This window comes from Candoia aspera, chromosome 6 (assembly GCF_035149785.1).
Source record: "Candoia aspera isolate rCanAsp1 chromosome 6, rCanAsp1.hap2, whole genome shotgun sequence".
Classification (NCBI taxonomy): Eukaryota; Metazoa; Chordata; class Lepidosauria; order Squamata; family Boidae; genus Candoia; species Candoia aspera.
In genome coordinates this window covers 85,821,592-85,939,931 of record NC_086158.1, presented here as the reverse complement: position 1 = coordinate 85,939,931, position 118,340 = coordinate 85,821,592, and the positions used below count along the sequence as shown (strand labels likewise).

The window sequence follows — 118,340 nt, the reverse complement described above, 5'->3', positions numbered from 1 at the left end:
AATCAGCACATAGGAAACAAAATGAAGATTTTGGAAACCCTTGTAACAAACTTCTACAGTTAAGCCCAGAGGAGGAGGCTTATTAGTGTACTTCTCTAAAGACACATAACTTGCTATAGCCTCTTGGTTCAAAGTACAGGTAGTCCTTGACTTATGACCATTCATTCTGCAGCTGTTGGAAGTTACAAAGACGCTGAAAAAAGTGACTTATGACAGGTGCCCAAAGTTACGGCCGTTGTGGTGCCCCTGTGGTCACATGATCAAAATTTGGGCACTTGACAGCCTGCCCACCCTTAAGACCACAGGGGTCCCTAAACCCCACCCACCCATTTTCCCCTCATCTCTGCCCTTTGGCCACCCTGCACCCTGCCTTGCAGGACAGCAAGAAGCCCCAGAACCTCGCAGCTCCCAGGCTGCTTGCCATGCCCTGGGAAGCCTCAGCTGCCCTACCCAGTCCCAGTCACCCATCCTGCACTCCAAGGCCTCTGCTGCCCCAGCTGACCTTGCTGTCTTCTTGCTCCTGCTTGTGCAAAGCTGATTCCTGGAGAAGCCACATGCAAAGGATCCTGCTTTTGCTGGCTGCACACAAAGGGGCTTCTTGGCCAGGCTGGGCACTCCTCGTCAGCAGCAGGAGCAAGAAGGCTAGGTCAGCTGGGGTGCAGAGCACAAGGGGCAGGGGTCTCAGAGTGCAGGGTGGCTGGGGAAGGTTCTATCACAGATCGTAAAGAGACTGATGAGTAAGTACCTTGGAAATAAAATGGTAATTAGCAGAAATCAGTATGGATTTGTCAAGAGCAAATCTTGTCAGACTAATATCTCATTTTTAATCAAGCAATTTCCTTAATAGACTGAAAACACTGTAGACATGAAATATATTTTCAACAAAGTGTTTGACAAAGTACCTCAGACATGCAAATGAGTAAGCTAGTTAATTGTGGGCTGAATGCATGATAATTAAATGAACAAGCTGTCTCAAAAATCTTACTTAGAGAATGCTTATCAGTGGTCCCTCATCAAGGCTCAGCCCTGCCTCTATGCTCTTCAATGTTTTCACAATTAAATTGAGTGAAGAATTGGAGAGAGTGTTTGTTAAATTTGCAGATGATATAAAATCTGGTGGGATAGCTAATATCCTAAAAAGAAAGAAAGTTCAAAATGAGCTTGATAACTTGAGAAATGGGTTGAATGTAACAAAGAAGTTTAACAGGGACAAATGTAAAATTTCTCATTTCGTTTCACCAATTCAATTTAGACACTGCCTGACTCCAACCAAATCTGGGCGGGAACAGCAAAACCAACAACGTAAAAACTGAATACAATAATTATAAAAGAATAAAAGAGTAAACAACAAAACTGATGGTGGATCCAGCTAACCACACCTACACACAATCCAGCAGGGGCCCCTAGCCAAAGGCCTGGGAGAACTTCAAGGTTTTCAGGAATGCCAGCTTTTGGAAGCAAACACTCTTGAGAAAATTAAAAATCCCTTTCTTACAAGAAACCACAGTAGGCTAGCAAATGGTCTACAGTAAGCCCAAGATGAGCAGCTTTCTGTGAGGAAAGCTTTCCCTACTCACTCCCTCTAATGGAACCCCTGCACAGATTACAGGGTCACCAACTGCTTTTCAAATCCACATTTCAAACCTGTTAAGTATAAAATTATTTTGCGCATCAACATTCCAAGTTCTGGAAAATAACTCCAGGCTAAAATATAATAGATTTAGAATGAAGTTCCAGCAATGTTGTATCACTGGAATTATCCAAGAAAAGGGCAGAAAGCTAGAGAATTCCTTAAAAATATTTTTTCTGCAATTTTAAACACCTAAATTGTGAAATTAAATAAGGTGGGGTGCTCAAAGAGAATCTGTGCTAGAGTATTCCAGCTCAGGCTACATCAGTGTTTTGCATCTTTAAGAGGCATATGCTGGCTAGGGAATTCTGGGAGTTGAAGTCCACACATCTTAAAGTTGCCAAGGTCGAGAAACACCGGGCTACATACTACTGTGCTTTGAATTTATTCCCTTAGTTTCAGTTTAACATATTGTGTGATCCCAACTGATGTGGCTATTCAAGGTTTCATGCCTTAAGCTATCAAAATAAAGAGAAAATCCCTTTGTCTTTTCTAATATGATGAGAAAACCATTACCCTATTTGGAGAAATCAAGCTTTTCTTGCCTGCTAGCACCCTCACTACAAGTATTTGTTTTCACTTTGCCCTCTCTCCTAATGAATAAATGAATCTTCTATTACCTAGAACAAAAGACTAGTACAGGTTTTATATGCATACATACATATCCATTTTGTATGTGACAATGTAATTTTCCTGAGAATTATTTATCCTTGCTTAGTAAGTGTGGATGCAAAACTATTCCTGCACTTCCTAGTATGTCAATGCTTAGCCTTATTGAGCAGCAGCAGGGACATGACCAAAGAAGGAAAATTTGTTAGCTTTTTGTATCCACAACTCCCAATGCCTTTAAAGGGAAACTATCAGTGCTGTTACACTCAGTGGTGCTTGCTTGTTCATCAAGTTGTCTGGATTTCTGTGCAAAGGATCATAAACCCAGTTCCCAAATTTCATACCAGCAGAAACTTTGGCAATATGTTGTGTAAATTGACAGAGGTGATCAAATTCCCCAAAAATTTTGTTTTCAAAGAAGATAATTTGATAGCATCAATCAAAAGCAGGTTCCTGTTCCCCTTCTGCAGAATGTAGTTAGAAACCAAAATGGTGTGGCACCAAACAACAAAAAGTTATTAAACCTTAAAGAGCTACCCCAGCACAAAAGCACTAAACTGTAATTCAGTCTAAGAATATTCTAGGAATGTTTAGTTTGTTCCAGGAAGTAATTGTTTTTCTTCAGATATGCATATAAAGAAGTTATTTGTCACTGGGAATTTATTTCCAGAAACTTCTTAACGGTGTCCATTGGCCACTATGATTGGCTTGGGCCTGGTGCAGAGTTCAGTGTGTAAACGGGAATGGTTAGCATCCATCCTATTGTGCAGAAATACGGGTAAATATTACCTATGTGCACACAACATGCTCAACTACATCCATGTCAGCCTTCCTCCCTAAAATGGATTGGTCTCGAGTTAAGCATTCAACAGTACATGGCCAATACGAAAACATAATATACAGTAAGACAAAAATTTGATAAACACATGTTAATTTCCTTCTCCCACTTTTTCTATTACTTAACAGAAACACTTTTTTGTGCTTCTCATGGCAGTTGGTTATTGATATACAGAATATTCCTGCCCTGGGAAACTCTAGCTCCAAGTAGCTCAAGAAATGTTAAGATGTGAAAATGTTGGTACTGTAGTATGATTCCTGAGGACCCTATTTTGAACATTTCGCCAGTGTGAAACAAAGTAAGACCTATTTTAACCAGTTACCAATCCACAAAAGGAGCTGCCTTTTTACCCAATAGCTCCTTAGTGTGTTCAAGAACCTTCAATGAGGGACTTTGGCAAAGACTATTGAAATTTCAAGTATACAAAGTCAGTCAGATCATCCTGTCTACAGGCATGTTAATATCTACCTGTAAAAAAAGTCCAGAAAGTTAATACGACAGGACTTACTTTTACAAAAGTCATGATAATTACTTTTCAGCAAGGTTGGTTCTTCAAGAATATAAGAATAGCCTTGCTAGATCAGGTCAAGGTCCATCTTAGACTAAAATTTTGTTTTTTACAGTGATCAACCAGATCTCTAGAAACTTGCAAGAGAAGAAGACATACCCCTCTCTATCCATTGTTTCCCTTTAACTGCTATTTAAAGGCATGCTACCCCCAGCCTAGAGGTACCAGTGAATTATCCTTGATAGATTTGTCCTTCATGAATTGATCCAATCTCCTTCTAAAGCCATTCAAAGTCAGTGGCCATCACCTGGTTTTGATGTAATGAATTTGACATGTTAATTATGGACTGTGTATTTTCTTTTGTCTGTTTTAAAGCTCCTTCCAATCAGTTTCATTGGATGATACTTGGTCCTACATTTTGAGAGAAAAGAAAAACTTCTCCATGTCCATTTTCTCTACACCATGCATAATTTCATGTATCTCAATCATGTTCCCTCTTAGTTACCTTTTTTTCCAAGCTAAAAGTCACAAATATTCTAGCCTTTTCTTAAAGGGAGATTTCCATTCTCCTCAGCATTCTGGTTGCCATCTTCTGCACTTCCTCCAGCACTATTAAATTTCTTCAATTTGTCTGGGATCTCCACAGCTCCCTTTCAAATCTCCCCTGTTCCAGTTTGCCCTTTTGTTTGCTCACAATTTCTCAACTGCCTCTCTCTCCAAAGACTGCTGGCTACAACTAAGCTGTTGGCTAAGGAATGTAATTCTGTCCACTTGCTAATCACTTGATCAGTAATCAGCTGCAGTTGTACAGCTCTGCCCCTCAGATCATATGCTTAGGAAGTAAGCAAGCATACATGATGCTCAGTGAGAAAAACAATGCAATCCATCATCCAATTAGCCATTATAATCTGTTCTCCAGCCTGAGATTCAGGAGATGGTTGAGAAAACAACAGCCACATACAAATTCTTCAATTATCTATGAAGAAACGTCTCTGCCCTAAAAAACTGGAAGATAAATTGAGCTGTAAAGTGAATTTTGCTGAATCCCATTCCCTTTCAAAAAAACTGATTACAGAAGACTCTATGAGAACTTTGCTATTGGCTGACTTAACTGCCCAGAGCTTGACATTGGCTAAACAACCCTCCTTCTGTGTTTGATTGTATGCTTGATCAGGGCTGCAACTGGGGGGGGGGGGGCAAGCGGGGAATGTGCCCCAGGTGCCATGCTGGGGGGGGCGCCAAAATGAGCGCTGAGGGGGAATCCCTGTTTGCTCCAGGTGACACAGACCCTAGTTGCAGCCCTGTGCTTGATTATTCTATCTTTGATTGCTTGTATTTAATAAGAGTTCCTACCATTTTACCCAGAATGGAAGTAAGATTAACTAGTCAAGAGTCTCCTTATCTCCCCTCAAGTCATGTTAAGAATCAGAATGACCTCATTATCTATTTCCCAGGCCTGGAAAGCAGGTAGTTTCAAAGAAAAGTTGCATATTCTTTCTGGCCCAAAGGCCGTCATAAAGGTTTGATTTGATTTGCATATTTTTGTTGGATAACAATTCCACATACACACTTTTGAAGGCTGATACTGTTGGTCCCCACATTTATTTTTTCTTAATTTGTCATTTAGGCTTATAATTTCCTCTCCAGTTATTCCTACTTATTTTCCCTCGGTTCACCTGATTTCCCCCCAACTCAGCCAGCTCAAGTACCAGCCTTGGGGTTTAACAGAAGCAGAGAACGTAGCCATCCCTGCTGGAAAAGGCAGGGCCAACCACAGTCTTGCAAGCCCTCCAACGGGATAGCAAACCCTTAAAAGGTGCAGGCTCAGTCTGTTTTCCATTTTATTGCATCACTGTGTGGGGGAAGGTCCTCCACCAAAGTTGTTTTTGGCTAAGATGTGTGATTGGCTCATTAGCAGAACAGCAAGAACAAGGGGAGATGCTTGCCTTAGGAACACACAGCTCTGAATGGAAGCTTGAGATAGGCGAAGTATTTTAGATCTGCCTTTGATTCTATCCTGCCAAGATTCCTTGTTAAAAGAATGTCTTAATTCACTGGGGAAATATTCATGGCTTCCTCCCAAAGATACTGATGGGAAATTTTGGGTGGGCAAAGTATGTGAACAATAAACAAAATCCTAAGATAGTCAATGCAGTGAAAATAGTAGCTGCTGCTCAGTTATGCCCCAGCAAGGCAGCACTCTGGTTCCAAACACACGCTGTTAAACAACAGAAGAAGCAAGAGAGATGGGAGAAGCTCAGTTATGCAATACAAAAGCAGAGTGTTGAGCTGGGCAGGTGATGCAGGATTTGGATAACGAAGCAGGAGAACGGAAAGCAAGGATTAGCATCTTGGAAGCAGACTTAAGGAGCGGGCGGTGAGGACAATGCCCCTGCCACTGGAAACGCTGGAGGAATAGTCCTGGCAGCCAGGAGGCCTTCTAATTGCAAAGGCGAAGTTGCTCAGCCGCAGGCCTCACTGCAGGAGAAAAGCCAGATACGCTTCCCATCCAAGAGTGCCTCCAACAGGCTGGGCTGCAGCACCAGACCGGCACCATCACAGAATTGCTCCCATGAAGGCTTTGGCTATCCAGTCCAGGTAACTTCCACTAAGGACCTTCATTCACTGATTTACACTCAACGGCCCAAGAGGGGGACTTCTTGTGGCTCACTCTTTTCTGGACTGGGGATATAAAATGTCTTTTGGCAACACATTTTTAATTGGATTCATTGTAAACTTTTCCTGGAAAAAAAAGAGACGATAACAAATTAGAAACATAGCTTGGACTGATTGGCTGTCTGATGACATAATTTGTTGGCCAAATAGCACTTTTTTATTTTTAAGGAAGATTCTTATTTCACCCTCCTGCCTATTGTGTCACACAATGATTTAATTAATCAGGTTTATGGATATGGGGTAAATAGAAGTAATACTGGTTTGAAGATTTTATATGTGCTGTCCTTATAGATTTGTTGGTCTGTTTAGGCTAGTGTTTCTCAACCTCAGCAACTTTAAGAAGTATGGAGTTCAACTACCAGAATTCCCCAGCCAGTTGAACTCCACGCTTCTTAAAGTTGCTGAGGTTGAGAAACACTGGTTTAGGCATTCACCATTTGTCCTATACTGCTTCCATTTCATTCTTACTTAGTTCTGTTAATCAGCATATAGATGGCTGTGGACACACGTAAAATTACAGCTTTATTATTAGTTGCAACTGAGATAAAAAAGGAAATGATGAATACCTAGAACAAGAATTAAAGTTCAGAAGGAAGCTAAAATCAGATTTTAATGAACAGGAAAGGAAAGACAAATTTAGAGGCTGCAGTGTTATAAGAGTGCAATTTCAAGAAGCAAAGCCATTCAAAATTAAAAGAACCACACCCATTTTTTAACTTTGCTACAAGATCTGAAAGTAAGATCCTGTATCAGGACCCTGTATTCACAGTAGGCAGTGAAACCATTTTTTGTTTTCGTATTTTTAGTTGATAGCTATTCATTTAAATAAATAGATATACAAGAATCATAGAATTGTGGAGTTGGAAGTGACCTCAAGGATCATCCAGCCAAGTGCAGGAAAATTAAACTCTCCTTGAAAGCTGGCTGCCAACCACCTCTTAATATCCTTCAAAAAAGGAGAAGCTGCAAGTTCCATAAGCAGACTGCTCCATTGTTGTATAGGATTTTTTTTTCTTACATTGAAATGAACACTGGGTTGCTACAGCTTATACCAATTCTTCCTGATCCTAGTTTCTATGGCAATGAAATTTGGTTCCTGACCATCTTCCCTGTGGCATCTTATGTACATGAACATTGATATCGTGTCTCCCCTCAGTCTTCTCCAGACTGAACTTCCTAAGTTCCTTCTGATTGTCAAGAAATCCCAACTAGCAACAACAGCTTTGTATTTAAGGTTTTCTTCCCATGGCACTTTCCTTACTATTTTATTTGGTTTATTATAATCAACCTTTCTAAACCCCATGGTTTGTGTTTGGCTCATCCAAGTTAGCAGATCCCCTAATACCCACCTTAGATTTTTGAAAGAGCAAATTATTCCCAACCCAAGTCATGAATTTATTGGATATCTTGTGTTTGTGTTTGGCAGAATTAGTCTTACCAAAGACATCTAGGCAGCTGAAATCTCCCATAACAACCACTTCATGTCTTTTTGAATTTTCAGTTATTTTCTTTAATAAGTCTTCATCTACCAGACGAAGTAAAATCCAAGTAATAAAAGAAGACAAATCCTTAGATTCTGATTTGCGGGAGTGGCAACCATGTTAAAAAGACTGTTGTGGAATCTTGATAATCACTGAATTTTAAAAAAATGTCAATAAAAATATCAAAAGAAGCCTGAGAAACGCAAAGGACAAGGTTGAAGGAACAGAGCAAGATACAGATAGATTTGAGCAAGAAGATTAGAAGGGAGGGAAGAGAGTGTTGTAGAAGGATTGAAGAAAGTAGGTAAAAAGAAAGTGACGCTAAATTATTCCATGTTTAGCCAAGGAGCCTACGTGGCATGGGTCCAGGTTACCTGAGGGACCATGTCATCCCCATTACATCGACCCATCCCACCCGGCCCAGCAGAGAGGGCATGTTACAGACCCTGTCCAAGAGAGATTGTCGGTTGGTGGGGCCCAGGAAGAGAGCATTCTCTGCCATGGCCCCTGCCCTATGGAATACTCTGCCCCCAGCGGTGAGGCAGGCCCCCACTCTCCCAGCCTTCTGGAAAGGGGTGACTACTTGGGGCGGGAAAGTGAGGAGCCAATCCTGGGGGTGACTAGCACCCTAAAGAGGCTCCATGATTGTATGAATTTACAAATCTAAATTAAGAACTGTTAATACTGCCATCTTGGATTTTATATTTTATACTAATGTTTATATTTAAGAAAGTTTTTTAGTGTATTTTAATTTGTATTTATTTTTACTTTTATCGTAAACCGCCCAAAGTCACTTCGTGCAAGATGGGTGGTGACAAAATTTGAAATATAAATAAATAAGGAAGGGAGAACAGCTAGGAGTAGGTGGGGGGCGTTGCAGCACTAGTAACTTATAGATGGAAAGGATTGACTTGGTCCCTTTCAAGCTGTGTTTACATCCCAATCTGGCATGGAAAGGGCCTTAGTCACCCTGATCTATAATGGGAAAGAGTTGATAGAATTATCTACAGCTTTCAGTCTGTTCAGCCCAAGCTGAACAGTTTGAGCCCTGGAGAGAACTGGGTGATAGGGGCACTGCATTGCAGTGGTTCCATCTTATCTATCTGGACGCTGCCAGAAAGTGACATTGAGATATTTCTGCTCACCTCTTAGAAACTGTCCTGGAGGGGTCTGTACCCCATATTATTTCATATGAAGCCACTGGGAAGGTGTTTTTTTTTAATGTTTGGGTTTGGGCTACATATCATCAGAGCCTCTATATATTTCCAGAGTGTAAAAGACTGAATGTGGGAGAATAAGCTGAAGTTAAAGCTGAACTCAGACAAGATGGGAGCTTTTAGTTGTGGGGCTAGGATTCAGGATTCAGGAGTTATGTCCCTTCTGGTTTGACTTCCCTTTACAGTTTTGTAGATTGGGAGATTTCTTGATTCAGTGCTAAGACTGGACATCAGTGGAAGGGAGGTACTTTTATCCAGTTTAACAATAAAACAGAAGAGTCCCTAACTGGAGGAAAGAGACCAGGCTTCATACACTTGTAGGCTCCAGAGTGAATAAATGCAAGCTGCTCTTTGTGAAACAGCCTTAAGGACAGTCCAGAAATTGCAGCTGACCTGGGAAATGGCTGCATGAGAGGTGAGTGGGATCGTCTTGAGATCCCATATTGATTCACTGGCTGCCAGGCATCTTCCTAGCTGAATTCAAGAAGCTTGTGATGGTTACAAGTAGGGCGAGGATTTCTATGACCTAAAAATATTAGAAATATGCAAGCATTTATGACCTTAAAACTGTTTAAATATGACTAATTAAACCAAAAATATGACTTTACAATTTTTCTGAAATTAGCACCCAATTTTTAAAAATCTGTGGTTACACGAACACACGCACACACTAAAAGGTTTATTCTTCTTCATTTCCAGTGCAGAAGTGCTAGTATTGAAGAAATCAAATGAACATTTTGAGAGTAAAATGTTCATCCCTGGATTAGTTAACAGCAGAATTGCATTGGATGACCACGTGCATCTTGAGGTTATCAAACTCAGAACTCCATCTGTTGTCCACCAGTATGTTCTTGTATCTGGAGAAACTCCATTCGACATCACAAGAGGTTATAGGAAGAAATTTGAAAAAAACAAACTCATCTGGAGAACATTCTGGCTCGAAGTCTTCAAATTTTGCTTTGAGTCCCTTTAGAACGTTACTTATTCTGCAAAGTGATGCAAACCCAGATTAGATTGCAGCACTCTTTGCAGTTTATCACTAATTTTTTCAGCCACTTTCCTTTGCTTGCTTTAAATCACTCTGTTTGTTTTACAATGATCAGTGCATCACTAAGTTCCATTCCTACAGTTTCAAGGCGGGTGATTGCTCTTGATAATCCACTGAAGTTAGATCCTGAAGTTAGATCCACACACACACACCTCCCTGAGTTGGCATGTGAATAAGAAAAAGAAAAAAACCAGGCAAATTCTCACTGCCTTTGCTGGCTTGAACTTGCTGGCTTATCAGGAGGGTTGCCAATGACCAAAATATGACGTTTGTTACAAAATTAAGCAGAAATATGACATAACACCCGTAAAAAGTCAAAATAATGACTTTTCAGGCAAAATAAAAAGCATCTAATTCTCAACAGATTACTCTAAAACATGTTTGAACTTACTTATAAATTCAAGTAAAGGTTCCAGAAAAATATGACATGTCATAGAAATCCTTGCCCTAGTTACAAGGCTTTTCACAGCTTAGGCTCAACTCCTTCAAGGACTGCTAATTTCTACACACACTGCTCCTTAGCAGGGAACCTTTTGCAAGTCCTGCTGTCTATATCCATCAGCAACAGATTCAACTCTTTCCACAGCCCAGCCTGTATTATGGAATAAATGGCTACTGCAGTTGAAATAAGGCTTCTTAGGAAGGGGGTTGAAATATATTTATTTTTCCAGGACATTAATGTCAGGTTTTTTAGCTTTTGTGGTTTAGGGCATGTATTGATTCATAAATAATTAAAAGTTGATGATGCTTTTACTGTACTTTGTAAATCACTCAGAGCCATTCAGGGAGTGGCAGACGTATACTTTTTAAAATTAATTAATTAATAGCAGGGGAGTTCAAAGAGTGTGAAGTGCAAAGAGTGAAAAGCACAAGAAATGTACAGAATCAAAGTGGGTGGGGAGATCACAAAAATGCTAGTTGCCCACCCCCTAACTTCTCTAGCATTTTTGTGATCTCCCCACCCATTTTGATTCGGTGTGCCTAATTGGAAAGAGCACCAAAAACAGTTCATTCCTTCTTTATTTTAAGGGTCATAAACAATTGAATAAGTATGTTTGATCTGCAATTGAGTAAGAAAGACAGACCTATAAACACTTGAGATGATGTTACAGTATAGAACATTGTGTGTTTTAAGAGAAGTTTTCTCACTCAGCTTTCTAAAATCAGAGCAGCTTTCTGGTTATGGAATGTGTTTTTAGAGTATGTGTGCATACTGTTAACCAGGTTTTTGCAAAAAATTTGTTTTAAGATCTGCCAGAAAAGACATGGTCTTTCTTTCGTTCTTGCATTTTCTTACATCTATATCAGTGTTTCTCAACCTTGGCAACTTTTAGATGTCTGGACTTCAACTCCCAGAATTCCCCAGCCAGCATGCTGGCTGGGGAATTCTGGGAGCTGAAGTCCACACATCTTAAAGTTGCCAAGGTTGAGAAACACTGATATAGATTACAGCAATACTTTCAGGAACTAACAGTAACAAGCAACTGATGTTTCATATGGCCATGACACACTATGTTTTACATTACAGTAATGGTTTGTACATTATGTGAATGGCCATATATTATTTTAAATGAAAGAAGCATTTTTTTTAGAAAAAAATGTTTCATATGAGCTCATTTTTTTCAATTTGCCAATGAAAATACTTGTTGTTCAGGAGTTTTCATTCAAAATAATCTATTTAACTAGTTAGGAAAGGCCTCTTTAATTGCTTCAATTAAACCGACCGGTTAAATAGATTCTTCTGATTCTTCTATAGACAGAACATATTATTGGTACTACAAGTACCAGTCCCTTGGTTGCATATCATCTTTCCCTTTAGGGAGACACTAGTAATGACCAAGGATTACCTGGGAAGGGGAAGGGAAGGATCCTCCTACATTAACTTGAAAGCCAAAGGCACCTCCATAAAGGAGGGAACAGGAGAGGGTGCAAAAGGCAACAGACATTGCTGGCTTGGAAGCCTTTGAAGACTCACAAGGTGACCTGGGAAGCTGACCACCCCCCCTTCCTTGTCCTTTTCTCCCTCCCCACGCCTTCCATTTTTTTCTCTCCACCTTCCTTCAGGGGGTCAAAAAAGTCAGGATGGTAGCCACAATCATGCAATCAAAGCCCTGCCCTTTTTAAGGCATTTGCAGGGGGCTGATCAGATGACTGTGGCACCATTTTGACTGTTTTTGACCCCACATGGATGCTCTGCTTCCCAATTATTTCGTTTACTGAATCTCCATCCTGTTCTTTTCATCTTTTTCTGCTGAAAGCAAGCGGTATCATCAGCCTGCTTTACGTTGTCTGATCCTTCTCGATGTGTAATCCTGATCCTTCTCAATGTGTAATTCTTTGAGGCAGGGTCTAACTGTTGCAAAATAAAGTGGAACCATGCTTTGGGTCTGTGTTTCTAACAATACCACCTAAAAGTGCATTTATTACCCCTTTTTGTCTTTGTTTTTTGCAGCTGCATTCTCTCTTGACTCATATTCAGTTTGTAATCAACTACCATTTCAAGAGATTCTTCACAAGTGGTGTTACCAAAAAAGGTGTATCTCATTTGTATTTGATTCCTATCACCTACTTCATATTTGCTTTTGTTGAATTTAAAGTGGCTATTTTCAGCCTAGTTCTTTGCGCCGAATTTTATTTCTCTCTTCTGTACTAGCTTCCTGTACAAGTTTGTGTCATCTGCAAATTTGAGAAGGTACCTCTCTACCTTTTCATCTAAATAAGTAATAAACATGTGGAGTCCCAGGACCAAGTCTTTTAGTGCCTAACCCCGCATTCTCTGAATATGGTTTTTTAATTTTGTCTTCTAACCCCAATGTAACTATCATGTCGTAGTTTCTCAAATATTTGCTAAAACTGTCCATGACTACAGCATTCCCACAATCTACCAAAACAGTTACCCAGTCAAAATATGAATTGATTAACCTGACAAAGCTGGTTGATCTCTAATAATTCCTAGTTATTAAATTGCTAATTTAATAATCAAAGTACTGTACTTACAGATGGATTTGACTGGTCTGTATCGCCTGGTTCCTCCTCTGATAACGTTTTGAGGACAGAGACGTTTGCCTTCCTCAAATATCCAGGCACTTTACAAGTTCTCCAGGATTTTTCAAAGGTAATAAGAATATAACCAAAGAAGCCCTTGTAGCTATTATTAGCATCCTTTGCTTATTCTGAGTGTTTGAGCCATTTCCTACCCTCCGGTCTTCAGGAATTTGGCTCTGAGATGCTCTGCCAATTAATACCCATTTGCTTGTTATTACAGCATGGCTTTTGGTGTCTTTTTATCAGCTCTGAACATTCACGACTATAGGCTATTTTCTAGAATTGAAGTATACTATAGATTTCTCTTAGTCCACTCCTATTATATATCAATCCCATTTGAATCCAAACTTTTTTTTCTGAATCCCTAGTTTTCATTATACATATAAATAAATGAGGATAGCCTCGTGTGGAGCAGAGTGGTAGGTGGCAGTATTGCATCCGAAAACTCTCCCCACGACCCGAGTTCGATCCCAGAGGAAGCTGGATTCTCTCTCGGGTGGCTGGCTCAGGCCGACTCAGCCTTCCATCCTTCCGAGGTCGGTAAAATGAGCACCCAGCTTGCTGGAGAAGGTGATGACTGGGGAAGGCAATGGCAAACCACCCCACTATAGTCTGCCAAGAAAAGTCGCAAAAGCGGCATCCCCCCAAAGGGTCAGACATGACTTGGTGTCTCACAGGGGACCTTTCACTTTCATAAATAAACTACATAACAATAAACTACGTACAAAAAATAAACTACATACAAACAAACTATAAATTACACTATATTTCAATATAGCTTCATTTCATTTTTTCCATTAAGTGTAATATCCCTCAACTTTTCCCTCTATTTGGGAGATGAAAGAGTTTTGTCCTTTTAAAACCAAGGCAGAAGTTACTGAGCTAAGGCTGAGAAAAAAGGAAACTAACATTGATCCTCAGAGCTTCAGATTAAAGTTTAGGATTTCCAGGAAAAAGGGAAGGCCAGGAAATTTAAGCAAACAGTTCAGAAGCGTCAGGTGCTAAGTCTGAAGAAATAGGTAACCAGTGCAGGATGGAATTTACATTAGAATTTTTGATGTTTAGAGTATTTCTTTGTGCTTTGAAAGACTCCAGTCTTCCATTTCTCTGTATGAGCCAACAACTGTGGTTATTTCAGCCTTTTATTTGTATCTCAGGTGGCAGCTGCATGATTGTGTTGTGGCGCACGTAAAAATGAGGCTTTGACAATGCAGTTTCAGCCACCTTGACTTGAGCAGAAAGCCATAGGATTCCAGAAAGCTGTGCGCACCAGCCAGCCCCTTTCCCAGTGGTGAGGGTCATAGGAGGCAACCGATCGAAGAGCCGACAGGAGAGCATAAAAGAGGGTAGGAACTGGTGGAAAGTGGGATTGTTGATAGGACTGCTCCATGTCCAGCCAATAATCTGGAGTTTCATTGCTTTTGACTCATCAGTGGGTGGTGGGTGTTACAGGAAATGCCCAGGAAAAGTACAAGGCTGCTGCGATCTATACTGGGCGCTATGATTCCCTCAAGGATCCAAAGTCTGCTACTTCTACCCCCATGCTGAGATTTGCTATTCTGAAAGGAATAGCCACCTTATTGAAATACTTTTTCATTTTTTTCTGGAGAGTTGTGTTCCACTCCTGCCCCCTCTCCCCCCTCCCACCTTTTCAACTAGGGCTGTGTATGTGACTTGGCCAAAGCCTGATACCTACACCAGTGTTTCTTATTCTTCAATTCCTCAGAATGCTGGCAGGGGAATTCTGGGAGTTGAAGTCCACACATCTTAAAGTTGCCGAGGTTGAGAAACACTGGCCTAGTCAAACTGGGAAATTCTCTTAGTTCTGAAATAGAGCTCCATATAGCTCACTCCTCCTCTGTCCCCAGCCTTGTCCCGCTGCCCCTATTTTGCTTGTTATCCCCCATGCAGTTGGAGGTCAGCCCGTGGTGGGAGGGGCCCACAGGATCCGCGGCGGGTGTTGCTCCCGCCTCCCACCTTGGAGAGGCTGACAATGTGGAAGTGTAGATTAAAACACCGGCAGTTTCCTCTAATGCAGAAAAGCCGTGTTGGAGGTGAAGAGAGGAAGAGAGATTTGCTCCCTGGAGTGGGCAAAAAATCCCAAACGAACAGGGAAGAGATAGTTAAGACCAGTAAAGACATTTCAGCCTCGACACTACAATTAAGGGAGTGGAAAGACGTGTGGCACCAACCTAGAACCATTTTAAGGACCGTTGCAGGAAATCTCATTGGCTGAGGGCTTTGCTGGTAATTTTCTTCCACGTTCTTTCTTCAATTCAAATCCCCAAATACAAGGATTGTAGTTGTTAGTTATAAGCATCTCACAAATTCTGAGGCATTTCAGAGACCTGCGCTGAAAATCAAAGGCCACACTGTACTCTCAAATGTGCAAACTAGGAGTGTGCGTGCGCCTGGATTACACCCCCAACAGTGAACGGCCGGGTCCCGCGACCCCCACCAGCCCAACCGCTTCCTGGCCCAGAGCTTCGTGCAAGCTCAGCCTGTGCGCCTAGTTCTGGGTCCGGCGCGTTGGGGGAACCCGCAGAACTCCGTTAAGCAGAGCTGAGTCCGGCGTGCCGTGTGGACGCGGCCGATCTCGGATCAAGCCGCAGCGCTCCGAGGAGGGAGGCTGCAAGCCGCCACACCGTTACTCGGGAGGCGCCGTCTTAACCGGCCCCTCTCGGGACAGGGGTCGGGGTCGCTCAGGCCCCCGACCCCGGCAATGCCCGGCTTCCTGCCGCGGCGCGAGAGACAAAGGCAAGCGAGCCGCCTTTCCAGCGCTCCCGCCGCGGTAGGAGCTCCGCCAGCTGCTCTTCCTCCGAGCGCGGGCGAGGTCGCCCATTGGCGCTCGCGCGGCGGCGAGGAGATTCCGGCTCCGCGGGGCGCCGGGGCGAAAGCGCGCGGCCACCGTTTCGGCGCCGCCGGGCTGTGCTTTCGGCCTGCGAGGCGCCGCCGGCAGGAGGAGGAGGAGGAGGTGCCGCCGCCGAGCACGGTAAGGGCGGCTTGCGGCGGAGCTGGGATCCAGGCCCAGCGGGGCGAGTTGGCTTGCGGTCCCCAAGGGGGGCGGGGATGGGCTGGGTTGTTGCTGCTGCACCCGCTCGTACCCGGAGCGGAGCGTCGGTCAAAGGGCGGCGCGCCAGCAGCGGGCTGGGCGGCTCGCTTCTCCGCGGTCTTGCCGGAGGCGTCTGCGTCGCCCGGGCTCGCCACATCCCGGCCCCGCCAAACCCTTCTCTGGCCGCCCGAGCGGACGCGGATGGAGTCCATTTTAAGGTCGGCTCGGGCGCCCTTGCCGAGGCCGGGGCGGGGGGAGGGGGCGAGCCGCTGCCGGTTGCGCAGATGGGTAAGCAGAGGCGTCCGCCTCCTCCCGCAGCCGGTCCCCGGGCTTCCCTGCCAGCGCAGCCGGCAGTTGCTGCGGCCCGTCTTTCCTGCGCAGGAGCCCCCGGGCCGCCCGAAAGGAGCGGCGCGTTGCTTCGCCTTTTGTGGAGCCTTTTCTGGGGAAAGCGAGCTGGTAATCGGGAGGGGAAAGCAGGCTGAGAGGTATCGGCAGATTAAAGGTCATTGGAACGTGCGCCGAGAAATTGGGTAGTTTTGGCCTGATTTTCTTGCAGAAACATAATCATCAGATGTATTCCTGGGACAAAGAGAAGGACTTAAGTAAGGCTTGATTCCTCCATCACAAGAAGCCGTGATGTGGTTGGTTTGGTCTGGCTTAGCGTGGTGTGTGAAAAGAACCGGTGTGACTGGTAGACCGGACTGCGTGGCCTAAGATGTTTAAGCTAACCGCTGCTTAGCATGAGGCGTGAGTTTAAGTCCGTTGACTGAATAGAGAAAAACTATGCATTTATGTTCCGGTGCTGTGGATCTCCCCCCACTTGCTATCTGGAAAATGGGTTTTAACTTTGCTGTCCCTGTAGTTCGAGGATAACAAGAAAAATCACCTCTGGCCTAGTGTCCCTACCACTGTGGCTGTAGCATGTTTGATGAGAGAAGGAGAAATGTGTTCCGTTGTTGGCAATATTGCAATGTGCATGACAGTGCATTTCTGCCACTGGCACATTGCTTTTCTTCTTCTGTGCTACATACAATACAGACTGGATAGCTTGTGACAGCACTCGGTGGCGTCTCTTTCCTTCCTACCCTCTTTTGGAATTGGTCCTTAAGAGCGGAAAATAAAATTGTTATCCATGTACTCCACAGTATAAAGTAAAATAATCAAGTCTTTGTTACCTAACTGCCCGCCTTGATTAGAAATATCTTCAGTAGACATTGAAATATGATCTTATTTGATAATAAAAGTCATTTTTGATAGCATAGCTAATCATGTTAAAAATTATCATCGAACAACACTTTTGTCACAACACCTTGGAATTCCTCAAGTATTAAGAACTTTTCCACCACGCTTTTCAACTCTCATCAATTTTCTGATTATACCTTCTGGCTGACAAAAGAGAGGGCAAAATATGATGCTTCTAGCCAGCTACAAACCCGATATTGGATATAGGTGTCAAACTCTCAGAATGTATAGTTGGCACTATCAAGGCCAAGTTTCCTGATCATTTGTAGGGTTACAGTTTTAAAGGGCCCAGAGGGAGGGCACAGGTAGGAAAGGCTGCCCTGAGATATGGCCAGGTATTAAAATAGTCTGAAAACAGATGGACATTTGCATCTGTTTCTCACAAAGAAGGAATCTGAATCTCTCTCTCTATTCTTATACAGGTAGTCCTCGCTTAGTGACTGCCTCGTACACTGACTGTTCACAGTTACAACAGTGATGAAAAAGTAACTTTATGACCAATCCTTGCATTTACAATTTTTGCAGGTCTGTAAAGCAAAGGAAAGCTGAAGCAAGATCATAAGTGCAGTTTCACTTAGTGACTGCTTTGCTTAACAATTGAGTTGCCAGTCCTGGTTATGGTTGCTAAACAAGGACTACTTGTATTGATATTAACTGCAGTGCAGCACTTGGTACATGGCTAAACTAAACATCCGGTGGGGAGAGCTTAGAAAAATGGATGGCTGTTGGAGCTGCAGACGAAGGGGATCTTCTCTGCTGGAGTCGTTTGCAAAGGGAAGCAGGTTTCCGTCCCAGTGGGGCTCTGGACGGTCGCTTCCCTGAGCTAGCCTGTAGCTGGACAGTGATAGACTGGCAGGAGATAACTTGTTCTCTTACAAAGTAAACATTGGTTAGCGTCCTGAGAAGTGTTTATAAAAGACCTTTAGGAAACCGATTCTGAAAGGAGAGCCAAGCCAATGAGAATTGGACATTTATCTTTTGTTTAGCAGAACATATTTTGTAGGAGAATTATGTATTTTTGTACCGTTCTTTATTGCAAAAGAACAATTAAAACAATCAACAGTTCAACCACTGATACTGAATAAGACAGAATTCCTATCTAAAAAGTAGGAGATAGTTTGGTTGTGGACTAGTTGTAGGGTGAGCAGGCTCGTCAGATGGTTATAAGAAGCCACCCTGGAAGCCAGCAGGAGTCCTCTTGGGGAAGAGCTCCATATTGGGGTGCTGCCACTGAGAAGGCCCTGCCCAGCCCAGCCCAGCCCAGCCCTGCCCAGTGCAAGGCGCTAAAGCAGCATCCTCAGTAGACCTTGGAAGGCAGGTTTGGCTGTTTCCAAATCTGCTTGAGTGTTTAACGGACAGAGGTCAGCATCTTTCCTTGGGCCCAGTCGTCCACCAGCAATCAGTGCAACACTTTCTGTTGTGCTGTTGGGTGGTCCCATTTTGCCTTAACTTCCTTAATCTGAAGTTGCATTCTGCACGGGTTGCAGATTCTGAGCCACCATGAAGGGTTTCTTTGGGGGGAAGACAGAAGTAATGCTGGTAAGTCTGTATACCTTAACCGGTTTTCGTTCTGTGCAAGGGAATGAAGCAGTATCTTCACTGATTTATGGAGGGGATTCCCCTTCCTTTGCAGCAGAGAAAGGATGCAAATCCATTGTTAAATATATTTTAAAGGCGAGAGGAGATGGAATTTCTAGGGGTGGGGGATCCGTTTTTAAACTAATTGTAAAGGTAGGGGAAGGCAGATTAAGGGAATTGATTTTTGAACCTGTTTCAAAGGCAGAGAGGTGTATTGTTGTTGGAAATGCAACTGGGAACAACTGTGGGACTTGCTCTGCCTTCAAAGCAGCTGTTTTGAGATGGTGTCCTGCTATCTCCTCTGAGTTCCCTTTGCCTCTTGTAGTCCTCTCCTCCATCTTGGGTATCCAGGTGTGAATGGGAACTTCTTTGCAGACATATAACTCCATTGTGCCATGTGGAGATGTAGAGGACCACCCCAGTGAAGAAAATGCAGTGGAGACTACTACTGCCTTCTGCGGAGAATTGTTTTCTGGCTGAAACAGCAGAGGGAGGGACAGCCTTGGACTAGAATGGAAGTCATGGCCAGGAGAGGATGGCTGTCTCTGGGGCACAAGCAGAAGTGATACCTTCCAAGCACAAAGAGACAGGGTTGACATAGGCTGGCCAAGCTATTTTCCCCCAGGGAGGGAGAGAAGCAGTTCTTCTAGCCTCTCAGCTGGAGGTGGCTACTTTGGAGGCTTGGCTGGAGGACATCCCACAAGCTGGTCAGCTGCTGCTGTTCTTGGTCACTTTAAGAGCTGGTGTCTGAATTGGGTCTTCATCCTCCTTGCTATGGAGGGAAGTGGGATGGTCTTCTCCTTCTCAGCAGTGAAGACAGAGCTCCTCACCGCTGTAAGGGGAAAATGGAAGGTGGACTCTTGGTCACCAATGCCTCTTCTACCTTGTAGCATCAGGGACCCTTGAGCAAACTCCCTTCGTTTGACACAGCCCCTCCCTGACCATGGCTGATTTGGTAAAAACTAAACAGGGCCAGATATGGTTGATACTGAGATGGGAGACCACCAGGGTATTACATGGTTGTCGAATAGACAGGGAAGTGGGAAAAAATTCCTGGAAGAAGACAAGTGGAGATCCATTTCCACATCATGCCAAGAAAATGTCCTGGGCCTATCCATGGAGTCCCCAGGAGTCGAGCTCACCTGGAGCAAGACTTTTTCTGCAGTACAGAGAAGCTCCATGTTGAGGCCACTTTGCCTCACACTGACTTGGAATCCCTCTGATTAACAGGGCTTTAAACCAAGAAAGCTTGGCTAGCAGTAGTAGAAAATAACTTTAACATTTTCATTTTGCTTTCATTCAGAATAGTTGAGCAAAGTGGGCAGTTTGGGGCTGGGAACAGCCTCTGCCCACATAAAGACTCCTCCCTCCCTGTCTCTGTCTCTCTCTCTCTCCCCCACCCCCCAACAAACACACACCTGTTTCTTTCCTTTTCAGGGTATGTCCATCCACCCCCTGCTCTCAGGGTTTGTATTCTCATTTGTGTAGTTGAGTCCTTTTCCCTCCACTGTGTGTGTGGTGGATTTTGTCTTTGCAGTGTGTCATCTCTGTGTATGTGTGTGTTCATGTGTGTGTGAAAGTGCATCCCCTTTTTACTTTTTTGTCCTATCTACCGTATTACCTTTAAAAAATTAGCAGTTCTTGATAAGCAGCAGCAAAAATGTACTTTGCTTAACTCTGGCTTTTCTATGTAGGTGTCCCATTTTTTTTCTTAGTTCTACTCCCTTTTCATAGTCCTGCAGTTTTAATCATTTTATAACGTTTGTGTGTGTGAATATGGTTTTGTGTTGTGCATGAACACTATAGCAGCCCAGCCTGATCTCCTGCATCTGGGTTTAGAAAGCAAAACCATGAATGTTAATGATACATGTTAAAATCAGTAGATGCATTTAAAGTTGTTCCTGGAGCTGCAATAATAAATATATTAAAACAATATATGTGAGATTGTGTGTCTATTTATCTAACTTTTTTTTTGTTTGTATACAAAATATCCATCCATCATCAAGCCTGCAAAAACCAATTCTTCTCCAGAATTAATTTATGCTTCTCAACCAGATTGCCAAATCTCGTTCTCTCCTAGTGTGGAGATAAGTGCTAGAGCGGTGTTGCCAAATACAGTTTGTTTCTTGTGTGATAAAGTGTCCTCCCCTTTCTCTGATTTTTTTTTTTTTTGCGGATAGTTTGGGCATCTCCTAAATCTATCCACATAATCCAGCTTGAATCTGTTCAGATCTCATGCACATACTTGCCTGTAGCTACTCTGAACCATAACTCATGATCCCTCCTTGCCATTCAGGGGGAAAACACACAAGTCCCTGCTCCTTGGTTGGGTGTTTACTGAAAAACAGTGACCACAGTTTGGCTAAGTGAATGCAGAAGTGGGGCAGGAATGCAGAGCAAGTCCTTCTGATTGGGCAGCTCCAGACAGGGAAATTTTATTTGGAACAGCCGGTTCTGAAGATAACCCGGGACCAAGCCGTGAGCTGCATTATGTAGCTTACTCAGAAGTGAGTCTCCCTCTCAGGAAAAGTTAAAATTTACTTGGTGGGAGTTTTTCTTCTTCCCTTCCCTGTGCAGGAGGAAATGAGAATTTCCCCACTTAATTCTACAAACAGACAGAGTTTGGAAAGTAGGAAAACTTGATTGCATTTTATCCACTTGGTTTGCCAATTGTTTGCTTATTCCCAAGTCACCGTGGAGAAGATTGCTGCCTAAACCAACAAGCAAAAACAGTGGAGCGATCCTGTCTCGAAAAAACACAATCAGTTTGGCTCTAAAGCTGTCCTTGCCCTTAAATTGGGTTACTACTTATTTAACCGGCCCTGGTTTTTGCCTTTACTGCAGCTGCATATAGAAATTGCAGGAGTATTTCTCTCTGTAGTTTTTGTCTAAAACAGTGTTTTTCAACCTTAACTAATTTTAAGACGTGTGGTTTCAACTCCCAGAAATCCCCAGCCAGCCATTCTGGCTGGGGATTTCTGGGAGTTGAAGTCCACACATCTTTAAGTTGCTGAGGTTGAGAAACCCTGGTCTAAAATATCAGAAAGACTTTCTCATCTGCTGGAAAACTTACCTAGTGTCATAGAAGTAGAAGGGGCCATGTTGGCCACTGAGTCCACTCTAGCCCCCTGCTCAACTGAGGACCCAGATTAAAGGATCTCCAGCAAATGGCTATGTGGCCACCACTTGACCACATCTGTGGAAGTGAGGCTGCTCCCCTCTGGATGAGTGATTCCCTGTCAATCTAACATTCAACTGGAAACTGCCATTCTTCTACCCCTTCCCTCTGATATGCAGAGAGCAGACTAGGAGACCTCCTTTCAGGGATTTGAGGAGGGCTGTTCCCCCTGTCCTCTTCCCTTGTCTAGTCTAAACCTTCCCAGTTCCTTCAGTATCTCTCTATAAGGCAGTGTTTCTCAACCGTGGCAACTTGAAGATGGTGTACTTCAACTCCCAACTCCCAGAATTCCTCAGCCAGCATAGCTATAGGGCTTGCTTTCTAGCTCCCTGACCATTACTGTTGCCCTTTTTTGAGCCTTTGTTGGTTTCTCTGAAATCTTCTTGAACTGTGGTGCCCAGAACTGGACATGGTACTGAGGGTAGGGGCTGATCATGCAGAATAAGGTGGAATGATCACTTCCCATGTTTTTGTAGGGAGAGACTTGTTTCCATGATTTAGAAACTTACTACTTTTGATGCATTTGAAAATTGTGGTTGCCTTTTTTTTTTTGCAGCCATATCATAGGCTGGTTCCTATTCAGTTTGTAATTGGTTATTATTCCAAGATCTTTGCAAGTCCAGGTTAGGTGGGTAATTTTGGTTTTGTAGGATATATTCAGTTCTGACCTTGTCATTCTTTATCTTCGGGTGGGTTTGTTGAGAGAAACAGTAGTAATAGGTCATAGAATATCGTGGAAAAATGTCTTCCTATGATCATGACTCAGTTCTCCTGTTAAAACATCACCACATAGCATTTGCCTGTTTAGCAGCTGCATCACACTGTTGGCTCATACTAAACTGATAATCAACTGAAATACCAGTCTTCTGCATGCTGTACTTGTGCAAAACTTTACATTTCTCCCTGTTACATTTCATCCTGTCCATTCAACCTTAGCTGGATCTTCCTGAATATTTTACATTTCTTCGAAGGGGTAAGGTACTCCTCCTAATTTTATATCACATGCAGATTAGGTAATCATTCCCTCAAACTCTTTTACCCAGGTCATTAATAAAAATGTTGAACGGCACATGGCTCAGAACAGGCTTCTGTGGCACTCCATTCAGTATTGGTTACTCTCCATATTCAGCAGCATTTCGCTAAAAAGCTGAGTTGATTCTCTTGGGTTTTAGGGCCCTTTTATGCTGGTTCCATTTCTGGCTGAAGGTTCATGTTTCCGGTGATTCCCATGTTTCTTTTTGTTAACTTCTCCTCTTCTTGGAAAGCCAGGATCCAGAGTGACTTTGTCAGTGCAGCTCCTTGGGTAATGGCCCCATCGCCCTGGGGCTTCCAACCGGGAGAGTCGTAATCCAGCAGCAGGTGTTTGCCAGAGCTCTTTGGGCAGAGCTGGGCACGTTAGGCCCCCAAAAACGGCAGTCTGTGAACAGGAGATCTTCCCACCAGCAAACTCTTTATTCAGCATCGGCTCCCATCATGCACAGAGCTTTCTCTGTAGCCCCCTCTGCATTATCGGAGGGAAAACGTAGTAACATTCCTTGTGCAGAAGGAACTCGGCCCTGTGCTGTGGAGGACCCTGGGATCCTCACCCTTGTGCTCCTTCAGTGCCCCTTGTACATCCACCTACTTATGCCTGTCATAGAAGTCCCTTTTGTCCTGAGGACAATTTCATTTGTTCCTTGCAGAACCCCAACACCACTAGGAGGGTCACTGCATTCCCCCGCAGCTGCCATTGCCCTACTCAGGAAACTTACTTCCCTCCCTTCCTCCCTTCCTCCCTTTCTTTCTGTTATCCATGCACAGGTTTATTTTGTTAGAAGTGTAAGTCCCTTACACTGCTTCTAGGTTTGTCTTGCCTGTTATATTCTATTTATCACTGCCCAACATATGATTTTACTCATTTATATTTACATACACACAAACTCATGTCTCTGTGCACTTCATAGTCTAATATTCAATAGGTAGAATTTTAGTATTTTACTCTTTAAATATTTTTATTAATCTACTTGCATCTAGGTTTTATCACTTAGGGTTTTATCTTTTTAATATCCTGCTATCTGTATTTACTGTATTGTAATAAATGTCATATGCACTCCTGTGGATGTGTTAGAAATATTTTCACTTCTTTTACTGTCCTTTCTAGAAAATGTTTACATTTTCTTTCCTATGCCTTGGCTTTCTGAAGTTGATTGTTTAATTCGCTGGTCAGTGCTGTAATAAAGATTATCTATCTACTTTTTTCCCAAGCTGTTGTGGAGTGATTTATGAGTAACCTCAGAAGGTGGTCATTCAGCTAGTTATGAATCCATCTAACTATTCCTAATTAAGTCTTACTGGAAGAGCCTGCACAAACTGAATATGTTTAGTTGTGAAAAAAGACAACTTTTCAAGAACAGGTTCACATAGAAGGCCAAAATTTGTTTTTTCTTGATCCAAATGTAGGAAGGACACAGTGTAATGGTCATAAGGCAGATTGCCCGTCTCATATATAGTTTTAAAAAAATCCTAATGGGAAGAGCAATCCACTTCTGTGAAGATGGTGGCTTCCTTTTGCTGGATGTATTTAGGGAGAGGTTGGAGAGTCATTGGATTTAATGTGGAATTGGAGGCTGGAGGCAATAGCCTAAATGTCCTCTTTCAATTGAAGAACCCTATAAAAAGGAGTGAAGAATAATAGGATTTTGATTTTATTACATCTTTGGTTAGGTAAAGGTAAAGGTTTCCCTTGACATTAAGTACAGTCGTGTCTGACTCTAGGGGGCGGTGCTTATCTCCATTTCAAAGCCGAAGAGCCGGCGTTTGTCCATAGACACTTCCCTGGTCATGTGGCCGGCATGACTAAATGGAACGCCGTTACCTGCCCGCCGAAGCGGTACCTATTAATCTACTCACATTTGCATGTTTTCGAACTGCTAGGTTGGCAGGAGCTGGGACTAGCAACGGGAGCTCACCCCATCACACAAATTCGAACCGCTGACCTTCGGATCGGCAAACTCAGCAGCTCAGCGGTTTAACCCGCAGCGCCACCACATCCCTTTTTTACATCTTTGGTTAAACAGATCTTTGGTTAAACAAATGGAACTCCAGGGTGGGTGGGGCACTGATTTTGAGAGTTTTTCCTCTCAAAACTAAAAAATATTGATGTTATTGGAATGTAGTTAATTCAGCATTTTTGGTTTAAAAAAAAAAAGCTTAAAAGAATCAGCTGACCTAAAGTTACATTTTGCTTAAGTGGTTCAGTAGAATTTGCAAATGTATAAAGGAGACATGGCAAAAATGTGGATCTCCCTTGTGTCCATCATCCATAGTTATCATTGTCAGGGTCTTGAGCTACAGTAGAAGAGAACAGAGAAATTACTCTCTCCAATTTGAAATAGAACAGTGATAAAATACTAATCTTTCCAGACCAAAAATACTGCAGTGTCAAACTTCTCTGAAATTATGGACTGATAAACTGAGAAGGTGGTGAATGGAGGATACCTTTTTAAGATAGTGGTCTCTAATGAAATAGTTCTCCTTGGTTTGATGAGGCAACTTTGGGTGGAACTCTACCCTAGCAGCTTTACCATGATGATGAAAAGATTTAATTTAACAATTTAATTGAACTTAGAAATAGTTGCTGTCATGTATTTCATGCTTCTGCCAGCCTCCTTCAGTAGGCAGTCTCATAGTTGTATCTTTGAATGGGTTAAATCCCAAATGTTATCTTAGATCATGAACTGGAGTTGTTATTTTCATAGGAGTTGTATGGAAAAGGTGGTAAACAGGTTTTAACACAGTACAGTCTTTAAATTCAGAGGGGCTGGATTTTATGGAAAGATAGGTGCTTTTATAAAATGAGTTGTCTTTAGAAATTATCTTGAATGGCTTATATTGCTTAATAGTGCCAGAAAAAAACAGGCGTTCTTTTATGCTCTTAACCCAGTGCATATTTTCACTCAATTTCTTTATTAACTCATATGTCCTTCAGCACAGGGAGTTTTGGATTGGTGGAAATGTAAATGCAAATTTAGATAGGACTCTAAATGAAATCTTCATGTGCTCTCTTGAAAAGAGTCTAAGAAACTAAATAGTACTGTAGTGTGTTACAACTTACTGTGTGCTTTGTAAACTCTAAACATGGGTGCAGCTAGCAAAAATTGGAAATCATCCAGTTCAGTGTTCAAGGATTAGACAAACAGAGTGTAGTCTGTTGTGTTAGCAGCGAAATAGGTTACAAGTGGGAAAAGAAAATAAGAGATCCTGTTGAAGACATACGGTTTCTTTTTCTTTTATTTGCTTATAAAGAAAATTCTTCAGACCAACCTATTTCTTGACTTAAATGTTGTATTCTAATGCAAGAGGCTTTGGGTAGCCCATGAGCTTCCACTCCAAATATTTTAAAAAATTGATTGAAAACTTGGTTCTTTCTGTGGGTGTCTGAAGAGGGGCAAATGTTGAAACATGTTGCGAAAGCATGATGCAAACCCCGTGACTTGTGTCCTTGCTTCTGACGTTAGAAGGCAGGTATACAAGGACGGGCTTGCATGATAACATCATGGTGTCTGTTTTTGCATCATCCGAGTTAGTAGTAGTTACTATGGCCTTGTGTCCTAAAATGATGTCACAGCATCAGGGTTATGCCACCTTCCTGTGCCCCTCAGCTGGCTGAGGAAAAGGGAGAAGAAAGTATGGTCCCATCAGAAAACAAGCTGCCTTCCCTTGCTTTAAAGTCTCTGGATTCTCTATTATTAAGCAGTCTTTCAATGGGCAACAGCACAGTTATATTATTTTTCAGAGGCAATTGTTGAGCGCCCAGCAGCTGCTTGCAACTAAGAAAGCTAGATTCTCACAGATTGATCAGAAGGCAAAATGGGGGGTTAGATTACAGAAATTTGGCTCCTGGAGAGGTTTTCTTTAGCACTCGATTTATCTCTACTGTAAATTCATTAGGGCAGGGGGGTCCTTGATCCTTTTGCTAATCGTCAGGGAGCTGGTGGCCCATTTTCCTGATAGAATGTGCCAATGGACCACCAAACGTGTCATACTTTGCAAGCTGCCATCCTCTCTCCCAGGCTCTGAGAAGCCCTTTGTGGAAGTTGAAGGACTGATTGGGATCCTGCTGGTGACCCTGCAAAGGGCTCATGAGGGAGGTTTTCTAACAAGCAGAAGTTGTAAGGCAGGAGCGTCCATCTGGTTCTGGACCAAATAAAGGCGAGGGTAGGCTTTGATTTTGTGTTTAAAATTTTAAATTTAAAATTCTCCAGGCAAGTATTTAATCATTTTTCCCTTTTGTCATTTTAAAATTGCATGTCTTTTGGAGCTTTCTGGGAGCCACATCCAATGTTTTGCTGAGGGGCATGTGGATTTCAGGTTTTGGATCTCTGCTGCATTGCCTCTTTTCCCCAGGACCCAAGTTTATTGGGAAGCTAGAGCTGGACTGTCTTTTTTACTGATCAGTCAAGAGTAATGCCCAAGAAGTGTCAGGCTATTATTTGTTGAGAAAGATTTAGTCCATTCCTTGCACCCAAGGAGAGAAGACAAGAGTTCAGAATAGATCAATCTTGCCAGCTATAGCAGCAATTCCACAGTAGCTCTGTGGGCAGCATGCTGGTGCCCCATGACAGTCAATTGTAAGTAGTCAATCCATAGATATAATGGAACTGTCACCTTACACTACAGTAGTTTCAACATGCCAGCAAATCCCGCAGTCTCTTGCTTCTTCCCTCTGCAACATATGGAGAGTCTAAGCTAGCTAGTACTTCTGCTGCCACGTTTCAGGAAAATCAGTGGAAGACACACATAAGAAGCTGGTGCTTCCTAGAATGTTGTCAGTTGCAAAATTAATTAGTTGGGGTACTGTGCCTGCTTGTGTTCAGATGCCCTTCTGGACATCCTGTCATACTCTGGATAGGTCAGAGTATGAATGACAAGAGACCAATGTTCTAAGCTCTACAATTAGCCTGTACACAGAGGAAGGAAAAGAGGTGACCTACGTGCATTCCTTACTTGGTACATGCAGGTAAACCTGCCAAGATTATTACAGGGGCTTTGAATCCTGACACCATGGAATGAATCCCTAGATTACTGGGACATCTTGGCTTCTTCCGTTTAAACACAAATGGGAACCAGTTATAGTCAGTCAAGTATTTTATTAATTGTTTGAGCAGGCTGGAGAGCAAAGCCTTCTCTTACAAATTAGCTTGGAAGAGCCCATGCTTGTTCAGGGGAAAAACTTAGTATAGCTGGGGGTCTGCAAAAAACAAAGCCCTCTAGAAGTCCTTCATTGCTTGCAGGTGTTGAGGTGTCCAAGCATAAGTAGAAATGAGCTGCAGCAAATAGGGACAACATCCAACCCCTTCTTTTCATCCCAGAAATTCCTCTTATCTCTTGGTCTCCTGTTCCTTTAAAAGTCTGGGGACTCTTTGGCAGTCATCCTGATCTCCCTGTGGAAGGCTGAGGACTGTAAGATTTGTTTTGCCTTTCCCAATGGAGGAAAGAGCAGTTCCCTCCACCCAGCAGCCCTCTGCTTCCTCCTAGCCTGCCTTCCTCTGTTCTCATCTAGTGACCTCCAACCCAGTTTTAATCTTCCCACTAGCGTGATCAGTCACTTGTTCAGTTCCAGGGAGGACATGACTGGATGAACACATGATGATCATGCCCCCATCAGCTCAGTTCCAGGCAGAGGAGGATGCTGGGGCAGTGACTTTCAGCTTCCTTGGACAATTGCCCAGTGCAAGTGCAATAGGCAAAAAAAGTGGCAAGTGGGTGCCTGCCTTTTGTGCAGATGAGCAAGAAGCAGATGGTCCAGAATGACCACAGGCTGGGCTCAGATTCGAAACGTGGTAGCTTTTGTGGCCCCAGATGATACAACTACCTATTATACAAATGTTCAAATTAAACAGTGTTGCAGTGCTCACTGAGTTGTAATATCTCAGCCATCTCTGCACTCTCTAGGCCTTCACAGTTTAATGTTTCTGGATTGTTTTGCAAACAAAAAGTCTGTCTAGCTCTGTCTAGGACCTCCAGAACAGATTTCATCTGAACCTGAGAAGAAATCTTTTCCTAGTTAAGGGAAAGGAGGGAATGAAAACAAGCAACAAGGAAAACATAGGTGTACAGGTAGTCCTCACTTAACAACCAATTGTTTAGTTCAGGCTTACGATGGTGCTGGAAAACTGAGTTATGACTGGTCCTCACACTTATGATTGTCGCAGCATTCCCCCGTGGTCATGTGATCACAGTTTGGGTGCTTGGCAACCGATTCGCATTTATGACGTTGCAGCATCACGTGGTCATGTAATCACCATTTTCAACCTTCCTGGCCAGCTTCTGGCATGCAAAATCAATGGGGAAACACGTGATTCACTTAACAAACACGTGGTTTGCTTAACGGCCATGGTGATTCACTTAATGACCACTGCAAAAAGGTCATAAAATCAGGTCAGATTTGCTTAATGACTGCTTCGCTTAGCAACTGAAATTCCAGTCCCAGTTGTGATCGTTAAATGAGGACTACCTGTACATTCATTGCAGCAGCACCATTGGGCATACAAGGTTGGGATATTGAAAACCCATCACCTGGAGAATTATAGGGATAATGGGCAGCCTCCCTTTTGTGCATCTCAGCCAGAAGTGTTCATTTTTAGAAGCAAGAAGGACCAGAAGCTGCAGTAACCTAGAGGCGTTCCCTGCTCCTTTCAGCAACAGCAACAGGAAATATGAAGAACACATTAGCTTATTTCTAAAGTGCAAGTCTCACAGACATAAGTTTTCTTTCCAAGTTTTGGATACACTAATCACAGCTAAAAGAGCAACATGAAAGCCTGTCAATGGTGATACTGTGTGGGCCAGCAGCCACATTTAATTGTCTGCCCTGTCATATTCAGGTTGCTTCTGGAGTGTCATAGAAGCCCCCTGCAGCTTTCCATGTGTTCCTCCTCCTCTTAAATTTATTAGCCACCCAACTCCAATGGGTTCCTTGATTGTCCAGACTGCTGTTTATTGGCCCAGCAAATCTCTTTATTCAAATCATCTTCTCAAAGACTAGTTGATTGCTTGGTTGTACCATGACAATGGTGACTGAGTTACCCATGAAGTTTTATTTTATCGTATTCCTGTTTTTCCTTTTCACTGAAAACCCCAAAGCTGTTTCAGTGGAATCAAAACAAAAGGCAGTGATCCGATGCAGCAGGAATGCAGGAGTTGTAGTCCTCCAGATGTGGGTCCACTACCGTCCCAGCAGTTCCAGACAGTGTAGCTATTGGTGAAAGATAATGGGACTGTAGCAGTACCTGGAACAGCACAGGTTCTTCTCCCATGAAGTACAATAAAATAAAGTGCCACTGATGCAGGTGTTAAGAAAAACTGGCCCGGGACATATTCTTTGTTGTGCTGAGTAACTTTGGCCACCATTTTTACTACTCTGCCATTTGTGTTTCAGCTCCAGGAAAATAGTAAGTGCTACCATATCTTTATTAGGTTATAATTGCAGTAATGTTGTAGAAATAGGATTCTATGGCACATGATTATTGCTCTTGAACTTTACAAAATATACGTTGCCAAGTTGAATCTGCACCTGTATCAATTCACTATTAAACCATAGGGATGTAATGGTTTCCCAACTACCAGCGAAGGCTGTTTTACTGCTGTTCTGAAATAAAAAAAGATGTACAGTATTGCTGAAGGAAAAGGATGGCATAACAAAAGGCTTCCTCTACTTTGTTGGGGTCATCAGAATAATACCAGGATCATATTGGACACAAATGTAAGGAAACCTGTTTTGCAGCATACGAGGATGTGATTTCTAAATCCTCATGCAGTCGTCTTCTATCCATAAGATCCAAGTGAAGAATATTAACCTTGGGGTAACACAGAATATTTAAAGTCTCTTAGAGGTGAGCTTTTGCAGCCCCAACTTAATGACTTGGTAAAGTATGTGGATTCTTCAGAATAATCTTTTATTCTGGAGAAGAAAGTAAATGAAAACATTCATGCATGTTAGAACTAAGATTTAAAGTCTGACCCTGTTACATTCTCATCCATTGCCATGGCGCTTACATTGAAAAAAGCCTCATATTTTTCATATTGGTCTGGAGCCTTACCTAGCAACAAAATCCTTAGTTAAAAGTTCATTGGAACAGACTGGCCTCAAGTGCTCTGACATTTCAAAGGATGGTGTATGTGCTTTGGGGAAATAAGAAAAGCATCACCAAAATGCAGGATGACCATTCTGATGCATGAGATGGGGCCTGCATGTGACCCTAGCCCCATTTTTGTGGCCTTGGAGCCCACCAGAATGGTTTGTTTGGGTTTTTACATGGCCTTCCAAAAGGGTGAACAATTTGATCCTGTAATGGTATGTGGGAAAGACCTTGGGAAACAGAATGAACAGATGCTGCCTAGGGAATGGTCAAATAAGAGACAGCGTAGCCTGCTGCTGCATAGTGGATGGAGCAAGAGGCTCAGGAGGGACCCTTCATAAGTTTTGGGGCTGAAAAGGTGATGGTGGGAGAATTGTACTTCCAGATTTTCAAGATTATGTTAAGGTGGTTTTACAATAAAGTAGAATTAGCTTATCTGGTCGTGTTTCCTGTCTGGTCTACCTGGTAAGGCTGATAGGTCCCACCTGTTTGGGTGACATTACAGCACCAATGCCCCACCCCTGTGGCCCTCAAATGCCTTTTCTTAAAAAAAAAAAAAAAGGCTTCCTTGGGTGCAATAACATTACTTTCTCTTCTAATGGATGGTAAGAGTTGTTGGGAGTCAGGTAGCATATATTAATAAATTATAAGTAGTCCTTGTTTAACAACCACTCATTCAGTAACCATTCAAGGTTACGACAGCACTGAACGAGTGGTACTTATGACTGGTCCTTGAAGTTCTGGCCATCCCAGCACCCCCATGGTCACGTGATCGTGAGCTTAGCAACCAGGTCGCACTTACAGCGGTTGCAGAATCCCACAGTCACCTGATTGCCATTGTGACCTTCCCTGCTGGCTTCCCACAAGCAAAGTCAATGGAGAAACCATCAGGGAAGGTCGCAAGTTGCTCTGGTAAGTCCCTTGCACTCTCCCCCACCCAGCAGCAGCCACCCCTGGCCCTGCCATGCTTGTGCTGTGCCACGTGGGCTACCCACACATCCTCCCCCACCTGAGACTCGCTTAACGACCCGCAAACCTCGCTTAAAGATGGCAATGGGGAGTGCTGCGATTGCCGTCGCTAAGCAATGCAGTCACGTTGATGTCATGCTTTATGATTGCATCACTTAGCAACAGAAATTCTGGTCCCAATTACTGTTGTTAACTGAGGACTACCTGTATTATTATTATTAATCAATATACTGTTTGGAAGGCTCTATTAAAAACTCTTCTAAGAATATAAATTCATTATTAGTATACACAAATAGTGTTTAAACTCTTTTATATCTCAGAGACAGACACAATCCAGATTTAATCAATTGAAGACTGCTTGGGAAGCAACAAAAGGTATTTGGATCTTTGGGGGATTTAGGTTTATTAAGCAGTTTACTGTGAACATAACTCTGTTGTACCTACTTTTCATGTGGCAGTTGGAATTCATTGAGGATATATCCCATTATGATAATGCTCCAACTTGTTCATGAGTTTTACTGTATAAGAAGACACTTGTTTGCAGCATTATTAAAATTAAGGGTCTTGAGTCATTTAGGATTGGAACTTCCTTTCTTGGTCACAGATGATGGTCCTTCATTTCCATTGTAAAGAAAGGGAGGGCAAAGGAATTCATTTTAAAATATTGTGGTACCTGAATATTCTTCTGTTCCAAAGCTTGATGGGGGAGCTCTTTCCCGTCTTTTTTTTTTTTTAGCCTCCTTAGGTCTGAGACCTCAATAATGATCTCAGTTTCACCCAAAGCCTCTTCTGGGTGCCAGAAAGTACCTGGGATTAGCACCTCTTACTTAAAGGGATGTCAGAGTTCAGGTCCAACATCTATCTGGGAATAAGGAAGCTGTGTGGCTGGGGAGGTCTATGTTCAGCACCAGCTCCAGTAAAAGGCACTTGGATTGCAGGGCTGAGCAAAGCTTTGATGAGGGCTGCAGCCACGGCTGCTCCAAATAACCAGGGACCAAGAATTCCACCCATTTTGGTGTCTTCTGAGGGCCACAGGGGATGTGGCTGGTGACTTCATGAGGTTGCCATAGGTGGAGCCAGAATGGTAACCTGCTTTTAGGGTTTCGTTGGAGCAGTTTAAGAGGCCAAATGGGAATCTTAATGGGCCTATTTTTCCCCTTAAATCTCCAAAAGGCAAAAATTACCTTGTTTGGAAGAGCTGTGGGAACAGCAAGCCCTTAGCTTGTTGAATGAGTCATCTGGCTCAGTATAGGGCAGTGAAATAATAATAATAATTTGACCTTAAAGTGCAATAACCTCCTCATCTGTTTTGCTAAAGGGAGTAAATAAATACCATAAAGTATAAATAAAATACTTCCCTGTCTCAACTGTGCAGACACCCTCCATCCCCTTTTAACTGACCTTTCCATTCTTTTCCTTTTCTAACCATGTCTGCAGACAGCATCTGCTTGGGAACCTTCTGGGATAAAGATCCGGGATCCAAGATCAAATGAAGATTTATATTTGTAGGAATGGTAGAACTGCACTTTTTTTTTAAGCATAGATAAGTCTGTAGGAAGTCTTCAGGTTGTTGTTTTTTTTGAACTCTGTTGTAATTTGGCACTGAATAAACCTCCCATGTGCTTTATTAGTTGCATTTTACTGCTCTGTTTTGCTTCAAGTTATCATGCCTTAAATATCGTTCCTTGGCTTAAGGCTGCAGCAAACAACATTTTATTCCATGTATGGACTTAGCCTTCAGTGCTGTTTTCCTTAGAGGCAGTTCATGCATTGGGACTTTAGTATGTCCAGCCAAAGAGGTAGTTGGACCATCTTCTACCGTGGGTTTGATAAATGTAAAATCCAGGCTTCTTTACCCCCAAGTCAGAAAGTTAAATTTCTTTAGGGGAATTTAACTGGGAAATTAGAAACATCAACAGAACTGATTCTTAGACAGCTTTCCTTCTTCCTTCCTAATAGGTGATTTAGGTCCTGAAATAGCATCTCAGTGTCTGCAGAGTTAGTTTAGCACTCTGGAATGATCCATTACTGCCTGATAAGTAGCTGCTTTAGCTTGGATGACTGAACAAGTGCAGGCCTACCATCTAGTATGCAAAAGGGAATTGCCATTGTCCATAGTGGGATGAAAACTCTAATGATACATTAAATTAGTTTAGCAAAACCAGGAGCTGAAAATGGATAGCTTGTTTTCTCTTTGGCTCTGTTTTGGCGTATTTTGTTCCTGGGGAGTTATTTGGTCTTTCTCTTTGTTTGGTTTGGTTTTGCTTCACTGGCTGAAGTGAAATGTTGGATTTAAATTCTTTAGTTATCACTCTGTTTGCTGAGACTGAACAGTTACTGTTGTGTTGGAGAGTTAGGCAAACAATAGGTTTCTGATGTGTTCTGGGTGAAGGTTGGAAGCATGTAAATATGTGTAGAGGTCAGTTGATTTCTAGTATAAGTGAGTGCATATTTCTCTATTATGTAGTTTGACAATAGAAAGTGAGCCAGTTAAATGGATTCATCTATGCAGAGGTTTGCAGAATGATTCCTACTGAAGTCTCAATAAGGACATTGACAAGAGAACCTGTCAATGAAGGACATTGACAGGAGAATTTGTCCAGGCATCCTGATAAGATTTCACCCACATCTTTCAGGTAGAAAGGAAACTTTGGGGGATCAGATTTGAAGTTCTTAGTGGTGTGTGAAGCCATATGGGTACCCGTGTTCTGACTTAGAAATAAATGTTTCCCCTAAAACTGAAGTAATTGTGGGAAAGAATAAAATGACAGTGATTGATGGTTTGGTACATTGCAGCAGCATCACAGAATGTTATGCTCCCTTAGCACGCTTATCCTATAGCCTTTCCAAGACTGTCTCTGCTGTCTGTACTCTTCCTTGGTGATTTGACTTTCTTGTATGTGTCCATTTTCACTGTTAGATCATCACAGTGATGCTGTGTAACCAGATTGGCTTCTTTTGCTGTATCCCATTCTTTTTCCTCACTGGAATAGTTTGCCTTTTTAGTACTCCCTTTGTTAGAAATTAATAACTATCTTGTGCTTCTCCCCAAACTGCTCCTGGCACTGAATCTACTTAGCATTACTTTGAATTTATTAAAATCTGCTTACTTGAAGTGTAAGATATATTTTAGTCAACACTCAGCTTTAATTTCCTTAAGACTTGAGAAATTCAGCATTATATGGCCATTTTCCCCTTGTTCTTAAAATTTCCATGTTGTCTTTTGAAATTGGTTAGCATTAAGTCAAGAATAATTGGCTCTCTTGCATCTACATCTATCCTGATAAGGAGAAATTTCTCCAGACGTTTAGTTGGGAAATTGCTTGAGAGGTTGTATTTGTTGGATGTTAGGGTAATTAAACTCCAATTTCACCATTAAAAAGAAGGACCTAGGGCTATAAACTGGCATATACTGTAGATCCCAATGTCTAAAGGATTTTCCATTTGGGATTCCTGGCAACAAAATGCAAGTATGCATAGAGAAATAGAGGTGAGCTTTTCACACCATTGGCTAATGAGAATGAGTGGTGTTTCCAATCTTATAATATCATTGTTTTTAAGACAATAAAGCTACCCAGTATCTATTGCCCTGTTATAGTGACAGTGACTGTAATAAAGAACTGAACATCTATTAAGATATGAAATAAATTCTGCCCCAGAAGGAGCTGCTATAGCACATATATAGCACAGCGTAGCTTAGCTTGAGGGACTGCCTGTCTCCCATAGTATCTGGCCAACCAGTTCAATCTGGCAGGGTTAGCACACTGTGGCTTCCATCGATTTAAACAATGCCACCTATTGGGACCCTGGAAGTGCACCTTCTCTGTAGCAGCGCCTACCCTTTGGAATGAGGTTCCTTCTGAGATGCAAACAGCCCCCTCCCTATTGGCATTTCAAAGGGCCCTGAAAATGTGACTCTTTGCCCAGGCCTTTGAAAAGGACATTTGCCCTTCCTCCCCCATTCCCAGTAGTTCCCATCCGGGTTGTTTTCTCAGCCATCTCTGCTCTTTTGTTTTGTTTTTGTGCTTTGTATTGTTCCTCATTTTTAAATATTTTTAACAATTTCTAAACCTCCCAGAGATGCTGCGAGTCAGGTGGCATATAAATTTAATTAATTACTGTTATAAGATCAGAAAGGGACGCAGTGCCGCTGCAGGTTAAACCGCTGAGCTGCTGAGCTTGCCAATCGGAAGGTTGGTGGTTCGAATCCGCGTGACGGGGTGAGCTCCCGTTGCTAGTCCCAGCTCCTGCCAACCTAGCAGTTCGAAAACATGCAAATGTGAGTAGATTAACAGGTACCGCTTCGGCGGGCAGGTAACGGCGTCCATTTAGTCATGCTGGCCACACGACCATGGAAGTGTCTATGGACAAACACCGGCTCTTCGGCTTTGAAACGGAGATGAGCACCGCCCCCTAGAGTCGGACACGACTGGACTTAACGTCAAGGGAAACCTTTACCTATAAGATCACAACACAAGAGCCAGTGTTTTTGAACACCAAATTTCCCAGTATCAGCTGAACCCACTATTTTTTCCTTAAAAAGCTTATAGGTATCCAGTAGATATAAAACAATTTTAATTGAATAGCTTGTAATTTTAAATCTATGGAAATGTGATCTGTCTATGCCAAAACAGCCTTACATTAATATTTGTGAACCGGAGCTTCCACTTCTTTATTCCATGCCTCTCCACACTCTGGAATATTTGACAGTTACCTATTCTAGCAACTTTTGTAAATAGCTATTATGGGCGTATTATTTTGCAAAGAAGATTTTCAATCTCCTAATGCTAATGGATTATGTGAATTTAGGAGGATCAAAAGAATCAAACAGGATCTGGCTTGCAAAAAATTCCCTAGAAGCGAATTTAGCAAGAATGAGAATGCAATTGGTACATAATTGAACTTTACAGCGACTGCTCAATTTATTTGTTAATTACATTTATATTCTGCCTTTTTATTCATACAACACTCAAGGCATCTTACAGCAATTAAAAATACAAACTACAAAACATTAAAAGCAAGGCAAAATTAAAATCAGTATCATTACAATCAGTTCAATTAATAATTAAAAACTAGGTGAAAAGGATAGGATTTCATGGTTTCCTAAATAATGGGACTCGGAACTGCATTCCATAATGGGGGTGGGGAGGGGGGCACACAGAAAAATGTCTTCTGCCCTTTACCAGGTAGCTGATCTTCTGGCTATAAGGGAGTTTCCCAAAGAATATCTTCTGCTGATTGAAAAAAACAGGCAGGTTCATAGTAGAGGAAGCAACCCCAGATAATCTCCTAGATTTAGGGGTTTAAAGGTCAAGATGAGCACCTTAAATTGTGCCCTGTAGAAAGCCAGTTTGGTGTAGTGGTGAAGGTGCCAGGCTAGACACAGGGAGACAGTGAGTTCTAGTCCTGCCTTAGGCATGAAGCCAGCTGGGGGACCTTGGCCCAGTCACTCTTGCTCAGCCCTGGGAAGGAGGCAATGGCAAACCACTTCTGAAATCTTGCCAAGAAAACTGCAGGGCCTTGTCCAGGCAGTCTCTTGGAGTCAGCAGTGACTCAAAGGTACAACAACAACAACAACAAAAGGTAACAGGTAGCCAGTACAGATTTTCCATATAGGTGTAATATGATCCCAGTACAGACTAGCTTTTGCATTTTATACCAGTTGCCATTTTTGACGCTTTTCAAGGAAGACTCACTTAAGGCATATTGCAGTTGTGAAGATGGGATGTAACCAAGGCATGAGTAATAGTCACTAAATCCATTGGATTAGTAAAGCCACAGTTGGCACACTAGTGTGGTTGTACAAACACACTTCTTGCCCATAGCTGCTGCTGCAAATTCAGAAATAGCTGGACCTGGGTGGGTCGAACACTCACAGAATGTGAAATTTGTCTTTTTGTGGAAGTGCATTTCCATCCAAAACAGGCCTCATCCTGACCTCCAACTCCAGCTTTCCTCTTACCAACTGTATCTTGTCTTGCCTGGGTTTACTTTCAGTTTACTGTCCCTCATTGAGTACATTATCAAGTTTAAGCAACATTCAAGGGTACTGATTGCTTCTTTGCAATTCCATGGTAAGGAGCAATAGAGCTGTGTCATCAGCATAGAGTACTGATTTCATATAGATGTTGGGCAGTGTAAGGGGCAAGATAGAGCCCCATGGGACACCATAGCTCAGTGACCTAGGTGTCGAATAGTAGTCTCCAAGCATCACCATGAAGGATTGGAACCACTGCAGAACTGGCTGCAAGAACCAATTCCACCAGATGGCCCCAAAGGACTATAGTTAATGGTAAGGAAAGCTGCAGAGAGGTCCAGAAGAACTAACAAGGTTGCATTCCCCGCCCCCCAACTACTTTCTGGCCAGGGCAATTTGAGGGCCATATCCTGGATGAAACTCAGATTGAAATGGGTCCAGTTAGTCAGTTTTAAAGAGATGCATCTGGAGCTTGAAGACACTATCTTCTCAGTCACCTCACCAAAGAATGGAAAATTAGTGGTATTTAATTACAAAGATGATCTTGGTCCAGGAGGGCTTTTTCAGTGAAGGTCATGTAACTGCCTCCTTTAAGGAAATGGGAACATATCCCTCACTCAGGGGGCCCCATTGTTAGCAGGGTAGTTCTCCCTTATAAATAACACAAGTTGCATCCCAGTCAGATGGGAAGTCGCCATTATAGTCCCCATATGTAAAAAAGGAGACAAGGGTGACCCAAACAATTACAGACCTATAAGCCTTATTGGAATTGTGGCTATCGTGTGAAATATAGCAGGCAGCTGGATGGGGAGCCTATTGAACAAGTGAATTATTTCACCTATTTAGGAGTGGCCTTCACCAACACAAGGTCGTGGGCAAATCATTTTAAAAAAAGCATGGTGGGGGCTGAGGCAAGTACCCAAAAATTAGATAAATTTATTTAATTACAGTTACCCAGGTACTTTGACCACCATATTGAAAGTATTTAGGGCAAAAATAGTCCCAGTGCTGACCTATGGCACAGAACTGTGGGGCCTTACAAAAGCTACCTTGCTTGAACAAGTTGAGACCCATTTTTTAAGAAGCATATTGTGATGGTTGCCTTATTCCCAAAGAGACACAGACTCACTTAGTCAGGGCTAAGGATTTCCGGTTTATTAGGAATAGAATGCATACACAGAAAAAGATGGGAATGAGCACATGGCGTGCGAGGTAGCCGGTAAATACCCGCGGTGTGGACCTGGTCCTTCTCCACCCCCCATTGTCTCAAAGTCCTGATCCGGAGTCTTGATGGGGGATCAGGGTGCGATTCTGGAGTCTCGATGGGCGATCAGGGGGATTAGCGCTGATTACCTCTGTCCTCTTCCTGTGTCCGGCGCAGGTGTGTCCCCCAGGGTAATGCAGAGATGTCAGGGAGATAGGATGATGGCTTCTCGGGTCAGGGCAAAGGTATGGCTCCTTTGTCCTTTATTGGTATTTGTCTTTTAGTGCTTAAAGGATTATCACTAATTCCTTCCTCTTTCCTTCCCTTCTCTGGAAAGGCATGTTCCCCGTTGTGATGCATGTATGCATTGCAACTGGGGACATGACACATATTGGGAACTGACAAGAATATGTCAGCCCCCACAGCCAGAGCAGAAACAGATATCCACTCCATACGTAGCCACTCAGCAAAGTTTTTACCTATTGGCAGAGGATCCATTCAGTACCCTGATTTTTTTTTTTAGTCCGTTCAATTGTGTCTGATTCTTGGCAACTGCTTAGACAAGTCCCTGCAGTTTTCTTGGCAAGGTTTTAGGAAGTGGTTGCCATTGCCTCCTTTCGAGAGAGAAAGTTGCCTCCTTCCTAGAGAGAAAGCTAAGAGAAAGTGACTGGCCCAAGGTCACCCAGCTGGCTTTGTGCCTAAGGCGGGACTAGAACTCACGGTCTCCCAGTTCCTAGCCTGATGCCTTCACCACTACACCAAACTGGATTTCTTAGGACCCTGATAGGCTACCCAAAATATGTTTCACTGAACAAATAAGCCTGGCTCAGCCCACCTCCTGGGTAAATTGGCTTACCAAAGTTATTTTACAGCATGGGTTTTCCACCCAGTATTTACTCTCAACTGCCTCCCATGCAAATAAATTTTTTAAACAGAAAGTCCTAGATATCAGTGCCCAAACAGACATGGCATTACAGGCAGAAAATAGATCTTTAAATTGGTTGGCTAAGAACAAAACCACTTTCCAAACCAAAGAATACCTGTCAGTGAGTTTGACACAGTTTCTAAGAAGGGCCTATTCTAGAGCAGAATTTGAGTTGTTGGATTCCATGGCCAAATATGGATGCTTCCATCACTTGCCACATTGTGAAAGGACGTATATATGCGGTGCTTCAGCCGTGAAGATATTGCTCATGTTTTGTTTGATTGTCAACTGAATGCCCCTTTTAGGCTTAGATATGTAAAATCCCTACTTGAAAGAACAGCCCACTGGGACCTGAATCGCAGATTGTCCTATTTCCTCCTGGGCTCTGATGTATACATTGTGAGCAGAACTGCCAAGTTTATAGACAAGGCAGTTCAGCTAAGAATCCATTATATTGAACAGACTGGGTATCATGCAAAGGTGATGTATTTATCTGAACGTTGATTCTTTGTATTTAGCACATTTGTATTTTATTATTGTATTTTCTTTTACCTATTTTATCCTGGAAATAGGCCTTGGATTTTACTTTTATTTTCTTTGATATGGTTTTAAGGTTAATCAGTCAATAATCTCACTCACTCAGGGAGGCATTAATCATCTCCCACAACCATGGAGTCAGTCCCAACCTGGTCAATTTTTAATTGGGTAAGAAAGGCTTGAGCAAGCAAATAGTGCATCTTACCTGTCTACAGAGCTTCTCCATATGCTCACAACAACACCCTGAAAACAGTCCACATAAGCACAAATACATTAGCTCCAGAAGACCCATGAAAGTAGATTTCTGGTTGGTAACATTTGTTATTCATCAACCTGAAAAAATAGATCTGCCTTATAATATAAACTCCGATCTGGGAAATTAAAAATCCCATCTCTGAATGAAAAATAGGCAGGAGTGGGATGGGAGAGAGAGTTCCTTCAAAGGAGCTTCCAAAATAACTCAATAAATCTCCCAGAATACATTTAGGAATGTATAGAAGAACATGAATGCTATAAATAAGCTGTGCTGAAAATACTCCTTTCCTTTTAATATTAAAATTAAATTTAATATTTCCCTAACTGCTCAGTTTAAGTGAGGCCCCTCCATTCTATCATAATATATTGCTCTTTTCAATACAGGCATATTTAAATTCTGTTCAGTCGTCTGATACATCTCTGTATCAGAGGTTTTGAATACAGCAAAACCTCAGTTTAAAGGGCTTTGAATACAATGGATAATTTCCCCCCAGAACCTCCCCCTCATTATGTTTGTTTTAATTGAAGGTTTGTTCACTAATTAATGTTTTACTGCAAATGATATAAATTGAAGCAAATGATGCAAATGTGTATTTAATGGGTGTGCCTTCCCCTGCAAATGGTCCATTAAATTGAGACTTACTGTACTTTCAAAATGTTTTAAAAGAAACTGATGTTGACTATATAGCAGCTCCCAACGGCATCATTTCAGATTTAGACAAATTATATGCAATATTATTTGTTAAATTTATAGCCTGCTTTTCTTTCAGGAACTCAAGGCAGTCTCCAGGGTTTTTTGGTAGCAGTTCATATAGCAGGTTGGTCTGAGAGAATCCTCAAAGTAACCCAGAGATGCCTGGGCTGACAGTATGGTACCTGGGTCTCCTCAGTCCTAATCTGACACTTAACGCTGGCTACCAGTAGTAACATCTCACACATACCTGCACAGCTCATTGGGAGAGCATTTCCCATCCTCTGAGCATTTGTGTTTGGACCATGAACTTTCTGGGCCAAAATTCTTTCTGCTTTTCCGTGGAGGACCCTCGGGGCTCCAATCTAGCTATCCTCTTACTTCCTTCTCAGTGCCCAAGTCCTCATCTGAAGACCTTCACTTTTGGCACTTTTGAGTAGAAACTGTCCGTTGTGAGCAGTCCCATTGCTTAGCATAGCGCAACAGTTCATAGTAAAGCAAACATTTCAGGGCAAATGCAGGAAAGAGCATATGCAACAGTACGCTTGTTGCATAATCAGTTAATAATAAAATTAAGCAGTCCCATCCATCAGAAAATGCTGCTCCCTTCTCTTGTGCTCCCCCTAAAAAGTTATCTTACGGACCTTGAGATAGAGTGCCCATCCCTCTGCTTGTGATCTGGGTAACTGGGAGTGTTTCTGACCAGATGGCTTGTTCCTTTCCCTTGCTCACCCCCCTCCCTCAAATGTGCATACTGACATGCATACTCACATGGAAAGACATGTTTTATATGTTACTTATCAAAGTATAGTGAGCATAAAACCTGCCTGTTATCCATGTGCTCAACTTCTCTACCTTCCCAATTTAAGAATGGAGTATCCTGGGGCTGATGGGCACTTAAATGGGTATGTCTTCTCTTAGTGCTTACCGGAGCCTCCATTCCGTGACTCCTGTAAACTGCGTGTGTGCTTGCTTGCTCCTGTAGAGGGCGAGGGAGAGACACTGTGAACATCTGTTGGGGGTGGGAGGCTGGCTGAATTCCTGATCTTTTCAGGAGGTGGCTGGCCATTTATAGCCATCACAGTTTGAAGCTTTGCTGTGTCTTCCTTATTTTCTGAAATGAGCTGCTTGGTTTATTTAAGAGCTTGTGGCCCTGTTAGGTGTTTCTCTTGCATCCTGAGGCAGAATGTCTGTAGGAAACGCATATTAATGGAGAGAGAGATTGAGAGGGAGAGAGAGAAACAGATGTGCTGTATGACATAATCTCTTACCAAAGAGGATGTGTGTTTGCTTATTAAGTCTTATAAGAACTGTCCTTGTTGTGTTGTTGGTTTACAGAATTGGTTGGAATCTTGTGCTTCCTCATGACTGTGAGAGTGTCTGTGTAGAAAGGATGTCCTGTGATTGATTGATTGATTAATTGATTGATTATATGCCAGATAATGTTATAATGTTATAACGATATAATACAATATACTAATATAATAAGAGGTGTCCTGTAGCTCCCAGTATTTCAGCTTCTCTCATTATCTCTTACACATGTAACATTACATAATTGCTGGAGGTGGGATGGAGATTTCAGCATGGCATTCTTCCTACATCTTCTTTCCTACCATATCCAGTGTTACCCATTAGGAGCCTGTAAATAACTTTTTTGCTGTCACAGTACACGACAGCCTGGATCCCAACACAAATGCACTTTGGAGAGATCCTTCCATTACCTAGTAGACCTAACTTCAGGATTCCACATTCACCAATAAGCTGTTTACATGACTGTAATGATGTAATTATAAACTTAGTGTAGCTTAGAGAATATTTATAACTTAGCAGTGTGGTTCATGTTTTTTTAAAAAGTATGGTATAATGTAAGTTATTTGTGTGATGCATGTTTGGTGCATGTTTTTAAAAAGTACAATATAAGTTAATGGCATTCTCCTTTAAAAAAAAAAATTCACAGAGAGGATCCAGATTTGCCCATGTCTAAACCAGGACCTTTTGGTGCCATGACTTCAGGTAAGTTTGACTTCCTTTTTGTTCTAAAACCTAGGAAAAACAGCTGTAAGAATGTGTTGATCAGTACATTCATCTGCAAAATTAGTAGAAGACCTATCTCCTTCTTCACCTTAGACTTTGAGTTGTATATTACATGATTCTTGACAAATATATAAAGTTTTTCTTGTTTTCAGCAGTAAGAAAACACAGCAGGGGGAAGGTACTTTCAGTGCACAGCTGTTTTGGCCAGAGGCCCCTGTTCCTACAATGGCACCTCAAGGGGAAAACCACGGTCTGTATTTCATTGATATACGGCCAGATGAAACAAAGGGAAACAGCAGTCAGAAGGGGATAGTTTTCAATAGGAAACTGGTATAGGCCACAGACCAGTTCAGAAGCATATTGCAGATTTGAGTCTTCTGGCTGATCCTCCAATCCCCAGCTCCAGGCTTGAAACCTCAGAGCAGGGAATTCAGTGAAAGAAATCAGGAGCCCCGCTGGCCTCCCAAATCAACTGTTTCCAATGTCACAGAAGGTCTAATTCTAAAAAAGAGTACAAGGAAATGTGCTGGGGAAAGAGAGACTCAGCATCTCTTCTCCCTCTTTTCCACTCTTCCAGGAGGACCCAGCAGGCATTAAGGCATTAGGCGGGTTTGTCCAGGACAATGGGAGAACAGCTTTGCCCAGCAAGCATTTTAGAAATGTGAACAACGTAGAAAGTCATTCAGCCCCTTTATTGCTTTGAGTTATTGTGAGTTAATGTTGCTATGGAACTGAAAATAAAGGTGGTGTTAAAAAACATTCAACAAATGTGGGTAGGTGCTCCATTAGCAGGTTTAATCAAAGGGCATGTTAGGGAGAGAAACAGAGCTGTCAGCAGGTAAGAGAGCATTAGAAATTGCTAGTTCCCAACCAAACAGCACTAAAGATGAAAGGTCTATTCATTATTCTGCTCAACGTGGCTAATATTTATCTCATTAGTGGACCAGGAGCTGGTATGCTGACTTCACTAGCCATTTGCCATGTTACTAAGAAGGCTCAAAGTTTTCCTTACTTAGGTACTCTTTTCTGGATAAGTGATTTGTTTGCTGAAAAGCATTGTTATTTAATTTTTAATGCATTTTTAATACAAATGAACTGAGAAACATGGTTCAGCAGTGTAGTCTTGAGAATATAATAAATGATAAACCATTGTTCTATTATAAGGAACACTGGAAGAATGAGGACTGAAGATTCTTTAAAAACTGGCTAGATGAACATTTTTGTACAGTTGATTCATCTGAGTTGTGTACAATGGCTAAAACTGACTATTTGCACAGTTAGATAATAAAATTTATGAAGCAGAGGAAGTCAAAAGATAGCATTTTCCTAAAAAGAAAGGTTGAAAGTCTTGACCCATTGGTAGAATACAGGTAGTCCTCACTTAACTATGGTAATTGGGACTGGCAATTCTGTCGTTAGAGTTGTAGTCATAAAGTGTGGTGTCACATGACCATGCCAACTTATGACGGCAGTTCCAGTTGCTGCTGTTAGGTGAATCCCATGTGGTCGCAGTGTCCTGCAGTCACGTGATCGCCATTTGTGACCTCCTGCCAGCTTCCCCATATAGTTTGCTGGAAGCTGGCAGTGAAGGTCGCAAATGGCGATCACGTGACCACGGGTTGCTGCGACCATCATAATTGTGAGCTGGTTGCCAAGTCCCCAAATCACAGTCACGAGACTCTGGGGAACACTGTGATGGCCACAACTGTGAGGACCAGTCATAAGTCTCCTCATTCAGTGCCATTTTAACTTTGAATGGTCACTGAATGAGTTGCTGAATGAGGGCTACCTGTATTCGCAAAGTGGGTGCTAATCTCCCTTCCCAAGATAGAGACTTCCAGAGCGTAAGTGTGGCCACTGAGAAGGCCTTTTCTCTTGTCCCGTGCCCTGGATGAAGCATTTTACATCTTGCATTTGGAGCTGTCCTGGAGCTGTATAACAGAATTCAAATGCACGAGCACAGGATTGGAAGACTTGTGAGGGATCCTAGTGGAATGCCACCAGAACATGAGCAAGTAATACGATGCAGTAGCTAAAAAAGCCAATGCAGTTCTGGACTGCATTAACAGAACCATTGAAGCATTGTGTCATGACCACAAGAAGTAATTGATCCATTGTAGTTTGCACTGTTTAGCCCATACTTGGGAGTTCTGTATTCAGATCATGTGGTATCATGACATGCACACAAAAAAGGTGGGGCTTTCACCATTCTGCTCCTCCCAGCCCCCTGTGACTTTTCATGAACTTGATAGCTCGCTATAAGCAGCCTGATGATCTTCTGTTTGACCTCACAAAGTGAGTGAGAATATCTTCAGATCTTGTTTCATGCTAACCCAGGGGTATTTTGGTTCAGGCCTTACTGACCTTTCCACACAGCATGCATAGGGTCAAATAGTAACTAAGATATGCCCATAGTTGCATGGCGGATACAAACTGCTGAGCTTCTCGTCATTGGGCACACCTAGCTAGGCCTGGGTCAGACCACAGTCACCTCTTGAGATCACTCTGGGTAGCTTAAGAAGGGCTGTTGCTAGAGAGCAAAAGGGATTGTTAGCAATAGAGTTTGTTTTATCCTGGTCTCCCAGTCATAACAATAAGTGCTGAAGACTGGCGTTCCACTTCGGCAGAAGTTTGGATGGAGCATTGAGGCCATCTCCCCACTTCCCTGTTGAACCATAGAGAAACCTGGCAGGCAGAGGTGAGAGAAATTAACTCCCTCCTCTTCCCCCATTCAGGCCTCCATGATACATTCCAGGTTAAACATTTCCATCCAAGATTAACACTTGGATGAGAAGCTATTTTACCAGCAACCCAAGCTGACATTCATTGTAGAATAGAGAATACATCTTTCCTGTCACCATAATTTCTTTTGTCAGACTGGAAGTTGAAAAAAGATGAGGCTTCTGTCCACTCCATTACACCTATTCCTACTAGTAATCTCAAGAATTATTCCCAGAGTGTTTCCTGTTCCTTTCTCTCTGAGATAAGTTCCTCAAAATCAGGTGCACTAGAAACAGATGCACACACTTTCAGAACCAACTCCCTTACTGCTGTCATATGCAGATATATATACCTCTCTCTGCACTCATGCACACATCACTTTGATGTGTGCATGGAGTGTAAAGTAAGACACCCTTGCTTCCTGGGCTCCCTAGAAGGTGGCTGATCTCCGGGGCTGCCAGAAGTCTTGAGTCAGCTATCATGGGATAAGTAGGAAAAGAAAATCTGATTCAGGCGGGCAAGCCCAGGTGTTGGCACTGGGCAACCTAGGACCCCAAAAGCTAGTCTATCCCAGAGAAAAGAGGGACCCAGGTGGACAAAAGGCAATCTTCCCACTCATCCAGTCTCCCCCCCAGGGGACAGCAACCTTTCCTCTTCCTCAGAGATTGCTGTTCCACACTCTTGAGCAGCTAGCTCAAGGCATCATTAAAGTGCTACATTTGCGAACAGATTTGTCACCAAATCCTCCTGCAGATGGCCTTTTGTATCACAGAATGTGCCAGACTTAATTATTTTGAGAAATGACGTTATCATATGAAAGTTATCTGTGTGTCCACTTGATAAATGGACTTGGCATTTGATGGACTTGGTCACAGTTTGTTTTTTCTTTGACAGTTTTTTGCTGCCAATTTTTTGGCCAAGTTTTGTCATGAGTACTGATGGTGAGCAGGAGGGGGCCCCTATCCAGGGTGGGAAACGCATGCGTAGTATTGAGGAGTTAAGCAGCCATTCAAAGAGACACAGATCAGACCCGCCTTGACTTTTGGGGTTTATCTGTCTGGGTTTTTCCCACACTTCTTCAGTTTGTTAGGATTTTCTGTCTTATGTAGCAATAATAAAACACTAGAGACCTATTCCTTGTCTCAACGTGGTTCCTGACTGTTAGGACAAGTTTTAACCTTTTGCTGTATCTTTTTCATGAATAATAACATAATAAAAAAATGTTTAACCCCAGCTATAAATTATTTCATTATATGGTATGTATAAATATCAAGCAGGAACATGGAGTTTAGTTTCGAATCATCATCTCTAACTAGAACAACAACTACATAAAATTATCTTGTTCTAGTTCTCCTTCTTTGTCATTTTTGCTGTCTTTTTTCCTGCAGTGGGTACAGTTGCTTAGCCATTTTACTAACCTGATGTAACCCTGTTGTTAGAACATTGTGCTGATCATTTCTGCCAATCTTTCAGAACACGAAGAAGTTGATGTTGTGAATGGACTAGCGCTGAATACCAAACAGCATGAGAAAGGTGTGTTGAATCAAAGTAAAGATATTTCTAGTACTTAATGCCATGAGGCAGTTGCTGCTTTTTTGGTAACATTATATGCCCAGCATTTATATATGCACAGTTAAACTTCAAGGAAGAGTTGAGTACTTTCCTCAAAGTTAATTTACAGAATGTGTACAGGCAAAGCGTCCTTCAACACGAGCATGGTTTCTGACACATCCACGTAGTTTTCTTGGCAACAGTACAGAAGTGATTGACCTATGCCTTCTTCCACTCTTCTTACCAGCTCTGAGTTCCAATCTTGTCCTAAGTCCAACCTTGCTTAACTTTTCAAGATCAGCCAAAGTCAACTAGTTGTTACATTAAAGTAAAAATAGCATCAGTTTGCCATTGGCCGATGGAGCAGTTTTCCTGCTTGAACAGAATAAAACCGCCCAGAGTCACTGCTGTGAGATGGGCAGCTCTATAAATAAAATAAAATAAAAAGATTCATGTAAAACTGAACAGAATATTCATCAGTTAAAAGGGTATCTAGAGGGAGAACTGCAGAATGGTTGCAGTGGAACTGTGAGAAGAGGAAAAATCAACTCGTGGAAAAAAATAGTTATTGGGATTGACAATTATTTATTTTATTTCTAACCCATTCTCTAACAACGTAAAGCCTGTTGTGTGTAAAACCTACTGATTCTTTTTTCCATCTGGACCATGCTGATCCATGATCCACCTCTTCTGGGGCTGGTCTGGCAGCTTTCCAGAAGTTGTTCCTCTGTACTGGAAACTCTGATGTCTGGGATGAAACAGGCTTGCTTTTGTTAGTAAAGACCTTTAAACTTAATCTGTTTATCTATCCCACCCAGCTGTTTCTCCTGATACTTACTCTATGCAAAGTTTAAAACAGTGACTGCCTAGAAGGGTGGGGAATCAAAGGGGATATGGGATGTTTAATTTGATAGTGGTTTAAGATGTATCCCATGTTAAAATAATGAAAATCCATGAACATTCATGCCTCAGTTCCACAGTTCTGCAAGTATGGTGGTGCAAAATTCAATTCTGTTGGAATCATGAGTAAATAGTTCAGTGCATATCAGATGGATGAGATTTATGGTTTCAGGTAGATCCCAAGTGATGAAACTGAAGATCCATAAGGAATTTCATGGATTCAATTTTTATCTAGACTCTACTTTAACTCTGGGTTGGCTTGGACTGTATAGATTTACACCAAGCAATTTTGTTCCATAGTTAGTTATTCCTTTAGATTAAGGAATGTTGGAGAGGTCAGGAGTAGTTAAGGATGCATTGGACACATGGCAATAAGTAAGCATAACCAAAAGATTTGACAGACTACAGTAGAAACAGATTTCTATTATCAAAAGCCCAGAAGGTTTCCTTAAAAAAACAAAAAGCTAAATATGCCTGATATTGATTATACATGAGAAATATGCAATAGGTTTTGAATTTGGAATTTTTCAAGCTGAAAATGCCTTGTTTTAAGCTTGTAATGGTTGATTTGAATTTGAAATGGATTGTTCAGTACTTCTGGAAGTGTTCCAGTCCTGTTTTGACAATTCTGGAAGTGTTCCAAACTTGATAGAACACTTTTGATGAGATCAGAACAGCATTTTTGAATTCACGATGGGGCATTTTGAACTCAAAAAGTTTCGTCCAACACTAAATCTTATACAAAAGGTATCTGATCAATTCATTTCTGTGCTGAAGTGCTATAATAAAGATGCAGGTTAACTGCTTTGATGGGGGAAGCACTATTCATCCGCTTCAGGTGTTCAGTTGTTAAACATTACAGAGAGGTTGAAGAATAGGAAGAAGTACAATCATAACTGGTTTATATTAGATGTTCTAAAATGCAATGAAAGTATTTAATTTCTGTGCATCCTTGATCCACTCCCACTTTCTTAGTTTCGTTGTTTTGATTTGGAAATGTGATTCTTGAAATGTTGGAATAAAATTGAGGAGTCCCATATTCAGATCCTCATGCAGTTAAGGAGTGTGCTTGTTGATGTTGGGCGATCAGTATACTCAGTGTAGCATGTCTCATAGGATTGTTACAAGGATAAGAATGAGTGGGGTGGAGTGATACTAGGAGGAGAGCCATCTTGAAAGAAAGGCAGAATACAAATCTGCAGAGATACTACAGTAATCTATTTATGTGGCACACAAATTTAAGCTTGGAATCAATAACTAGGATCATGACTAAATCAGTTTGCTTTAAGTTAATGAAATGTGCGAGGGTACATATCATGAATTTAAGTTTCTTTCAAGATATTCCAACAATTTTTCCCCCTGTAGATCAGGAGTCTGCCAAAATCTGTGCTGGAAAAGGAGCTGTGACTCTTTGGGCATCTCCGGCTTCTGAGAAGAGTCTAAGGATTAGCCATCTAAAGTATACGCCGGACATCCAGCACACAGAAAGTAAGATCCAGACTGGGAGATCATATCATAGAAAAGCAAGAAGACTCATTGATCCTCTGATTCTTGATTGGGTTAACAGATAATTCCCTGGTTTAAAAAGTATAACCCCAAAGCAAAACATTTACATTTTTAACTTAAATTTGCATGCTAGGATTCAATTGCTTGACTTCTAGCTGAGTTTCAAGGATTGCTTAGAGAATATGATTGCAAATGAGCAAACATTTCAATGACACAATACAAATTTCAGTGAAATAAAGAATGAATAAGCACTTGAGTATGAGAATAAAGCCTCAGAAATTCAAAGTGTTCATTTCAAGTTTAAGTTAGGTAAATACTTGAATTCATTCATTCAAGAGTAGTAAAACAACCCATTTTTAAGGTAATGTTTTAAAATTCAGCTTATATAGAAACTTGAGATTCTGTTTTTATTCTGCTGTTCTTTTGGGGGGGAAATATCTTCTGTTTGAAAGTGGTTATGCTATCTCACTACAATGGCATTTTGTTGTGTTCAGTTAGATATATATATATATAATTATAGTAAACAAACTCTGAGCAAGAATATTTAAATGGGTACTGAGCAGGACGTGCCATTCTCTAGGATATTTTTGTTCTCATGATGACATAGATACAAGCTCATCACACTGTTCCTTTCAGGGTAAGCACCATTATACGAAGTGCAGAAAAAAGGAAGACGCAGTAAGCAAAAGAAATTGGAGGCAGGAGATAGGAGAAGGGAAAAGAAAATCTAACTCAATGTAGCTTACACTAGCTCCATTCACACAACACCTCTCCTTATTTTTGTAATCTTGCAAGCCATCCTTTCTTCTACAACATCCATACACATACTCATACCTTTTAAAAAAATTATTAGAATTTTTAGTGCATAGTAAATAGAAAATAAGAAAAAGAAAAAAAAATGAAATGAAAAAAGAAAACAAAGAATTATGACTTCTGCCCTTCTTTCTGTAGAGTAATTGCCATCTTATTCTTTCCTCTTCCTCTTTGATCCGTTTTACTCCCCAAATCCATAAATCATCAACTCAGTCTTTTCTTCATTCAACAAAAAGTCCGTATAAGGCTTCCAGCACATTTTCATACTTTTTGTTTCCTTCTTTCTCTGTCTCTCTTATTTTAGACCATCCAACTACCATTCAACTTGGTTTCTTGGTCTTCTCCTTCTGTTCATGCCATTCACTATTCATATATTTCTTTTGTTTTACAATTTGATTGTCATTTGTTGTCTCTGTATGACCAAACCACCTCAGTGTATTTCTTTCATATTAGTTACTAACTTGCATTTTATCCACATTTGTTCAGCAGCCATTCATTCTTGACCTGTTGCTTCTTGTTTTGCCACTCACTTTTCTTAAGCAAGCTGTACCGACCACATTCATCTTTCTTCTGACATACCCAACTTTCATCTCCATATAACAAGGTGTGAATGTTTGATAATATGCATTTCTTGGAATGGACCTCATAGTACTCATGCTACCTTTTCTAACAGAATTTGAAAAACAGAAAATTAACATTTCTCAGTTTTTCCATCTGCAGTAAACATTGTACCATGGTAATAATTTACTTGCTTTAATTTTTCACCATTTATGTATAACTTGCAGTTGTTCACTCTGGTGTTCCTGTCAAGTGAAACTTCTTTGGGCTTCAGTACATTAATTGCAAGTTCATATTCCTTGTTGTACCCTCTATCCTACCCTCTATTTGCTGCAAATCATTCAGGGTCTTGGTCAAGAATGCAGCATCATCTGCACACACAAGTACACACATTCATGTCTCAACCAGTATGCTGTTAACATTACCACAACCATTCTGTGTGCATTTTTCCATGAATAATATCCAAGGGGAAGCACACCTCCTTGTTTTACTCCCTGCTCAGTGCTGAACCATTTGCTAAGCATTCCGTTTATTCTCATGCACACTTTACTTCCACTGTATACTATTCTTGCTGCACTTACCTTCTATCTTACTGTCTCAAGGCCTTTTTTCATAGCCCTTTGATATTCCTCTGTTATTTCTATAGACTTACTTCTGCTATACCCAGAAAAGCATTCATATTAGCAGGGTTCATTGCCTTACCTTCAGTGCTGATGGAGGGGAGATATATATATAACATTTCTGCATCTGTTATGAGTCCACAGCTGAATCAATAGGCCACATTTTTCTTCACTGTTCTCTCTATCACACTGGGCAAGCAGAATTCATAGCCTTTCTTAACTCATTATGTAGACTGTAGGTTGGAAACTGAAGTTACTTGCTTTTTGCTTGCTGATTTCTCCACTGGTAGCAGTTTTGCTAAATTGCCATTAGTATTAGAAGTATTTATTTTATCTTTATACTATATTTATAGAGAAATATTAGAATATCATCACTAATTTCCTTCTGTAATCTTTTCCTTGTGCAGTTTTTTGGTCTCTAGCCATGAATTAATAAAGTTAAAAGTCTTACTCCCTGTCCTCTTGTGATGCCATCTCATATTTAGCAGTAGCCCTAGCAAGTCTTCTTGATCCTGCCAACAACACATAGCTGCTGAGGACAATAACATTCTATAGCAGCCTCTGCCCACCCCATAATCATAATTCTCCTAGCATGTTGTAATGTAGGAAATGGATTTTTCAACCATGGCACTGGCATACACAGTGTATACTGTTAGAAGTAGAAGTATTTAGCCATCTGTTTTAGTTATAGTAAGAATAGTAAAGACTAACGGAAGTGTGGGGTTTTCCACTCTGCTCCTTCAGGACAGCAGCAGTACTCCAAGTAGCTGAATTCCTACTATAGAGCTGCCATCTCCCAGAATCACAGTGCCTTAGTTCCAGTACAAATAAATAAAATGTATATACAATACCCTTGATTTAATTGACTAATAGAAGAAGGGAAGCTGTTAAAACAGAATGTCTGTTAAATCTGAATGGGATTTTATGCACGTATATGCATTTGTAAAATGGGAGTGGAATTTTATATGTGCAGGTGTAATTCATGCATGAAAGGGCAAATGAAATTTTATTCATGCACAAAAGCTTATAAAGTGTGAACAGATTTTGTCTGTTGTGTCCGAAGTCCACTAAACCCATCTGTTGTGATTCCACAGCTGAATCAGTAGGCCATATTTTCTTTACTGCCCCCTTTAACACACAATTCTGTTAAATCGTTAACTGCATGCAGAGTTGGACAGACAATGGAGAAAAACTCTCACTATTCTATCTTTTTGTAGCTTCTTTGTAAGCCTGGTGCTAAACTAAAGAGGCATTTTTCTTGATCGTGGACTCTGCACTTGCTGTTACACATAATGGTATCTCAAGTAATCAAAGGACATTTGTATTATCCTGACAAGAATCCACTGAAGACTTTTCTCATCTTTCCTCTCTTCTTCTTCCTTATGCTTCTTTCAAATTCCATTTCCAGAATCCCTAGGGATGAGAGCCTAAGGGGCACATGTGCCTCCTCTCTGCCCCCCATCCCAAGTTTTGTCTTCTCTTCATCACCTGCCCCAAACCAGCAGGAACAGTGCAGTTTACTGATGAGTTTCATTGACAAACCACTTAAAACAGTCTCTGTAAGGTTTAAAGCGAAGAGAAGTAGAAATGAAGATGGTATGAATCTAAGACTTAAGGACTAATTTTACTGTATGTTAAGTTTAGCCATATTTTTGAACCTATCAGTTTACCTTCTAAAATGTACATTTTCATACTTGCAAGTGCCCCCGTAATGGTTTGGAACAATTTATCTTAAAGAAGCAATTATTGGACAACAGGGCAATAGTACTCTATATATGTATTAGTAGGTAGTGCCTTTGCTCCTAAGTTTTCATGACCTCCTAAACTTTTTGGAATAAACTAGTTAATGGGGGGATGAAGAATGTCTTTTTGTTTAAGCTGTAAATTATTAATATCCGTACTCTGCCCTGCATGGGTCCTTTCTGCCTTTGACCCTTTTTTGAGAGCATGACATGAAATCAACTGTTGGTCAGTGGTCCAGAAAAGTTGATCACTCTTCATTTTCAGGTTCTTCACTATCCGGCTTCCTTCATGCTGCTGCTGGTTGACCTTTTTTTTTCCATGCTCTTTCTATATACATTTCCAGCAGCCCAAAGGGAATGTTTTCTACTACAGAAATGGCTTTATTGTGCTGATTCTCTTAGTTGTGTTTTGAAAAGGGCATTGCTGAGCTAGGAGATGATTTTTCTCCTGTATTGGGAGGGATGGGAAAATAAGTGGCACCAAAATCAGATTTTAAAACATGTTGGAGTAAATAAGAGTCATAAACTTGCCTGAAATCTAGTTTGTTTGTTTGTTTGTTTATTTGTCAAATTTTATTACCACCCATCTCCCCCCTAAGGAGGGACTCTGGGCAGTTTACAATATAAATAAAGTTTACAAGTCAATACAAACTATAAATAATACAATAAAATCTGCAATGCTGTGATAACATTTCTAGCCCTGAAAAGGAGAGTTTATGGATTTCACTCTTACAATTTCAGAGCAGTATAAAGAAGGCAAGCATTTGAAGTGTCAGCGCTATGCTTCATGTTGTTGCTGGGCTCTACAAAGACAGCACGTGATAGATTGGTGCTTCTAAATGCACTGGCTTGTTTGTAGCCTTGTATCATCTTATCTGGCAAGACTAATGAAGGACAGATATATTTTCCGCTCCCTGCCTGCATCATACTGAAATCTTCCATTCGCAGTAATGTGTGGCATTTGAAATTCTTCCTGAGAACTCTGGCTGCCTTTTTGTATGCTAGAATGAAATGTCAGTGAACAATTGTTTCTTCACTACTCTGAACTATGGCTTTGTGTTTGTAAAGGTCAGGCGTTGTAAAGGAGTCGTGTTTCTATGGGAATTAGGCAGCCTGGCTGGAAAGTGTTCCGTGCACACAGTGAAGTAGCCCACTTCTTTACTCTACTCTTCTCTGATGTATTAAATGATGATGTCTCTTCCCCTCTCTTATTCTCTCTGATACGTGTCACCAGTTCATCCAGTCAAAGAGCAAGGAGAAACCAACACAGGTAATTATTAAAGCTTCAGTTTTTACTATTTCCTCAAATATCTGTTGTTGATGCAAGCAGAAATCTTCATCGTTAAGTATTGTTTAAGTGATCTGAAAGTTTTCATTTTGCAGATGGCTGGAGAAGACTTCCTGGTGTTGACTCAAACAGGGAGATTCTGTCTGTGAAGGATTACTGGAGTGTGAGGCCAAACCTCTCTGAGAGCAGGTCACATGTAAGTAACTAACTGAAAGCCTAGGTGGGTGTGAATAATGAGGGATGCATGTGTTATCTTCTTGGATGTGCCTCTGACTTGTAATTTTAATAATTTGTATTAATAACATAAGATGTGGGAGTAACATCCAAGGAATATTACCTTTAAAAATTGGTATTTTAAAAAACTGCTTGGTTGGTTTTCATTATTTAGTATTTCTGAAGTGATTTGATAACAGCTGTCAAACAGAGGTATCAGGCCTTCCTAACTCAGTTAGGAATTCCTTCTGTACTGCGAACTTGTCCACTGCATTCTAGGCTAAGCTGGAGTAAGGAAAAGAATAAACTTGGGATCTTTATTATGATTTGCATACTTTCCAAAGTATGCCTCCTGGGAGTCATAATCTTAATCATCATCATAACGTATAGGAGGGCCCATAAGAGCCCATTCTCTTTCTTTCCTCTTCTGTCTCCCAATTGTTAACCACCTTCTGGTCTAAATACATGGTTACTGTGATCAAGTTTAGGTAATTAGCTTCTAAATCTGAGTCTATGAGAGTTTTAATATCAGAAAAGTTCATTATAGGAATAAATTCCAGCTAGATTTCCTTCACTGTAATGCTGATTGCTGATTAATAAGCAATTGCTGATAATTTGGTGATTCTGTGTCCAGTTCTGTTTGAATTTCTTCCCTTACATATTATTTACATATTTTTTGGCTTAGTCACCTAAATTTCTCTTGACTTGTTTAGATTTGGCAATAGAAGTATTAATTTATTAGATAGTAATGAAACATAGCTTGAACTGAATGTAATTCTGTTTTAAATTCCTTGGGAGGAGTCATAGTTTATTACATTCAGATCTGAGATTCACTTTTAATCAGATACATCTAACTTTGTTAAGGCATCCTTGGTTTTTCAGCTAGTTGTTATGAAAGCATATTGCACTCTATTTCATAGAATCATAGAATTTGAGGGTTGGAAGGAACCCTGGTGCAACCCATCAAGGGCAGAAACCCTCAGACCATCCTAGACAAATGGCTGTCCAACCTTTGCTTGAAAACCATGACTCCCGGAGGCAGGCTGTTCCACTGCTTAATAGATTTCAGGGTCAGGAAATTCCTCCATAGTTCCTGTTTGGATGACTGTCTGTAAAACTTCTTGTTGTACCCTTGGGCACTACAGAAAGTATATCCACAACTTCTCCCTTGTGATAGCCTTTCCATGTCTCCCCTTAGCTTTCTCTCCTTTAGGCAAAACTTGCCTAGTTCCTTTAACTGTTCTTCATAGGATTTAGCCTCCAAGCCATTACTATGTTTCTTGTTCTTCTCGGCACTCTGTCTAGTTCCTCTGAATATCTTTCAGGTATTGTGGCACCAAAACTGGACACAGCATTCCAGGTGCAGTCTGACTAGTGCAGCATATAACAGAGCTATCACTACCCATGATTACACTGTTTATATCTCTGTTGATGCAGCCCAAGATTGCACTGGCTTTTTTGGCAGCTGTAACACACTGCAGGCTAATGCTTAATTTGTGGTCTACCAGGACACCCAGATGTTTCTCACAAGTACTGCTGCTTAGCCAGGTTCTGCCTATGCTTGTACCTGTACAACTGGTTTTTCCAACTTAAGTGCAGAACCTTACATCACATTATTGGCTTATGTTAGCTTGTGATCCTCCATAATACCTAGATCCTTTTTGCGTGTACTTCTACCCAGTATGTCCTCCCTATCCTATAGTCGTGCCTCTGATTTTTCCTATACAGATGTAGAACTTTGTATGTGTTCCAGTTGAAATTCATATTGTTAGTTTCTGCGCATTTTTCCAACTTGGTAAGATTCTCCTGAATCCTAATACTGTCCTAAAATGGCTTGCTGAAATTGACTGTTTTGAAATCTAGTGTACATGTATGACTATGCTCCAGTTTCTCTTTCTGTAATGCTTTGAACCCCAAGATGGTGTGGTCACTTCCTCCCAGAGTTCCCACCGGTTCTTTCTCCCTTTTTGGATCTAAAAGAGCCAATACCCTTGTCTCTTTTTCAGGCTTTTGGCCTGTTTGTTCTATAGCAACGTAATTGTCATTTTACAATGACAAGAATGAACATCAGTGATTTGTAAATTAAAATAATATTCATGAACCTTGACCAAACTGCTGATTGATTGCTAGTCTCTTAAGTCCAAGGTCTGACTATCAAGAGTTTCCATTTACTCTCAGAACCTGTGATAAAAACATGCAGAAAGTTATGTTTTATCCAGGAAAAGGAAGAATGAACCCCTTAGAAAAGGGGGTGGCACCTACACAAGAATCGCTATACTTCTCGGTGAAGAGAATCTCTCCCCTCTAGACATGCCATGTAGCCAAGAGAAGAGGTGGGTGATGAGCAAAGAGTCCTTGCCCTATCAATATCAATTGAGCAGCAAAGCACCATGAAGCTTATAGAGGCCGATTCCATAGCAAAGCTGGCTTAAATTCCAGTCATGAGCCCACAACAGAAATAAAAGTACAGTAGTTGATAAGTGGTTTATTATCTAACAGTACCTGCCCATTGCAGTTGAAAAAGCAGCTCTTTTGTAGAAGAATGTCCAGACAGAAGGTGTCTGTTCTGTAGCTCAGTGGTATCTGTGGCACAGATGGAGGTGCCTTTCTCCTCCTGCTTCTCACAGATATACCACCCTCATCATCGTCATTTATTTGGTGCGAGTCATCCAGTCAGGACTCCTTTGCAAATTGACCACACAAAGGCCCTAGGCTGACACTGGGAATATGATTTTAAAAAGCCAAAAGTTTCTCAGCAGCATCCATACAAGGCAAGAGATACAACAGAGAACAGTAGTTTAGTTTCTAATATTTCTTTCTGTTTTAGACAAGGGTAAATGTAGCAGCTGGCACAAGGCTGCCATTACTTGAGGACAGAGGGTAATTTAAGTTGATCTGTTGACTGTTGATGACACTTGAGAGCTGTGTGAGAAGTTGTCATCTGTGTAAAACGAGCTGCTTCAGAAAAAGGTTCTTCTCATGTGCAGACTTTTCCTTGAGGTAGGGTCTTGGAATGTCCTGCACCTCTGTACTGTTGTTATCTTAAGGTATTGTCTCCCACAGGATGCCACTTCCTCTGCTACCACCTCAGTTCAAACTGAGGTCATAACAGGGCCATTCCAACAGATTCAGCCAGGCAGAGAAGAATCCAGCCCAAGCACGCCACCGGTGCCTCTCCGCCATTTTGACCAAGGGTTAGAATTTTCAAACGACGCGTCTCCTGGTTTCCTTCTGGCCCTTCCAACGCTAGATGATTTCATTCCCCCTCACCTTCAGAGAGCTCCCAACCACCAGCACCCATTGTTTTCACCTCAGACTGCACTACACACGCATGCAACACTGCCTTCACTCTCATCACCACCTCCTCTGCTGACCCCTCCAGCCACAGAAATCTCAAGCAGCATCTTGGAGACCGACAGCATAGGAATGGTCTTTCGAACAGTAAGCCTTGTTACACCCATCCTGACTCTACTGCTAAATAAGTATACCCAGGTTGAAATCACCTTTTACTGGCATACTAAACTTGGACTTTGGCACTCTTTGATAGCAGCATGACCACTGAAATGTTGCTTCTGTTCTGTGGCATGTATATTGCTTGTCTCTTCTGGCCTCAAAACTCTTCCCCATTATAATATTCCATTCCATTCTATTCTTTCCTTTTTTTCGTATTTAATATACAAAAAGATATAAAATTTTATATCTTTAGCTGTAACCAGTATGTTACAGCCAAAGTACACAATAGATGCCTTAGATCAGGGATGGGGAGCATCTAGATTAAATATCCATGAGTTTCTCCCATCTTCTCAGGAGGTCCCTCCCTACAGGGCAGCCGTTTTCTCCATGGAATGCACAGAGTGTTCCATCTGTGTCTCTCCTTCTGCACCGAGAAAATGGTTGAATCAGATCTTTTGCAAGGAGAGGAAAGAATTAGCTTGTTTTCCATTGAGGGAGTGGCCCTGAGAAGTTTTCCCTTCCCTCTGAAGGAGAAAAGGGCCATCCTACATGACACAGGAGCAGGAAGAGCCTTCCTCAGATACCATCTGGCTTGCTGGATATATCCTGGGAAATAAGCCAGATCTTGGGCCAGGTGGGCTTTAATATTCATGCCTTAGGTTAGGAGTGTACACTTTGGGGAGGCTGCAACACAGGTGTGAGGTGGGTCCACTCAAAATGATTATCACAGGAGACCTGCCTGTTCACAAAATGGCTGTCCTAGATGGGACAGCCAGCCACAAAGCACCCCATTTGGCTGAAGGCAATGTAGATCTAAGTTGCTCTCTAGCATACCACTGGGATTGAGTTAGGTGGAAGTATCTGGTGTTCTAGGACACATTGCCTTTCCTTTCCTTAGAACATACTGTGCCAGGAACGTTAGGAAACATGCAATGTATTATTTGTGGAGTAGTCTTTGAAGATGGACCAGAAATATGGCCAGAGTGCAGTAGAAGGGGTGGTGATTGGATGTGGCAGCTTCTGCTACATTTACAACCAATATTAAATTCTGTGCTTTATCCATAGTGGGGCTTCATCATGGAACAAACTGCTCCTGAAATTGGGTGGGCTTGAGAACCAATATTTGTATTCAGGCTTTTAAGAGGTGTTTAGGAGGGTTGTGCCGCTGGTTTCAAAATCCATCTCTATTTCTATTTCTCCACCCTTCAGTGGATTCCAAAACCATTTGGGAATGGGCAGCATATACATTTATATAAATGAAACTAATACATGCAAATCCTCATCATGTATAATACACCTTGAGTTTGCATTCTCACAGCATTATCAGCCCTTTGTGAGTGAAGAATAGTAGTTCGTAACCTTTTTATTTATCTGCCATGCCTGTTTTCTTTTGCAGGATACATGCATACAAACATACACATATAGTCCAACTTCCCACACCTTACCCTCTGGGCAGATGGGCAATGATACTGGACCATCTCTCTGGACCAGAGTATCTCTTCTACCCATGCTGTGCGAAGTGTGTGTGGCCTCCCAGGCAGTTCATCCTGTCTGAGCATCACTGTTAGCTGTGGTATGATAGTGGATGGGCCATAGGAGCAGGGCCAAGAGTGGTGGGGATTGAGGGACGGTGGCTGAATCCCACTGCATTTGAGGTGGTGCAGGGACTAGGGAATGCATAGGGTTTCCATTAAGTGTGTCACTGAAGTACTGCTGCAGGCCTGAGAAAGAGACATCCAATGAGCCACATCTGTCTCACAGTGCGAACAGCATCAATCAGATGATAATGAGTGGGAGAGACATGCATTCAACCACATCAGTCTCTTCCATATGTATTCACTCACCCACCCAACCCCAGACGTTATAAGCAAAGACTCCTCTCAGTGTGATTCACTCAGATAAGTCATTGTCTAGTTATGAATCAGAAGTCTGGTAGCACCTTTTTCAACTAACAAATTATAAGGGATAAGCTTTCATGAGCTGCAGCCATTAAATTGTAATGAGTTGGGTGGGGGGAGAAAGGAAGACAGAAAACAAGGTGCTTATGCAGATGCTGGTTACCTGTGAGACAGATAACAAGTACCTGATCAATTAATAATTGTAATGTACTGTGGTTGTTGAGACCTTCAGAACCTGAAATCTTTTGATGTATGTGCGTTCAACAATCTCCCATTCAATTGTCCTGGTGAAATCTCTTTTTTCCAAGATTGCTACTTTGAGATCTATAATGGGCTGTCCTGAAGGTTGAACTATGCTGGTATTACTTTGCCCTGTTTTAAGTCTTGATGTCAGATGTGTTCATAAATACTTTTGCGCAAAGCTTGTCTTGTTTGTCCTAGATAGAACACAGAGGGGCACTGCTGGCAGATGATTGTTTATATCACATTAGTGGTAGAACATGTGAAGATGAATCTTGCATGTGAGCCTAATCAATTGGGCCTGTGATTATGCTGTTGGTATATGTGTGGGACAATGTAGACATCTGGATTTGTTGCACTGTTTGATTCCCATATTAGCATCATTGTTCTGTCCTTGTTCCTTGTGAAAATCTGCTTCAGGTTGGGTAGCTGTATGCAAGTATGGGTCTGTCACCCAGTGCTGAGAAAGTACAGTGCCATTGTCAAGGATTGGTTGTAGTTTATTAATAGTGGGTTTGAATAGATTGAGGTGTGAGCTGTAGGTGATGACCAATGGAATTCTGTTGTTGTTTTTGTGGCCTTTTAATAGGTCCTCCCTGGGAATTAATCTGTCTCTGTTGATTTGTCTGTTGATGTTGTTGAGTGATAGCTCAGTCTCCTGAACTTTTCTTCCTTGCATTTTTCCTGCATGTGCAAGGTGCCTGGTTAATATCATCAGTTATCTGTCAAGTGGGCCAGAACAAATGTAGGGTAAAGCCTGACTATAGATGATAGATTTGGTGGTGAGCTCTGGATGGAAGCAGGAAGCACATAGGTATGCAAGGCAGTATGTAGGTGTCCTGTATAATTAGCGTTCATGTGTCCATTATATAGGTTTACCATGACATAAAGGAAGTGGACTTTTCTGTAGGTAGGTCAAGGCTGAGGTTGACAGTGGGGTGAAAGTTGTCAAGGTCATGATAGGTTTGATGAGAAATCCTTTTCCATGGGTCCAAATAATGAAATGGTATCAATGGATCTCAAGTAAAGGAGGGCCTTCGGTGGGAGGGACTTAAGAAGGCATTGTTCTAGGTCAACCATGAAGATGATTGAGGAGCAATGTGTCTGCCCATGGCTGTGTCACTGATTAGCAGGTATAGATTATTACCAAAGGTGAAGTAGTTATGGGTGAATGCAAGGTCACACAGTCTGATGGCTAGGCATGGTGTATTGATATCAGTGATTATGTTCTTGATGGCTTGAAGTCCATGTTTGTGGGGGATGTTATGGTGCTTAAACATCCACGGTGGCTAAAATTGGGTTATTAGGGAAATTGCCCATGGATCTCAGTCTTCTCAGGAAGTCTTGTATAGTTGGGAGTGCTGATGACATGAGGTTTGAGTACTGAGTCCATGAAACCTGATATTCCAGGTTTATTAGACTAACATGTCTTTCGTCTTACAATGCCTAGTTATGAGTGTGACCCAGATGAGTTAGGGTTGGAGGGGCAACCTTACCATTGACTATGTGTTGGCAGCAGGCAGGTGGGTAGGTTTGGAGGACTCAGTGATGTGTTAGATTGGGGAAGTCCAGGGAAGATGTTTAGGTTAAAAAAAGACAAGGTGCGCCATCAAATCAGCATGCAGGTGTGAGTGATAAATGTCACCATGCCACTACCTGGAAAATTCTTACTGAGGATCCTGGTTGATGGGTACCTGTTACAGGTCTGTTTGTATGCTGGGGTGTCACCCAATCCCTGGAATGCCTCATGCTTTCTTCTAGGCACAATAGGTGAACCAGTCAATAGCATCTGGCAGTGCATTAAACATACCCCAGAGGGGTTTGGCATGCTTGAGCTTGACCTAGAGTCTACCATGCCAATATGGGGACTGAAGCTGCTCCTGCTCCTACTACTATAACTATTACCAGATGGTGCAGCCCCATCTTCCTTCCTTCAGTCTTGGACACTTTTGCAATCAGGTTTTCTGTCCATGGAAGGGTATTACCGCCGTAGATGCTGCTTCCCTTCATCCTTGAGTCACAGAGACTGGCAAGCAAGACTGAAACATAAGCATAGCACATTTGAACTAAAATGAGGTGGGGTGGGAAGTTGTCTGAAATCCAGAGATCCAGATAGAACCTTACCAGCAAGAGCATCAGCCTCCAGTCACAGGTTCCTTCAGCTTCTCCTCTCACGGTCTCTTCCTGGCAGCAGAGGCCAATCCAGAATGGCTCCTCACTCAGCCAGGGTTGTGCTCTCGCAGTGGCAACTCCTCCTGTCCCCCGACATTCTACCTCCTAGGTCACCTCACTGAATCTCAGGTAGCAGCAACTGCTGAACTGGTCAAGGTATAGATAATTTATTCTGGAGCAGCAGCAAAATACCAGAGAAGGTTCCAGTTGGGGATTATCTGGAAGAGTGCAGAACCCTTTAAACCAAGTTGCCTTTGGTTTTGTTTTTTTTTAAATCATATGGCATAGCAGCTTGGTGTTCATGCTGCTTTTTCTTGCTGGGAAATCCTTGTGAGGTCCAGCAGCCAGATGTGTAGACTATTTAGCCGTGACAAGTCACGTTGCCCGGGGTGCACCACAAGGAGGCTAGTCTACATTGCACTGTGTTGGGCTGAGAGAGAGGGACTGGCCCAAAGTCTGGCTTTCATGCCTAAGGCAGGACTAGAACTCACAGCCTCCTGGTTGCTAGCCCAGCACCTTAACCACTAGACCAAACTGGCTCTCTGTTGCCTTTGGTTCTTAGCTTGGAAGAAAACCTCCTGATGTTTTTGGTTTCAAGCTTGGGGAAGTTCAGAATGGCTATATGGGCTCAGAGCGATTTATGCTTGCAGCGTTATGTGCACTTCTCCACAACAAATGAAAAGATTCTGCCAGTTACTGTGGCTGACCAGGTTTTTATCAGTCCACAACCTGGAATGGGTCACCACCTTGTCTTTGTCCTGGCTGACTCTACATTCCTACTCCCTGACATAGTCCTGGTTTTACTAACATCCTGCTGGCTAATTGCTTGCAAATAGTAATGCCAAGCCTATTTTCCAGATCTTCTTTCTAAAGTAGACACAGCTCATCAAGGAATTGCATGAGGCTTGCATGTGCACAAACGACAGCTCATTCCTGCCACCAACTCCGTGTCCTATTCTTAGTAATCCTGTTCACTTTCCCTTTTTCTGGCCCAGAATGTAATTACTCATCTTTTTTTCTGTACTTGCACCAAGAAAGATGCTGTGTGAAAACAACTTCTTGTGCTGGTGGGCTCTGTTAAACTGTTCCGCTTGTTGCTTTCTATCTTCCTTTTTTTCATTGCCAAAATGGCTGCCAGGTATCCCCAGGCCTCTTATGCAGTGATGACATTCACACTTCTGTGTTTCAGGATACCTGCCCCCAGCCACATGAAGTCTCTAAGCCCAGGGGTGGCCCTGCTGCCTCAATGGCGATCAGCAAATCTTTGGGGGCATACCCTTCCACCACAATTGTCAACCCTACAATTGTCCTTTTGCAGCACAACCGAGGTAAAAATGAAAGCCGCTTTTCTTCTTCTGGTTCATATTTTGCTAGGATTATTAGGTGTGGGGGGGGGGGTGAATTGCCATCATGGATCTGGGCTGGGGCAATTGGGGAGAACTCCCTAGGGACATTTCCTAAGAGACAAACAAAACAACCAAGTAAAGGAGGAAAAAAAAGCAAAATGATCTAGATAAACATAAAAGGCAATCAAAATCTATGTGGGTCTGAAGTAAAACTTTATTCTGTAATAAGCCAAATGAGGTTTGACACAGTTCACATCAGTGGCTTTTTATAATACAACTATAAAAAAAAACTTCATAAAAGGATTGAGGAAAAAAAGTCAGAAATTGTAAACTTGTTTTCTGAGATTAGTCTAAAGTTACACCGACTTGCATCCCACTTAACTTTCATTGTTCATTCTGCTACATAATTGTTCTTATGTGCCATTATGCAGCAGTTGTTCTGTTACTTATTGAACAGTGAAAGATTTCTCACCAGTTGGTGAGAAATGTATTTATAGACAGAGGAAGAAGACATGAGAAGACTGAATAGGTGGATTGCCTTTAGGTTTCTGGGCCCACAAGCTGAAAAGGGCCTTCCTGCTTTAATGTCTATATTTAAAACTCTGAAAGCTGACATAGTATAAGAAGTAGGAAATTATTATGTGTTTATAGAGAAACCTGTGTGGTTTGTTTAGTGAGAAGGAGACATCCAAGAGAGTGTTGTGCTGTCCTACCCTCAGGGAAAGCCAGCAGTCGTAGGCCTGGTGTCTCTGCTAATTTAAACAGCAAGTTTATCTCCCGGTCTTTTCCTGCCTCTGCCCAGGACACAACTTCTGCCTTCTGCTTTTTGAAAGGACAGTTAACTTGGGTTTCTACTTTTTTACCCAATCCCTGCAACTTTCCTTTCATCTTATTTTTTTCCAATTACTTTAATCTTGTTGTTTGCCTCTTCCTTTTTACCGGCCACTCTTCTGATTTTTAAAGATCCTATAAGCCTGAAAAGGATATGAAGATAGATGCATAGACAGATAGGCAGACAGACACGCACACACACACACACACACACATAGATAGACATATACTTACATACATATATAAATATTCATTCTTCTGTGGAGCCCGTTCAACTAATTGTGGCCATCAAGAAGATAGCAAAATGTTTAATTCCATGGTGGAACTCAGAAGGAGTTGGAATCTGCATGCTAAAATGAGTAGGAACTCAGCTAGGGTAGATCTCAGCCCCACGTCTATAACTTGATATCTTTTTTTCATGATTAAGCAAGGCATTATTTTTAGAGGGAGAAGAAGGCTGCTCATTGACATTTGTTCTGTGCAGCCTGAACAAACAGCTGGGCTATGTTCCTCCCCAAAAATCATATGATGACCAGGATCATGGTATGACAGACCTCATAAACATAAGAAATGTGAAAATCTTCCTTTAACTTACTTCTATCTACCACTCCCTAGACAGAGGGAAAATGGAGGCTAAAAACCTTAAGTAAACCTTAAGTAACTACCCTAAAACTACTTTCATTCATTCCTCTGAAGAATGTTATGCTGCCTCTTAATCCATGTATCCTATTATTTGGCAGGCTTCCATCTGTACCAAAACAACAAAAACAAACCATGACTAGTCATTTAACTTTGTTCAGAAAGTGGATTATGGGGGATGCCTTCTTCTCCATATCTACAGTATGTTCAGGGGCATTCAGCTGTTTAAAGATGAAGTAAACCCCAAAATAAGGCCAAGTTATTCTACCAAAACTTCCATAAGATGCCTGATGGTCTATTTATAATAGTTTTCTTTAGCTATGACCAGGAGATCAGAGATGATTAGAACTTACCCCTTGTGATTTCACAAAGTTCTGTGAGAAAGACTGTTCTTCATATTTAAAGGTCTGCAGAGGGCAGTTCTCAGGCTTCTTCAGACTGTAACCTTTCTTCATTTGGGGAATGGTGATAGAGAATGTCCACTCTTGTGGGCTGGTTATGTCTGGTTATGACATTGCTGAAGCTCTGGATTTTAAAAAGTTTGGTTTTAGATCAGAAGGACTTATTTGGTGCTGTTGTGAATGCAATATCCATGTATGTGATATTGTTGCACACTTATCAAAGAATACACCAAACATTTACCAGTATTCCTTCTGGTCTGGTGAATCTTGACATAACCTGGCTTGTAAATAAGTCAGGATTGATATCCAGCTGATGTCTGACTCCCCTTCATGCCTCTTCTGAGCCATGCTAATACATCTTCCCCATTATACTTTTCTACTAAGATTCAGATCCTTCCCTGACTCTACATGGTTGCCCATCAGTAGAAGTGGGGAAGAATCTTGAGACACAGGTTCTTTCCTGAAGAATCACAAATAACATGATTCTGCCTTTCCTGAGTAGTAGGTGGGCACAGCTTGTTCTTGGATGCTTCCATCACAACAAGCCAGAATAAATCTTAATGATAATTCATGCCAAATGTTCCAGTTTGAGTCTTGCATCTGACTCTTAATTCAATATAGGTGCAGCTATACATTGCTCTGAATGTGCACCATATGGAATTCAGTAGTACTTCCTCTTGAATACACATATATGGAGCGCACTGTAAGGCAAGCCATTGTCACTCAGCCTTAGTCCCCTATCTGTCTGTGTAGACTGCCTGGTGTTCTCTCAGTGTTTTGGGCTTCAGTGCCCATCAGACAGACAGACAGCATTGTCAATGGCAAGTTATTGTTGGAGCTTCAAACAAGGATAATGTCTATGAAGCACTTGGAAAGATATGAGGATTTTTAGCTTTCTGATTTGGTGAAAAAATTTATGCATGTTAAATTATCTGAATCAACTATGTAAGCATGTTGCTTATTCATGATAATATGGGACCCTTGCTCAGCACTGCTGTTTAAAAGGCAAGGGAATCAAAATGTATTGGTTTTAATGGAATAGTATTGGTGGCAGGGGGTTTGAGCTCCTGAGATTTTGTTCAGCAGATTGTGGATGTCTATCAAAAATTGAGGGCACTTAGCATCTTGGTTTCAACCACGTATTTATCCCCCTCCCCTTTCTTTCTCACAGCGGAACAGCAAAAAAGGCTTAGTAGCCTTGCAGGTATGATGCCCCAAATACTGTTATTCTGTTTCCAGCTATTGTTGTTTCTGCTGCTGTATTCAGTCAAGGGAGAGACTGAATATAGTCTCTGTTTTATCTAATAGAGTATCATTAGTGAATCTGTAAAGGGAGAGCTGCAACTCAGGGGTAGAGAAATTGTACTTGGTTCAGTGACTGTGACACATTCGCTCTTCTCTAGAACTCCACAAGGCAGTCTTGGAAAAAGAAGAGACTGGGCCCATTACTTAAAAAGAGCTTGAAATATCCCTCATATATCAAAGCTACATACTTAGTCATTACCAGTTGTCCTATTTATTCATCTTCCTGCAGCCATTTTGGCCTCACACCAACTTCAGCCAATTTCTGGGAAGAGCTTTAAATTGGAGACAAGGAGTCTGCCCTAATTTCCATTCCTACAAGCATAACCCTGGTTTTTGTTGAGGACACTTCTAGGTAAAGGTAAAAATTCAAGTTGAGATTAACTCCTATTGACCACACACATTCATGTTGTTCTCTAGCACATCACGTAGAAGTAGTTTACTATTGCCCTTTTCTGTGATATTTTTGAATTCACAGTTAAGCCTATTGGCTATTTCCTAGTAGTCTCCCATTCAGGTACTGGCCAGCAGTGACTACTTTGCTTTTTTGAGATCAGCCAGTATTGGCTAGGTGCTGCCATCGACTCTGGCTTGGTGACTACATGGATGAATCCACATAACTTCCTTGTCAACAGTGTGGCAGGTGTTTACCATTGCCTTTATCTTCCAAGTTTTTTTTTTTTAACTTCCAACGGCTCTGGGATTTATTTATCTGGAATGCTTTAATTTGGATTCCTGCCTGAAGCAGGGGATCTGACTTTGTTACAAAATCCAGCTTTTTTGAACTGTGTTTCGCAGAACCCTCGGGTTCCATGAGAACTTAATGGGCTTCCTTGTGAGGCAAAGGGCCTAGATCTGCCCTGGAGGAGCCTGACACTATCCTCAATTCAAAATGATCTTTATCTGTATATATCAAGGCACCTAGAGCTGTGCTAGAACTTCCCAAGAGTAAACTCTGATTTTTACCATCCTAGTTTACATGTTCAAAACACTTTTTTTTCTTTTTTGTTACACTATTAGGCCAACAGCTCAGTAATCAAAATGATTTTGGTAGACTGCTTTTTCTAGGACTGTTGGAGCTGCATGGCAAAAAGCCACATGACTATGAAATGTCAGCAAAGTGTTCTCTTTGTTTATACAGGTAGTCCTCGACTTATGACCACAGTTGGGACCAGAATTTCCATCGTAAGTCATTGCGGTCATAAGTTGAGTGACCATGTGACTGAACCAATTTTATGACAATTTTTACAGCTGTTGTTAAGTGAATCATGGGGTGTTAAGCTAATCACTGTGGTTGTTAAGTGAATCCTGCTTCCCCAATGGCCATTTTTTGCTGGAAAACAGCAAAAAAGTTGCAAAAGGCAATCATGTGACTGTGGGACGCTGCAACCAGTCATAAATGCAAGCCAGTTGCCAAGTGCCCGAAATGTGATCATGCAACCACGGGGGCAGTAGTGTGACGTTTTGCGACACTTACTTTACAGGCCATGAAGCACCCATTCCAAAGCCATAGTAACTTTGGACCATCGTTAAACAGTCATAAGTCAAGGACTACCTGTATCTAATGATCATCTGGATTTTTGCAGCCCAGTTCTGGTAGCCCTGCCCTAGTTTTGGCAGGATGACTAGTCTGATACCTTTCTATATTAGCATCCAACATTTTCAAGTAATTGTTTGTTAAGAATATGAAGAATTTAATAATAAGATCACATTCAAATGCAGGTGGAATCAGTCTTTTTATTTACTTAAAATATTTGTAAGCTGTCATTGAGGAGAACTATTCCAGGATAATTTATAGAGGTTTGTTAGAATATTCAGCTAAGTAGCTCTAGGCTGGATTTGCTCATGGTACTCTGTGATGAATGCAGACTGTATTGCATGAAGTCTGACTGCACAAGTTTAATTTCTATTCAGAACTATAAGTTCTTGAGCTCACAATGCATGTTCTTAAGCATGAATATTTTGCTTTTTTCCAGTGCATGCTACACTACAATATCACAGTTGCTGAAACTTGATACATTTTGGATGAGTCAGCCTATGAGCCTTCTCCTTCTGAAATCTTTCAGGAGAATTTAACAGATGTGGAGCTTAACGGATGCTGCATTGTAATACCATACTACATTAGAGTAGCTACCTATGAATCCATTGCTAGGCCTATGTGGTGTTTTTTGATTTGAGAATCAATGAATAAAGTCCCAAACTTAAAAATAATCTATTCTGCTAAGTGGTTAGAATGCACTGTTAAATGAAACGTGGAAGAGATATTTTCTTTTTTAAAATTCCTTCTTTATTCAATCATATTGAAAATTATACTGTTTTAAAACAGTCGGATACTTCATTTGTATCTCACTGGGCTTCTGATTGTTAAATATTTTATAGCAATGGTGAAAGTCCATGTGACAAACCTGTTACTTTTGTTTACAGATCCACTGCCTGATCCACCAGTCACTGATAAAGTAGATGATATATCTGTTCGACAGAAGTTAAATCCAGGCAAGGAAGATGCAACAGAGGAACAGAAGAGAGTTGTTAATAATTCTCAGCATATGGCTGATGATTCTCTGGATCCCATAGGCATTCCACTAAGAGTAAGGAAATGTGAAATATTTTCCTGTTGCATCAATTCACTTCTGATTGTCTCTTTTTTTCACTATAGTCAAATTTCAGCATATAAATTGGTTTATTAGATTTAGTCATGATGTAAATCCGTTTAGTGTTTGTATACTTCTATGAACAATAAAGTAGCTACACGATGTAAAATATTCTGTCTTTAAAAAACTACCCTGCAGTTTCAAACCTTGGAATAGGAATAAAAGAAGGTAAGTTTCTCAAAATGTGTTTACACTTTTAATTCTGGCAGAAGAAATGTGCACGCAATTTCTTTTTGTAATCCATAGATTTTCTGATAGCGTCTCATAACATTCAAGAAAGATGCATTTCCCTTCTCCTTGACTGCTTTTGGAGATTATTCCTCTTTCTTATTAGGTCTCTGAGGGCAACAAGCTGCCTTCAGAAGGAAGACACAGAAATATAGCAACCTGCCTTTTAATTATGAGTCAGAGCATGTGCCCATTATTGTTGCTTGGTGTATCTCCAGGGCTTCTAAGAGTGCTTTCCCATAGCTTGGAGGTTCTAACACTCACAGCAGCATTAAATGGTGCAAAAGAGCCTCCAGTTTAAAAAAATAATTAGAATGCAAAATCTCACAGTTAAATCTTAACTAAATATCCTGTATAATGGAGAGCCAGCTTAGTGTAGTGATTAAGGCACTAGGCTAGAAACCGGGAGACCATGAGTTCTAGTCCTGCCTTAGGCACGAAGCCAACTGGCTGACTTTGGGCCAGTCACTCTTGCTTTGCCATAGGAAGCAGCCAGTGGAAAACCACCTCTGCAAATCTTGCCAAGAAAACTGCAGGGACTAGTCCAGGCAGTCACCAGGAGTCAGCACTGACTTGAAGGCACAGACACGCATGTGTAATATTTTTAATTTCATCATTTCTCGGTTGTGATATTTCTCTTCAGCATTTTTCAAGTGGGATTGCTTAGCCTCTATGAGGTAGAGCTCCAACAGGAAGTGTCAGAATGGGAACACAGTACCCACCACTTGAAGGCCAGTGCTTGGGTTTGATTTGTTTGGGTAAAGGCTTTGGGCAATCTCTTTCCCTCTCATACAACCTGCCTCCCAGAGCTGTTGTTGGGGGAAAATAGGAGGTATAATGCCTTGGGCTCCTATACAAAAGGCAGAATATAAGTCTAATAAATGAAATAGTCAGGTTTTTGCTAAGCAAATGTTACTGCACTTGCTTCTTTCATTTCAGAGTATGTCTCTGAGACAAGGTTCTCAGCATGATTGAGAACCATTAAGCTGCTGTTGAGTCAGCTGCTCCTGTAAGCCCTTCCCCTCTGATGGTTTGCTTAGATTGTATGCTTGGCAAGACAGACACAGCTCCTAAGCCAGAAAACAACAAACCCTCAGTCAATGATCCCTTGAGGTTCTTGCCAGACTCTGCATTTGGTGGCACCACTCTTTGGATAGGATGTAGTAGCACCACCCCAAGCACAGGGAACCTCAGCCCTTTGCAATCTATTCCCCCAGATCGCATCCCATTAAGATTGCCTGATGACTGACCTTTTTGCCTTGCCCAGATTTTGCACAGGGAACTAATTCTCCTGAGTCTCCTGGAAGACCATTCTCCATCTGGGACAGCATCTCCTTCTGGAGCCATTAGGCAGAGTCTAAGCTTGAATGATATCTCTGGAGGGGAAGATCCATCCTCCCTGGCAGATCAGCTGGATTAGTGAGCAAAGCTGCTAGATATGGCTGGAGTTCAGCCTTAGTTTGCTTTTTTAAAAAAACCCTCTCCTCTCTATGGCTTCCTTCCTCCTTTTCTTTACCTACAGAATAGAGACAGGAAAGGTATGGGGAAGATGTGCAGAAAATCCAGCAACCTCCTGTTTAGACTGAACTACCTAGTGCTGTGGCAATAACATCACCACCCACAAACCGTCAGAGCTCCTTGCAGCTTCTTCCTGGTTTCTTCCTGCTGCTTGGTTCCAAGCTGCAGATCAGCTGCATGGGGTGGCAAGCAGCAGCACTAAATGGGAGATGCCTCAGAGTCAGCCTGCTGGTGTTTCCAGTGCCCAGTGCAAAAGGCCTAGCAAAGGTGGGAGGCAGCACAAGGCCATGCTCACAATCTGCTGCCTCCACCCTCTCCTACAGGACAGGCTGGGAATTAGAGTACCAGGCACCTCCTGGTAGAAACAGAAGTGACAGACAACTGTATGGAAGCCAGCATGCTATGGAGAGGCAAGCTCTTGCTTCACTTTGCTGAATCTCTAAAAAAAACATGGAGCAAGGAGTAGGCAACTCCAGTGAGAATTGCCATATAAACTGACAGATATTTTATGCTCCTCCCAATGAGATCCTAGAATAATTAAAATTTCCCTTGATTGCCGTGCCTATATTTGCTCTCACATCCTCCCCTGCCCTTCCAGCAGATGGAGAAGGGGTTGAAATGACTCTTGCAACAAGAAGACAGAGATGGCTCTTCATAAGGTGTTCAAGGCCTCAGCAGCCATCTTTCATCTAGAAATCTCTTTGCTAGAACCACCTAGAGGTGGCCTGAAGGCATAGAAAATCTTCCTAAACAAGCAAAGGACAAGTTGAAGAACATTCCTTGTGCAGCTGCTACTGTGGCAGATTCTTCTCTAGATGTACTCCAGCTTGATGACACATGGCAGTTGTGTCAGAATTTAGGAAGAGTCTCGCTGGCAGCTGGGATGTGGTGCCTGACGTCTGTTCCATTTATGGGGAAAAGGCTCTTGATGTAGACTTGGATGAATCAAAGAGACAAACGCTTCTTTCTCTAACAAAAAAGGAAATAAAAGAAAAAGAAAAAAAACATGAGTATAAACTTAAAGTGCTGCATTCCTTTAGTTTAAATTGATGCATATCCAGATGGTTTCAAGGAAGCTCAAGATTTAGATAGCCTGTATCAGCATGTATTTTGTCAGCTTGAGAGCTAGACCAAGCTTTGAGGGCCATGCTCCAAGAGTGAATTGTGCCAAAGCCCATTTTGGAAGGTGGGTTTCAGGAAGTTTAAAGAGGTGAAATAGGCACCCATTTTGCTCCCTGAAATCCTCCACAAATATGAAGAAAGAGATCAGATTTTGGACCCCTGTCAAGGGTTCTAGAGGCCACAAACAGCATATTGATGAGCTACATGAAACCCCTCAACCCCTAGGGCTCACTTTTTGCACCCCTAGTCTAAATTGTACAAGTCCTTATGAAATCTATTTATCTTTCAACATCAGCCTCTAAATTTTCCAGAGGCTATAAGAAGTGCTTCTTGGTGTAATGCCAGGCCCAGACAGAAGTATACAGAGAATAATTGTAGAATGTTTCCCACATCTGGCCCCAAAAGTGCCATGGATATTTGCAGGTATGGAGGTTAGTGCTCAAAGAGATGTGTGGAATTTGTTTGGAGGCCAAGAATGATATTTGTAATATTGCCTTTCTCAAGACAGCTATCAAGGCATCAACATTTCTCAAGGTCATCAACCATCCATTGGAGATAAGTGTGACAGAGCCAGTGCCAAAGCAATAATACAATCTAGAAATTGGTCATTGTTATTTTGGTACCTAAAATTGATGTGAACACAAGAGCTATACAGTATTTAAAATAGCTCAACAAATAGAATTTGGACACTCTGAGTGGTCGTCTGTGAATTCACACAGTTTGCCCCACAAGGATGATTCACGTTGCTTTCAGATGCTTGGTGATCCTCCAAACTCAGTGGACCCCTGTCTTGCTAAGCTATATTCTCTGAAGATTTCAGACCCTGGAAGATTCCAACAGGTTATTGCCCAGACCTAGAACCCCACAAGTGTGAATTCACAGATGACCACTTGAAGATCTACAGTTACAGATAAGCAACCAGTTCTATGACAGCTGCACTAATTCACATTACCTTAATATCACGTACTTTTTGGTCCTAAATGTGTGATAACAATGCCTGTAGCACCTGTGTGACAATCCACTGGTTATTTTTACATTTGCTTTTCTGCTGTTACAGTATTAATTTGGTGGGCTAATCTGACATTGAACATGCAGTTTGACAATCCAGCTAAAAAGAACACAATCAATGCCAAAGACCACAAAGGCTGAAGATTTTGATTTAGATAAATCAGACGATGCAACGTTATTATAAAAGGTCAACAGACAGCTTGAGAAATAACAAGAAGTGAAGGGGATGGCATTTAATAAAGGGATTTGAAAGGCATTAGAACAATGATGAGGAACCTGTGGTACTCTTGAGGTACTCCTGGCTGTGTGATGGTCAGTGCTGTAGCAACATCTGGGGGACTGCAAGGTCTCCATGCTTGTATTAGAATTGCACTGGTACAACAGCACCACTAAAACTGGAATTCTAGGACTGAGTCTCCTTCCTGAAACTTCCTACATCCCATACATTTCTTGATTAATTTAACTAATCACTAGAATAGTTCAAAACAATCTACCCCAGAGTTGGAAAAATAGGCTTTTGCAAGTTTGCCCTGGGAGCATATGTTTAGAGAAATTATTAACATAAGGTAATAGATATAAGTTACCATAACTTTGAATGGGTGTTGAAATGTTTTCAAATACTGTGTTATCTTTCTTTTTCAATTAGAATACAGAGCGATCCAAGGACTGGTACAAGATCATGTTCAAACAAATCCACAGATTAACGAAAGGTATTATCTAATTTAAAACCTTGTATCTGTCTACTTACTGTTTCCTTTGGGATGGAACAGCCTAGTTTAGTGGGGAGAGCTGAAACGAAGCAGGGTTGGGACTCCAGGATGTGGCTTTAACCTGACAAATCTCCCCACCCCACCACCCACCACCCCACCCAAAAAACAGCTACTAGGCCTGAGACAGAATTCTCCATTGCTGTTAATAGAAGATTCTCTAACAGGCTCAGAACCATTTATGGCAAGGAGAAGCAGGATTCAGACTGGACTGGACAGACTATGCAGACTATCCTAACCCCATTCCTTGCCCTCAGGCGTGCATCGTACCATGTGCATTCACACCTATTCTTGGCCACCTTGCTAAGTGAGCACCAGACTGCCACACTCCACCAAAGAGAATTCTCTTCTCCTTTGGAAGCATTTCTAAAGCAAATCCTCTTTCACTAAATTGAATCAGAATGGATACCAAAACTGCAGGAGAATTCCTCTGCCCACCATTTAGCACCAAGGACTAGTTAATATGAGACAGGCCACCCTGGAATGTGGGAAAAGCACACAGAGCTGAGATGCTGCCCATGGCTGACCTGGATGTGCCGCATAAGACTAAATTATGCCTTTCTGAGGGATGGCATCCATTTTCAGCACTTGTGTATTAAGAGCTTCCTCTAATATATCCAACTCCATTTACAGTATATCTTTCCTCTCTCTTCTTTCCCTGGAATGTGCTCTTCCTGCACAGACCCTCCTGAAGAAAACCCTTATTGCCCTACCTACATATTCCCTGAGCTTCCTGCTATTCAGCCCAAAAGCAAAGGTACCATCAGCTTAGCAAGAATATGTCTTGTTCTGTGTTTGGCTAACCATAGTTTAATCTGTAATACTACAATGTGACTCATTAGAAATCGAATGCTATTCCGAATGCCTCCTTGTCTTTATGTATGGAGACCTGTTACTCTCTCCTGAGAGTAGTGGATGGTATTAGTAGCAAAGTGGGGCGCAAAACCATAATGGGATAGGAAATTGGGAAGCGATATAATTCCTCCACTTAAGCATGGCTGCTGTCCAACCCCACTGCTTTTCTCTGCTGCAGAACAAAATCCTTATTCTCCTACTTACCAGTTTCCTGTGTCTACTCCTAGCCCTAAATCTGAAGGTAATTTGTTAAGCTCAACTGACTTTTGCTTTTGTACAAATGCTTCTGCTTTCTTAATTTTCCAGCCAGAGCTTTTGTAGTTGCCAATACTCCTTTGCTGTCTCTTAATGTAGTTGCCAGCTGCCCTTTGCTCTCAGCTGCTTGATGGTGGAGTCTCTTTCTTAGCTTTGCCTCGCTCTTTCAGTTTTTTAATAGTCCCCTAATTAATGCTGTGGAGCTTGGATTTCTTTGGTTTTGTGTTGTCAGTTCAAGATAATTATCCAAATGTCTGAAATCACACAGCCCATGGAGACCAGTCCGTTAAGCAGGGGCACAACACAATAAGGACATACATTCCTACTAAATGGAATGAAAAATGTTGAATGCATGTCGGTCACTGGGTAAGAGCAGTGCAGCAGAGTGATGGTTGCAAGACCCAGCCTGTTTTGTGTGTCACCTCACATCTCCAGGGCAGTGTTCCCTACGGGAAATTGTGTACCCAAAACTCCAGTGCAGTACTCTCTATGAAATGGCATAGAATTGCATCCAATTTAGAAATGGGAAGCTTTCAGCCATGGCATTCCTATGGGCGGAGGTGAAGTTACAGTATGGTGTCTTGCACTAGAAGGTAATCCTTGGAAGATTTAAGCTACTTTGGATATTATTGGCTTAGTGAGTCATGGTGGGCCGCATTTTTAATCCAAGCAAGGTTTGGGTCAGGCATAACTTCTTTGCTGTATTGCAGAAGAGGTTCCCAGCCCAGCAGTTGAGAGGTTTGATATTGGATGGCTCAAAGGTGGTATTTTGGTACAATAGCCTGATTAATTCCTCCTTTTCCTACCTACTTTGATATTAGTGGCTTTGGTATCGGAATTGTTGTTTTGAGCTTTGATGAGTCATTGGGCCAAATGTGATGATAAAAGTACTTCGTCTGAAGATTGAATGGTGCAATGGTGGGGGGCAGAAGCTAGCAGAGGGTTGTACACCACCACTTATTTTTGTTCAGAGAAAGTGACGTGCCTAAGCAACTGGTTTCCCTTGTTTCATGACACAGTTTGCTTTAGGTAAGGTTTATAAGCTGCTGCCTAGCATTTTATTTCTTTATTTCTTTATTCCTTATTTAGCTGCTTAAAACTATTTGTATGCTACCCAGGCTCTAGATGGCTTACAGTTAAAAAAGCTTAAGAATTCCAAAGTCCTTTTAGCTCATACCCCAAACCAGAAATCTTCCGTATGCCTGTGTGTTTGGTTTGGTTTGCCTAAGCGAAGACGTTTGCATTTGTTGCTATTAAATTCATTTTCAATGTCATTTTCAACCCACTTCTTTAATCTGTCAAGATCATTTTGAATTTTGTTTCTGGCTTCTTAGTCTCTTAGCTGCCTATCCAGTTTTCTGATAAACTTTTCCCTATACCAAAGTATCATGTGGCATCTTACGTTACACCTCTCTCCAACGTGATGAGGAGCCATTGATGAGCATTCAGGCCAGCTAGGGATTAAACATGTATCCCACCCAACCAAACTTAAATAACTTGCTAATCAGAATGTCATGCGCGCTTTGTCAGGTGCTTTATAGCTTTTCCACATGGTACTTAAGAAGTTGTCTGATCCAGAAATGAAATAAAATTAATCTGACAACAACACATCCTGCACTGTTTCCAGAGTACCTAGGCATCAGTGGTTTCTTGACAGATTTGTGTAATAATCTTCCCAGGTAAAGGTATTGCATTATAAAAACACTGTCTAGTTACATAACCAGATGTGGTTATATGGCTAATCCTAGAATATCTGGAGAAGAAGCTCTCCTCTTTAAAGAACCCGTGATAACCAGCCCTTGCTTCACTGAATTCAGAAAGCAGGCGCAATCCTTGTCTGCCTCTCCTTATTTTATTTTCCCAGGAAAGGATTTCATTTCAGGTGACATCTATCCTGTGATAAGTTGGCTGTGTCCTTTGCTGTGATCCCTGGTGGAACTGTTTTTAATTCCTAAACATGTTACTATCCTTGCTTCAAGAAGCTTTTGCTTCTTGCACTCCTTGGCTTGTGTAAAGACAGGCGCCTCGTATGGCATGAGAGTATCAGATTGGGGTTCTGGCAATTGGCCCAGGTCCTTTGGCCATCTGGCAATGGTGAGCAGAGAGAATGGTGGTCTTTGCAGCAGCAGATGATTGGAGGACATGCTTTAACTTCCAGCTCCATGGGAACGGCTCACGCTCTGCAAATTGCTCCTTAGTCTGAACAGTTCAGTACCTGAGTGCAGATTGGGGGTCTGCAGATTTATTCCTTTCTTGGTTTTCCATCAGCCCTGTTGTGCAAAGTGTGTGTGTTCAAATGTGAGGCAGGATTGTTTTGCTAATTGTAGATCATCCTTTCTAAACTACTTTATTCTATGAGAAGTTTGCAAGAGCTTCAGATATCACTGAGGGATCATGAAGCGTTCTCCCCTAGGGATCTTTTGATACTTCACAGATGTGGAAGCTGATTAGTGAAAATGAAAATATTTAGAGCAATTGAATCATTGCAAGGTGGGAGGAGAGGAGGTGGAAGATTTTGGTTGTAGTTCTGGGTTATGAGATCATGGGACATATTTATTTGGAGAAGCAAAGGCATACGAAGGTAGCATTGTATTTTTGGTGTTCAGTACCTGTTTAAAAAGTTGGGATTGGAATAGCAACTTGCATTTTCCATCCCCAGGTACCCTTTTTGTTGTTAAGGAAGATTGCTGTGGCTCTGGGAAGGTAGATGTGGTAGATATGTGTGGTTTCTGTTAAAATAGTTTAGCATATGATTTGAATGAATAAAGCTGCAAACCTGTGTGTGTGTGTGTGTGTGTGTGCGCACACACATACACACACACTGTATATTACATAGGATTAGATTGTAATACTGATAAGACGGCCTGGTTCATATGCTATATAGGTAGTCCTTGACTTTTGACTGTTTGTTTAACAACAGTCTCAGGAAAAGTACTTTACAGTCTGTACTCTCACGACCATCACACCATCCCCATGGTCACGTGATTACAATTTGGGCACTTGGCAACCGGCTTGCATTTACGACCGGTTGCAGCATCCTCCTGCAGTCGTGTGATCACGATTTGCAACTTTTTTTGCCAGTTCCCATCCATCAGGGAAGCTGGATTCTCTTAACAACTGCAGTGATTTGCTTAACAACCCATGATTCGCTTAACAACTGTCATAAAAGTGGTCATAAAAATCGGTTCCAGTCGCATGGTGTCTCAACTTATGACCACAGTGACTTACGACAGAAATTCTGGTCCCAATTGTGATTGTAAGTTGAGGACTACCTGTAATGCAGTTTAATGCAGTAGCTGAAGACGTTGGGTTTGATTTGCTGTTATTTAAAAAGCACATCACTATAGTTTATTCAAAATCATGGCTTAATATTACATGTAAACCAGACCTTATGCAGTTGCCCCACTGAGGCCTTCATATATCTTCTCTGCTTATAGAAAGATAAAACCCAGCTCGTAGCCTCCCCTTTACACATTCACTCCAAGGAGTTTCAAATGCATATTTACTAGGACCAAGCTTGGTGATATTCACAGATACTAACGGGGGTGACGTGAAACCTGTGTGGGCATATGAATGCTGACTGCATTTAATTCTGGGAGTTGTGAACTTACCCATACATTCCTTGCAATGTACTGATGGCTGCTTTTGCATAGAAAGTGCCGTGTGTTCCTTATTAACGACGCCACTGGAAGTGACACCAGAATTTGCACTTGGAATCATAGGGTGGCAGCAAGAAAAGGCATATGATGGAATATCTAAAATGATAGCAAATTCTGTTTTTTCCAGATGAGGATTCTGATTCATATTTTCCACAGGACTCCTTCGGCAAAGAATGTAAGTATTTGAACATTGAAATGGATTCTATGAGTGCTAAGAGTAATAGATGGTGTGAAAGAGAAAGATACACGATGTGCTAAGTGAATCTTATGCCAGCTGAAAAAGCATTATACAACCTTAGTGTTTGGAATACTGGTGCCTTTGTTCTCCTGTAAAACTTACCTGACTTTGTCCATTTGCAGCAAGAGCACAAACTTCAGTGCCCCGTTCCAAGAGTGAGAATGATACTATTAGCACAGACAAGATAATGAAGAGATCTGCCACCTTGCCACTGCCAGCTCGTTCCTCATCTCTTAAGTCGGACTCTGAGAGGTAATCTCAGATAAGAACAGTTGGAGTAGCTCAGTGTGATACAACCAAATTGAAAACTAAGTTTCCCTGCATTTATCATTCTCAAAGTAATCTATAGGAAGCACATACGTTTTAAATGGAATTTGTATCCAAGTAGGCGTGTTTAGGGTTCATCTTGTGTTCCGGATGCTAAGGCACAGAATTACCAGACAATTCTACACATCCTCGTGCTGTTGCCTCCATCTCATCCCCAGCCCATTGCTGGGGTAGCCTAGGATGATCTTTGGTTATTTCATTGTGGAAATGGTGTTACCCTCCTTCTGGCCCAAGACTTTTCATGTGGAAAATCCAGGGTGCCTTGGGGATGCAGTGAAGGAGGGCAGTCTGTTCAGCGGGAGTTTAAATAAGTGGTGTCTCAAACCTGGTTGGCTAAAAATTGGGAATAGGTCAACTGAGGTTCCAGAGTTTGCCAATTGCTTGGGCGGGCGGATGTTTCCACGTGAACAGCAGGAGCATTTATTTGAACAGAGACTTGTTTACTTTTTGTAACAAAAGACAATACAAACCTGTAGAACAAATAAAAAGAGACCTGTTAAGCCCCACCGGGTTCCTCAGCAGAAGGCATCTACGTGAAGCAGGGTTTGTCACAGAGAATGCAGGTGAGAATGGAAAAGAAGTTACAAATTAAGACATGTTAACAGTTTGCTTTGTGGTTTTGTAGCATTTGTAATAAGCAGAACTATGGTTTGGAGAATTAGTGAAAAAAAAATTCAATCCACACACAAATGAAATGGGATGGATCTTCCTCTCTTTTACTTTTAAGATTCTGAAGAAAATGCTCATTGCTGTGATATGAGCAGTTGTGCTTTATTCTTCTTTTCTTTCCTTTTTTTCTTTTAAAGGAATGATTGGGAGCCTCCAGACAAAAAAGTGCACACAAGGAAGTGCCGGGCTGAACCTAAAAGCATTTATGAATATCGTCCAGGGATGTCCTCGGTTCTGGACAATGAAACATTGGTAATGTTAATTTGATTTTTTTTTTATGTGCATGTTTTCCATTGTGCCCCTTGGGTTTTGTTCCTGTCTGAAATAGTATCTCTTGAAAACCTGCTGAGCAACTGGCCAAGAGGTCGAGGCTCTGGAGCTGAGAGGCATAACTTGCGGTATGTGTGATGTTCTCCCCCCTGAAGCCTTGGGAACAACCAAGAAGCCCAATTCCTATGTTGGGGCAGAATTGGGGCAGTAGATTGAGGGGCAGATAAATCCTTGATGGGCCTTCATGGGACTGCTTTTCTCTGCTTGCCATGCCACGGCACCCAACTTCCTCTTCTGCATGGGGAGTAAGATGGCACTGCTCTACTCCATCCCTCACTGAGCCACTACCACATCACAACTGGCAGGGGAAGGAAAGAAGAAGGGGGAGAGGCAGGTGATGTCCCATGTGCACGCAGGCAGGCAGGCAGGCAGGCAAGCAGGAACCAGCTCCCAACCCCCCCCCCCCCCGTTGTTCTCTCTCAGGTTCGCTACTGGGGGGAAGGCTCTTTGGGAGGAAGAAAAGTACTCCTTGTGCTACAGATAATTATCTGTAATCGTCATCATCATTATCATTCACATAATGAAAATAATGCTGTTTCTCCATTTCCCTGTGAATAAACAGAAAGGGAAGAGGCTTTCTCTCCTCTGTGTCAACTTTTTTCCTACAGGATCCCAGTCAGCAAGGAAATAGACTATCCAATTTTTCCTTAGTGGAGGGAAGGGAAAGGAGGAATGGTCTTCTTTGTTTTTTTCCTTTGGCTAGAGTAGCCAAATTATTGGGGAAGAAAACATCTTTTTTTCTCACTATTCTTCTTAATACAAGGTAGAGGAATATTTTCTCTCTTTTTCTGTTAGTATTTTACAAGAGGCATTACCAAATGTGCACTGTTTGCACCTCCTGAAAAGATCAGCACAGAGGCTGTTGGCTGGAGGTCTCTGAACATAAAGCAAGATTTAAGAGGAGGAGGAGTCACAGAGCAATTCAGGTTGTTAGATTGGCTGTTAATAAGCCAATCCAAAATTTGTGAAATCCTTCCCAGGCTAGTAGGCCAATAAAACAAATATATCCTTAAGCCCTGTATGATGTTTCTACATGCCACAGTTTCTATATGTACACTACTTTTAAAGAAAGATACTTTGGTGGAAGATCATTCAGAAGTTTCTGCAATCAATAAAAAAAATGGCAAATGCCAATTCTGTGATAAAACTCTGCCAAAAAGTTGGTGGTTTTAAGTAATTCTAATTCTGTAAGGAAGCTTGACTATATTTTAAAGCATGAGTAACGAATCTGTTGTTTGCATGTCTTCCCATCTGCAATGTGGACACTGGAGTAGTTTCCTTAGTTGATTCTGAAATTTGGTGGCCAAGGGCCATTTTTAAAAAACTGAATGGTTTGGAAGAGTTAAATGAGATGTAGTTGCTGAATATAGATCTGTATCACTGTACAATGCTGTTATAGATTTGTCAAGAACCAATTCGCCAACTATCTTTCCCTCTGTTTTTTTATAGGCTAACTTCCTTAATAAATTGCAGGAATGCTGTGGGCATAATGACATGTCAGTTTCAGCGAAGCATTTGGCAAAGTTCTGTATTGATTTTTCAGATTAATAAGCTAGTTAAATGTGAGCTAGATGGCATGACAATTGTGGGTCCATACTTCCTAAAGGAATGTTTCTCATTAAAGTGGAGGGAGGTATCATGGGGATACCCAAGCCCTTAAGTCTTGGGATGACTCTTTTCAACATGTTTACTAATCACCTGAATCACAACATGGAGAGAATATTTAACAAATTTGCAGATAGAACAAACTGGAACAGGATTGCTAGAACACACACAGTTCAAAATAATCTTTTGAATTGTTTCTTAGGAATTCAAATTTAACCAAATTAAATTTAATAGAAACAAATGTGAAGCTTTTTTCTAAGGAAAAAAAGACTTAGGAAAATGCCCAGGGGTAGAAGTAGTACTTATAAAAAGCATCTTGGAATTGTAGTTGATAATCAGATCGATATGAATATGATACAGACGCAAAAAACACGTGCAAACCTGGGGTTGGATTAGCTCCACTCTACATATTCTGGGTTGATTATACTGTATCTTGTATACCATACCATATTTTAAGAACTGTTGCATGTATACTTTATTTCTTGTACAGTGATTCTGTGTACCTCTAAGAATTGTGTCTCATTAATTTTATATTTTTGCCTTAACGTGGAGTACAATCACAAAATGTAATCCCTTCTTAATTGTCATATTGTTCCTGGTATAGCTAGTTCTTAGATATACCATTCTTATTTGAATTCTTAACACATATTCATACATGAAATGTTGGTGATTTCTTAGAATAGAAGCTTTCAGCTCTCTTTTTTAGGAAATTATCCATTTCCCTTAGCAACTTCCCCATTAACCTATCTGCTGACTAAAAGTATCATCTTTAGTGTAGAGTTTTACCGTTTAATGTGCTATTCATGAGAGAGGCCTTCTTACTTACTCATGTGCTGTTAAAGATGCCATACTCTATATAAATAAGTTAATACGTTGCAGTGGGAATGGAGTAAAAAGTGAATTATATACAGAGAATGATACTATCCAGCAGTTGCAGAAATAGAGAGCTTGACAATTTCAGGTAAATTGTTTTGGAGATTAGAGAAGGAATTCTAAAATTCGTTCACATGCTGTATTACTAGAAGGACAGTCATACATCTTCATTCCTCCACTGTTACTACTGTTGACTCCTCAATTTATCATCTTCCAGTCATTTCCCCTTGTACTTTCTGTTTTCGCTTAGCTGATGAAGTTGTACCACTGAATTTCTGAAGGAAGTGATTATTTATCCAGAAATGTACATTGAAGTTAAATGTGCAGGAATTGGTTTATTTGATTATTCTTGGTATTCTTATTAATAGAGAAAATCTGATTTAGACGTGGCATGGAAACATGACATTTGCCACACCCAGCTATAAGTAATAGAAAGTTTAAAGGACTTCAACTTTCTTCTAACATGACATGCTCTGTACACCAGAATGATACTTCTTTATTAGTTTATCTATTTTGGAAAAATAAGACAGAAATATAACATGTGAAGAGGTTACTTTTTTAGGAAATCCCTTTCTTTAGTGACAACCAATGCAATCCCATTTTGTTTACTTGGAAATGAGTTTAATTAAACCTATTCCTAGTGAAGTATTTATTATTTTATTTATTTTTGTTTATTTTATTTATTTTCTATCCTGCCTTTATTATTTTTATAAATAACTCAAGGCGACGAACATACCTAATCCTCCTCCTATTTTCCCCACAACAACAACCCTGTGAGTTGAGTTGGGCTGAGAGAGAGTGACTGGCTCAAGGTCACCCAGCTGGCTTTCAGGCCTAAGACGGGACTAGAACTCTCAGTCTCCTGGTTTCTAGCCCATTGCCTTAACCACTAGACCAAACTGGCTCTCTGAAGTATGTATAGGACTGAAAGTGTTTTATTAAGTTTATGGCTATGACCTGCCAGTTGAATAACTAGTAAACTGTTGAAAAAAAATACAGAATGTGGCACCTTTAACAGTCCTTTCCTATGCATTCTTTGCATAATATTGTCCTTCTCTTTCTTCCATTCTTATATTACCAACCCCTTTAGCCTCGGGATATAAGCCCAGAAGAGATAGATTTAAAGAATGAGCCTTGGTATAAATTCTTTTCGGAATTGGAGTTTGGGAAACCGGTAAGTTGATAGTCCCAAGCATCAATAAATAAGACTTTGTTATGGTTCGTTGTCTTTTCCATCTTCATTGTATGCATAATGGAACAAAAATTAGCTCATTCTGGTTTAGCCAACTTAATAACACTGTAAAAAGAATCATTATTTTATAAGCTATAGTGCATGTTATGTATCTTTTGGGAAAATCATGCAGGCCAGATTTTGAAAATCAAACTGAAAGAATATCAGCAAATTTGTAGCTATAAGATACTATGGATGTTTTCTAAAAAGGCCTTCTGGAATTGCATTTCAAGGTATAATTTGATTCTACAACCGTGAGGTGTAAATTCAGTTACCTTGTTTTTCCTACTCATGTGCTTTTCAATGTCTTGCTTTCCCTAGCAAGTGAAAAGGGAGAATACTGGAAAATGTTCTTATTTCCAAGTTCCTATTATTGCCTTGTATTGAATGAAGTTAGTGGTTAGGGAAGGCAGACTGTCTTATATGAGAGGATTGTATGGAATTTATGTTGGGTCTATTTTTCAAGGAAAATGTACCAATTAAAGGTTTCTTCCAAAAGGCAATTCTGTACTTGAAAAAAATATTCAGTGAAATGCAGTTGTTGATTTATTGCCTTTCTTCTCTGAAGCTGAAGGCTGAAGTGCACACAAGCTGGGCTGAGACAGTGGTTGACCCAAAGTCATCCAGTGCGGTCTGGGGTTTAATGTTTCCTCTGTCTAACATCTTATTTATTTTCATAAAGTGGCAATTTATTATCATGTGAACAACAAGAAAATGCATACAATTTTCTATATAAATCAGACTAGGAGGCTTAGTTAGTTCTTATTGTTGCCTTGACCAGGGGGAGGCACTTGGTTCCCTTACTTGCTCTTTGTTTTTATTTATGGAATTGGTATTGGGGAAAAATACAACACATGGATAAGATTTTCAGGTAAGGCAAGGATTTGTTATTTTGCCCTTCTTAATTGACAAATAGTTTTATGAATGGGTTTGAGCAATAAAGTGGAAGAGGACCAGATATCCAGGAGTAAGCTCTCCCATTGAAAATGGGGCCCATACCAAGACTGCTTACTCCCAGGGCCTCTCTAGATGGCATTCCCTCAAAGAAGGGACCTTTAGGAAGGGCTCTCTGGATATTCTGTTGATTTATTTTTAAATGAAATCTAATTTAGTTTTGTCTAGATCCCACCTGCTACTTTTGGAGAGCTATCAAGTTGAGCTCTCAATCAGAGTTAAAAAATGCCATCACTGACATAAGAGGAAAATTATGTCAGATTACTCAGCATGATGAATGCAAGACATAAGCTTGGAAATGAACTGCTGAGCTAAACTGTAGCTAACAACATCCCTTGAAAAACCCTGTCCCCCAGTTCCATCATCAGCTGTGGCACTTAAAGGCATCAGCATTGCTTTTTGATACAGGATAATGATCAAATTGGCTTCAAGAGCCACAAGTAGCTTTTTGCACAACAGAAAACTAGAACTTGGCAAACAAAGAACATTTCATAGAGCAGAAAGGTGGAAGTTGTGACAGAATATTGGGAAGCTGGGTTTGACAGTAGATCTTAATCCAATATTCATTATTACAGTCATGGACAACCATTCACTAAGACAAAGGAAGTGGGCAACATTACTGCCCTTTCAGCGTTTCCATCCCTGATTTTTTTCAAAGCCAGTACCATTGCAACTAACAAAGCCAAGAAAAAGCTTCACTTGCTTTCCCAGATTTTACTTCTGCATAAGAATAATAGAATCTGAGAGTCATATAATTGGAAAGGACCACTTAGACTACTGAGTCCAATCTACTGCCCATTGTAGCAATTCAAATTAGAGCATCGGGAGCAAATAGATATCCAGCCATTACTTGAACCGATCCAGCAAAGGAAAGTTTAGGTAACTTGATCCCTTTGATGAACTGTTCTTATAGGAGCATTTTCTACTATTCAGAGATAGCCTCCCAAATGTCTTGGAACCCAGAGTTGGTCTAAAATGTTTATGCTATACACTAAACTAGTTTCTTTGATTTTATTCAACTTACATAGTAGTATTGGTAACGTATTCAGAATATGAAATGTATAAATCTACATTTTCATTGTCTCACACCACCACCTCTAGGAACTCCATTTGGTTAATATGGTATGTACAATCTTAAAGACCAGGGAGCGCTTAAGAAATAGAACTATTCCATTTACATTGTATAAACATACTTGCTTGCTTTTATTTTGGGAAAAAGAATTATTTTTTTTAAATAAGTTGATTTCTTTACCAAACTGTATTGGCTAAACTATTGTTTCTAGGAGAATCATAGAGATTTGCAGCAGTTATAAAGCTGTTGTTTCAAGCAAAACAGAGCATGGTTGCACAGTCCTCTTGCTATAATCTGTGGTTGTGCTACAGCAGGTTTACCTTCTCTTTCTTTTCACTTTCTCTTTTGTTTTATTTCTGATGTTGAGACAGTTTCCCCCCCAATATACTCTTTCTGCACTAGTTGAGTTTCCATATTCTCTGTGATGTCTTTATCTTCATTTCCTCATTTCCTCCTCTGCTTTCCATCAGCCTCCAAAAAAGATATGGGATTATACTCCTGGAGATTGCTCTATCCTTACTAGAGAGGATAGAAAGGTAATTGAACATATAATGTATACAGTATGGTTGTGTGTGTGTATATATAGCTTATTTTTCATCTATAGCAGTGTTTGAATTGGAGTGCTTTGAATTTAATTGAATTTATATATGTGATGGACTGCAACCCCCCCCTGAAAATATTGTAATCTTCACTAGGTCAGGGCATCTTTTTGTTTCTGTGATATGTAGTTGTTCTTCTAGTATGAATGCATTTTTATAATTATTCTCCAATAAAAATTAGGACAAAATTGATCTTGAGAAATTCAGCAGTGAACCTTCTAAGCTGTATTTATAGAAAGTATTGGAATTTTGTCTTATGTATTCCATATTTTCCTATTAAAAGGGTCAGAATTAATTCTTTCACTTCAACCTTTCCTCTTTTTCCATCTTTAACCAGGTGGATCCAGGAAGAAACCACTGCTTTTATCATACTGAATTAGATGCAGATATAGACAAAATGGAGAAGCTTTATAAAGCCCCAGATCAAAAGCAACTGAAGGTATTTCATGCTGCGTATGTTTTAGTTCTAAACTTTCTAATCAAGAGGTTGTTGGATATCAGCTGTTCTTGTACCCTAACCACTTCCCCAGTTACGTTAATTGGTATAACATTGGTTATGTTAATTGGTATAACCAGTAGTACATAGTGGTCATGTTCAGACACAATCCTAAACTACATCAGGCGCGTCCATTCTCATCTTTCCTTGTCATCTTCTGGTCTGTGATGGTAGTTGCTGTTGATCGCAGCTACTCAAGCAGAGAACAGGGCAGCATGAGGTAGAGGAAAGGCTAACAGCACATAGAAGTAAAATTCAGTACAGTTTCAGAATAAACCCAGTTCTCTACATGTACATTTTTCTGTTGCAGGAGAAATCAGAGCCTTAAGGAAATAATAGGGTAAGGATGAGAGACCCCTACTTTGCCTCCAACAGTGTCTGAATGCAAGACATCCTTCTTAATTTGCCAGAGGAATGCCCCACTTCTTCACAATGTCCATGACATGGAAACCCTCCTGCCTCTAATCTGAAGTATCTTCTTGCCTCATTTTTCTAATGAAGAAAACCTGTAAAACTTGCAACATGACTGGCACTGCTATCTGTAGGTCAGGAGGCTCTTTGCTCCACTTTTGCAGTTGGGACAATCTGTTGCCCATTGAAGGGAAATTTCAGCATCACAGGAGCACCTCCTGTGCTCCATTGAATCTGATAGAAGGGCTGTAATGAGCTGTCAGAGGTCTGGTGCTCATATATGCATTGTTTGAAGCTGATCTTCCTTTACTACCCTCCCATCTGGTTTAATAACATGCCACAGTGAACACAGACATTCAGAAAAGCTTTTGGATGCAAGTCTGTTATTTGCTGATTCGTTCAGATTTTTTATGCTTGTAAGTGTAAGATTGCCATCCTGCTGACCCTGAAAAATAGACTTCTGGGCCTTTAAGTGCATTTTTACTTTTTCTTTAGTCAGTCTTCCCCCTTATCAGCATCAAGGAAGGGATTTTGTTTTTATACACTGCTAGACAAATGGAGGGAGATGGTGTTACTAAGTTAATTTTCTTTTTATTTGCAGTTTGTTGAAGCTCAATTTAGCTTTAAAACCTAAACCCACAATTTTGATTAATTTTAAATGTATTTTTTTTAAAAATAGCTGACCTCAGTATGTTTGAAAGTAAGGTGTAATCATGGTTTGCTCCCTGTTCATAATCCATGCAGCACCAGGTTGGAGCATGTAGCCCAAGGCTTGCCTTGATTTGTTTTTCTAATAATAAATAATCATCTATCATGATAATGGAATTCAGCTATTTGTTTTCACTATTTAATCACAGCTATTGCAAATCACAAAATCAGAGTTTGAGAATCTAGATAAGCTTTGTTTGGGGATTGACACTTCAAACAGACGCAAAAAGCCCTCGTAGCTTTTCCCGCAAATCACAGAACTAGAAGATTGTGATTCTAAAGAGATGATTTTTAAAATTAATTTTTAATGATTGAATTACCCAGCATTTCTGTTTTGTGTAAGCATTTAAACAACAATAAAAATGCAGACTATAAAACATCACTCTAAAAACTAAGAACAGTTGAAGTCAACAATAAAATCATTACCATTAAAATAATGCTGATTAACATGGATAATTAACCACCAAAAGCTTGGCAGCAGCAATTCATCTTTGCCATCTTCTTAAATCCTGAGGTGGGGGGCAGGTGCTCCCCGGGGAGAGTTTTCTCCAGCCTGGGAGTTTGGCAGCGGGAGGAGAACTTCTGAAGGGACTTTCCTGCTGGGAGAGAGCCCCAAGGGTAAAGTGGTCCTAGGCTGTTTAGAGTATTAAGGTCAGCATCAGGGCATATTATTGTTGGGACTGTAACATGCTGAGAATCTCCTGATTGTGGTTAGTAAAAAAAATAAAAATCAGATGACTAAATAAACCTAGCCTCAAATTGTGCTTGGTGGGCAGTTGGCAGCAGTGGAGATTGTTCAGTAGAGGCATCCTGCAGTCCCTGTACACTGCACCACTTAACAGCTTGGCCACTACATTTTTGCACTGATTGCAGTTTCTGGACTCAACGCTAGTCCTGTGTAAAGTGTGTTGCGTAGTTCAAGACAGATTGTAATTGAAGAGGGAATCACAAAGTCTGACTGTAATTACGAAGGACTGCCAGTGGTACATTAGATGTAGTTATGCAAACATACTCCTGTCACAGATGCCACTCCAAATTCAGTTATGGTTGGGGCTTAAGGAGCATTCCAAAACTGGGAGTCTTCACTCTTGAGGAATGCAATCCTATCTAAGACAGGCTTCATCTCAGTCACCCAGTCAAACTTTCTTCTTACTAACAACACCTCTGTCTTGTCTTGGTTGAATTTCAGCTTTTATTTATTCAATTTGTATAACTGCCCGTGTCACAAACATGACTCTGGGGAGTTCTTCCTCATCCTTTCATTATCAAGCTTAGGTAAAGTACATGATTATTTTCTTGGAGTGGAATGGTAGGAAACAGTAGAAGTGGGTGACATCACCATATTGATAGTATCCTACTCCAGCTTCTGAAAGATCTCCTACAGTGGTTTCAGTGTAGATTTGACAGCATAGGGGACAAGATAGAACCCAGTGGAGACACCATAATTCAACAACCTAGATGTTAAATACAATCCCAGCAGGAGGGTCCTGATCCACTGCAAAATAGTACCCTTCAGATGGCCTAGATGAATACTGCAGTTGATGGTATCAAAAAACACTGAGAGGTCCAGGAGAAATAGCAGGATTGCTTTTCCCCCTATCCCAGTTACTGGTGTGCAGATCATTCACTTAAGTCACCAATATAGTCTCAATACAATATCTAGGATAGTTAGAATTCTGACTGAAACTGGTCAGTTCCATGAAGATGATTTTGCAGCTGTAAGGTCACCACTTTTTAAATCATCTTTCCCAGGAATAATTTGAGACTGACCTATAATTGGAGAGATTTTCCAGGTCAAGGGATGGCTTTTTCAGTAAAAATCTTAGAACTGCCTCCTTTCAGCAGGCAGAAACAAATCCTACATTGATGGAGGGATTAGTCACCTAACTCTGGAACTAGTGCTAACCTGTCTGGTTTAATCACCCAGGAATGGTAAGGATTGAGCAAGCAAGTGGTGGCCCTTATTTTTCCTATACCCCCTGTCCACATCATCAAGATCTGCAAACTGAAAATACCTTACAGGAACAATAGTGTGAACCTCCTTTTGCAGATTGGCCAGGGCTTCAACAAACAAGTTGGGACATTCTCCAAGCACATTGAGGAGACCATTTGGACCCATAGATGTTTGTGTTGGACCAGTTCTCTATCACTGCAGAGATTTATAGTAACCACCAGTTTAGAATTGACCGAAGAGTCAAACTGTCATGATGATGGATCTAGGAAATCTGCATTTTCAGATCACTAGCTCCAAATGAACAGAATATTAAATCTAGTATATGTCCTGCTACATGTGTGGAGCCAGAAGCCAGTTGGGATAGGTGTCATGGGAGGCATGAAATAAGAGAGTTGCTCTTGACTGGGCAGTGGAGACTGAAATTTCCCAGAACAAGAAGGCTAAAGTGGCCCAGGGCCAGTCTAGTGATAGTATCCCTACAATGTCCTACTGCCCATTCAGAGTAGCAAACTCTCAGTATTGGAGGACTGTTGGATGGATTCCTGTAGACTGTAGCCACGCCATTTCCTCACTTTCCAACCCTGGTCTGGGCTATTACAGATATCTCCTCTCTTAGTCAGGTCTCCATAACCCATAATGCATCCCAGCTCTGTGTTTTCATTCAGGATTGAATCTCTGATAATGGATAATTTACCAGCAACTGAACTGACATTAAAAAACAGAATATTCACATTGGAGGGCACATCTTTGCTGTCACCTAGACTTCCTTGATCAGACTTCAGCCCAAAACGAAAGGAGGACATCTAGCTTTCTCTCTAGAAATAGTTTCTCTTATTATTAATGTGAATATGCCTGTCACAAAGAGGTATAAACAATAATTTCTTTTATTTATTTATCTTTATGGTTTCTCTAAAATACTCATAGACAAAAGAATAAGTTCTATGTCCACAGTATGGATTGTATGAAACTTTCTCTAACAAAGGAAATCCAGAGTTATATTAGATATTTCACAGTCTGTCATAAGAAGTGATAATAAAAAAAATCTGAAATCTAGATAGAGGTTAATAATCTTTTGTCTCCTGCTTTGCATAAAAGTGTCCTTTAGTAACTGATTCTTTTCTGGATTCTTGCAGAATACAGCAAGCTCCCCTCCACTGGAAACACTCTCAGACCATTTCTGTCAGTAAGTTTTGAAAGCTCTCTTTGATGCTTCAGTTCATGTTTTGGAGTGCTGGAAGTAACATCTCTTGATCTTGAAGGATTATTAATGGCATGTCGGGATTGGAATTTCATGTGTCCTTTCCTTAGATTTGTGGGATCCAATGGATGTGGTTCATCCTGTTATAAGTGTGGGTTAAAATTAACATGGGCAAAAGGCTATTGAGGTGATGATTGAAAGATTTAGAACAAAAGGTTGGGGGTTGATCAACCTTTTTTTTTTTTAATCACTCCTTTGGACTCATTTCTCTATGCCATCAGCTGAGCAGGACAAAGCATGCTGCACAAATAAGCAATGCCGACTTAGTCCTGAAACAGAGGAGGGGATGAGAAAAAAAATCAAGATTGACCTGCCTTGATTCTCTTGGGTATAAGGCGGAGTGAGGGGAGAGAGAAACTCTCCTAGGCTTTGAAGATTCTGTTGTTATACTCCGTTATTATAAAGTAGAGTTCCAGTAGTCCTTGTGGTGTCTTTTTCCTGATCTGCCCTACCTTGAAGGACTGACACTTATTCCCATTTTGAATAAGTTATACCTTTCAAGGCTTGCATTCCATTCAGGAGTGTGCCCCACCAGCTTTTAGTAATCCCTGCTAAATTATATTGGCCTTCCTGCATTAATATGTCTAGGTCTTCCTGTTTGTTCTCCATGCATTTGTATAGATGGTCTGAAAATCTTCGGTCATATAATTTGACCTCTTCCTATCCCCTACACATGCTGTATATCAGTTCCAATTCTGGTCCCTGTACTTGGTATTGCACTATTTTCTTTTCTTTTTTTTAAAAAATAATTTTTATTAAATAAGTTTTCAACAGAATAAAAACAATACAAATTTTGAATTGAAGAGAAGAAGAATAGGGAAAAGAAATAAAGTGAAAAAGAAATAGAAAAGAAAGAAAAAGGGGAAAAAAGTAATAAAGTGGCATCTGATCTTCTAACAGCAGTAAATACATTTATATTTTACCCTCTCTCTCTAAAGTTACATCATATTCCTTCTTTCCATAATCTACCCTTTCTAAACATCAAATCCATAAATCACCATTTTTTTCAGTTTTTAGCAAAAAGTCCATAAAGGGTTTCCAGTCACTAATAAATGTAGCTGTTGATCTTTCTCTAAGCAAACATCTCTGCTAGTTCCATCATCTTCACCGATCATCCCTCCATTGCGGGTATTTGAGAGTCTTTCCAGTTTTGTGCATATAGTAGTCTTGCAGCAGTGATCATATATAAAAATAAATTTCCATGGCTCTTTTCTAATTCTCTGTCCATTAGTCCCAGCAAAAAAAATTTCTCGCTTCAGTTGAATATTAGTATTTAAAATTCTTTGTATTGTTGTATGTATTTGAACCCAAAATTGTCTGGCTTTTTTACAAGTCCACCAGGCATGATAAAATGACCCTTCATGACTCTTGTCAAAGGATTCAATTCAAAGCCCTCTAAATCAAGCTTGCAAGGTGTCTTCCAAACACATTCTTTCTAGTTCTAGTAAGGTACATCCCATCCCTTGCCAGGAATCCCTCATCTCAGAAATGCACCCCACCATTGAAGAAGCCAAGCTATTTCCTTTGGGACTACCTGGGTACCAGTACTGTTCTCTTTCTTCCTGTCTGCCAGCTCTTGAAGGTATGCCAGGTCAAGAAACAGATACCACAGAGATTCTAGAACTAGAAATGCTATTTCATTGTTATAGGATATACTACAGGGTAGAATAATAGGATGCCTATCCAGGTTCTCTCCATCTCATCTCATGGTAAACAAAATCAAGGCAGTTATTTTGAGTGTCTTTCTCACGCTTACGGTCAACAGCGTTTGACACTACTGGAACTGAAGAATGTTGTGATCAGCTCCCAGATCTTCATTGTTAAATGTCTTGATAGCAAGGTTGAGGTAATCTTCTAGGGCTCACTGCCGTTGAATAGGGGAACTTCAAATAACAGAAATAAAATAAGTATAGCAAAAAAGTAAAGGAAAAAGATAGAAAAATAAAATAAATGAAATGGAATAGGACACATACAGTGCATTCAGAAAGTATTCAGACCCCCTTCACTTTTTTCAATTCTGTTATGTTGCAGCCTGATACTACAATTGTTCAAATTCATTTTTTTTCTCATTAATCTACACTCAGTACCCCATAATGACAAAGTGAAAACAGAATTTTAGAAATGTCTATAAATTTATTAAAAAGGAAAAACTGAAATATCACGTGTACGTAAGTATTCAGACCCTTTACTCAGTACTTTGTTGAAGCAAAGGAAAGAGTTGTCCTATCTATAAAAACAAAGGATAAAGCAAGGACAGTTGGCTTTATCCTGCCTTTCCCTTAGGAGTTTAAAGCAGCCTTCACGGGGATCTGCCTTCCTTTTATCCCTCCAAGAGCAACTTTGGGAGATAGATTACCCTGAAAGAGAGGGGCTGGCCCAACATCAGCCCATTAATTTCCATGGTGGACTTGAACGTGGGCCTCCCTATTTCCTATTAATATAATGGAGAAATCAAGAAATAGTTTTTTGGGACAGTTGGGTGAACTTTGCAGGAATAAACTGAAAGAAAGAGGCTTGGCAAATTTCTTGCTATAAAGGGATAGCATCCATAGGAATGTTATCCAACTGTCTCAACAGGCAGGCATTGTTACCCGATCAGAGTTTTGGATGTATTGCACTTTTCTTGAGAGGGTGGAGCCAAGCACCAGATGAAGCCCCTCGGTCAGTGTGGAAGCTGTTGAGGCACCATGTTAACTAGACCTGTCTGACAGAGTTCAGATACTTAGCTGAACGGTGCAAAGGTGGGCAGAGTCGACCCAGAGCAATAGACTCCAATAGAGGAAATTGTGTAGGAAGAGGGAGCCAGGCTAAGTCAGAGAAATTCTCCTGCCCCAAAATATGCTTCACTCATTACAAGTTCTACAGATACCATCTGACATCAGAAGATTAACATTTTGTCAAAAAGAAATAATTCAATCTAATAAAATCGTTAATAGAATTTTTATTTTCCTATTTTTAAATGACAAAAGTTGGACATTATAATATGTGAATTAGTGGGGCTTTATGTTGAACTTTTAAAAAGCATTTCATTTGATGAAGGCAAGCCTTACTCTGCTTGTTTTTCTTTCTTATAGTGAGTCAATATGTGTTAGGTCATATACTACTTAAAAGGCTTCCCACAGACTACCTGTTTTTGTGCAGTTCCTGAAATTAATCTGATTGAGAAGTACAAGGTATCTTCAGCAGTTCTGTTGGGGTGCCAGAGTATTCACAGTGTGTGTCTAGGTGTTTTGTTTAATAATTTGCTCTCAGTTGCTGAGAAAATATGTTTTCCCTCTTAAATACCAGCTACCATCCTGTAAAGAGAGAGTTGGAAACAGAGCTTGGAAATTCCACTGGACTGGGAAGCGAAAGGCAAATCTATAAAAGTGTTTTGGAAGGTGGAGATATCCCATTGCAAGGGCTGAGTGGCTTGAAGCGCCCATCCAGTTCAGCATCCACAAAAGGTAAGTTAGTAAAGCATAGATCCTTGAACTTTGTTGGGGATCAAATTATAAAGAGTACATGCATAAGATGGTATTGCACTTATATCAGGGTTCCAGATGTCATAAATAGTTGGGGGGGGGGAGTTGTAGCCCTAAAGGCAGGGTGCATTCAATGAATCACTGCCCCACCCATTTAAAAATTATGACTTAAGCATGTGATCTGTGGCAGTTCTAGAATGTGATACCTGCTGCTTCCAAAACTGAACTAGGACTGAACTAGGACTTCAAATTCTGATTGATTCCTGTTTTAGGATGGATTTTCCAGACAAACATTCTATCACCAATAAAGCTCAACTCAGCCTTGAAGAAGCTGCTAGACTAAAATGGCCCCAGGGATTCCCCACCCAGCCCGCAAAACTCTTCCCGATGTCTTTCCATACAGAGAAGGAAAACGCTTTTCTCATCATCTGTTCAGAAACAAGATCTTTTCCTAATGCACAAAACTTTACGTATTCTCCACTGACATCAAATAAGTATAATCACTGCTTGGCAGTTCCCTGGGGACACAGTTAAACTTCTCTTTTCTAGGAACCAAACTTAGGGCCATGAAGGGCCACTGCTCCCAAAATCAGGTTTAACCTCTTGGACTACTCTTAAAAAACGTGTCTCCATTGCAAATACTCTCCATTTACAGTATAGTAGTGGGTATACGGAGGAGCTGTGTTTGCTTTAAGGTGACTGGAAATAATAGCAATTTCATCCAGTCTTCTGCTACTTTCATTTCATCAGTGAAGAAATTCAAAGAAAAGCTTGAATGTTCTTACATCTAAGAGTAGCTTGCATAAAATAAAAAGGTGGTGAGATCACAGATTTCAGCTCATTATTATATGAACCCTTAATATTGTGATCACAATCATATTGCCTAGAGTGTGTTAGCTGAATCTTCTCTCTTCCTTGATTTAAAAAAAAAACCCTTTGACATCACAGCATTTGTCTTTGTGAGACTTCTGTGATTGGAAATACAGCAGTCAAAAATTCAGTTTGTTCAGAAGGATCAGAAGCAATAGAAATGGAAGAATTACATTCTGTGTTTTAAAAACTCTCCCCTGTTTAGTAATCCAAGTGAATGAGTTTAAATCTTCATGTCCAGGATGAATCCTAATTCATCCTGAGTATTGAAGAATATCTTGATGGTTTGGCCAAACCTTTACAAACTTTCTTTGATACATTCAGGAGAATGTGTGAAGTGCTGGGTGCCATGAGGACAGCTAATGTTGCCTCTATTTTGAAAAGGAGAAAAAAGAGCATTTGGGAACTACAGACTATCAGTCAGATACTGATCTTTGGGGATGTTCTAGAGCAGATGCTAAAGTGACTGATCTGTAAGCACTTTGGAAACAACAGATGTCAGTAATGGTTTTGTCAAAACAAATTTTGCCCAGCCAATTTTATTCATTGTTAAATGGGTGACTTCTGTGATAGTTTATGGGACAATTCTAGGTATAACATGCCTTGATTTCAGCAAAGCACTTAACAAAATTCCCATGACATTATGTATTACCAAGCTAGTTCACTCTGTCTTGGATGGCATGACAATTAAGTAGGTGCATAGCTGGCTCAGGGATCCTACTCTGAGTTCTCATCCATCATTTCTCATCCAGCTGGAGAGAGGAAGCAAGTGGAACATCACAAAATTTGTCCTTGGCCTGTGGCTTTTCTGTGTTTTATAAATGAGTTGAATGAGAGACTGGAAGGGATGCTTAGCAGATTTACAGATCACATAATTAAGTAAGATAGTTAATGTTGTAGAAATCAAAATTCAAAATGAAGATAAAATTCACAGTGGTATTCCTTGACCTAAAAGAAAATGAAATTTAAGGTTTTTCATTAAGGAAACAAATCATGTTTTTTTTTAAATTTATACATCTATTCTATTGCCACCTATTCAATGGATTCTAGATGGCTTAGAGTTACAAGTGCACATATACAGCATGGGGATACCTGGCTTGGTAAATTGCTTGTGAAAAAGTTCTTTAAAATACTAGCTGATTACCAACTAACTATTAGTTATTATTAGAATGCTCATAAAATTGGAGTTGCTTTAGTACATATTCCAGCTTAGTGACGTTTGCAGAAAGTGATTTGCAGCAGGTAAGAGGTAAATCTCTACACTGCTCACATTTTTCTTTCAAGTTCAGAGCTCCACTATTCCACCTGTTTCTTGGTCAAAGATTAGCTTATGGGAAAATGGAAAGCTTTGGAAACCTCCATACTTTATTTCCCTTATTAATAACAAGAAAGAGATTGTACTGAAAGTAGACACAAATATCCAAAGAAGGGGAAGAACTTTACCAGGCTATATAAAACTGCATGCCAGATCAATCAACATGGACTCCTGTTGGAAGATGTTTTATCCTACAGTGTGAAAGAAATTGCATCCCAGTTTGAGGATGAACTAGAAGAAAGAAGAGAGTCCACTCTAACTGGAAGACTTTGGAACAGATTCCCAAGCATACTTTTTCTTACCTCACTGCATTTGAGATGTTAATCCTGCAACACCTGCTGTTTATTAAATCAGAACTGGCACAAAAGGATATTGCCAACCTAGCTGTTACCTGCCACATCCCAGTCTTGTAGCAATACTGAGGGTGCCACAGAAACATGATTAGGAGAACAGTCTGCAGAAGGAAATGATCTAATACCAGCTTCCTAGAAATGTCTTGTGAGCCTATTTTATTTCCAGTAGAAGGCCTCGCAGTGCAATTTCCTCAGCTGTGCCCAAGAGATCCATCATTGCCCGGCTGTGAGATCCAGAATAGCCCGCAATCAAGCAGGAACTTAGTAGACATGGGCAGACTCTAAAGAAGACCTCAGCTCCCGAATGCCTCTTTTGCTGGGGCATTGTCACAAGGCGGAAGCACTTCCTGAATCTTGAAGCTCAGCAAAACAGCTTTGTTTCTGTTTTGGACATTGCAAATGTGTTTGGTAACTTTCCTTTTGCTCTTTAATACATCTCCAACGTGAACAAGACACCCCCCCCCAAGAAGCTCAGGACATACTCTGGAGGTGGCATTTTGATGTACTTTACCATTTCTACCTGTTTTTCCTTTTCCTGTTTTTTTTTAATCCCCTCTACCATGTTCGTTCTTTTCCTTGTATGTCCTGTCCTGCTTACATTTCAGGACTTGGCTCAGCTACTGAGAAAACATTTCTACTATCCTTCTAATCAACAGTCAAAGCAGGTTGTCCCAAATGCCAACATGTAGAAGGTGAATTATTTATGGAAACCAGTTTAAATCTCTTGTAATTTGCATCCCTAAGGAACAAAATTAATAAACCCAATGTCTAGGAACAGTTTTTTCAATTCTTGTGAAGTATCTGTTGTGTGTTCATCCATATGTGTATCTGTATATATGTGTTTGTATATGTGTCAGTATTATTGCATGCATTAAGCACCTTTCCTCAGCAGCATTAAATCATAATTACTGAACAGAAATTGTTTTATTTGAGTCCTTTTATGGGCTTAGAATTTGTTCTATCAATTTATTTCCACAGTATTTGTTTGCTTATTGTTTAGCAGAATAAAATATTATTCCAAATAAATCGGCCCAGGTAAAAAGTTTTGCTTTTTTCTTGTTGTTTTCTCTTTGGTTCTTTTAGTACATTTATTTTAATGACATTGTGTTGTTTTAAAGTAGATTCAGAATCACCGAGACATTTTGCAACACTTGATTATATAGAGAGTCCTGAAGAAATGTTCCAAAGGCACAACAGTGATAAAGAGGTAATTTTCCTGTTACGGATAATATTTTCACAAAATTGGCATAGTGGATGATAAATGAAACCATGTTTGATCATAAGCAAAATGCTTAGAACTTCTGCATTGACATGTGTTAACTGTCCTGGGTCTGTAATTAAAGACTGGGATACATCTGTAAACAAATCAACAGTAGCAACTAAAAGGATTTGAGATTAAATTAGATGAGTGGTGATACTGGGCATGAGTGCTACAGAAAACAGCCAATTTTCATCACGAGGTTTGGCTACCATTGGTAACCAAGACAAAATCAATTGCAGTATTGTTCACTTGGAAGTAAGCCTATGGGGTCAGCCTCAAAGTAGGCCCTTCAGAACAGAGTGAGACTTAATTAAATAGTCCAACAAAGTTTTGGAATGGTTGTCACTGGTCTCCTTCCCAGGTTGGTTGCCATGTCCACCAATCATACAAGTCCTAACCTTTTTCTGTTGCACTACGGAGGGAAGCTAGAGTTGCATGCGGGGTGGCATCTTGAAGCATCTCTGCTCACCATAGTCCAGCTCTAACCATAGGCATCTGCAATAGGGGTAAGGAGGGGCAAGTGGCAAAACATGCATGCTGATGTCACAAAATCTATGACTTACATGCTTGCATCCCATACTTGAGATGCAAGTATGGAAGTGCATGTTTCATCATTTTTGTGTCAACAGTTAGGAGTGGTTTCCTTTGTCTACTTTGGAAGTAGTTCTGGGGCACCATTAAGTAGTGGTTGTGTATCTGCAAGGGCATCACAGAACCCAGCCAGTCCACTTCCTTTTCTTGCACTGAAACTGTGATATTCAGAGAAGCAACTTAATGGGGATGTTTTTACCTCCCTCCAGAATTTCAAGCAACAAAGAACAGGAGGATTTTTCCCATCATCCCTTGCAGAGGGAAGGGGGTCACTTGGCATAGCTAGGGAATGGAGCAGAGCAAAAATGGCTAAGATGCATTAATCACAGAATTATAGTTGTCTGAAGATTAGGAACAACAGGAATATCTAAAGGTAAAATAGGATTTGTTCATACTTTTACCTTTAGAAATCGTTATTTATTCCTTAATTCTTACTTCTCTATGAGTATCTGTCACTAGCTTGTTAAAAGACAGCAAGCAAATCATGTCTTGATTGATTGATTGACTTGAAACAAATTTGTGCTGAGTCTAACCTTTTTGGGAAAAAAGACACAAAAATAGTTATCACAGAAGGAAAATTGTAAAAGCTTCTTTAATGTCTCCTGAACCTTAGAAGGAAATTTTTAAAAAGTATATGAATCAAATTCTGTTTTCATGCTTTAATCTTAGAATGCCATTTTTAAAAAAAACTATCTTTTTTTCCTCCTTTTAATATCATCAATATATGTGATTCAGGATTCCAAGATGACAGTCTTGGAATTCAGTCTTTGATTTGATTATCCTGAGGTGATGCATATGAGCAACAGTGTGCCCCTTGATACCCAGCAGGCTACCTGACCCTTAAAAATTTTGTCTGTCTGTCTGTCTATCTATCTATCTATCTATTTAAAGTGGCATAGGAAGATTATATGCCACAAAGCAAAACACCAGCTTTTAGCATCATCTTGATTCTGTGGGACCCTACAGAATCCCACTGGGAAGGTAGCTCGGCTTCTGATAAATTGATGTTTATAGCTATAACTGCCATTTTGTGTCTAAGTAAGTCTGCACTCACCTCCTGCTCTTAAAATTTTAAATGTGTTTCCAGTCCAAAAACAGTACATAATCTTGGATTATGTAGTCAAAATAGATCAGGACTAAGATACGCCATTGTTCGGGAGAATGTTACAATAACATAGTTATCATAACAGCAGTGGCAGTAATAGTAGTGGGAATTTATTTTTATGAACAACCCACCAGATGCTTGGTTCTTCTTACCATGAGTCTACAATTCGTACCTATCCCTACTGGCAAAAATTATTGTGGTCAACTTCTCATTGCCACCCCACCTCCCAACACCTCCCCCCAGATGGGAGCAAGCACTGAGGTTATAGAGAGAACCTAAGGAATTCCCCAGCAGCTGAAAGAAGGGTCTCCAAGGTGCTTCTGACTATGGTACTGAGCCACCAGAAGGAAAAGTGTAGTAGAAGAGAACCTGATGTGGTCCAATTTTCCTTCCACCTTCCTTTCTTACCCTTGGGGCTTTGGGCTAGTTTGGCCCTCATAATTTTGTTCCACTTCCAAACAATCCCCAGCCTTCCTTCCAACTAGGGCTGGTGACAGTCCTATCCCTAACCCGATTGAAAGGAAGGCTGGCAATGGAGATGCAACCCTTGTCATGGAGGCCAGTGTCCAACTCTCCCCTAGACAATTTATTGGCCCCTCCGACTTCCTCATTGGACTATACTTTGAGAGTTTGATTTTAAAAATGGTATTTCTATAAGCCTTCCCTTATGCCCATCTTGCATGTGGGTGGGTAGTACTGTTTTGGCTACGTGAGCAGTGGTTCTTCAGCCTGACTATCAGGAAGAAAGGAGGAGTACAATGGTAATGATCAGAGAAGTAGACCCATCTTCTACAAGTATCCTGACTGCTCTTATTTTGCTGATTTCAGTCTAGTCTGAATAGTATCTAGTCTAGTATCTAATAATTGTTTCTCTAAACTTACTTTTGGGCTGTACTGGAGAGAGATTGTATACTCTTTATTTTGTTTTCTAATATTCTTTTGCCAATATTAAATTGCTGTAAATTAGATGATTTACTGCCCATTTTATGCAATTTTATGGCAGAAACTTTTAGAGGACCAGAGACGGCTTAAACGTGAGCAAGAGGAGGCTGATATTGCAGCCAGAAGGCACACAGGGGTCATTCCTACGCACCATCAGTTTATCACTAATGAGCGCTTTGGGGACCTTCTAATTAGAGACGATACAATCAAAAGGAAAACTGGGTCAGAGGTCTGTTGTGGTTGCCTCGCTCTGATGCTTGACCCAATTCATAGTTGCCTTTCATAGCATTCTGCTTTTTGGCCAACATTAGCTATCCCAGGTGTTGATTTTTATTTTCCCTGTTCACGCTTCACTTAGATACTGCTTTGACCTTGTTCTATATAATCCTCTAGAAAACCACATGCCTTAATGCATGCCTGCTAAGTAAGGAATGCTTGTGCACAGCTGTGATGCATGCACCCTTTAAAGCAGCAGTTACTTTTATTGCGAATCAGAAAATGTTTGTTTCATCTTTCGCAGCACTGTATACAATGCTCCTTTCTCCCTTTATCTGCGCCATCTGCTTAGACCTTAATTGTCTTGCGGCTCCTGATCATGCGGTTCTGTTGTGCATTATACACTCAGTACGTTGTTCTTTCTGTAGTTTCTGTTGTTAAGAATCTTGAGGTCAGGCAAAATAAATGAACTTGTTTTAAAAGGCAAAAGAAAGAAAAGAGGAACTTATTTTGGAAGGAGACCTATTTCACAAGAGTTAAGGGAACGGATTAACTTGCCTTCACTGGAGGTGCTTGAGCAGGGTCTAGACAGCCTTGTTTTACATAAAAATGCATTTATCTTTCTGGAGGAAAAGCCATGTGAAGTTCCTGTATTTATTTCTTCCTCTCTTCCTGCCACCCCATTCCATTTTATCAGGAACAAAGTGATCATTCCTGAGTTCTGGGGTTTTGTCAGGATACTTCCCTAGCACTGGTGAAGATACGGGTATTGCCTGGATCCTCTCTCCTGGGTCCACCAAGCTCACTTCTATACATTCCAGGAGGCCATTTCATTCTACGGGTCATGTTTGCAATTCAGACCGTGGCCTTCTATGGTAGGATGTTCATTGTTGCCTCTCCATTATAGGGGAATCCAACCACTCACTCAGATACATATAATCTACCTAGTAATGCCTAGATCTGTTTTTTCTTTACTTTTGATGCAGACTACAAATCATTGTTCAAACCAAGGTATTCATTTTGATCCTGCTGATTCTGCAGGCTTTTGCAAACTTGCAAAAACTCCCTTGAAAGGTCTATTTCTCTTATTTTAGTTTCCGTTTGTCATAAAAAGTCAGGTTTTACCACTGTTAAGTTGCCCAAGAATTGTGACTGGATTCACCACTCATTTAAGAAAGGAAACTCTGACAGTATGCTTGCAATGTTGTGTATGCCATTTGAAATCATGTGCTGAAGGTTTAGCAATTGTTTAAAATTGTGTTATTATTTTCAACCACTAGATGAGAGCAGCCAGAGTGAAGTTTGACTTTAAAGCCCAGACATTAAAGTGAGTATTGGTTATTTCTTCCCTATAATTATAAAGTCTTTATATTTTAGCCATTTCTTTCCTTCCTTCTGATAATTATTTTATTCAAGTATATACTGTTTTGCTGCCCACTAGTGCCTTCAGTGCAGTGCAACAGTGTTTCACAATGCTGAATATTCTGACCAAAGGAGTATATGCAACTGCCCATTGACCATCACTGCTCCAGTATTACTGCTCAACTGAATGCTGTAGTAGCTCCTCTGTCCCCTTTGGTGCCTTCTCACCCTCTGCCTTCATACAGCTTCCACTTCCACCCTTTCTGTCATGTAACAGCATCATCAGGATGTTCGTTCCATTCACCATCCTCGTCTTCAACTCCTCCTTTCTCTTTAAACCTTCTCCAGATACAATTCCAGTTCCACTTCTGATTCCTCTAGTTCCAGATCCATTACTTTCATTGACTTCTTCCACTTTTTTTCTGACCGAGTATCCACTCATTCGCCATCCCCAGATTTGCCAATCTTTAAATATGGATAGATACTGTTAGTGCGGTTGGTTTCTAGGTTTTAGGGACAGATATTTATGTTTAGTTGTATGTTCTGTAGTGGTTAATATTTGTATTTAAAACGTGATGTTAATGTGGTTTTATTCAAAGTAATTAACACATCAATAAATATGTTATTAACAGGGAACTCCCGTTACAGAAAGGAGATACTGTTTACATTTATAAGCAGGTTGATCAGAACTGGTATGAAGGAGAACACCACGGCAGAGTGGGCATCTTCCCACAATCTTACATAGAGGTACTGTTTCATTTATTAAGCTACCTAAGGTCAAAATTGTCCATCTTCTTTAAGATTTTTCATATGACTTTTGCTTTTGTTTTATAGTTGCTTTCCCCAACAGAAAACATCCAAACTAAAAAATCATCACCAGTGCAGATCCTGGAATACGGAAATGCAATTGCCAAATTCAGTTTCAGTGGAGATACCGCTGTGGAAATGTCCTTCAGAAAGGTAGAGATAGCAGTTCTTGTAAACCATTTTGAAGTGTTTCTTTCTCATGCAATCTACTGATGTCAAGCCAATTGCAAAGGAAAGCAAATCGATGTTCCAAGTAGCAGATTGGAAATTTCAAAAGTTGAAAAAAACATACTTGCAGAGGGTTTTCTAAAAATGGAAGGTTTGAAGATAGTTGTCATGGAATGTGAACTTTGGCCAATGCAACAAGCATATTTCTTTACAACTTCTATTATTTTTGCATCTAAGTGATAAAAAATATGCAATTACTGTTTATACCAGAGATTGAAGGCCAAAGTGGAGGACCTTTTAGAAATGGGTGGTGCTAGGATTTCCAGCAGGTTTTTTAATGTGTCTTTGGCACTGTTGGTTATTTAGTTAGGTTCAGTATATACTCTGGCCAGAGTTACATAACCGACTTATTTGCCTGACGCAAATAAGCAACAGTGAGAATAAAATTCTGCTTTCTGTCTGTCTCTGCTGGCAGCCATTCCAGCTTGGAATGGCTTGGAGAAGACCTGCATTATACCAAGCCACATTTTAGCAAGTATTCCATATATTTATCCATGGCTGGGATGGCATGTGTGAACCCAGAATTAACATTTGCGTGCAAAGAAGCTAGGCACCCCAAGAGGTAGAGAAGAAACAAACAAACAAATATACAGTTGATTCCAGGGCAATCTTAGCAAACCCCTAAACACTGGATTTACTTAGCTGTTGTGCTGATTCCTGTCATGAACTCATGATTGGAATAGTAGAAGAGTAGAAAGAAAATAAGAGGGAAAATGCCTTAGTGGTTGGTGCCCTGAATATAAATTAAACATTATGTTACATGTTTTTATGTAGTTGATACTTCTGTTTGAATGACAGGTAATGATTTATTAAAAAGTCATCTAAAAGAGTGTTAAAATGCATCTTTCATGCACACATCTATCTACAAATTTCTGGTCCAAATTTTTTATCTCAAATATTCTTACATTACTTGGATAATACTATTATTAAAATTACTAACCTGCATTTTGTGGATCATATTATATTTATTTAATAATAGCACTAGATCATGTTAGAATGATGACTCTTTTGACACTTGAATTTTGGAACTCTCTAGATTTTAGCTTGTTCATAAAATCAAATTATCAAATCATCAAATTATATTGTGACTGAATTAACAAGTATCCTAATTCCCACAAATCCAAGGAGAAGCTACAGCATTATGTATGTATGTATGTATATGTCAGGGAGTTGGGGGTGGGCGGCGTGGTGCTGCACTGGTTCACCTCCTTCCTCCAGGGCCGGTCCCAACTGGTGGTGATAGGGAGTGAGAGATCTGACCCTCGACCCCTCCTTTGTGGGGTGCCACAGGGTTCGGTTCTCTCTCCGCTTCCTTTTAACATCTACATGAAAATGCTGGGTGAGATCATCCGTCACCACGGGATGAGGTATCATCTGTATGCTGATGATACTCAACTGTATATCTCCATCCCGGGTGAAGTAAATGATGCTGTGACCACCCTCTGAGTGTCTGGGGCCTGTGGGGGTCTGGATGGGGAACAACAGGCTTCGGCTGAACCCTGGTAAGATGGAGTGGCTGTGGGTTAAGGGCTCTGCCGTATCCGGGATTTTGTCATCTTTGGTTCTGGATGGGGTTGCACTGCCCCAGACAGACCCGGTGCGTAACTTGGGGGTCCTTGTGGACTCACGGCTCCTGCTCGAAGAGCAGGTGGCAGCCGTGGCCAGAAGGGCCTTTGCACAACTGTGTGTTGTGCACCAGTTACGCCCTTTCCTGGATTGGGAGGCCCTTCGGACAGTCACTCATGCCCTGGTTATCTCCCATATAGACTACTGCAATGCGCTCTACATGGGGCTATCCTTGAAGAGTATCCGGAAGTTTCAGCTGGTCCAGAATGTGGCCGCGTGGTCTATTTTTGGTGCCCCTAGAAGGGTGCATATAACACCTTTGCTTCATGAGCTGCATTGGATACCAGTTTGCTTCTGGGTCCAATTCAAGGTGTTGGTTATCACCTTTAAAGCCCTACATGGCATGGGACCGGGTTACCTGAGGGACTGTCTCTTCCCCACTTCATCAGCCCGCCCCATCCGGTCATGCAGAGAGGGCATGCTGTGGACCCCGTCTGTAAGAGAATTCCATCTGGCGGGGTCCAGGAGGCAGGCCTTCTCTGCAGTGGCGCCCGTCCTTTGGAACATCTTGCCCCCGGAGGTGAGATTAGTCCCATCGCTCCTAGCCTTCCGGAGGGAATTGAAGGCCTGGCTCTGCCATCGGGCTTGGGGCAAGGAGAAGAATAATCATACTTGGGGTTGGCTAGTGCCTTGAAGTGCCCCTCCTATGCAAGGACTGAATGAGACCATAGCCATCGGGATGTTATTATACTTGGTAGTTTTTAAAATTGTTTTTAGTCTATATTTTATATTGGAATTTTATTGTATAGTTATTGTTTTATGCTGTAAACCGCCCAGAGTCCCTCCATTCGGAGGAGATGGGCGGCGACAAATTTGATAAACAAAAAAATAAAAATATGCATGTGCACACACACGTGCACACACATAGGAGAGGTTGCAGTTGAGAGCTATTATTGGAAATAAACCTTGGACTGCATGTCTGACCTACTTTTGTTGTGCTACTGTGGAAACCAAAAAAGCTTCATATTTTCTTGTTTTTACATAACATTGTCTGAAACATTTAGTTGCTTGTGGCTTGATTCCAATATTAAGTTTTGTATTACAGCACATGATGAAAATCATGGATTAGTTACGTAAAACACCTTTCTGTGTCGTTGTTTTTCCCCCTCAAGGAGATAATGAGGGAAGTGTGCGAATTCCCCCACCCTTAGGGGCTCCATCCTGATGTTTGCCATCTAGTTCTAGTCTACCCACCCTATCGCCTCACCCCGAGATATATAATAATTAGTCTGAATTATTTCACTGAAATGGAAAATAAATGCATGTGTATCATTTCTTTCTCATTTTTTTTCTTGTCTACCTTTGTGAAACACATTGTATGGGAGTTTCTGTATGTTTCATTATACTTTATTTTTTGATCAAAAAGTTAAGTACTTTTCTCAGGCGCTGTCGGTGCAAACCAGATAATCTAAAAGAGATTGATAGAAAGGATGTATCGAATCCATTTTAGCAGATGTATGCATTTCAGGCAGATACAGAGCATCCACCAAAGCCTTCATGTCTAAGTAGCAAAAGCAAAATCTTTGTGTGGGTCTTGAACTTAAACTCATGTTTCTCCTTTTTCTGCAGGGAGAAAGAATCACACTGATTCGACAAGTAGATGAGAACTGGTATGAAGGAAAAATCCTCGGCACCCTTCGCCAAGGCATCTTCCCTGGCTCTTATGTGGACATACTTAAGCAGCCAGTGCTGAAGGACATGTCAGGCTATGCCCACCAACCGCTGAATTGCAGCCTGACTGCTCCACAGGTATCTGTCAGTGCTGCCCTTCTGTGTGGAGCATCCGTGGCTTTGCCAGCCAACGCCAGGTCTATTTCCTAGGGCAGGGTTTCCATCGCAGCCTTAGGTCATCCTTACCTTCTGGAATGACCAGGAAGTTAAACAGGTTAAGATGTCCTTAGCAGAGTCGAAGTGACGTACAGTATTTCATTCAGGAAAGTTCTCTCTGGTTGTCCACAGGCTGTCCTGTGGTGGCTGATTCCAAGCACAGACCTTGATTTCAATGTGGTTTCAGTCACAGAGTGGGAAAACAAGAAAACAGGAATGTACCCTACAGTAACTGGAGCATTTTAGGTCATGTGGGAAGAGAGAGGCTCCCACCTTGCGACTGTTAAACAGTGCAACCGCTTCCCCAAAGTATGTCATCCCCTTGGTTGTCAGGGGATGGGATTTTAGCTGCTTTGCACCTATTCCATTAATGATTTGGATTAACTTTGGGTGAGCGGAAGGCTTGCAGGAGTGGTGCCAGTCAAGTCTCGGGGACAAACATGCTTGAAATTCTGGACTGCGGTTGCAGGAAAGCTGAACACCTGCTGGCCATGGTGGTGGCTTCCCAATTAGAGGCAGGTAAACACCCTCTTTATGAAACGAACTCAGGTGCTTAAGAAAAGTCGCAAACACCCTGCCATGTTCTCAGGCAGATCTAAGCACTGCAACATCTGTTAAGTTTTTGTTTGCCTTGGAAGTATTTAAAAATTGGAGTACATTCATTAAAAAAAAAACATTGTTTTAGTTTCATAAAGCTGAGGGAAAAAAAATTCAGAGAGCATCCTTTTTGGAACCATATTTGCAATTGTTCCTGATTTTTTTTTAAAAAAATTAAACATATTCCCTTTATGAGAAATGCTCGTAAACAAGTTCCAAGACTGGTCCAAACGTCTTCTGGGACTGAGGCCTGCTGAGAGGGTTTTGGACTATGAGGAGCCACATCTTGAAGCTCTTACGTTAGAGCCAGATTTCAATCTGCTCTAAAAAAGGTTGCCTTGGATAACATTTCTAAAATTTCTTGGAAGTGGAAGGGAACCAAGAGATGGAAACAAAATGAGTCCAGAATTCAGGGAATGGGTATAGGACTCTGTGTGTGTGTGTGTGTGTGTTGAGCGCACACCTGTGTCTGTAAGGGCTTCCAAAGGACCCTCTTTTAAAACCTGGCAGCCACTTGTTTGTTTGTGGCCTGCCTGGGTTTTTTTTTTGTTTTGAAAAGTTGTCCAAATACCTAATTCCCCTGAAGGAAGTATTTGTAGCTCAGGGTTGAACTGTGGAGTCCTTGGTGCTCTCTGAGCCTGGTTGTTTATTGCAGACATTTCATTGCCAGTCTAGGCAACATCTTCAGTGCAAACAGGGAGAGGGTCTTGCTCTCAGTTTATATTCAGACGAGCACTTACACACTGCAGCAACCCAGAACACCAGAAAAAGGAAAAAGATCATCTGTACAGCATTTTCCAACAAAATGGATACCTGCTCAACTCTATCAAAAAGTGCCTCACCACCCAACCTACTACAGCCCAACCAATAGAAACTACGAAAAGGATAACACTGCGATGCATCAGAAACATCTCTGAAACCACCAACAGACTGTAGCACATAAACCAGCTAAAGCCCTTCAAAACATATTAAGTAACCCAAAAGACCCAATAGCCCAAGAAGAAAAAACAGGAGTTATCTACAACATACAATGCAAAGACTGTAGCAGCCACTCTGTAGGACAGACAGGCAGAAGACTAGCAGAGCGCATCCACGAACACCAACTAGCAGTGAGGAGACACAATGAGAACTCCTTAATCTCACAACACATGGACAGACTCAACCATAATTTCAACTGGGAAACTGAGAGCATCCTAAACCAAGCCAAATCCAAAAACACCAGAGAATTCCTGGAAGCCTGGCACTCAGACAAAGCAGCCATCAACAGACACATAGAGGTAAACAATATTTACATACCATTCAAAAGAGACAATAGAAAAGCCAAAAGACCAGTACACTCCCTTGTCAGCAATCAACACCCAGATAGCAAAAATCAACACTAGGATTAACACCAGATGAACCATCAAACAGCACAATACACCCTAATCAAGGAACTGTTAACTCAGTCAATAAACCAAGCAGCAAACAACAGCCCTATCAACTCCCAAGGAGAGAACAACACCCCTACCAACACAAGCAGGGCAAGCCACGGTATATAAACTGAGAGCAAGGCCCACTCCCTCTTTGCACTGAAGATGTTGCCTAGACTGGCAATGAAATGTCTGCAAGAAAACAAGGCTCAGAGAGCACCAAGGACTCCACCTAATTCCCCCCTCCAGATGTTTTGACTGCTGGCTTCTGGGTATCCTGGGAGGGATCCTGCTGTGAAAAAGTAACACAAACTCAGAATTTGGTGGTGGCTTTTCTGTGGAAAAAGCTTTTCCTCAGTAAAAAGGAAAAAAAGGAAGGATTTCCCACACTCCAATAGAAGAGAATATCTGTAGCTCAGGGTTGAACTGTGGAGTCCTTGGTGTTCTCTGAACTTGGTTGTTGCTTGCAGACATTTCATTACTTGACTAGGTAACATCATTAGTGCTATGGTGGGACTAGAACTTCTGGTCTCCTGGTTTCTCACCTGATGCCTTAACCACTATACCAAACTGGCTCTCTTAGTTTTATTTAGTTCTCAAGAAATAATGTCCTGGAATTCCAATGGCTCAAAATGTCTTCATCCCCAGGTCCTTCAGCAAATAGCATTACAATCCATATCCCGTGGATTTTCAAAGGAGGGATGTTTAAATTTATTTATCTTTAATTTAGAAACATTAACATAGATTCCATAAACCTGATTATGTGGAAATAGCACTTAACTTCCTTGTTACCACACCTATGTCCAACACTTAAGGCCCCACCTAATTTTGGTTGTAGATTGTAGGTTGCAGATTGCCCTAAATCTGGGAGTCAGAGAAAATTATGGTGGTATACATGTTACATAAATAAATAATTTTTAATAATGGTCCACAGGACCAAACTCAGGTCACACAAAATAAAATACATACAGTATTTCTCCTGCTAAGGGACCTCAGGTGTTGTTTTAAGGTGATTCTCGTGTCATCTTCCCTGTCAGTTGCAGCATCCAGCTCTGTTATTTCAATTAACTGTCTAAAGTTGGAAGCCCATGTTGCATTTTATGTAAGATCTGAACCTGCTAATAGTACTGATGCTAAATTTTTCCCTTCTCATGTACTTTAACCATCATACAGCCTTCATTGCGGCCAGGACCAGATCTCACAGAATCGGAAAAGAACTATGTGGTAAGGCCACCCCAGAGTCCTGTCTGCAGCCTCATTTTTGCACACAGTTCCTCTCAGTCCTCCACAATGGCCAGCACTGCTGGGCCGTGCTGAGCAAGGTTTTGAGTGTGTGTGTCAGCAGTGCACAAGTGTATCTATGCATCCAGCTCTTTAGACTGTTTTTACAACATAAATGCCAAAATAGAAATGGCAGTACAAATAAGATTGAGGAAGTCCAACCAATTGTCCTTATAAGCCCCTCATTTGAAGAAGCCAAACCTGGGGTTTGAGTTTCTATTATTTGGTGGCTCAGTGAATGCAGAGTCTTTCAGAGTTTGCTATGAATAAAGAAAACAGCACAGTCTGAGATACATAGCACTGTTGGGAAACTTAATTTGCGTGCAAGACCAGTGTCTTCAAATTTCATACCCAGATTTGAATTTTAAATGTGAGATGCTTCCTGACTAATTGCAATCTCTTTTGCTGCTGTGTTATAAAATCTAAAACTAAATACAAAATTCTTCTGTATCTTGCCTCTGTTTTCTATGCTTACCGTCTGGATTTCTTCTACACACTCCTGTTTGGATTATATCCCTGGATCTACCACTCTGTTGTCTTGCTGGACCTAAATGCTTCACCTGGACTGTCCCATGTCTTCCTGACTTCCCTACATTCCCTGTCTGTTTCATTCTGTTCCCACGTTCCTACTCGGGATGGCAATACTGCCCTGTCACTGTCATCCAGGAAGTTGTTTGCAATGAGATCTTAAACATTGCTGAAAAATCTGTTCATTACTGCAGCACTATTTCTCAGCCTGCCTTTTGTCACAAGGGGCCATTTAGTGACAATAAATCATCTTTCATCATTTCTCAGCAACCACAAGTCCTGCCGTCAGAAACTGGCCTTGACCGGAAGCATGCCACACAAGAAATGTAAGTTTGTCTGGGTTGCCCTCTAGTCCTGGAGCCTTGTTTGCATATTTTGATGCTTGCTTGCTTCCTAAATAATAAAAGGATAAAAGGAAATTTTATCCTTTTTATCCCAGGAAAACTTCCTGCAGTTGATGTAGCCACTCATAGCTGCTGGTGATGAGTTTGAAGGACCTTCATCCCTCTAACTCATTTCTTGTTGGAAGATCTTAGACAAGGAAAAACCACAATCTTGCTATGAGGTCACATTGGCAGACCATAGGATGAGTTTTATGACTATATACTGTATCTACTTACATGTAAAAATTAGAAGCCATTTAGAATTATTGTTACGATTTAGAGTCTTTTGCTGCTTATTACCATCTCTTATGTTCTGTATTTGAAGAAGCTTGGTTGGAAGGGTTCATGGTTGCCATCTTTTTTATTTTTCCTCTTTCTATCATGAAATTTCAGACTTACCTATCGAGCGCTTTACAGCTATGTCCCACAGAATGATGATGAACTGGAGTTAAGAGACGGAGATATAATAGATGTTATGGAAAAGTGTGATGATGGCTGGTTTGTTGGTAAGCAAATTTACAAGCATTTGGCTACACAGCCCCATCAATATACCTGACATTTTGGTGGGACATTAAAAACCATATCACTGTCTCAGGGAGCTAACAGGATCCTTGTGGCAGGGGTTAAAAAGGGAATCCACAGAGAGAGGATTGAAGGCAGAAGTATGACCTTACCTCAGAATGGATTTGATTGAAATAACTCTTTGGTGAAACAATTTAAAGCAGAATCAGGGAGATTTTCTTTGGTCTTAATACCTCTGTGACCTACAGGGGTGTCCACGGATGGGAGGTTAAGAAAGTCAAGACGGCAACCACAACTGTATGATCAAAGCCCTGCCCTATTTTATGTGCGGCTTTGATCACATGATTGCAGCTGCCATCTTGCTTTCTTCATGTCCACCCCTGGAAACCTTGATATTATTATTCTCTTCCCCTTGAGATAGGTATAGATTTCATTTTTAGGGAGTAAGTATATAACTTAGCAGTTACATATTTTTAATTTCTCTAGATTATTTATTTTAAAAATGGATGGAAGTTTGATCATTTTATTTAGCCCCAAAGCAAACTTGTGAAATCATTCGATGAACCAATGTCAGTTCAATTAATCATGGATATCGGAGGATATTTTTGCCAAGATATGCTAGGAAAACTAGAATCACCATTTAAACCAGCTTTTAATGTGTAATATAGTTGTTTATTTTAGGGTTTTTTTGTTCAACGATCAAGTCTGTTCTACAGCAGAAGGTGCTTGTATTTCTAAATTGTTTGCTCTAAGTATAAAGGTTTTCTAAAATGAAAATTATATAAGCAAGTTCAGCTACTGGGTGGCTGCTACAGTTAGTCTGCCTACCTTGTTATTCTTCTGATAGTCTGGAAAAGGAAAGTAAGATTGTCTGCTTTTTTCAGTTCCCCATGTAATTTAGAATTAGTCTTGTAAAGAAAAAAAGTTGGCTCTGGTCTTACAGTAATAAGAGTTATGGACACGTACAAGTCATGCATTGGTTACTCCAGCCAGCCTTTATTCCTGTCATTTTTTTTAAGCAATACTGAATCAGATTCTTTGACTGTACCCGGACTACTTAGAGAGTAATCTAGGATTTCAAACAGTGCTGCATTGTAGCTAAATCTGGGCTGGATCTTTGTCAGTGATGACAAGCAAGCTAAGGCATCACTAGTATAAAATAAAAGTAGATTATCTCCCAGTGGATCCTGCTGTGATCTGTCTTACCTGGATTTGTCTGCCTTTTGTTTTGCAATAGGCACATCAAGGAGAACCCAACAGTTTGGGACTTTCCCAGGCAACTATGTGAAGCTACTATCCTTTTAGAAACTATGGGCAGGCTCTTCGTGTCATCTGCAGAGACTGAGGAGGACCTGAGTATGACATTTCTAAAACAATCCTTGGGAAAGAGAACTTTATGAATGGAGCAGCCGAGACAGTAGGAGTGGACATGGAATGTGGTGAAATGCTGGAGTTATGCTGCAAAGTTCCTGCTTCCTTTGAACGTGTATGGAGGAGAGGAGACAGGATGATTGAGCCTTTATACTCTGCTGTTTGATTCTGTTTTTATTCTCTAGGGAGTATGTGATAAGGCTTGGCTTTCCTTCAGACGTGAGCATTGCTCTCCCTAATGAAGCTAGGGGGAAAGAACAGAAGGAAACAAAACAGGGTTTCTGTTGGACAGGAGGAAGAAGAAAAGGAGGGGGAGCATGTATTGCCAGGAGCACAGGGTGTAGATTGTTGGACTGCAGCCTGGCTACTATCCTGCTTAAATACCCTGCAGCTTTTGTTGGCTCTCAGGGACCAGTTTTATATGAAAGGCCGTATTGTCAACAATCATGGAAGTCCTCCTCTCTCCCAAGGACAAAAACCACAGAACCAGACTGTAGTCCAGCAACATCTAGAGGGCCAAGTTTGCCCACCCTTATTCTAGTGGTTGACAGATTCCAAACTGAGTGGCTAGAATAAAGGAAGACAGACTGTGGTATAGCATCTATTCCATTTTGGATTATCCTGCAAAATATTCCTGAATGTGCCTTTCTAGAAGTGATCATAAATGTAATTTCTGGCTGCATCTTTTTTTTTTAATCTAGAAATACAGTCAAACTTATATTGTGCACACTTGTTTGGAAGTAAACCCCATTGTATTCATTCATAGTTTCCCTTTATTGGACTTCGTTGCTGCTTTTTTATAGTCATTTTGATTGTGATTGGCATAATAATACTCTAAAATAAACTTTTTTTCTGCTGTGTTTTTATAGTTTATCCACAATAGCAGCAGGAAATTCACATTCAGCATATTTTCACTCTCTCATATATTAGTCTCCAGAATAGCAAAACATGTTTAGGTTTCTCCATCCCAAGATCAGCCAAAAACATCAACTGAAGTGCTTTAATAATATGATTGTAAATATGTATATTCCCTTTGTAAAAACGTACAAATCTTATATTGCAAATTGAAATATAAAACTGGGTCTTTTAAAAATAGTTTGAGGAGGATCTTTCCATTTTATTTATTATCACGCTAAACAAATTAGTAATTGTGCTACAAAGTGCTGTTTTTCATTGGAATAGAGAGTTAGCATTTATTGCTTCGATTGCACTAAAATGGCTTGCTGTGTTCTGCAGCTTTGTGCTCGAGTGGAGTTTCTAGAATGCCATCCATTTGGAGGCTTGATGGAGGTGTAGGCAGCCTTAATAGCTGACGGAGGCCATGCGATGGGCACACTCAGATTAGCTGCCGTGGGAAGGTGGTCAGTTCCCAAAATACATGCAAATGGCATGGCCAGTCACGAAACACCCCTTTCCTAGGTGAACAAGGGCCCTCAGAGTTGCCAGCCATCCTAGTGAGGTGCGAAGACATTGCTATAGATTAAAATTCCTATTTATTTTATTTAGTAATATATTTTTAAAAAGAGGTGTAGTCTACCCTGTTTTAAGGGACATTTGAATATTTTTATTTTAGGGTTGGCAGTAAAATTACAGGATTGAACAATTTTATTCTGCAAATATCTTAACAATATTGGTAGCATGTAACTAACCCAATAGCATTTTTAACTATTATATATTTATATTCCTGCTGACATAGTTCTAAGCAAAAAGTTATTCTTGTCTTTGTTTCATTTTACAGAGGATTATTACTTTACAGTTAACAAATGGAAATGTTTAAAGCATGTTTCCTTGTGTAAAATATTAAATAAACATTAACCCAACCTGAAGTGATGAAGTCTGCCCTGTTTCCTGAGACACTGTGCGAGAGATTGTCCCAGTCTGAGTCCTGATGAATATTTCTGCATGTGATTTGGAGAAGCCCAGAAGAGTTCAAGTCTCTCTAAAGCCTACTTTGCCGAAAAGGCTAGCAAATTTGTGGAAATAGAAAGTTAAGAGCAGCTGCATTTTTCTTGTATGATCAATGGTGCCTGACTTGGGGATGTCCTAAGTCAGTCCTCCTTGGTCATACCATTCCAAAGCTAGAGAAATCCAAGATTCAGTCAAATTTGGAAAGAAAAACATCAAAGGAAAGGTTCAGGAAATAATGAAAAAGTTCCCCATTTTATTCCACTATTTGAGATATATGTAAAAAGGGAGAGAAGAACACGAATTCATGGGTATTTGAACACAGTTCACTGAATATTTTCAGAGATTCAAAAGTACTTCCCATGCCTATTCTTATTCCTGTTTGTTTAATGTGATGTTTAATACTGATCTGGAGTAAACTGGATATGATGCCACTGTCTCTTAGTAATAATTGTACCACGCTTAGAACTTGCATTTTAGACTGTGTTCTGAGGTTGTTTGGTTGGTTTTTTTTTGATAAAACACTCTCTAGAAAAAGTTCTGTACATTTAAATTTAGCTCCAAATTTGGCCCAAATGAAATGAGATTCAGATATATCAGAAGTAAAATAAATGTGAATAAGATATTAATTCCAAGGTTATAATAAGCCTTCCTATTTTTTTTCCTTCAAACTATTTTTAAAGAATGCATAAATAGTTTGCCCTAGCAGAGTCACTACAAAAATTATAGTGACCAGTTTGAAAAGCTGGAGGTAGGTTTCCACTCTTTTGGGATACTTGATTGATTGGTCATATGCCATCAAGCCAGCATTGACTTTTAGCAAAAAAGTAGCTAGAGCGTCTCTAGGATTATCTACTCCCAATCTGCCTCTTCAGGTTTCAGGATGATTACTACATGTGGATTTTATGTATTGTTGGTTGGCATAAGGAATTTCAGAATTCAGCTCTGTCAGGCTTGAGATGTATTATTTGACTGCCATTGAAATTTTGGCAGGTGTGGAGATCTTGTTTGTTCAGAGATTGGTGTCAGTACCTGGGTCCAAGAAATATAGGAAATACTGGGTTGAACCTTACTTGTATTAATTTATTTCAGGAACTTTTATGCTGTGTCAGTTGGGTGAATCTAAGCAGCTTACAAGTATAATAAAACATAACATACAACAACAAAGTCTCAGTCCATTAGAAATAACATTAATAAAATCTTAGTAAGTAGTAGCACCACATACCTTTTAGGTACCAAATTCCCAGGCTTTCTTGTTCCCTCTTGCCCTTCAGCTGGCCTGTATCATTTGAGGGTTTCTGGGATGGTACTTTCCCTGGCCTGAGTGATCAGACAGCAGGACAGAATGATCACTGTCTTCTTCCAGTTGACTAAACAATAATGGGAAAATTTAATTGTCACTATTTCACTAGTTTAGGAAGATGGGTGTCTGTTTTATCCAACAGTGCCTTATTTGGAATAAATCTGTGAAAACACTTTTTCTAGTTACCATATTGTTACTTGTTTTTGACAGACCTCATCACGGGTGTGGGATTGTTCATTTGATTGCAGCTACATCAGAATTACTCCAGGTTGTTGAACA

The 118,340-nt window shown here is 40.9% G+C and overlaps 1 protein-coding gene across 6 annotated transcripts; it reads left to right on the top strand.

Annotated features, from left to right (window-relative positions):
* Positions 1-5,512: 5,512 nt before the first annotated feature.
* On the top strand, positions 5,513-116,679 carry SORBS1 (sorbin and SH3 domain containing 1). Of its 6 annotated transcripts, XM_063307586.1 has the most exons (31): positions 15,854-16,044; positions 43,737-43,792; positions 48,008-48,067; positions 50,351-50,473; positions 55,459-55,494; positions 55,608-55,708; positions 58,789-59,166; positions 64,678-64,816; positions 67,877-67,909; positions 70,432-70,595; positions 75,181-75,244; positions 75,984-76,058; positions 76,335-76,397; positions 80,198-80,245; positions 80,431-80,560; positions 81,442-81,556; positions 85,203-85,286; positions 87,840-87,905; positions 88,306-88,407; positions 92,671-92,720; positions 96,084-96,241; positions 99,916-100,004; positions 102,758-102,925; positions 104,193-104,239; positions 104,907-105,021; positions 105,109-105,234; positions 108,505-108,684; positions 111,942-111,992; positions 112,845-112,903; positions 113,354-113,466; positions 114,720-116,679. In XM_063307586.1, exons 2-31 carry the CDS (start codon positions 43,756-43,758, stop codon positions 114,785-114,787), a joined length of 3,042 nt encoding a protein of 1,013 aa, XP_063163656.1. In that variant the 5' UTR covers positions 15,854-16,044; positions 43,737-43,755; the 3' UTR covers positions 114,788-116,679. The 6 variants fall into 6 exon arrangements, with proteins under 6 accessions (XP_063163657.1, XP_063163658.1, XP_063163659.1 ...); XM_063307587.1 differs by lacking the exons at positions 15,854-16,044; positions 76,335-76,397 and adding an exon at positions 5,513-6,183 and having other exon boundaries at positions 99,919-100,004; XM_063307584.1 differs by lacking the exons at positions 15,854-16,044; positions 76,335-76,397 and adding an exon at positions 5,516-6,183.
* The last annotated feature ends 1,661 nt before the right edge of the window (positions 116,680-118,340 follow it).

What these genes read in the sequence shown, in the direction of transcription:
- SORBS1 (XM_063307586.1), top strand. Translation starts at nt 43,756, where the DNA reads ATGTCTAAACCAGGACCTTTTGGTGCCATGACTTCAG. An exon ending in CTTAAGTCGGACTCTGAGAG is followed by an intron (nt 80,561 to 81,441) that starts GTAATCTCAGAT and finishes TTTCTTTTAAAG; the next exon opens with GAATGATTGGGAGCCTCCAG. An exon ending in CTCTCAGACCATTTCTGTCA is followed by an intron (nt 92,721 to 96,083) that starts GTAAGTTTTGAA and finishes CTTAAATACCAG; the next exon opens with CTACCATCCTGTAAAGAGAG.